Here is a 121896-nt window from a genome sequence, read left to right as displayed (position 1 = left end):
AGCCCTTCATTCAGCATTAGATAAAACAGCTCCTTTAAAACAGAAGGAAGTTTCCTTTAAACGCTCAGCTCCTTGGTATAACTCAGAATTGCGATCTATGAAAGCAGCTGGCCGACGCCTTGAGAGAATGTCACGTAAGACTGGCTTCACCGTGCACATCCAGGCTTTCTCTGACCACCAAAGAGCTTACAGAGAAGCACTAACTTCTGCCAAGAACACCCATTATGGCAGAATAATAGAAAGTGGCCATGATAACCCAAGGGTTTTGTTCTCTGTAGTTAATAAACTACTCGAACCCACATCTGGTCCAACTACCTCTTCTACTGAAGTCTGTGAGGAATTCCTCCACTTTTTCCATAACAAAATTAAAGATCTAAATAATTCAACTAACATAAATATATCATCTGTTTATATCTCTCCCTGTTTTCCCACTCCATCCAGCTCCTTCTCTAAGTTCTCACCAGTCACTTCTGCGTTTGTTAATAACCTGCTTTGTAAGATGAGGCCGACTACTTGTGTACTGGACCCCATCCCCACCACACTACTTAAATCCTGCCTTCATGCCATAATCTCGACTGTTACAACAATAATAAACTCATCCCTTGACACTGGCTCCGTGCCGCTCACTTTTAAAATTGCTTCTGTAACCCCAATGTTAAAAAAGTCTGGCCTTGATGCTGACAATCTTAACAATTTCCGGCCTATTTCCCACTTACCTTTCCTGTCAAAAGTTCTTGAGCGTGTTGTAGCTTCCCAACTCACCAATTACCTAACCTCTAATAATTTGATGGAACCCTTTCAGTCTGGTTTCAGGGCGCGGCACAGCTGTGAAACTGCTCTGCTACGGGTAACCAATGATTTGCTTATGGCAGCAGACTCTGGACAAACTAGCATATTAATTCTGTTAGACCTCAGTGCAGCATTTGACACAGTCAGACATGACATCCTACTGTCCAGAATGGAGAACATGCTGGGTATCTCTGGCACTGCCCTCCAGTGGTTCAAGTCCTATCTGACTGATAGGCAAGAGTTTGTTAGCCTTGGCAACAGCAGATCCAACTCCGTGCCAGTCACACAAGGAGTCCCTCAGGGCTCTGTCCTCGGTCCTCTGCTTTTCTGTATTTATATGCTTCCCCTTGGCCATATTATCCGTAGCTATGGACTGGGTTATCATTTTTATGCAGATGATACTCAGCTCTACTTCAATGTTAAAAGTGGAACTTCATCAGAGGTTTCTCAACTCACAGCCTGCCTTAGTGAAATTAAAACCTGGATGGAGCAGAACTCTTTAAAATTAAATTGCAATAAAACTGAACTCCTGCAAATTGGGACTAAAATGCAACTTAATAAAATGAGCTCCTTCCCAGTCCATCTTGGCGGTGATCTCATCAGACCTGCCTCTACTGTAAAAAATCTTGGTGTCATTTTTGATTCCTCCCTCACTTACTCCGCCCACATAAATCACATTAAGAAACTTTCTTACTTTCACCTCCGTAACATATCCCGTGTTCGCTCCTTCCTCTCCTTCTCTAATGCTGAGAAACTTGTCCATGCTTTTATCACATCCCGCATCGATTATTGTAATTCCCTACTGGCAGGTGCCCCTTCTAATCTTATATCACAGCTCCAGCTTATTCAAAACTCGGCTGAAAGAGTCCTTACTCGAACCAGCAGCAGCGAGCACATCACACCCATCCTGCTCCGTCTTCACTGGCTCCCTGTGTCCTACAGAATCGAATATAAAATCCTACTAATAACCTACAAAGCTTTAAATAACCTCGCACCAAACTACATCAGTGACCTTCTCCATCACTATGTGCCTGCCCGCCCACTAAGGTCCTCTGATTCTGGTAATCTTGTTGTGCCCCTCACTAATCTACACTCCATGGGTGACAGGGCCTTCAGCTGTATAGCGCCCAGACTCTGGAATGACCTACCGAAATTAATCAGGTCAGCTGACTTTTAAAAAACAACTCAAAACTCATCTGTTCAGGAAGGCTTTTAGCTCTACTTGACTTTATTACCTTTCTCTCAGTTTACTTCTCTGTCAAGATGCTCATGTAACCTGTATGTGTGTGTGCTAGACCATCAATTATGTTGTCTGTTTTTTTTCAGAATTTACTGTCTTAATCTTCTTTATTTATTTATCTGGTTTGTACAATGCTATATACTGTATATTCTGCCGTTCTTTATTATATTCTGTAAGTGCCTTGCGCATGGGAAAGGCGCTATATAAATAAAATGTATTATTATTATTATTATTATTAATATCGAGAGGGCTGGGAGCTGGTTTAAGGGTGTCAATAGTTCTTTTTAACTGTGAAAGTGAGACTAGATCAAAGGATTCTAAGACAATGCCCTGTTTAAGTTTAAGGAAGTTCATAGCCAGTTTAAACAATGCCACAGCGGATAGTATCAATTTTGCTGACAAAGAATGATAGAAACTGCTCACATGAATGAACAGTGCTATTTAATCCCATCATTGAATGAGGGTGAATGGCCACATTAATTGAATTAAATAAGACCCTAGGATTCTTAGAATGACAGGATACTAAATCAGCAAAGAAATCATGTTTAGATTTCTTAACGCCTGCCTGGAAGTTGAATAGAGAAGTCCTAAAAATCTGTTTAGAAACAATCAGTCCATCTTTTTTCCAACACTGTTCAGCAGCTCGACAGGCACGGCGCAGCGATTGCGTAGTTTCATTTAGCCAGGGAGCAGGTCTTCCCTTATTACAGTGTATCTTGGGCGAAGCAATTGAGTCTAAAACCGTAAAGTGGTGATCCTTTTGACACAGTTTATGACACTAGTGTGTACAGGTCTGCAACAGATAGAAGAGTATTGCCAATTATTTTCTCATCAAGAGTTTACGACACACTGTAATTTATTTTTGGAGTCGACAACAATGGAAAATGTGATCACACTTTCAATCATGGCTTTGTAAAATTGTACTGGGGTGGGCTGGTAAATATTTAATTTCTTTACTTAATGTAAAAGTATATCAGCTGCTGAACCATTTTAGTGTTGGAAGGAGTGTTAATGTCCCAGCTGAGAGTGTATGTGATAGCTGTGTCCCAAAATTTGGAGGACTCCATTATATTGACTGCACAATCATTCATTTCTAAAGGGAGAGGCTGTAACCACTGTTTGTGAAAGTCAATTATTATTTCCACTGTCTTGGTGGTATTGAGTACGAGGTTATTTGTAGTGCACCAAGGCAAAAGACGAGTCAACACCATTCTGTATGCTGTTTTGTTACATTAGTAATTAATACTTATGGTGTTAGTGAACATTTTTAGTATACCCAAAATCTTAAATAAATTCATTAAAGAACAACAATTCCACACAAACTACTACCTACGGCAATGAATATCAGGTACATGGTTTAGCAGTTCTATCATATGTTCTTGGAAGTGAGCAGGACCTGCGGTCATAGTTGACACTCGTAATCTCAAGTCGTTGAAGATTGCTTAATAAACAAACCCAAAGCTGGTGATCTTCTCCCTCAGTGATATTCATTACATGCCTTGCTAGAATCCAGGAGAAACTACACAGCAGTTCTAACTCTGCTGCCAAGCCATCCTCCTGGCACTCACCATTGGCACTGTTGTTCTATGCCCTTCTTTTCAGTTGCTTTTCTATGTGACCTATTTTTAATTCTACTCTCTGATCATTTTACTGACTGGCACAGCTTTAGTGTCAGCACAGCTGTCAGATAGTAAAAAGGTATCAGTGGTTGCTGGGAATATTGAGAAAATAAACCACTAAACACTTGAAATATTTACTTATTTTACATTATAACATAAATACATTGGGATCTATTATCAAAGTAAAGGAAGTTCATAAAATATATTTTTATGCATTATTCACTCAATGTTCACGAACAACAACACAATTTTCAGGCTACCTTTAAATCTTAAACTGAAAGTGTAAGCGATTTACAATACAAAACCTCTGAACTGAATATGTAAATAGGTAAAAGGTCACGACGCTACACCATGTGACCTGACGTGACGTAGCGTGCTGTAAATCTCGCTTTAGACAGCCTGCCTATTAAACGTTCAAAGGTCTTTGTGTAGGATCCGTTCAATCCAGCGGCAAGCATGTTGCGTTTCACTCAGGTGAAGTGTTTTGATTATATTTTCGTTAATTGTGCAGGAAAATATTTTTTATAAGTACCGTTTTGTTTTAAAATCGTAATACTTATGTGTTTGAAGTACTTTGCAGAAATGGGTTTCTATATCTTTGTATTGTGTCGACCATTGTTTAGGAGGTAATAGGCAGTTTTTTTGTTTAAATCACATTTCCGAAAAAAATCAGATGTTTGGAAGCGAAGAAGTGTGTCGTGGAATGCGTGTGAAGTGCGAGGTTTGTGTGAACAACCTACTCAAGAAATGCAGGAATGTACAGCATGGATGACGCTTCCGATAAGTAGATAGATATGGCTGGCTGATCGAGGTTACGATAGACAACGATCACAACTTGGTATATACATGGAACTTATGTTTTTAGCCTGAACATGAGTTTAAATTTCGGTTCATTTATTGTACCGGTGCGTGTAATTATCGATAATTGTGCTTAAACAGCAGTGGCTTCTTACTGTGTTCATTATTAACAATGCAAGAAAATTATTGACTGATATTGTTGTCTTAACGTTCCTTCAGTCTGCTTTGACTCTTCTCAGCTATAATGTTACACTTCGCGTAATCGGTCAATTCCTGCCCTTTGACTATTCATAAACTTTATCAAACAGTTACTGTATTGAATACACAATTTCCTTAATTTACCTCACGCATTGTTTATTTAAACAAGGGGGAAGATAAGCGTTTATTTGTATTGTATGTATATACTGTTGCCACGAATTTTAATAACATGGTTACGGGGAAATTTTATTTTGACCAGTTCGAATTGTGAGGGCACATTTCAGTAGTCTTACACTATGCAAACCACAACAGTAGCTGTTGTAAGTAGCCTTTTAGTTGCTTAATTTCAGGTAACTGTGGAAAGCCATGTCCCATTTCTAGTTCACTCTAAAGTCCTAACAGAGAGGAGAGGCTGCCAAAATTATCCAAGTTCAGGCAAATTGGGGTACGCTAATAGTCATAATATCATTGAGATCGTGGCAGTGATATCCAAACTTAACTAGGCATGCTATATCGTTGTTTCTGTAGGCGATGCTTCAGTGCAAAAACGTTTAAATTTGAAATAAACGTGTAAAGGGTTAAAGTTTTTTTTTTTTTTTCTTTCAGGTACGTGCATTTTATGCCTACATTTTTTACTCAAAATTCATACTGTTGAAGGAACCATACGTTAAGCGCAAAGGCATGAGTTAGATCATATATGATGTACAGTAGGTGTATTCTTTTTTTAACTGATTAATCGATCTCCGTTTTTAAGATGGTAAATGCAATACTGTACTGACAATGTAAGAGATTTACATGTTCAAGTACTGTGTATTACAGGCACAGAAAACACATTTTAAAATATGAATAAGTATTTGCCGATTTTATCAAACTTGTACTGACTGCAATAAACAGCGTATACTGTACACCCGGTTGGGTTTGATGTAAGTTACTGATAGGCAGAGGTAGGCAATTTCACGTACCAGAACATGCTTCCTTCTTCAGCTGTTTTTGGAGCACCTTGAATGTGAGTGTAATAAAGCCATGGTCAGAATTACTCTCCAGCTCATTATGACGTAGTGGTTATGTATTTATGGATATATCTACATTAAAAAAACTGTATATAGGATTGATAAACACTTATTCCCCCCTACTTGAATTTTCTAATCGTTTTCTGTGAATTGCATGTTGTAAGACATAAACATGTCCAGGAGGTGGGGGTGTTGTTCAGGTATTCCATTCCTATTTTTTTTTCTCTAATACCTGTATATAGTATATGTGTTTTTATATATATATATATATATATATATATATAAGTTTGGGCGGTATCCAAATTTTGATACCGTCAAACCTCCTCCCTATTTTACCTCAGTATACGGTATTACCGTGAATAATAAAAAAAAAAAATGTGACGTAAGGCTCAGACAGCGTCACCAAACTGTTGGCTTGTGCCTAAACCGTTCAGAAACTGAATATCAAACACTAATACTAAAACAATAACAAAATAACATGCAGAACAATATTAACAACTTTTATTAGCAACAAATAGCAGTTTATAAAACAGTGCAAATACAACAGTCAAACAGAATTAAATTAACATAAACATCCAGAACAGTTTTCGCGCGGAGACGCGCACACAAATCAATTAAATTAAATCACACCGCCTGAACAACTTTTAATAACAAAGAAGAGCAGCTTATAAAAAAGTGCAAATAGACCCACAGCAGTCAACCAGAGTTGAATTAACATAAACATCATCCATATTATAAAAAGTATTGCAAAGCAATAGTCCTAAACAAAAACTTCTTTCCAGTCTTCTTTCCAATATTGTTTTTAACGTAAACCAAATAAAAATACCTGAATCAATTAAATAAATAAAAATAAACACAGTGCGAATAGGAACGAATGGCAAGTGGCATCAATCTAGTCAAGATTTTTCGCTAGAAAAACCAGCATGTTTACTTTGTCCGGCTTTAACAGGGCACGTTGTGGACCGACAACTTTACCTGCGGTGCTGAAAACCCGCTCCGATGGTGTGCTTGTGGCACAGACGCACAGGTACTTTCGTGCCACTCGCGACATCTGGGGAAAACGCCCGGCAGCATTTTTCCACCAGAGAAGTGGGTCCTCGTCTCCTTGAGTAACTGGCTCCAAACAGTAGGCTGTTATTTCAGCTCCGACTCGGTCCTCTATGGTGCCGATGCCGACGGGACCTGCCATTGCATCAGATTTTTTTTGCAGCATACTTCCCAGAGTCATCTTTTTTCGTGAGGGTGCAGGTTGCGCCTCTCCCTCTTCCACTCTGATGGCCACTGGACCTGCTGCCTCTAAGCTCACGATCTCAGCCTGTAATTCAGCCTTGGTCTCAGCCAATGCGTTGTCATCCGTCTCATATCCTCCACGGTAACAAGGGTCGAGGAAAGTACATTTTTGCAATATTTTGCGCACTGAATTGGATTCATACTTGGCCTTCAGCTTTGTTAGAATTCCAGTTTTGATTGACTTTGTTAGCTGGAGGTCATTTTCTGACGCAGCCAACACATTGTCCCTGCAGAGCTGTAGTATGGGGAGGATACAGGAACTGGTCACATATTTTGTCAGGAGAAAATTATCAATGAAGTCACCGACTGGTTTCAGTGCTTCGTGAACAGCTTTCAAGACGTCCATGTCCTGCCAGGTGAGGGACAGGCTGCTCCTTCTGTCATCAGACAGGACGTGTCTGATCGCTTGGGTCTGCTCGAGGATGCGCTCCACCATTGCCAGTTTGGAGCCCCAGCGAGTTGCACAGTCCTGCCAACGGATGGATGGATGAATTAATTAATGAATGATGAATAAACGATTAAATGAATGAATAGGCCTAAATAAACAAATGAATGAATAAATAGGCCTAAATAAACGAATGAATGCATAAATACCGTATTTTTCGCACCATAAGATGCACTTTTTTTTCCCCAAAAGAAGGTTGGAAATGTCTGTGCGTCTTATGGAGCGAATATTGCATCACAGACCATGATGTGTAATACCTGACAAAAGTCGACATCCAGGGGTAGAGGGCGACAAAACTCACTGTTACGTTACAGGCATTCCCTCTGTGCTTGGAGGAATGTTAGACTCATTGACTCGGTGTGCGTGAGTTGCGAAATCTAAACAAATATAAACAAAGGCAAGATAGCATCTACATCTCATGAGGGAGCGAAGCGAGTGCAGAAAACAAAATACTCAGCGCATATGTTTTGCGCATTATCACTGAGTTGGACTCTGGACTCGATAGATTACCAGCCGCTGGACTACTTCAGGCTGTTCTTTCCTGAAGCTGCCTTTCAGCTACTGTCAGACGAGACAAACAGGTATGCAGAGCAATTTTTTGAATCGAGGGCTGTGCTTGCACCGCATTCTCATTTTTCAAACTGGAAACCCACAACAAAACACGAGATGAAGGGCTTTGTGGCATTACAAATATAGATGGGACTAGACTGCCGATATAACTTCAGGGAGCATTGGTCCAAACGTGCTTTGTCCCCTGGTGGCTTTGGACAGGTTATGTCGTGTGATGATAGGTACGTGATGCTGCAAAGTGATTGTGAGCAACTGAGCTTAATAAATTCTGACACTAGTGATGAGGAGTTCTTGGGGTTTCCATAAAACTAGAAGAGTGCTTGAACCTTAAAGTCTCTCCTTATTTGTTAATGACAGTGATGTTTCTTAATACCGCTGTTGAATTTACATGGTTGAAATATTATTCTGCTATATTTTATTAAACATATTAGTGCACCATTTGGTTCAGAATATTTTTTTTCTTGTTTTCCTCCTCTAAACCTAGGTGTGTCTAATGGTCAGGTGCGTCTTATGGTGCAAAAAATACGGTAAATAAGTCCATTAACGTATATTATTCCATTTGGTCAAATTTGCATGCACATTTATTTTAGGCTAAATAAGTCCCTTATGCTCATCAAGCCTGCATTTATTTGATAAAAAATACGGGAAAAAAATTACAATTTAAAAAATGGTTTTCTATTTTAATATAGCCTACTTTTCAATATAATTTATTTATGTGATGCAAAGCATATATATATGCCCCTTTTTTTATATTTGAGCCCCTGCCCCTGAGGAACTCTCTGCACGTTTTATGCATACCGTTATGAGACTATGTTTTGGGAGTCCCAAGTCCACTTGCTTCTTGTGGAGTTCATGCTTACGTTGCCAGTAGGGGTGGGCGGTATGACCAAAATTCTATATCACGGTATTTTTCTAAATTTTCCCGGTTTCACGGTATTTGACGGTATTTTTTTCCCCATGCATGAGTGGATGTTAACCACATTTTCCACTGCAATTACTGCAGTAGACTGGCTAAGAATAACCTGTTAGACTGTTATGAGAATTGTACATTGTATAAAAAAACATTTTAATGTGCACACAAGTATTAATACAGGTCTGCATGGCCCCATAAAGTGATAGTTTTCAAGGGGGTGACACTAATGAAGAGAAGGAATCACATTGCATGACAGTTGCAGTCAAAATATAGAACCTTTTTATTGAACAAATTTTGCAAACAACTTAAACTATGATTTTGACAACATATTTTCAACCATCGAAAGAGGCATTTAGACTTAGTAAAATATCCAGAGGTGCTTGTCAAAACTTGTATTGCACTGAACATGTCTTAGAAAAGTAATAAATAGTAAATATTTTTTGTGAACCAACTACACTTTGTTAATGTTAACTATCTCTGTCCACTGACACGTTAAAGTGACTTTTTCAACAACTTTACCATCAATAAACTGCATAATATTTAAACTAATAAATAATAACAATAAAATAAATAATAGTATTATTACTGATAGCTGCACTATTACTTCAAGACTTCAAGCCCAGGTGCATTACACAGTATTCACCAAATTAAAATAAAATAAAACAAGTACAACTTTGTGATGACATCCTTACCAACTGTACCATCATTTAGGCAAACTGCATTAATATGGACCTTGCTTCAAGCTAAGCTTTATACATAAATAAAATAACTGCAACTTACGTTTACTGTATAATGCTATTTGTGGTATAGCCCTACGGAAGTGCATTTGGACCACGGTGAAGAAAAAAAAATACAGTAAAGAGGGAAGAAAAAAAACAAACTACCGGTATATGTCAAGAATAAAGTCGACATGCTGACTTTATTCTCGACATTTCCACTTTAATTTTGACACTTATGTCAAGATTAAAGTCAACATTTCCACTTTATTTTCATAGTTTACTTCATAATTAAAGTAGAATGTCATAAACTAAACTTCATCCTAAAATCAATGTTTTAATTTACTTGATTTTCTCAAACCCCATCATAAGTTAATGCAGCACATTAAATGCTTTGTGTTGTGTTCCCCGACCCAGTTGTTAATCACTATGCTTCTTAAACTGACTTCCTATGCACTAAGAGGAGGCAGCAATCATCGCACAGAATCCATTCATTTCATGGTATTCCTGCTCTCTAAAAATTTAGAATGCTAAGATAAATATTTGATATCATTTTCATGATGAAATGCATTAAAGCAGGTATTAAAAAAGCACGGTAGGGAGGCGGTAGTGCTGCTCCCTGGCAGTAAGGGGTCCCCAGGTATAAGTTCAGTGTAGAGACCTTTATGGCAGGTGTGATGAGGCTCCAAAAAACTGGATGTATGAATAGCTATCGCACAGGTTTAACTTAAATATTGTGTAAATGTTGTTTTTTTTGATCTGGTGGTCGGAGACACGAACACAGAATTCAATGCATGTTCTTCTGAGCGGGCTTTCTTTATTGCACGCGTGCTGTCTCTATCTGACGTACCAAATCCCCAGTTCCTATCCGTCCTTTTTCTTTCTCCACATAACCAATCACCACACAATAAACGTCTTTGTGAAATTAAAACTAGTTATAAAATTAGCCCACGGAGTGTTCAGAACTTTAAAAAATATCTTCGTTTTACATGTTTAATTATGCCATCCATTCAGAGTTGCGCCCATCGAAGGATGAATACAAGCAAAACATACACTAGCAGGGTCAATATAGCACAACAAAACCCCACATCCTACATGACTTTGAAAGGAAACTGAAGCGCTGAGTAAACCCACCAGAAAAACATGCAAATGCAAGGCAGGCACGCCACCGTGCCCCCATATGATTAATGCATGCTTTAATGCATTTCACCATGAAAATTATATCAAGTATTTATCTTAGCATTCTAAATGTTCAGAGAGCAGGAAGATCATGAAGTGAATGTATTCTGTGCGGCGATTGCTGCCGGCGCCCCCTCCTAGTGCAAGAAGAAGTCAGTTTAAGAATCACTTAACACAAAACATTTAATGTGCTATATAACTTATGACGGGGTTTGAAAACATGTCGTCACACTATTACACAGTACCCAGGTACATTACACTGTATTGAAAACAAATAAAACAAGTACAACTTGGCTTGCAGTATTATCCAATAGTATAGAAACAGTATTTACACATCTGACCTTTTAAAACTAAAGTATCTCCAGGCTCTCTGTCCATTTTCACCACGCAGCATTCCTATGCTACCGCCCACTATTTGGTGGTGTAACAGTGAAAAAGAGCCCTAGTGCAACAAATCTGTGTTTAGTGGTGTGGCAGTGAAAAAGGTCCCCACTTGCGCCACGTTCCGAACGTCGTTTAGGCAATTTAAACCGGTGTTGCGGTATAAATCCATATCATAAAAAAAATAAAAAACGGTTTTCGGTATGAACCGGTATACCGCCCAGCACTAGTTGCCAGCTGTGTGAAAAGGCCCCGACAATATTACGGCATAGTCCGAGGGCGCGCTCGGTTTTTTGCCTCTGGTCATGCAATCCATTTGTGACAGCCAAGTTTAGATTGTGACCGAAGCAGTATAGCCACGGCCAATGCAGGGACCTGATTGCGGCATGAATGTTGGCAGCGTTGTCAGTGGTTATGGCTGAAAGTTTTTTCTCGTCAAGTTGCCATTCCTGAAGTGCAGCTCTGAGCGCAGCAGCAAGATTGTCCGCTGTATGACTCTCAGGAAAATACGTAGTTTGGAGGCATTTGGAGTCAAGTTTCCAGTCAGGTGTAATTGTATGGACAGTCAGAGACATATATGGTGTCATGTTAACTGACGACCAGATGTCAGTTGTTAAGGAATAACTGTCTGCCGCTGACAGCAGCACTTGAACATTGTCTCTAACTTTACTATATAAATGTGGGACGGCTGTTTGTGAGAAATATTTCCGTCCAGGCAGCTCGTACTGGGCATCTAGGACCTTTACCATGTCCGTAAAGGACTTTTTTTCCACTGTGTGGAAAGAGACCATTTCCTTCGCTAAGTATTTTGTCACTGCATCAGTACAGGTTTTCCAACGGACACTGTCCCTTTTGTACTTTGTTGCTTTCCCGAAGGCCCCCATTATCATCGGCTGCGTACTGGCGGTGGACCTAGATGTTGTTGGTCCTGCATCGGGAGGCATTGAAACTGTTGCACTGAGTGAACTCGGGTCCATCCTCGCAGCAGTGAGTGGATGGTGGATTCGTATATGCGACCTTAGGTTCGAGGTATTTCCATCTCTCGCGGTCACCTTTTTGTTGCACAATTTGCAAATTGCCTCGTCTGTATTTACCGCCTCTCCCTTCTCGTTCGGTCGAAACCCGAAATACTGCCAAACTGCAGAAGTTGTGTTCTTTTTCGAGACCAGGTCACTTGGTGCGCGACTCGCCATCTTTCCCCACCTCTCTCTTTCTCCTCCACACTGTCACGTGATGACAACCATGCATACGCATTTTTAGGCATTAAATAAATTATATTTAATATTTAATCCTTGTCTCCCATATAAGTGCATTGCTTTTATGACAGTATAACTGTATTGAAACTGATACCGTTGCTATTTTTAGATTCCGCGGGATACCGTATTACCGCCCAAGCCTAATATATATATATATATATATATATATATATATATATATATATATATTTTCACGGCATTCGAAGTCTGTGTCACAATCTGATTGTATGGGTGGTTACCTACCAGGTAACGCTTGTGGTTGGCCAGCAATCTGCTAACATCCACCACAGTGCCCTCAGTTTGTGAGGAGCAGATCATAGAATGGCTGAAATAGTTTACTGTCAAATAAATGCAAAGAGTACACGACACATGTTTCGCCCTCATTCTGGGCTCATCAGGCGTACAAACTCCACTGCACTCCCTCTTGGGAATCGAACCTTGGACGTCAGCGCCAGAGGCGATGCCCCTAACGTTGCGCCACGGCGTGTGGTTCGTTTATTTGACAGCATGTAGATCGGGGTAATTACATTCATATATATGGTGCAGAGTTTAAGTAAATATATTTCAATTTTCAGGAGAAAATAAGAGCTCATATTCAATAACAGCATCAAATTATAAAAGAATACTGCATAAATATAATCATAAAAAATTTAACACAATATCCTTTAATGTTTTGTGCTTAAGTAAATAGTAGGCTTCCACTAAAATTCCCTGTTGTTTCCACAACATGAACGTAAGCCATCAAATGAGGTAAAATTTACCTAGTCAAGCAAGTAATTAACAGTATTTAGTGCAGAAAATGAAGGTGTATATTTAGCAGGAATAAATGCCTTATTAATCCATGATTGTGAAAAGAGCAATTAGATAGAATGTGTCCAGCTGGTTCTTATCACAATTTTTGATTCTTGGACATGAAAATCATCTTAAACATTGACACTGGTTTCAGTGCTTTATTCAAATTTTGAATATATGTATTGGTTTGAGTACAGTTATAGAGATACATAAATCATGTAAAATACATTGTTTGGATTCATAAACAGCCACAGTGGTAGCCACCTAAGTTTAACGTCATCATTTAATGTTATTGTCAAAATTGTACATATTTTATACAACAACAACAACATTTATGTATATAGCATATTTTCATACAAATTATGTAGCTCAAAGTGCTTTACACGATGAAGAAAAGAGAAAAAAAAAGACAGAATTAAAATAAGACGACATTAATTAACACAGAATAAGAGTAAGGTCCGATGGCCAGGGAGGACAGAAAAAACAAAAAAACTCCAGACGGCTGGAGAAAAAAAAAAAAAAAAAAATCTGCAGGTGTTCTAGGCCATGAGACCGCCCAGCCCAGTGTGGGCATTCTACCTAACATAAATGAACAGTCCTCTTTGTATTTAGGGTTCCCATGGAAGGACTTGATGACGATGGTCATGTAGACTTCTGGCTTTTAATCCATCAAAGTAGGAACACCGTGGTGCTTTGATTAGGTGGTGGTGGTGCAGGTTGCCACCACAAAAAAAACGGGAAAAGATACAGAAGAGAGAGTTGGGGTTTGTACGGATTCTAGAGCCACCATGAATAGTTATGATAATTAATTGAATATACAGAGCATCAGGATTAAACTAAAATGAAGTTATGAGAAAGCCATGTTAAAGTAATGTGTTTTTAGCAGTTTTTTGAAGTGCTCCACTATATTAGCCTGGCGAATTCCTATTGGCAGGCTATTCCAGATTTTAGGTGCATAACAGCAGAAGGCCACCTGACTCGCCACTTCTTTTAAGTTTAGCTCTTGGAATTCTAAGCAGACACTCATTTGAGGATCTAAGGTTACGATTTGGAATATAAGGTGTCAGACATTCTGATATATAAGATGGAGCGAGATTATTTAAGGCTTTGTAAACAATAAGCAGTATTTTAAAGTCAATTCTAAATGACACAGATAACCAGTGTAGTGACATCAAAACTGGAGAAATGTGCTCGGATTTTCTTTTCCTAGTTAGGATTCTAGCTGCTGCATTCTGCACTAGTTGCAAACGATTATGTCTTTTTTGGGTAGTCCTGAGGGGAGTGCATTACAGTAATCTAGTCGACTGAAAACAAAAGCGTGAACTAATTTCTCAGCATCTTTCAATGATATAAGAGGTCTAAATTTTGCTATGTTTCTTAAGTGAAAAAATGCTGTCCTAGTGGTCTGATTAATATGCGATTTAAAATTCAGGTTACAGTTAACAGTTACCCCTAAATTCTTTACCTCCGTCTTGACTTTTAATCCTAATGCATCAAGTTTATTTCTAATAACCTCATTATATCCATTATTGCCAATCACTAAAATTTCTGTTTTCTTTTTATTTAGCTTGAGAAAATTACTATTCATCCATTTAGAAACACAAGTTAAACACTGTGTTAGTGAAACAACAGAGTCGGGGTCGTCAGGCGCTATTGATAAATACAGCTGCGTGTCATCAGCATAGCTGTGGTAATTCACATTATGCCTCAGAGATCATCTGACCTAACGGAAGCATGTAGATCGAAAAGAGCAGCGGACCTAGGATAGAGCCTTGTGGAACACAATATAGAATATCATGTGTCTGTTACCACAGAGTTGTAATTACCACAACTAACAAAGAATTTTCTACCTGCCAGGTAGGATTCAAACCAATTTTAAGACACTGTCAGAGAGGCCCACCCACTCACTAAGGCGATTTCTAAGAATATTGTGATCAATGGTGTCAAATGCGGCACTCGGATCTAAGAGGATGAGAACAGATAAATGGCCTCTGTCTGCACTTACCCGCAAGTCATTTACTACTTTAACAAGTGCAGTTTCTGTACTGTGATTTGTTCTAAAACCCGACTGAAACTTATCAAGAGTAGCATGTTTATTGAGGTGGTCATTTAGCTGCATAATGACTGCCTTGTCTAAAATTTTACTTAAGAAAGGCAGGTTAGAAATGGGTCTAAAATTTTCAAAAGCAGAGGGGTCAAGATTATTTTTCTTGAGTAGGAGTTTAACTACAGCAGCCTTAAGACAGTCTGGGAAGACCCCCGTATCTAATGACGAGTTTACTATGTCAAGAATGCTATCAATTAGCACACCTGATACTTCTTTCAAAAAACTTGTTGGTATTGGGTCAAGGATGCAGGTGGAGGGTCTCGGTTGAGAAATTATTTTATGTAAATCAGGTAAATTTATCCTGGTGAAAGAATTTAATTTGTTTATAACAGAGTACTGGGGCTTAAGAGGATCCGGAGTGTCGGGGAGAAATACTATATTATTTCTAATATCATTAATTTTTTGGTTGAAAAATACAGCAATAGCCTCACAAGTTTCACTGGAAGTATTTGAGGCATTCCTTTGAGTTACCTGGGCTTAGCAGACGATCAATCATAGAGAATAAGATTCTGGGAATACTAGCATTGTTGTTTATAATCTTAAAGAAATAGCAAGAATTACATACTTGATAGGCATATTTTATTTTGAAAATCGTGTTAGTTTGGAATCGTCATTGAGAAATCACTTTCATAATTTTAACAGATCACATATATCCCACCTCCTTCCCCCACTCTGTCCCATTTTAACTGCCCCTCCTGTGTATACTTTCCTATTAAATGCACTTTCTCAGACTTTTCATTTGCACACAAATTAGAACTGATATTTCAGAAGCCATTGAAGTGCTATTGCTTTGTACATCCTCTCTCAGTTCATGTATTTACTTTAAAAGTCCAGTTTGGGTTTAAAAAATAAAATCCTCATAGGCAAATTAAAGCTGGAAATTAGGGATGCTCTGATCTTTTTTTTTTTTTTTTTAGGCCGATACAGATCATTGATTTAATGTTATTTAATCCGTCGATTCAGATTTTTTTTAAGTCCCTTTAAACAAGTAAACGTTTTGCACAAATCTCCTGAACAAGAAGACAAATAGAAATTTGATGTCTTACATTTAAAGTGTATTTTTATAATTAAACTATAGACCACACGTGCAAACTGTTAATTTTATATTAACAATATTAAATTCTGTAGGCTTGTTATTCATTGACAATAAAATACTAAAATTCATAACATTTTCTTAAAATACATACTTTAATAAAATATATGTACAAATATATTTTCCCATAATACATATGGCATAAGAAAAAATAAAATACTTCTCATAATTACAACCTGTCATATTGTTTAGTTTTTCCTGTAATATACCAATCTGAAACAAGGCTTAATTTAAAAAAAGTAATTGTCACCATTTCTCTAATAACAAAAAAAAAAATTATATTCTCACCCAATTAATTAATAGATATCGGCAATTAAGTACTGCTTAATAATAATAATAATAATACATTTTATTTATATAGCGCCTTTCCCATGCTCAAGGCACTTAAATGTAAATATACATGCACTTGTATGTTTTAATCATTTTAAATCATACTTTTACTGTATTTATACAGGTGTTTTTGCTTTTCTTCAGTGTATCTACACATTCATAATTCTTCAGGTGTAATTATATTGATTATCATTTCAATTATGTAGTACTTGTTTCTTACCAAAATGCAACGCTGTTTGACACACAGCAACAAATAATAAACACAGTACAAATCTTTAAAAAAAAAAAAAAAAAAAGTCTATTGTTTACTAAGCAGCAATTTTAAATGCCTCTTCATTTTCCAATTAAAAGTGTAAGCTGCTGAATTTTAAAAAGTATGCTGTCCAAACTCGAGCCATGTCCGTTTTAATTTAGAGAACAGAATAAAAAGGACTTAATTCTGTAAAGTAGCGTTTCTTGCCATTTGTGTAGTTGTACAGGATGACTTCTCAGTTTACTTTATTTCATCCCCAACCCCCCCCCCCCCCCCCCCCCCCATTTTCTTTAACATACAAGCTAATGTACACGCTTTGTTTACACTGCAGGAAGTTTGCTGAATAAGAAAGAAAGAAAGAAAAAAAAAAAAAAAAAAAAAAAAAGATGTGCACTGGCTCAGCTATTGTAATGACTTGTATAAAGGAGCACTACAGCTAAATTACCATAAAGCTTAGAAAAGCAAGGGCTGAAAATATTTTTTGTGATTGGCCTTTTTATCAATCAGCAATAGTTTTTTTTTTTTTTTTTTTTTTTTTTTTTAAGTGAAAATCGGCCGATTTCAATTGACAGCTGATCAGTCTGAGCATCCCAACTGGAAATACATATGAAGGATCTTAAAGATGTATTGCTGTTGGTATAAAGGAGCCTTAAGTTGCATTTCTTTCCACAGTCCTCCTGAATAATGTGCTGGCTGGAAGTCTTCAGTGTTAGTGTATCAAAAGAAAGAAGAAGTGCATTCTCTCCTTCGCTACTACCTCCAGGAGTCAAGTGTGCATCCATGGTTAACACTCCATTTTAATCAGCTTGTTAATTTGATGGGCCTCTCTTGAGGGGTTGTTACCAGCCCAGCACACCACAGCATAGAAAACCCCTGGCCATCACAGAGTTGTAGAATATCTCAGTGCACTTCAATCGCGCTTTAAGACCAAAATTTCTTATACACTACCACGTCACATATACAGTATTTGAACTGGCAATTCAGACCAGAAGATCACAGAGTCTACATGCTGCCTTAAGATTGGTGTTGTGCTGAGCCTTTATAGCTAGAACAAAAGGTGTCTTACTGACTCAGAAAAATTGGATTTGAAGGGGATCTGCCTTGCACCCTGTGTTGGCTGGGATTGGCTTTAGCAGACCCCCGTGACCCTGTAGTTAGGATATAGCGGTTTGGATAATGGATGGATGGCTGGATCATTTTGGATAGTGCTGGGTGGTGTACTGGTCCATACCGAAAACCGTTTATTTTTGTTATGATATGGATTTTTCTTATACCGCAACACCAGTTTAAATTGCCTAAACGACGTTCAGAACGTGGCATAGCGGGAAACTGTTCAAGTGGGGACCTTTTTCCACTGGTACACCGCTAATCACAGAGGTGTTGCGCGGGGGCTCTTTTTCACTGCTACACCGCTAAATAAGTAGTGTAGGTATTGCGCGGTGAAAGTGGACAGAGAATATTCCGAAGCTGTAGCTGACAATAAAGTTGAACATGATGACACAAAAGAACTTTTGCCGAAAAAAAGGAGTCACGTCCATTGCCTGGAGATACTTTCGTTTTAAAAGGTCGGATGTGGACCATTATGTTCAAATGTGTAAATACTGTTTCTATACTACTAGATAATACTGCAAGCCAAGTTGTACTTGTTTTATTTGTTTTCAATACAGTGTAATGTACCTGGGTACTGTGTAATAATAGTGTGACGACATGTTGACTTTAATCTCGACGCTTATGACGAGAATAAAGTTGACATGTTGACTTTATTCTGGACATTTCTACTTTATTCTCTCCATTTATGTCAAGATTAAAGTTGACATGTTGATATTCTCGTAATTTATCATTAAAGTAGAACATCGTAAACTAAACGTCATCGTAAAATGAATTTTTAATTTACTAGATTTTCTCAAACCCCGTCTTAAGTGATATAGCACATTAAATACTTTGAGTACTGAGAAAAGCGCTATATAAATGTAATGAATTATTATTATTATTTGTGTTAAGTGTTCCCCGAGCCACGTTAAATCAGTACATGCTTCTTAAACTGACAGCCTCTTGTACTGAGGAGGCGCCGCAGCGATCGCCACACAGAATACATTCACTTCGTGATATTCCTGCTCTCTGAACATTTAGAATGCTAAGATAAGTACTTGATATTTCATGATGAAATGCATGAAAGCATGTATTAATCATGTGGGGGCACGGCGGCATGGAGGTTGCACTGCTGCCTCACAGCAAGGATGTCTCGGGTGTACCCTGCCTTGAATTTGCATGTTTTTCTGGTGGGTTTACTCGCCGTGCTTCAGTTTCCTTTCAAAGTCATATAGGATGTGTGGTTTTGTTATGCTATATTGACTCTGCTAGTGTATGTTTTGCTCGTATTCACCCTGCAATGTGCTGGCGACTTGCTCAGGATTTGCTCCTGCTTCTCACGCACAATGCTTACTGGGATGGGCACAACCCTGAATGGATGGCATAATTAAACATGTATAATGAAAATATTTTTAAAGTTCTGAACACTCTGTGGGCTAAGTTTATAACTAGTTTTAATTTCACAAAGATGTTTATTGTGTGGTGATTGGTTATGTGGAGAAAGAAAAAGGGAGGATAGGAACTGGGGTTTTGGTACGTCAGACAGACAGCATGCGTGCAATAAAGAAAGCCTGGTCAGAAGAACATCCATTGAATTCTGTGTTCGTGTCTCTGACCACCAGATAACAAACCCAGCATTTACACAATATTTAAGTTAAACCTTTGCGATACCCATTCATACATCCAGTTTTTTCGAGCCTTGTCACACGTCACACCTGCCATAAAGTTCTCTACATATAACATACACCTGGGGACCCCTTACTGCGAGGGAGCAGCACTACCGCATCACTACCATACATGTTTAACTCTTTTAGGGCTATTTTTTTTTTTTTGTTTCTTTTCTCCCATGGATGAATATTTTTCCAAAAACTAACATTTTTTTAAAAAGAACACAAAGCAATTGTTTAACACATCAAATCAACAAAAAATATTTACTTTTGACAAATGTTACAGTCTTGCATGTTGTATGAGCCTGCATACTCTATGATTTCACATACATATCACATACATTTTACACAGCAAAGTCTGATCTCGCTCAAAGCAGCCAATTTCAGTCATTGCCACATTGCACTCCTTACAGTATGTGATGCTTTGGTGCCTATTTTTCAATTGTCTGTTGCTGCATTTTCTCACATATATTGTTAGTGTGTACTGTAGAGGGACAAGTCACCCATTTGCCATCGTGCCATGCCACTGCCACCAAGTTTTCTGCCTGCATGAAAACCATATTGTCACCTCTTTTCATCTTCTGAAACTTTATCAACTTTATGTATGGCATTATAGCCTGGCTCACCCCATGGGATTTGCTTCTGTTTATTACAGAAGTGAATAAAACTTTGCAGCAGCACGTACCTAAGCCACCAGGAGACAAAACACGTTTGGACCAATGCTCCCTGAAGTTATATCACCAGTTCTGTCCCATCTCTATTTGTAATGCCACAGTGCGCTTCATCTCGTCTTTCGTTGTGGGTTCCCACTTTGAAAAACGAGAATGCGATGCAAACGCAGCCCGCGATTCAAAAAAAATCTCTGCCTATCTGTTTGTCTTGTCTGACAGTAGCTGAAAAGCAGCATCAGGAGAGAGCAGCCTGAAGTACAGCAGCTGGTGATCTGTCGTGTCCAACAGCAAGTCATGCCGTCTTGCAAACTCCGGTAGCCAGATCGACTCTCAACGGATCAATGTCTGTGTATTTATCCCATGCAAACCTTGCCGTAGATGCATCGGCTGCGCGAAGGCACTCAACTGGCAGCAGATCCGCTGGCGTGGCATCGGCTGGTGTCTGATCAGCTGATGCCTGCTTCTCACTCTCTTGCTCGATCTCCTGATCACTGCCAATAAAATCCGATTCTGAAAAATCAAGAGTCCGACTCCGCGATAATGCGCAAAACATCGTCTGCCGAGTGTTTTCTTTTCTGCACTTGCTTCGCTGCCTTTTCACATGTCGGTGCCATCTTGCCATTGTTTACATTTCGCAACTCACGCACACGCAAGGTTTAGTTGCCGAGTCAACGAGTCTAGCATTCCTCCAAGCACAGAGGGAATGCCTGTGACGTGACAGTGAGATTTGTCGCCATTAACAGCTGATTGTCGCCCCCTATCCCTGGATGTCGACTTTTGTCGACATTCGCCTTCAACCCCTCCTGTCGACAAAAGTCGACATCCGCCCTAAAAGAGTTAATACCTGCTTTAATGCATTTCATCATGAAAATATCAAGTATTTATCTTAGCATTCTAAATTTTCAGAGAGCAGGAATATCATGAATTGAATGGATTCTGTATGGTGATCGCTGTCTGCGCCTCCTTAGTGTGGAGGAAGTCAGTTTAAGAAGCGTAGTGATTAACAACTGGGTCGGGGAACACTTAATACAAAGCATTTAATGTGCTACATTAACTTATGTTTAGTTTATGACATTCTACTTATAAAATAAACTATGAGAATAAAGTGGAAATGTTGACTTTATTCTCGACATATAGTTTGTTTTTTTTCTTCAGTGTCTGTATTTTTTCTTCTTCACCCTGGCCCCAATATGATTCCATAGGGCTATACCACAAATAGCATCATAAATGCACGTTGCAGTTTTATTATTTATGTATATAGCTTAGCTTGAAGCAAGGTCCATATTAATACAGTTTGCCTAAATGATGGTTCAGTTGGAAATTATTTTAATTTGGTGAATACTGTGTAATACACCTGGGCTTGAAGTAATAGTGCAGCTATCAGTAATAATACTATTATTTATTTTATTGTTATTATTTATTAGTTTAAATATTATGCAGTTTAATGATGTTAGAGCTGTTTAAAAAGTCACTTTAACATGTCAGTGATCAGAGATTGTTAACATTAACAAAGTGTAGTTGGTTTACAAAAAAATATTTACGGTTTATTCCTTTTCTAAGGCATGTTCAGTGCAATACAACTTTTGACAAGCACCTCTGGATATTTTACTAAGTCTAAATGCCTCTTTGGATGGTTGAAAATAAGTTGTCAAAATTATAGTTTAAGTTGTTTGCAAAATTTGTTCAATAAAAAGGTTCTATATTTTGACTGCATCTATCATGCAGTGTGATTCCTTCTCTTCATTAGTGTCACCCCCTTGAAAACTATCACTTTATGGGGCCATGCAAACCTGTATTAATAAATGTTTTTTTTGTACAATGTACAATGCTCATGACAGTGGAATAGGTTATTCTTAGCCAGTCTACTGCAGTAATTGCAGTGGAAAATGTGGTTAACATCCACTCATACATGGGGGAAAAAATACCGTTGAATACCGTGAAACCGGGATAATTTCGAAAAATACCGTGATATAGAATTTTGGTCATACCGCCCACCCCTAATTTTGGAGTTAATGTGCGAAAATCTGAGGAACTGTGTGGAACATGATTAGGCGATGACACCTGTTAGTATGTACAACTTTATATAGTTGCAGAGAGATTGTATTTTTAATCAAAAAAATTACAACTACATTTAAAACCACATCTAATTAACTCTGTATGTTCACAGATTTAGTGACATGAGCTTGCATTTATATTGATAGTGTTGTAACTTGCAGTATTTAATATGATTTTATATGTCCTGACAATTATAAATTGCTATTAGAAAGTTTGCGGGGGGGGGGGGGGGGGGTAGGGAATACCTGCATACATGCTGATTACTTTAAAACATGCACCGCAACATAATATGCTGTCTTTAAAAGGATATGCAGCAGCTTTCTGTTTGAATTTTTTTTTTCTTTATATAAAGTATCTATCAATCTATCTACCTGTTGATGGTTCTGAGGAGTAAGGCATAAAGATCTCACCTGGTATTGGTTTTAAATAAGCAAGACAAAAGCCTCACATGCCATTAGTTTAAGGATAATTCTCAAAAACGCTGACTAAAAAGCAAATGTTTCTGCAGCTTAATTGGAGTCCACCTGTGGTAAATTCAGTTGATTGGACATGATTTGGAAAGGCACACACCTGTCTATATAAGGTCCCACAGTTGACAGTTTATGTCGGAGCACAAACCAAGCATGAAGTCAAAGGAATTGTCTGTAGACCTCTGAGACAGACTTGTCTTGAGGCACAAATCTGGGGATGGTTACAGAAAAAGTTCTGCTGCTTTGAAGGTCCCAATGAGCACAGTAGCCTCCATCATCCGTAAGTGGAAGAAGTTCGAAACCACCAGGATTCTTCCTATTGCTGGCCAGCCATCTAAACTGAGCGATCGGGGGAGAAGGGCCTTAGTCAGGAAGCTGGCCAAGAACCCGATGGTCACTCTGTCAGAGCTCCAGAGGTCCTCTGTGGAGAGAGGAGAACCTTCCAGAAGGACAACCATCTCTGCAGCAATCCACCAATCAGGCCTGGATGGTAGAGTAGCCAGACGGAAGCCACTTTTTAGTAAAAGGCACATAGCAGCCCGCCTGGAGTTTGCCAAAAGGCACCTGAAGGACTCTCGGACCATGAGAAAGAAAATTCTCGGGTCTGATGAGACAAGGATTGAACTCTTTGCTGTGAATGCCAGGCGTCACGTTTGGAGGAAACCAGGCACCGCTCATCACCAGGCCAATACTATCCCTACAGTGAAGCATGGTGGTGGCAGCAGCATCATGCTGTGCGGATGTTTTTCAGAGGCAGGGACTGGGAGACTAGTCAGGATAAAGGGAAATATGACTGCAGCAATGTACAGGGACATCTTGGATGAAAATCTGCTCCAGAGCGTTCTTGACCTCAGACTGGGGCAACGGTTCATCTTTCAGCAGGACAACGATCCTAAGCACACAGCCAAGATATCAAAGGAGTGGCTTCAGGACAACTCTGTGAATGTCCTTGAGTGGCCTAGCCAGAGCCCAGATTTGAATCCGATTGAACATCTTTGGAGAGATCTTAAAATGGCTGTGCACCGACGCTTCCCATCCAACCTGATGGAGCTTGAGAGGTGCTGTAAAGAGGAATGGGCAAAACTGGTTAAGGATAGGTGTGCCAAGCTTGTGGCATCATATTCAAAAAGACTTGAGGCTGTAATTGCTGCCAAAGGTGCATCGACAAAGTATTGAGCAAAGGCTGTGAATACTTATGTACATGTGATTTCTCAGTTTTTTTTATTTTTAATAAATTTGCAAAATCCTCAAGTAAATTTTTTTCACGTTGTCATTATGGGGTGTTGTGTGTAGAATTCTGAGGAAAAAAATGAATTTAATCCATTTTGGAATAAAGCTGTAACATAACAAAATGTGGAAAAAGTGATGCGCTGTGAATACTTCCCGGATGCACTGTATATGTATGTGTGTATATACTGTACTGTGTATGTGTGTATATATAATACACGTCAGTCATTGTCCAACCCGCTATATCCTAACACAGGGTCATGGGGTCTACTGGAGCCAGTCCCAGCCAGCACAGGGCACAAGGCAAGAACAAATCCTGTGCAGGGCGGCAGCCCACCGCAGGGCACACACTAGGGACAATTTTAGGATCGCCAATGCACCTAACCTGCATGTCTTTGGACTGTGAATGGAAACCCACGCAGTCATGGGGAGAACATGCAAACTCCACGCAGGGAGGACCTGGGAAGCAAATGATGACTGACTATAATATATATATTATACAAACAACACATTTTTTTAAATTTAATATAATTAAGTAATTTTCAACACAGACCATGTAAGCTATTAACTGGACATGTTAGGTTAAATACTGTACAATGTAAGCATATCATCATTGCAGTACTTTTTGTTTTTAAATGTATTCATAAATAGTTTTTATTTTTTGGTTAAAATGCAAGCCTCTGTGCAACCTTGTCTTTCTGTGTACTGTACTTTATTCAACATAGTGTTTTCAACTGAAAATGTATCTTTTAAGTAAACATAAAGCATTTTTTACTGTATACTGCCAATTTCGGTTGTTTAAAATCATTTTTATCATTCTTATTATTTTGGTACATTGCCCACTCTTGTATTAAATTAATTTATAATTTTCTTTCTTTTCCAAAAAAAACAGGCATTGAGGGCCTCTGTACAAACTGGGCTTCGATTTCAGCATACCAGTCCTCATGTAGCTCTAGGATCAACAAAATCTGCTTCTGCTGGATATAGCTTTGGTAAGTGTATTGGTTACACAATGATTTGTACAAATTGAAGAATGTACAGTATGTTGTCAATAGCAGACTTCAACTCAATATCTGAGACAGTATTTAAAAAGTCCTGTTCTTAGTGTTACCTTAATTTCAGGATACACTTTTTGAAATGAATTGGTAGTCTGAATTTATGGCTGGCTATCAGCATTGATGTCCTAATTCGATTCAATATTGATTTCATCTTCACCGAATTACTGTGCACTGATATATTTGAAGTGATGATTTTATTAGAAATTACTTAACCATGCATAGAGAACATTTAATATAATGTGACAAATTTCAGTATCACTTTATCTATAATAATAAAAGGCAAAGCCCTCACTGACTGACTCACTCACTGACTGACTGACTGACTGACTCATCACTAATTCTCCAACTTCCCGTGTAGGTGGAAGGCTGAAATTTGGCAGGCTCATTCCTTACAGCTTACTTACAAAAGTTAGGCAGGTTTCATTTCGAAATTCAAAGCGTAATGGTCATAACTGGAACATATTTTTTGTCCATACACTGTAATAGAGGAGGCGGAGTCACGTATCGCATCATCACGCCTCCTACGTAATCACGTGCACTAAAAACAAGGAAGAGATTTACAGCACGAGTCACACTTGGGAACGAAGGTAAATGACGTTAATTTTTGACTGTCTTTTAATACTGTGTCAGCATACATATTAACACATGTGCAATTAAACGTGTGCATTTACGGGGTGATTTCTCAGGCTTAAAAGCTCGCCTTTTACTAAAAAGGTAAATGCAAAACTATTTTCAATCAGTTTATTGAAACGCTCCCGTTAAGGATTGCAATAACATATTCGCGAGATAAAAGAACGAAGTAGGGGGAAATGGAGGAACAGCCGGAAACAGCGAAGAGCAAAAAATTAATTAAACAATTGAGAACGGAGCGACTGAAGCATACAAGCATGTTCATAAGGGAAACAAAGCACGGTGTAAAACGTAAGTTTAAATTAAGTTTATAGAAACGCTCCCGCTGCGGATTGCAATAACATATTCGCGAGATAAAAGTTTAATGAGAAGACACGAGGTATAAACGAACCACACGCCGTGGCGCAACGTTAAGGGCAACAGTTTCAACCATTCTATGATCTGCTTCTCGCAACTGAAAGACGGCACATGGCGGATGTTAGCCGACTTGCTGACCGCAACGTTAGGGGCTTCAACTATGGCGCTGACGCCACATCTCAGTGCCAACACTTTGCAGACTCTACTTAAAAGACACGCCCTCCTCACTGGACAGTTAAAAAGACCAATCAAACTAACGATGACATCAAGTATTACCCAATCAAAAGTAGGAAAGGAGGCATCTTCATAAAATGCGTGTGGGATGATTTGCATGACACGCTGCTTTAAAAAAAAAATGATAAAAAAAATACGGAATAAATCCCGTCCAGTATTGATTCAAAACGGGACACGCAATTTCATTCTCAAACGCGGCACGATTCCGTATTTTAAAGGACGGGTGGCAACCCTACAGTGCCAGGTAACCACCCATACAATCAGATTGTGATTCAGACTAGGAATGCAATGAATGTAATTACCCCGATCTACATACAAGGCGAAAGTCTTGCAACATTCGAAGATGATGGTTTGGGATAATTAGTAGTTATTAAGTACACCATGGCACATAAAAGAGCTTATGAAGCCTTGAACCGAAAAAAGCAAGATCTCAGAGATCGTAAAAAAAAAAAAAGGAGGTAATGTCGTTTTACTCGCTGTAGATTTTACTCAAACATTACCAGTTATTCCACGAGGGAGACCAGCAGATGAACTCAACGCGTGTTTAAAATCCATGCTTCTCCCACGCTCGGTTATATGTCGCGTGTTCTCGGGTAGGTACACCAAAAAATGTATACATTTAAGCATGTAATGGGCAAACAAAAAATGAGGTATACCCGAAGGCACTGCAGTAGTACTCAATGTAACTTTACTTCTTAAATGTTAATGTTTTACTGTTTAATAATTTATACGCTTCTTATATATTGTTCAAATTCTTTTATCAAAATACCAGTGACAGCGCAATGCACGATAACATGGAGTGAATACACCATACGCATCTGCCCACGGCCGCCCTGGTGTGCGCAGATAGGAGTTGATTCTAAAATAAAATAAACATAAAAAGAGTAATACAATCATCACCCATAAAGCGGATAGCAGACGTGACGTATTATATGTGTACCAGATTTCAAGTCAATAGGTGAAACGGTTTGCAAGCTACAGGTGATTTAAAATCCTGGACAGACCAACGAAAAGCCACGGTAGCAAATTATAGAAGAAGATTTTACTGTTTAATAATTTATATTTATATGAAATGTGCTTCTTATATATTACTTCATATTCTCATATGATAATGATGTTTATATTGATTTCTATGTTATTGTAAGTGCATCTATGTGTGTATATGTATGTATGTATGTATGTATGTATGTATATATATATATATATATATATATATATATATATATATATATATGTATATAAAAAATATATGTCTATATGTATATATAATATATCTGTATATGTGTGTGTATATGTATATATATATGACAGCAACACTCATAACAATGACAACACAATTACATTGACAATCATGTTACGTTATTTTTAAAATGTTTCCTTTACTTTTTCATAACCTCTTTAACACACTACTTCTCCGCTGCGAAGCGCGGGTATTTTGCTAGTCTATAATAATAAAAGGCAAAGCCCTCACTGACTGACTCACTCACTGACTGACTGACTCATCACTAATTCTCCAACTTCCAGTGTAGGTGGAAGGCTGAAATTTGGCAGGCTCATTCCTTACAGCTTACTTACAAAAGTTAGGCAGGTTTCATTTCGAAATTCAAAGCGTAATGGTCATAACTGGAACATATTTTTTGTCCATACACTGTAGTGGAGGAGGCGGAGTCACGTATCGCGTCATCACGCCTCCTACGTAATCACGTGAACTAAAAACAAGGAAGAGATTTACAGCACGAGTCACACGCGGGAACGAAGGTAAATGACGTTAATTTTTGACTGTCTTTTAATACTGTGTAAGCATACATATTAACACATGTGCAATTAAATGTGTGCATTTACGGGGTGATTTCTCAGGCTTAAAAGCTCACCTTTTATCAAACACGGGAACAAAGGTAACTGACGTTGTTCACTGTCTCTTAATACTGTGTAACCATACATATTAACACATGTTCAATTAAACGTGTGCATTTACGGGGTGATTTCTCAGGCTTAAAAGCTCGCCTTTTACTAAAAAGGTAAATGCAAAACTATTTTCAATCCGTTTATTGAAACGCTCCCGTTAAGGATTGCAATAACATATTCGCGAGATAAAAGAACGAAGTAGGGGGAAATGGAGGAACAGCCGGAAACAGCGAAGAGCAAAAAATTAATTAAACAATTGAGAACGGAGTGAGTGAAGCATACAAGCATGTTCATAAGGGAAACAAAGCACGGTGTAAAACGTAAGTTTAAATTAAGTTTATAGAAACGCTCCCGCTGCGGATTGCAATAACATATTCGCGAGATAAAAGTTTAATGAGAAGACACGAGGTATAAACGAACCACACGCCGTGGCGCAACGTTAAGGGCAACAGTTTCAACCATTCTATGATCTGCTTCTCGCAACTGAAAGACGGCACATGGCGGATGTTAGCCGACTTGCTGACCGCAACGTTAGGGGCTTCAACTATGGCGCTGACGCCACATCTCAGTGCCAACACTTTGCAGACTCTACTTAAAAGACACGCCCTCCTCACTGGACAGTTAAAAAGACCAATCAAACTAACGATGACATCAAGTATTACCCAATCAAAAGTAGGAAAGGAGGCATCTTCATAAAATGCGTGTGGGATGATTTGCATGACACGCTGCTTTAAAAAAAAAATTATAAAAATAATACGGGATAAATCCCGTCCAGTATTGATTCAAAACGGGACGCGCAATTTCATTCTCAAACGCAGCACGATTCCGTATTTTAAAGGACGGGTGGCAACCCTACAGTGCCAGGTAACCACCCATACAATCAGATTGTGATTCAGACTAGGAATGCAATGAATGTAATTACCCCGATCTACATACAAGGCGAAAGTCTTGCAACATTCAAAGATGATGGTTTGGGATAATTAGTACTTATTAAGTACACCATGGCACATAAAAGAGCTTATGAAGCCTTGAACCGAAAAAAGCAAGATCTCAGAGATCGTAAAAAAAAAAAAGGAGGTAATGTCGTTTTACTCGCTGTACATTTTAGTCAAACATTACCAGTTATTCCACGAGGGAGACCAGCAGATGAACTCAACGCGTGTTTAAAATCCATGCTTCTCCCACGCTCGGTTATATGTCACGTGTTCTCGGGTAGGTACACCAAAAAATTTATACATTTAAGCATGTAATGGGCAAACAAAAAATGAGGTATACCCGAAGGCACTGCAGTAGTACTCAATGTAACTTTACTTCTTAAATGTTAATGTTTTACTGTTTAATAATTTATACGCTTCTTATATATTGTTCAAATTCTTTTATCAAAATACCAGTGACAGCGCAATGCACGATAACATGGACTGAATACACCATACGCATCTGCCCATGGCCGCCCTGGTGTGCGCAGATAGGAGTTGATTCTAAAATAAAATAAACATAAAAACAGTAATACAATCATCACCCATAAAGCGGATAGCAGACGTGACGTATTATATGTGTACCAGATTTCAAGTCAATAGGTGAAACGGTTTGCAAGCTACAGGTGATTTAAAATCCTGGACAGACCAACGAAAAGCCACGGTAGAAAATTATAGAAGAAGATTTTACTGTTTAATTATTTATATTTATATGATATGTGCTTCTTATATATTACTTCATATTCTCATATGATAATGATGTTAATGTTGTTTATATTGATTTCTATGTTATTGTAAGTGCATCTATGTGTGTGTATATGTATGTATGTATGTGTATATATATATATATATATATATATATATATATATATATATATATATATATATATATATATATATATATATATATATATATATATATAATATATGTGTATATGTATATATAATATATCTGTATGTGTGTGTATATGTATGTATATATATGACAGCAACACTCATAACAATGACAACACAATTACATTGACAATCATGTTACGTTATTTTTAAAATGTTTCCTTTACTTTTTCATAACCTCTTTAACACACTACTTCTCCGCTGCGAAGCGCGGGTATTTTGCTAGTTTACTATATAGTGGCTTCACAACATATGCATAAGCATGGAATGACATCCGTATTTAGAAAATGTGGAACAAAGTACCATTGCTCTTTTTAAAGAAAAAAAAAATTGCAATGCTGTTTTCATACAAAATTCACCATATTTTAACTAACATATGTATTGCTAGATCAGAGCCCATACATGTTAAGGGTGGGCTCTTTGTTTTAATACAATGCAGTGGCATCTACTTTACAAAATATTTATGTCATTTTGTGAATAATCTTCTTCTTTCGGGCTGCTTCTGTTAGGGGTTGCCATAGCGGATCATTTTCTTCCATACCTTTCTGTCCTCTGCATCTTGTTCTGTTACACCCATCACCTGCATGTGCTCTCTCACCACATCCATAAACCTTCGCTTAGGCCTTCCTATTTTCCTCTTCCCTGGCAGCTCTATCCTTAGCATCCTTCTCCCAATATACCCAGCATCTCTCCTCTGCTTATGTCCAAACCAACACAATCTCACCTCTCTGACTGTCTCCCAACTGTCCAACTTGAGCTGACCCTCTAATGTCCTCATTTCTAATCCTGTCCATCCTCGTCACACCCAACGCAAATCTTAGCATCTTTAACTCTGCTACCTACAGCTCTGTCCCTGCTTTCTGGTCAGTGCCACCGTCTCCATGCCATATAACATAGCTGGTCTCACTACCATCCTGTAGACCTTCATCTTTCACTCTTGCTTATACCCGTCTGTGACAAATTACTTCTGACACTCTTCTCCAACCATTCCACCCTGCCTGCACTCTTTTTCACCTCTCTTCCACAATCCCCATTACTCTGTATTGTTGATCCCAAGTATTTAAACTCATCCACCTTTGCCAATTCTACTCCCTGCATCCTCACCATTCCACTGACCTCCCTCTCATTTACACACATGTATTTTGTCTTGTTCCTACTGACCTTCATTCCTGTCCTCTCTAGAGCATATCTCCACCTCTCCAGGGTCTCCTCAGCCTGCTCCCTACTATCGCTACAGATCACAATGTCATCAGCAAACATCATTAGATCCATACAGTGAAAGAAATGTTACTGGAAAAATTGTATTTGGTACATATTTGTTCAAAAAATGCAACGGCATTGTCGGTATACAAACCTGTAAAGACCTAGGGCCTCGTGTATAAACCGTGCGTACGCCCAAAAATGTTGCATATGCCCGTTTCCACGCTCAAATTGCGATGTATAAAACCTAAACTTGGCGTAAAGCTATGCACATTTTCACGGTAGCGCAAACCCTGGTGTACACAAGTTCTCCAGCAGCACCCAGCATCAGAGCAGTGCTGTTCCAGTGTGGTTTTCCTTTGTTTTTAGATCCACATCCCTGACGCGGCTTTATCAAATACACTGAAATTAACCACATATTGTTTATTAGTTTAAGGCATCTGATTGTAATTAACCTGTAATAATACAACGGTCCACGGAATGGCCAAACTATTCCAAATACCATAGCTGCTTTAGCGTTGTTACTCTCACTGCACCTTCTTCTTTTTCTTTCAGCATGCTTCCGTTAGGGATTGCCACAGCGGGTCATCTTTTTCCATATTACTCTCACTGCACCACTCGGAGCAGCTGATCAGAAGGAAAATTATCGGTATACAGTATCAAGCGCACTCTGTCTCAGCCATGCTGCCTATTTGAACTGCTCTCATCTGACAAACGCTTCAGAGCCTTTCCTGTACAGACCTCTCGGTTCAGAAACAGTTTCATCCCAAGAACTATAAACGCACTCAATTAATCCAAGTGCTCATTATAGAACTGTTTGTACTTACAAGTACAATTACCTCACTGTAAACTTGCGATAGTTATATTGCACAACCTGTGCCACTTTTTAAAGCGCGTATTTACATATGATGACAATATCATTTTTAAGATGAAATGCAGCAAAATGTTTTATTACATTTATACAGAAAATGTTAACGTCATTTAAATAATCTACAGTATATTGTTAATAATTAAACATGTGAGAACATGGTGTCACAGCGCTAGCAAGGAGCTGGTGCTCCATTCAGGGATTGTTCCTGCCTCGCGCTGTCTTCTTGCTGGTGCGACACTGCGGAAAGACAGAGGGATAGAATAATTAAACACGTACTATGAAGATATTTCAATGTTCCTTAAAAGTTTTAAAGAATCTGTGTTCTAAGCTTACAGATGGCTTAACATCTATTACGGAGCTGATTGGTGTGGCAATTGGTTACTTGGAGAAAGAAAAGGAAGGACATAAATTGGGGGTTAGTACGTTTGAAAGAGACAGCACTACTGCAATAAATTATTTCATCGAAGGTCGCGTAGGCATGAACAATCACTGCGCCACTGTGTTCCCATGTTTAATAACATGCTTTAACTCCTATCATCATGAAAGTGACATCACGTATACATCTCAGTATTTTAATTATTCAGAGAGCTGTAATATTATGAATGTAATGGATTGTGTTCTGTCGGAGGAAGAGAAAGCCCGTTTAAGAAGCAGGTAGTGCACATAGAGCACATAGAAGATCAAATACAAAACATTTAACGTGCTACTTTAGTTATGAAGGGATTTGAGAAACTAGTAAATTAAACTATTTTAAGATAGTTTATGATGTTCTACTTTAATGACAAAATAAACTACATGCTTTTTTCCCCCACTGTGTGCCTATTTTTTTTTTTTCTGTATCCTAGCTTTCATATGACACTCAGACAGTGGGCTACAACTCGCCTTTTCATGGCGACTTTGATATCTGACCGCTTCTTTATTATTTCGGGCACTGTGCAACTTTGTGAACTTGAACTTTCGAGTTTCTCCGACACTCTGTCACTCGATCAACTTCCTTTTGTTGGTTATATCACTGTTTAAACCAACAAATAGTAAGTTTTTCCTTGCCTCCACTTGGTATTCGCGGAAATTCTTCTATTTTCCCCCATGCTTTTGCCATTGTCTTTTCACAGAACCCTGAGCTTAAGGGCTATTTATATTGATTTGCATATTCAAAGAGGTGTAATTCTGGGAGGAGTTGGGGCGGGACAGCAGGCGCGTGCATGTGCGTTGCTTTTCACATAGCAGAAAAACTTGGAAGTTGGCGTTCGCACAGATTTATGCATGTGGATTTTTTTGGTGCATAAGCACATTTCCGCTTTTGTCCATACACCATGTTACAGTGTGAATTCTACGCACTGCGTTATACATGAGGCCCCGGCCACTAAGATCTTTGAATTGAACTACCAAGTTCTTTGAATACTCTTATTGTACACAGGAGCAAATGACAGTAGTATCTTTACCTTAAAGGTGTCTCCTATATTACAGGTAAAATTCTGTTACAACGAACTGCCAGGGACCTATAAAAGATTTTGTTGTAATGAAAATTTCATAGTAATGAGATTCTGGATTTGTCACTATAGTGCTTTCTTTAACTTGCGTCCAGACATTTGCAATCATTCCAATAACTTCTTTCGCGTTAATTTTAATCTCCTCCTGTCTACAAGTTATGCTGATGAGAATACACCTTCAAGGTGCGAATGATGCCCAAATCCAATGGCTGAAGCACTGCCTTGCAACTGGGTGGGAGGAATTCAACGCGAGCATTATCTAAATGTGGAAGCATGTTGTGGGCAGCACAGTTATCGATCAGAAGCTGAATCAACCTTTTCTTTTTCCTCTTCATATTGTGAGGTTTCTGAACTCTTTTGGGATCTTTTGCAATTTCCCCCCACCCCACACCTAACGGGGCGACACGGCAAAGTGCGTCACAAAGAGCAATTGCCACGTCTGTGGAAGATTGTTTGTCCGTTACCAGGGCAGGGCAACCGCAGGCTCACGGCGCTTCAGTGAAGCACCACAGAAGCAAATCCTAAAAGATCGGGGTCACGCTATAAGTCCCTGACTTGCACCCCAAAACACGAGGCTGAGTCTCAGTACTTTAGCAAAACCAGCTTTATTCAGCTTGAAACAGGAACAGCACCGTTATTTATTGTAGCGGGATCTGACACTCTCCTATACACTGACACATCAGTCAGGCAGGGTGATGGCCAAGTAGTACTGTTTCTTGCATTTACAATGTTCCTTGCATCACCTATCAAGATCTCTTCTGTTTGCTTCGGTGAAGAGCCGCAGCAGTGCTGTGAGCCTGCTGTTGCCCCGGCAATGGATAAAGAGTCTTCCACAGACGCGGTGATCGCACTTCGGGACGTTCTTCGCCATGTTGTCCAGTAGGGGGAGGTCCCAAGAGAGTTTAGAAACCTCACATTCTCTTGTATGAGTGCAGCATTAATAGGAATGTTTCTTGAACAAGCATCACTGAACTACATAAAAACTGCTTTTTTGACATCTTCAAATGCAGAAGTTTGCATACTTTTGCAACCTGAGATTTTTCTTTTTTTTTTTTTTTTATCAATCTTTCAAGAAAGTTGATAGTGTCGATGGCAAAATTCCAAATTCACTGGTAATGTCTTTTTTTTTCTTTTTGCTGCAATCAAGAGCTGCAAAAATTACATTTTTTTTTCTTTTTTCTAATATGAACTGTTATCATTTTATCGTGTCTGCTGTTTCTGTAGGAGGGTGACATTGAGTTAAATTCCAGTGGATGTTTTTCAGATGTTGACAAGCAATAAGCAAAATGGTATCCCTGAAAACCACAGAAAACAAAACAGCAAAAAAATAATTCAAGGAAAGTTCGAAGAAAGAAAAGAAATTTACAATGTTTCTGTTTGAGGATCATTGTGCACAACTGAGCTGCGACCACAGAACTAACTGCTCTGTGCATTATTCATTCGGGCATTTCAAGGTCTTTTGGGCAGTTCGTTGTAATGAAAGTATGTGCTGAATGTATTTTATAGTAACGAGATTTCTATAGACCAGTGGTGCCCACACTTTTTCGGCTTGCGAGTTACTTTTAAAATGACCAGGATGAAATGATCTACCTACATTAAAAATGCTATGTATAAAATATATGTTGTTGTACCTTGCATAACTGAATAACCCTTATGGCACAATAACAATTCAATACATTTATGGTCACTACAGTATTTGGATTTAATAATCTTCATGTGGGAAAAGGCTGACTCGCATAAATAAGTACAGCCGAATAATGCAGTCAAGGAGGTAGCACATTTCCTGATGTTTGGGTACTTTTCCTCTGCGAGTAAGTTCCAAAACTGTCCATGAGCCCCATACTTCAGCTGAATGTAATCCTGTAGTGTCAAAATCTCATCCTCCACTGTAGAGGAGTTTTAGGTGAAACAGTGTCGCAATTTTTGATGCGGGTGAATCACCCTCAAAATCTTCCCTAAATGCAGCGTTTCTGAACCTTTAAGTATTATGACCCAAGTTTTCATAAGTTTTAATTGTGCCCCTCTAACATTTTTTTGAAACCCTAATAAAATTTATTCCTATATTTTTTGCTGCCAATACACCGCTACAAGTTTAAAATATTCCTGCGAATAGCGAAATTATGCCACATATGGCAACATTTGCGCCCCCTTTTGCTTAGGTGTGTCTGCCTTTGATTTTGAATTCAGCCGAGTGAAAAATGACGGCTGTCCGATTTAACTGCGATTTTTGTTCCCTCTCTCTTTCTCAAATCGCTTTTCGGAAGGAAGTCAGTTTTGTAGTTTTTATAAACAGTTCGAAAGTGCCTTTCCACATTTTCCTTCTTTGGAATATCCGTGATAGATTGACAGATCAGACAAACACACTTCGATTGTGACATTGTGAGAAAAAAAACACATCTTCCAATTCCAGATCCAGCCCATACCCCTCCCGAACAATTTTTTTTTTTTTTTTAAATCCCTTCTTTAGTCGATATAAATTGGAAGGCTAACTAGATCACTTAGATAGCTGGAGTTTTGCAGTAGCTCGCGCATTTGATCGTGCATTCCGGATGACCAGTGTGTTAGAAGAAAAGAGATCTCAGACTGGCTGCCCTGTATGTCAATCAAGTGGCAAATGCCATAGGGAGGATATATGATAGACTAACATTTAAAAAAAAATTTTTTGAATGCAACGCAATCTACCTGCACTACCTTTCTGATCTACCGGTTGATCGCGATTGACGTATTGGGCACCCCTGCTATAGACTCTTGTCATATGGGGAAACTATCGGGACCATAAAAATACTTTGTTGTAATGAAAATTTCATTGTAAAGATATTCATTGTAATGGAATTTTACCTGTATTTTCACATTTGGAAGATTCCCTTTTCATGGCCATCCAAGCAATCTGATTGTCTAAGACTCATAGTCTTAGAGTTGCATGCATTTCATACAGAGTCATAAACTGGGATTTGGGTAGTACTATTGCCCCCTTTACTCTAGGTCTCTGCAAAATACTGTACTATTTTTAATTTTTTTTTTGCATTCCAAAAAAGTTATCACTTTAAAACAAGGCTTTATTAATAAATATATAGGAACACTTAGAGATATAGTAACTTTGTAAAGATTTTAATTTTCTTTTTGTTAATACGAGTTGAATAAATGACAATCTAATGTCTAATATGACATTTTCCATTGAGTTTTTAAAAAAATGCATTTGAATAGGTCTTTCTGAATATTTGAACTGTTGTGAGATAATTACGGCCTGTACTTGGATTTCATTATCTATGCACATACAGCTGGACCTCAGAAGCTTGAATGCTGCTGAGTTTTATACATGACATTAAAAACTGTTAAAGGCTTCATAATAAATATTAACCCTTAGCAAATACAGTTTGATCATGTTATATTATAGAAGGGAGCACTTTTTATATTTTTGTTTATAAAGCTTTTGCTTAAATTATGTCATTGTTCAGTCTGAATAAGAAGTACCCTAGGTTCTTGTCTATAAGCCGGACTCGTGTATAAGCCGGAGACCAAAAATCATACGAATTTTTAAAATAAAATCTTATCATAGATAAGCCGGACACATGGATAAGCCGAACGTACTATAACCTATAACTAATAGAAGAGAGGGAGGTCAGTGGTCTCACTCGCACCCATTTAATTTCTTTAAGGGGGGAGAGAGTGTGAGATATTGGCGTCTCTCTCACTCCCCGCATGGCGCGGCCGGAGCGCGTTCTTTCTGCTCTGGGCGTCGCCGAGTCAACACGCGCGTGTAGCGGTCATTTAAATTGTGATTTTATATGTAAGCATATTTAAATATGTATCGCGGATTTTTTGCTGGTTCGCGGATTTCTGCGGACAATGGGTCTTTTAATTTCTGGTACATGCTTCCTCAGTTGGTTTGCCCAGTTGATTTCATACAAGGGACGCTATTGGCAGATGGCTGAGAAGCTAGATTGCTTACTTTTCTCTCTCTTGCGCTGACTATCTGTGATCCTGACGTATGGGGATTGAGCAGGGGGGCTGTTTGCACACCTAGACGATAGGGACGCTCGTCTAAAAATGCTGAAAGATTATCTTCACGTTGCTATCTTTTGTAAAGCTGATTCCTGAAAGGACATGCTGCACAGTGCTTCGCATACTTAAAAGCTCGAAGGGCACGTATTGATTTTTGACTGAAAAACAAACTCAGTCTCTGTCTCTCTCTCTCTGCTCCTGACGGAGGGGGTGTGAGCTGCCGCCTTCAACAGCTTTGTTCCACGGTGCTTCGCATACCTAAAAGCCAAACAGCACCATTGATTTGTTTGCTAGAGATTGTTTTCTCTATCTATGTGACATTCTGTGCTCCTGACACACACACCTTTGAAGAGGAAGATATGTTTGCATTCTTTTAATTGTGAGACAGAACTGTCATCTCTGTCTTGTCATGGAGCACAGTTTAAACTTTTGAAAAAGAGACAAATGTTTGTTTGCAGTGTTTGAATAACGTTCCTGTCTCTCTACAACCTCCTGTGTTTCTGCGCAAATCTGTGACCCAAGCATGACAATATAAAAATAAACATATGGTTTCTACTTCGCGGATTTTCTTATTTCGCGGGTGGCTCTGGAACGCAACCCCCGCGATGGAGGAAGGATTACTGTATAAGCCGGATTTATGTATAAGCCGATATTCTATTTTTTCATTTTCACAACTTCTTTCCTTAGATAAGCCGCGGCTTATAGACAAGAACTTAGGGTACATTTTCTTCTCTAACTTCCATAACCATAGTTACCTGTTAAATTAACTCAATTATAATGTTGTTTTCACAAACTTTTGTTGAATAGGCCATGTGTACATGTTGCCTTCCCACTCTGTAAGGATTTAATAGCACTTTGGCCACAGCATTACTATGTTGTTTTAAATGTGCTATATAAATAAATTAACACTGACATTTAATAGCATCTTGAATTTCAGATAACCTCAGAGTTGTATTTAGCTCCTCTATGCACTGTGCTTCATACTATGACATTACTTTTTTTTCCCCCTCAAATGTTTAATTTTAGTTCTAACCACATTAACAATTTTGGCAGCTACATTCTGAAAGACTGTCTTTAGGATTTCATTGTTGAGCTAAAACCTTATTGGTCTTTTCTATATGTTTAAGAGAATGGTGTAACTTAACAATTTTGCCCTGCTTCCACTGTGGTCAATAAATTGTATTATGTTTGCAATTGACAGCCTTTGTCAATCTTCTGTATCCCCTCCTGATCAATTACAGCAATATCAACAATTAATGCTAGTGCTTTTTAATTTGCAGTTTATTAAAATATATATATATATATAAGTGGTTCATTGTCTCTGTAGGTAGGATTGTGGTAATCATGCCTATTACCTTAAAATTCTGCTTGATTTAAATTAATGAAGTATATAAATCTGCTGGTTTTTCAAGTTTTAAAAAAATGAAGACTTTCATTGTTGCATCTTTATCACAAAAATAATTAGCTCAGAAGTAAAAATACACTATTCATGCATGCTTGGAGAGAGTTACGATGTGCTCAATCAGCTGTGAGCTGTCATTTTAAAACTTGTAGCATCACACAATTAAATGAGGGAATTAGAAATTATTGTGAGATTTATTTATGTTTATTTTATAATTAATAATTTATGTTTAGTATGGCAACAATAATGAAACTGAGTTTTTTTTTGTTTTTTTTTTTCTTCTTAATTCTCTCTTTGAATGTAATGCTACATCTGTTTTACTAACCACCTTCTCCATGTCATAGTCATTGGGAATAGGGGTCTGTCCCATGAGGAAAATCAGAATATCCAGAGAAGACTCCACACAACAACGAACACAAGCAACTACAATTGTAGCAAGAAAAAACCAAACCACATTTAAATGATCTGCTTTGGTTTTTCATTTCAAAATAGTTTCTTATGTCAGTGTTTCAAAACTACCATGTAGGCTAGATATTCCGGTGGCTCAGCTCATAATGTTTTGAAGCACAGGGCAAAGCTCTCAGTTGATAAGCACAAAACATGTTAACAGAAGGATATAATCATAGAGATATTTAGTTTGTAGGGACTACTACAACAGCAGATGCCATTTATTGAAAAAAAAATCAATAAATCCTAAATGACTTGCTTTTTTCATAGATTTTAACAACAGAGTAATGTTCATTAGCATAGCAGTTAAAATTGGAAAAGTGTAGCGGAAGTGCATATGACATTTATTTAACTGGTATGGCAGTGAATTGTAATTATTGTAGTTAAAATTCTTCATTCAATTCTGTGGCTAATTGTGCATTAGTACACAGGTGTAAGTAGTAAATACTGTAAGTCTGAACAGCGTGTGTTGCATCTTGACAACAGTACAACAAAGGGTGTTTTTAACATTTCAGCTTACAAAATTAAATGATTGATGTTAGTTCACTTTTAATCGTTTTAAAATGTTGACATTTCAGTATAATTTCAAATTGTGTTGTTCCTCTTTTTAAAAAAAATATACATTCCTGACCTTTACAACTGTTGATGGTTTCCAAATAAGGGCATGGAGTTAGCATAAGGTAAATGAAATGTGCCCACTATGCTTCCCCATCTTGACTCCCTTCATAGTTCCTGTTCTCTGATATGAAAGAAAGCAATTCATTCCTAACACACACAGACTCCTAACAATGCTTCCTGCAATTTGTGTTTTAATAAATATTATTATTAAAGTCCTATTGAATAGAGCTATTCTAAATTCCAGTTCAGTATTTCTTGCATTTTTCCCATAGTTTTCTGTTTTATTGCTGTCTATTTTGAAACCTAAAGCTCCACTTCTATAGAAAACAAGTTCAGACTTAATGAAATGTTAATAGCTATTAATGATCTTTAAAATGCCAGATGCTAACAATTATGCTCATTTCAGGAGAGTCTTCTGGCATTTTATGCTAACTTCAGGAGAGTGTGTGTGCTGTTTTTGGTCATGGAGAAATCAAAGCAAATGTATCATTGTTTCATAATAAAGATTAATCAGTGAATAATAACTCAATTTTAAATACTAATTACTGAATTTAAAACCTTTTTTTTTTTATACATAGGCTGTTTTTGGCAAGTGTTTGAGGGCAAGCAAAACATTGGCTAATAATGTTTATTTACTTTTAATTATTAGAGTTAAGTGAGCAGCAGAAAGAATTCAGAGATACAGCCAGAAAATTTGCCAGAGAAGAGATTATTCCTGCAGCACCCCACTATGACAAAACTGGAGAGGTAAAAATTTGTTTAGTGTTCAGGTTTCATATTAAGGTTAAAATGTTTACTCATTTACTATAAACGAGAAGGTGATGATGAAAGTGATCATTTCACCAAGCAAGGTACAGAACATCAGTTCATTTTGAATTAATGATTTTAAACCAGTGCCATGCTGAGGATCTCCAAAGTGCAAACTGCATATGAACTTCAATGTATAACTCTTCATCATACATTTGCAGTATTTATGTGTAAAATGTTAGTTTCCCAAGCTTTCTTTATTTATACTTGGTTTAATGTTGCTCAATTATATCCATGTTGATTGTGTTATACAGTATATATATTTAGTTGCTTTTGAGATATCTGATGCTTTGTCTAATGTAGTGTCGTATGCAAATATAAATATCCTTTTGATTTGTTAATAACTTTTCAGTCAGTCATTTATTAAGTCGTTTTGTCTTGAACAGGGTTACAGAGTTGCTGGAGCCAATTCCAGCTAGCATAGGGTGCATGGCAGGAGCAAACCCAGGACAGGTCACCAGTCAATCACAGGACGAACACAAACACACACTCCAACCACACACTAAGGCCAACTTAGTATCTCCAATTCACCTGACTTGGACTATGGAAGGAAACCCACACAGACGACAGGAAAATGTGCAAACTCCATGCAAGGAGGACCTGGAATGTGAACCCTGGTTTCCTTACTGTGAAGTACCAGTGCTACCACTGCGCCGTCATGCCACCCAGATTAATACCTTTTAACGATTAAAAAGAGAAACCCTGCTTATTAACACAGAAAATAATGCCATGATAAAACGGCTTCTGTCTGTATAAAAGCAGTGTTGGAACAAAATGTGTTGTAGTACCCTCTGAAGCATTATATGAACATATCACAGTGTTTTGCTGCCATAATGATGAGAAACAGGCAATTAACAAAGGACAGACAGACCTTTATAACCCTTAAATTAAAGGTTTATGTCTTTCCTTTAGAGAAATTGCAAAGAAAGCCAAGGTCTTGGAGTACAGTTTCCCACACCATCAACAGGAACTAGGAAACTGGAGAAAACTCTGACAGAAACAGGTATGGCAGAACCAAAGCCACAACAAAATCCAAATGGAGGTTTTTGAGAATAAGTGGCTTGTGTAAATGGTGCCTTATAGGACAATAGATTCAAGCATGCTTAACAGCTGTGCAGCATTCACATCTCCAGTATATTTGTTATATGATTTAATTTCTAGTGTATCTGCTGTGCTTCTTACTTATTGTCATTATTCAGAATACAATTAAGGAAGAAAACTACACCATAAAAAATGGCATTTAATAGGAAAACAGCAAAAAGTGTTTTAAAGCTATAGCAAAAATACAAACATTTCAAAATGTCATAAACGTTAATAAAAGCACAGCAGTGTCATCTTTATGCTGAATAGAAGTGTGTGGGGGGGGGAGCTAATTAAATTATATCAATGAGTAGTGTTGATCAGCGAATTTCACCAAAGCACTATTTGCAGAGAATTTGCTGCATTTGTGTTCTCCCTTGTTTGTCGAATTTTTTACTGATAATTCAGCCGGTTTAGGAGAAAATTTTTTTCCAATACCAGCGCCCCAAAAAGCTTTGCGAGGCCAATGCAACATCCTCTGGAACCATAACAACCAAAATTGATGGGACCATACCCGGGTATATAATGCTGATCATTTGCAATACAGACTTTATGGGACGAGTTATCTGTGCTTGTAGCCAAATGTGTAGGTTGATCTTCGAGTTCCATATCAATACACAAGAAGGAGGTGCATGCCCAATGTATGCATAATAATTAGCCACATGGCATGGCGACAGTGGAAACGAACCTTGAAGGTGCCTGACAAACCACAAACAGAGGAGACTATGAAATAATAATAACAAAAGACTTCTTTCTATTCACAAGACATTTTTATATGTTTTTGATAGTAAAAAAGTGCAAAGTATCAGCACAGTTAGTTTGGAGTGCCTTCACCGTTACTTCAAAAAATAGAATAAGCCAGCATGGGTTCAATCATGACCCGTCACTTTGAATTTTCTGCCTTTAAAAGACCTACATATTTTTTCTGACTTTTGACTACGATTTCAGCAGTTTTGCTTTGTTTTGACGACGTATATGATTTGCATTTCTCTGACTGCGTTCTTTCTTCTTTGACCTCACAGAGGCATGGTGGTGCAGTGGTTGGCAGTGCTACCATACAGCTTAGGTCACCGTTTTGGCCATAATAATGAAACATATATATAAATAACAAGTTATCTTTTCTTGTGAAGTTGTAATGTATTATAATAAACAGTTATTATTTTAAAATGTTAATTGTGTAAATAATTGCAAGTAACCAAAGTTGATAACTGGAATGCTGTGAGTCATTAACCAGAACGTTTGTTCAATGGTTTTTGCCAATGTGCAGGTTGATCAAGTGCATCATCAGTATAAGATAAGGAGGCGTGTGTCCTATGCATGCATAATAATTAGCCAGGTGCAGATAAAAAAACAAGGAGCCTGACACACACACACACCCCCCCCCCCCCAAACACATGAGACTCTATGAAATAATAATAATGATAATGAAAGGTGTATTATTACTATTTACAAGATGTTTCTTTTTGATAAAAGAAAAAGTGCAAAGCATCAGCATAGACAGACTTCAGTGCAACTTCAAAAATAGAACAAGCCTGCTGCTTCAATTGCGACATGCCACTTTCTGCCTTTAAAAGACTTACCTATTTGTTCTATCATTGGACTACGATTTCGGCATTTCCGCTTTGTTTTGGCAAAATTTATGATTGCACGTCCCTGACTGTGTTCTTTCTTCTTTGATCTCATAGAGACACGGTGGTGCAGTGGTTGGCACTGCTACCACACAGCTTAGGTTACCTTTTTAGACACAATAATCGGTCCAGTATAGTTGGTAGACATTTCCCTAGCCCTCAAGAACACTTTAAATATGATTGCACTATTATAATCCAGTCAAATCTAGTTCATTTAGTCCCTCCCCACTGACTTAAATGAAGTTCAGCGAATATCGCAAAGATTTCAATGATTTTGGGGAACTCCTGGTGAAGCAATTACCATGGGGTTCACTCATCACTATTAATGAGAGATAAAATGACTCACAGATTATGAAACTGGTTGGAGCAAAAACCTGTAGTTGTATTACTGTGTATTAGAGCTACTGGATTAGGCAAAATCGTGAGGTATCAAAAAAAAAACAAAAAAAAAAACGAGTTTTTAGATATGTAAAACAATGCAAGGTCAAATTGACCATATACATAGTAGGATGAATAATAAGACATTAAGTGTCCAGTGGAATATCCTTTTAACTGATAATGTTTATTGGTAAAATCTTGCAGAATCAAGATGAAAGTTATATTTAACTTCATTCTTGGAGATGTTGGATCTTTTAATAATGTAAATTGCGTAACATCCTGAAATTTGCTTAATCTATTAAATTATCTTGTCACACAAGCCTTGAAGTGGGAGGTGGGATTAATTTGCCTTCCTCTTGGATTTTGTAGTAAAGGATTAATTTATATCAATAAATAAGACACAAATAGAAAACATTGATCTGTTTTGTTTCACATTTTTATGTTTGTTTTTTTTTTTTTGTGTGTTTCTATTAGTTTCCTGTGCCCCTTATCAAGAGAGCTTGGGAACTGGGTCTGATGAACTCTCACATTCCTGAACATTGTGGTAGTTAAAGTGCTTTTTAAATTTTTATTAGGTGTAAACTGTTTAGCAAAGGTTACATTAATTACCATAATTATAAAAATAAGTGGTTCGTTAATTTTTTTAAATTGTTTTTTAGGTGGTCTTGGTCTTGGGATTTTTGATGCATGCCTTATAACCGAGGAGTTGGCTTATGGTTGCACAGGTGTTCAGACTGCTATAGAAGCAAATTCTTTGGGAGTAAGTGAAGATACTTTACTTTGTTATTTAATTGAATTAGCTACATGTATGCAAATCGCATGTTTGTTTTCTCAATTCCAGCAAATGCCAGTCATCATTGCAGGGAATAATGATCAGCAGAAGAAGTACTTGGGAAGAATGTCAGAAGAACCTCTAATGTGTGTAAGTTTTTTGTAACGTAAACCAAGGAGTGTTAAAGTTTCTCAATAAGCATATTTTAGAAAGTATGTACTGTATGTATGTTTTCACTGCAATTACTTATTAATGAAAATTTTCAGCAGATTATTCATCATAATATTACTACAGTTTTGATGAAAATAAAACTATATAACCAACAAACTTGCCAGTCCTCTTTACCTACTGTAAATTCTCCAAAATGACCGTTTAGATCTTGAAGGCTCCCGAAATACTAGTCTACCAAAGGACTTGGTAATTTATACATATATATTTTTATATTTTTTTTTTTGTAAAAGAGATCCACTCTACTAATTCCTTTCATAATTTTAATCAATTACATCATGTCCCCTCTTAATCTTGGTTTTCTTCAACTATAAATGTTGTGCTCCTTCAGACTTTGCTCACAGCTCATACCTTGTAGGGCTGTCAAATTTGCCAAAAATTTAGATTTTAGTGTTCATAATAAAAGTAAATATATATTCAAATGTAGGTTGAAAACACACCTCTTAACAAAAACAATGGTTCATTGTGAGCCTAAAGTCATGTAATCAAAGAGAAAGCAGAGCAGGGAATTTTGCGTCTTGCTACCTGTATAAAGCACTTAAGAAACCATGACAAACACATTAAACTATAAAAGTTAATAAAAAGCGCTTTGCATGGCGGAAGAAGAACGCCGCATTCCAGGAAAAACACCTGCTACCTACTGTCAAATTTGGTGGAGGTTCCATCATGCCGTGGGGCTTTGTGGCTAGTTCAGGGACTGGGGCCCTTGTTAAAGTCGAGGGTCAGATGAATTCAACCCAATATCAACAAATTCTTCAGGATAATGTTCAAGTATCAGTCACAAAGTTGAAGTTACGCAAGGGTTGGATATTCCAACAAGACAATGACCCAAAACACAGTTCGAAATCTACAAAGGCATTCATGCAGAGGGAGAAGTACAATGTTCTGGAACAGCTGTCACAGTCCCTGACTTGAATATCATCGAAAATCTATGGGATGATTTGGAGCAGGCTGTCCATGCTCTGCAGCCATCAAATTTAACTGAACTGGAGAGATTTTGTATGGAAGAATGGTCAAAAATACCTCCATTCAGACACTCATCAAAGGCTATAGGAGTGCCGAAATTTATGCACCTGTCTAATTTTGTTATGATGCTTATTGCATATTTTCTGTTAACCCAATACACTTAATGTCACTGCTGAAATACTACTGTTTCCATAAGGCATCTCATATATTAAAAGGAAGTTGCTACTTTGAAAGCTCAGCCAATGATCAACAAAAATCCAAAGAATTAAGAGGGGTTCCCAAACTTTTTCATATGACTGTATATGGTTAAATATCCTAATTAATTAATTTCAATAAAATGTATCATGAAAGGTGGAAGGATTGTAATTATCATTTGATCATACATTTGTGTTTAATTACTGTATATAAATGTATTTTCTGTAAAATGTTTTCATTGTTAAACAATATTTAAATACAAATTAGACCTTTTGACCCTTTAATACTCAAAAATATAAAGTACAGAGTACTTGGGATGTTTATTGGCTCGCTTATTTTCTGTTGTAGGCTTACTGTGTCACTGAGCCGGGTGCTGGATCTGATGTTGCTGGCATTAAAACAAGGGCAGAGAAAAAAGGAAATGAGTATATTATCAATGGACAGAAGATGTGGATTACAAATGGTGGTGCGGCTAACTGGTTAGTTATCACATTGTTGTTTTTTTTTAAAAAAAAAAAAAGTACATTATCGCCAATGAAATGTGTTTTTTTTCTTATTTTTTGCCTACCTAAGAAAGTATTGTAATTCGAGAAGAGTATTAAATAGCAATGCAACAAAAACTGTGAAAATGTGCTTTAGGGGTGTGCAATATTGGCAAAAAATTGTATCTCTGTATTTTCTGAGACTTTGACGATAATAATTAGATGATATTTTGCATCCTTTAAAGAGGTATTTGTAAAAGTCTTATTGCTCTAGCTTGGTCTTGTTAATAGGATATTAATTGTAACTTACTAATGAGATTAATGGAAACAACAGTTAAGGAAAACTGGTGTTATTTATTTTAAAACTGAGGTAAAATCACAAAAAACACATTAAAGTCAGTAGTCAAAGTATTACTGAGATCAAACGGTGCAAGTACAAGTAAACCATTTAAAAGTGTCCTAAAGGATTTACACAAAGGACCACCAAAACTATTATAATGAGAGCATTTTAAACTTATACTTACCTTAATGTAAACAAGATAAGAATCCAAAGGGGGGAAAAATACTAATCATAATTGAACTGCAGGGCATGAACATTACACTGTGGGTAAACATAAACTGCTCTGCTGTAAGGTGAATTGTGAAGCATACAAGGAAGAACAAAAATGTAACATATTGTACGGTTGTGTAAAAATCCAAAGTTCTACACAAGTTCTATCATATATGCACAAAGATACCAAAAAAACCAAACCCATAAGATTTTTAAACAAATTACTAACTTCAGGTTCTGTCCAATATTGCACAAAGATAAAAAAAACCAAAACAAATGGCAGTGTGCCTAAACTTGCATTCTCTGAATTCCTGTTTTTTTTTTTTTTTTTCTTTTTTTTCTTTTTCATACAACCATGGTCAGTTCAGATCTACACATTGGTTGGGATTTAAGGGCAGGCACAGCGTATGTGTTCTGCTTCATCATTGTTTTAACATTGTTGTAATGGTTGAACATACTTTATACATGAGTTGGGGCAGGACAGAGCCAGACAAGGAGGTGGAGGTGTGCAAGTGTTTTAAATAATGGGGGTAAGTGCTTTGGAATCGAGGACGCCCAACCAAATAAAAGTGGCCCAATAGGCATATGTTTCTTCTGGAAATAAAACAAATTGTGTAATTTTTCTTCTTTTTTTTCCCTGAGACCTATGGGGCACAGTACTTCTGATGCACTGACTGTGCATGCCTATGCCCTAGCTTCATACACGCGCAGTAGTCTGTCCTGTTCAGTTACACGAGACAATGAATGTGTGGACACTCAAGGCATATTTTTCATTGATTGTTTTTTTACAAAGTGAGTGACGTACTTAATTTCAACTTGCACATGGTTAAAACAAAAATTAAGATATTAACATAGATGATGCATATAGCACACTCCTAGCTTCATCTATGAACCAATGTAAAAATGAGTCATTTTGCAATAAGCCAAAACACCTGTTTTAATGTAAAGAAATCACAGTATTCTGTGGTTGAAATGGTGTGTGTTGAATTATCAAAGCATTTTGAGAGATTACCTGTGTGTGTTTTTTTTTTTTTTTTAAACAACATTTTAACTTTAGTTAAAAATAATGTAGTTTGTCATAATACATGTGTGTAACATTATGAGAATAAATTAAATATTTAATTTGTTAAGAGAAAACTTTACCATTTTTTGCCATCTAAGCACGGGTTGTTTCAGACTCGTATTATGGAAATGCTAATATTTGTCAGAATATAGTACACTTGTAAAGATAACATGAAAGGTGGATGTAAAGGAGCATAGAGAAGGACTGTGAAGATAAATTATCTTACAGCTGGTCACTTAATGGAAGAAAAATCTTACAAGAGTAGCTAATAAGAAAAAATTTTAAAAATGGTGTCCTGGAATAGACTAGTTAAAGCATTGCAGTTGATTATACATTTCACAGCTGCAAGTCACTGTTCACCAACTCTTAAAAAGAAATTACCATACCTTTTGAATTCAAAACTAAGATTTATTTTAATTATTTTAAGAGACACATGTTAAATTAAGGTGGTGACTACGTTTGTAATCGTTTTTTGTTTTAGTATTTATAATTAATTTAAAAGGATCTGAAGATCTTCTTTCCAAAATTAAAATGTAAAGATTTTTTTTTTATTGGTCATTGAAAAAAAAAAATAGCTGACATCATATTACAAAAAAAAAAGAAAAACATGCATGTCTGAAGAAAAGGGAAATGTTTTTTATGACCCAGCTAATAAAGATCTGTAAATATTTAATTGACCTTAATTAGTGCTAGGAACATAAAACTTCTACCTATTTGCTTTTAAATGTAATATGTTGGTTCCTAGTTACATGTAGGTTTAGCAATTACATTTTTCAATTAACCCTTTAACCGCCAACTCCCTAAATATTCCCCACGCCAGGCGAAATCTGAACAATTTTCGTTTTTTTACTTTTTTACATTTTTTTTACATTTTTTACATTTATTCAAGCAGTATTGACCACTAAATGTTGTGCAAGTTCTAGAAATGGGCAAACACATAATAAAGCACAAAATGTACCTTTTCTCAGGCTTCTGGATTTATTGTCAACTACAAAAACGGAACAGTCAAAAGTAATTCAAAAGTCAAAAGTAGTTCAGTCAATCATAGTTTCATTCCCAGTATTTGAGTTTGCTGTGCCACAGGCCAAAGCAGAGAACTGCACAAAGTCCTGGATTGCTGGGACACTTTGAGCAGAAGGTCTTGACGTCTCTACCCTGACCCTTCTTTGAACAGACATGACAGCGTTTTTCTGAAAGTCCAAAGTCCTTACATTCATCTGGCAACACTGCTGAAATACTACTCATAGGATCCTCTTTGCCAGTGTATACACGAAATCTATAAATGTAACCTGAATTCTCAGCTAAGCAAAACATCTTGATACCAAACCGTGCCCTTTTCAATGGTAGATACTGTCGAAACTGTAAGCGGCCCTTCCACGACAATAAACTTTCATCAACTGCAACTGACGGTCCTGGCATGTAGGGCAACTGAAATGCTTCAAATAAATGATCAATCAAAGGACGTAGCTTGAACAAGTGGTCGCGGTTTGGATCTTTCTTATCTGGCTCATTTCTGTTGTCATTCAAATGAAAGAATTTCAGCAGCAAAGAGAATCGGTTACGTGTCATGACAGCTGCAAAAATAGGTGTTGCATACATAGGATCTGTAGACCAGTACATCTCAATATCTGGTTTTCTGATTATTCCCATCAACATCAAAATCCCAATGAATTTTTTCATTTCGTTTTCATCAGTGTCAAACCAAGCACGAACACGGGAATGTGGAGGTAAATTGGGATTTTTCTCAATAAACTGTGCTGCATACAGATTTGTCTGATGAACAAAATGTCTGATCAAATCAGGTGACACAAACAGCTCATAAAACTGCTCAGCAGTGTAATTGTTTACATCAACAATAAAGCCACACGTTCCCTCAAATGAATGCAGAAAAGGTAGTTCACCACGGGCAGCAGCCCAGCTGAGATGCTGGGGATACACCCACTCAGCGCCGTCATCCGATGCGTCTTCATTCACAGTATCATGCAGCGCACGTTGCTGCTCATCACTGTCGCTAAAATCTTCTTCAGAACTGCTACAATCATGATCAGAACTGTCCAAAATCGCCTGCAAAGCCTCACTTGAAGTCAGTTTACGTTTCGCCATATTCACAGCTGTTACATGCGAATCACGTCACATGACCGGCCAAAACAACCACAGACTTGTCGAAATACAACGTAGTAATAATACCCACGCCAAACCGTCAGTTATACTACTTGCCAGGCATTCATATAACCACAGGCAAATGTGCCGGATAATTCCGGCAGTATGGCGTTAGCAATAAAACAACGGTGCCGGATATATCTGGCAGAGGGCGGTTAAGGGGTTAACAAAACAGAAGTTAGACAACATTCATGGAGGTGTACAAGGCTCCTGAATGCTGACTGAAGTTGTAATCTATTTACTGAAGCGTCAACAATTCCTTATTCTTTTCTTACCATTCTAAATCTGTATGAAAAGAGCTCATAAGTATATTTGACTCTTTACATTGTAATTTATTTAAATTCATATGTACATTTTTTTTGTGATTTTGTTTGTAATGCAAGCACCTAATCAACATTAATTTAAATGGAAAAAATTAAGTGTTCCTAGGCTCCAAAAATGACTCGTCCTTCACCTAACACTAAAATATATGAAAATGCACATAATTCATTTGAAAACAACATTAGTCCTCAAAACAATACCTAGTAAGATATTCCCCCTTCATTAACACTGTTAAAGTGTAGGTAAACAGCCTTATTATTCATTTCAAGTTTCATATTCAATGGAAAAGACTTCTCTTTCTTGAGCTTTTCTAACTCTTTCACAATCTTATTTTGGAGCCATAATGCAAGAAGACTCTCAAGCATCACATATGTCAAGTTGACTGAACCACAGACGCAGCGTCAGCTGTAAAAATGTCCAAGAATGTGATTGCACATTGTCAATCCTCCAACCCAAGCCCATTTGCTTCACTGGTTGAAGTGAGGTGTATTTGAAATGACTGCAAAGAACTTTGGGTATTTAGTGATAGCTGTGTGTTTTTGAAAACTGTGACAGACTCATTCTTAAGCACAAAAAGGGGATAGAAATTTCTCTTTACGTGAGTTTTCATAAAGCAGTTGTTTGTAATTCAGGGGAAGTCTGTAGAAAGATCATGTCTCTACATTATAATATAGACATAACATTATTTATAATGTCAAACATGTTCCTAGAGAGACATGTCTGGCTGCAAGTTCCAACTGTGTTCATTATCTGTCATTCAGTTTTGCTTTAAATTAAAATCTTATTTTTCTTGTCATTTTCTGTAGTCTAATTCTATTTACTATTGCAAGACATTTAGAAAATTTTTTCTTCTTCAAAACATTTATTCATTTAAAGCTCAATGATTGCAGTCCTTTAGAACAGGGGTCCCCAACCCCCGGTCCGCAGCCGTCTGACAGCCGGGCCGCGAGAGAACTGGCGGCAACGGCGACTCACTCAGAGTTTTCAGAACGCTTGGCGGGCGGGGCTTTGCAGCGGTGCAGAGAGAGGAGAGAGACCGAGGGGTGAGACTATTACAACAAAGTATTTTTATGGTCCCGACAGTTTCCCCATATGACATGAGTCTATAGAAATCACGTTACTACGAAGTACATTCAACAGATGCTTTCATTACAACGAAGTGAGCTTGAAATGCTTGAACGAATCATCCACAGAGCAGTTAGATCTGTGGTCGCAGCTCAGTTGTGCATGTTTGCACAACGATCCCCAAACAGAAACATTGTAAAAAAATCTCTTTCTTTGAACTTTCCTCGTACTGTTTTTTTTTTTTTTTTTTTTGCTGTTTTTGTTGTCTGTGGTTTTCATTGATTCCTTTTGCTTATTGCTTGTCAACATTTGAAAAATATCCATTGGAATTTAACTCATTGTCACCCTCCTATAGAAACGGCAGACACAAAAAAAAGATTGCAGTGTTAATGTTTGTGATGTGCAATCTGTTGGAATGGCAAATGTAAAGCATATGTCTTTGTTATATGCAAAAAAAGAAGAAAAATCTCAGATTGCAAACGTATGCGAACTGCTTAATAACTTTAATAATAACAGAAATGTTATGTAAATTGTGTATAAAACTGCCCCCACCAACCCCCCCCGACCGGTCTGTGGAAAAATTTGCATCTAATAAAGTGGTCCTTGCTGTCAAAAAGGTTGGGGACCACTGCTTTAGAAGACAATGTATTTTTTGTCACGATGCAATAACCATAACTATTTGTGTGTGTGCATGTGTTCATTATTCCCATTCATAATTTATCGGAGTATTACTGGTACCAGGTAAGAAATCTGTAGTTTTCATTCCTTTTATTTTATCTGTTTTTGTATGAACTGATGTAAAGGTGTTAAAGGAGTTATTTATGAAAGTGTGCATTATAATTAATAATAATCAGTGATGATATTATAGTTGCATCCTGTTCCTCCCAGCAGGACTTCAGGCAGTTTTGTTTTTTACATTTTGGTTTTATCCTTGTAGATGAGACTGGCCCTTAGGATAATCAGATTTATTTATTTTTCACTCTAAAGGTATTTCCTCTTGGCTCGCACAGACCCAGATCCCAAAGCCCCAGCCAACAAAGCTTTTACTGGTTTTATAATTGACGCTGACACACCTGGAGTTCAGCCAGGTCGAAAGGTAATTGTTTTGTCTGTCTGTCTGTCTGTCTGTCTGTCTGTCTGTCTGTCTATCTAAATAAAAGATAATAGGCATTTTAATGATATTACAGTACATTCCCTTAAATTAATTATTGAGACATGTACTGTAATTAAGATCTGAATTGGCAGTGATCATTTTAGACATGGGTGTATGCTATTAGAATTGTCTGAGCTCATGTGATGAAAGGTGACAAAGAATTTTGTTTTGAGCTCATGAGAAGGATTAACTGTGTTAGAAATCCTTTCGCAACCATAATGATAATTTATCCATTTTCTGAATACTTTAAAAGAGTAATGCACTGTTGGCATACACAAATGGAGACCCTCTGCGTTCAAGGAAATGTGCCATAGTTTTTGTTTTAAATACTGGCTGTTTGAAATATTTTAGGGATTTATAAAAATGTTTAGTGCACACTTGTGCATTGGTTTAAGGAGACTGCAGTGATATATGAAGTGAGTGGGACTGAGTGAAGAGTGTTTTGACCCATTGTTGTCTAAGCAATAAAATTCTATCATTATCTTGAAGCAAATAAAAAAGGAATAATAATGCAATATGGTGCATAATTAAATCACAAAGCATCAAAAATTCCAGGTTTTTGTAACCCACGTTTAACACACATGAAAGATGATTTATGATTTTTATGTTCCTATTAGGAAATTAATATGGGTCAAAGATGTTCGGATACAAGAGGAATTACATTTGAAGATGTCAGAGTACCAAAAGAAAATGTTCTGATTGGAGAGGGAGCTGGTTTCAAAGTTGCCATGGGAGCCTTTGATAAAACTAGACCTCCTGTAAGTTTAACTTTTTAAAAAAAAAAAAAAAAAAATTAAATGCTTAATCGGAAAGAGATGGAATGGAGACCAGGTTGTGTGTGTGTGTGTGTGTGTGTGTGTATATGTGCTTGCCCTTCTCAAATGAGTATGTGTTTATTCTGTAACATTTAGTATATGTCTTGACAACCATGTCATATGAGCTAAGTGGATGAAAATAAAATGTATATTAGTGAAAAAAGATGTAGACATTTTTTGAATATATTAGTGGTTCCCATATTCGGTCCTGGGGTCCCCTGGGTCCTCTTATGGCTGCAGGTTTTTGTTCCAACCAACTTCTATTTTTCATTGGACATCTAACCTAACGGAGTCATTTATTTTCCAGTTTTTGTTTTGGGGTCAATGTAGGTGTTAATTAATTCATTATGTACTAATTAGTGGGTCTTACTCTGAAGTAGTTGCAGCTTTCATCATTCCGGGTGTCTGCTCTGCTTGTAGTTAATTATTACTATCAGGGTTAAATGAAGGAAGCAAACAATGCAGAAAAGGGAAAATAGGAAACAGCAAGAGATACTTAAGCTTTTAAAGCTTTAGAAAAACATAAATATTGCTAAATGTCTTATAAATGTAAAAACCATACTGCTGTGCTTTTCTGAATCTAGAATAAGAGAAAATAAGACCAGCTAATTAAATGAGATCAGTTGTTATCTATTGTTACCTCTGATTGTGAATGTGATTGGAACAAAAACCTGCAGCCACAGGGGACCGAGTTTGGGAACCACTGGAATACAGTAATCCCTCCTCCATCGCGGGGGTTGCGTTCCAGAGCCACCCGCGAAATAGGAAAATCCGCGAAGTAGAAACCATATGTTTATATGGTTATTTTTAGAATGTCATGCTTGGGTCACAGATTTGCGCAGAAACACAGGAGGTTGTAGAGAGACAGGAACTTTATTCAAACACTGCAAACAAACATTTGTCTCTTTTTCAAAAGTTTAAACTGTGCTCCATGACAAGACAGAGATGACAGTTCTGTCTCACAATTAAAAGAATGCAAACATATCTTCCTTTTCAAAGGAGTGCAAAGCAAGCAGTCAAAAAAAAAATCAATAGGGCTTTTTGGCTTTTAAGTATGCGAAGCACCGCCGGTCCAAAGCTGTTGAAGGCGGCAGCTCACACCCCCTCTGTCAGGAGCAGGAAGAGAGAGAGAGAGAGCCACAGAAAAACAAAGTCAAAAATCAATACGTGCCCTTTGAGCTTTTAAGTATGCGAAGCACCGTGCAGCATGTCCTTCAGGAACCAGCTGCACACAGCCCCCCTGCTCACACCCCCCTACGTCAGCGCAAGAGAGAGAGAGAGAAAGTAAGTTGGGTAGCTTCTCAGCCATCTGCCAATAGCGTCCCTTGTATGAAATCAACTGGGCAAACCAACTGAGGAAGCATGTACCAGAAATTAAAAGACCCATTGTCCGCAGAAACCCGCGAAGCAGCGAAAAATCCGCGATATATATTTAAATATGCTTACATATAAAATCCGCGATGGAGTGAAGCCGCGAAAGGCGAAGCGCGATATAGCGAGGGATCACTGTATATCAATTAAAATATTTTGGGTAATGTACTTGCTCAGTCATGAAAAAGACTCTGCACCTTTTTGTTATGACCTCTCCTTTTGATCTTCAGCCACTTGTACATAGTATTGCACGACCTTGGACCAAAGGTATCATTGAAAGACTTTTTGTAGCTGTATTGGCTCAATTGAGCTTTTGTATTCTAGACCGTCAAGAAAGTAGATGAAGGGTTGTATAAGATGTTCAAAATGCTGGCTATGGAGACCTGGGAGAGCTGAATATTAATTGAAAGTTTCCTGGGAATAGATGTATCTATTTGTGATGTTACTCTACAGTATACAGTATCTGAGTGATGTGACTAGTAAAATATTTAAACAAATTTCCTATGTGTGCTAAATTGAAAAGATTTGTTTTAATTATATTTTTGTTAAAACTAGCTAATATTACTTGTTAGCATTGTTTTTGCTCATTATTAACAATGCTTTTTCTCTCCTTATGTACAGTAAAATACCTTTGGTCATAATTTTGTAGTAAGGTACTTAAGAGAAAATCATAATGTAAAGTAAATATTTTAATATTTTATTTTAGGATTGATTTGATAATACTGTATATTTTGTTATCATAGGGATATGTTTAATCATTTAATACCCATTTTAACAATCTTGCATGTATTCTAAATTAAAAGTCTATTTAGATAAACATTCATTCCTAAAACGTCTCCTCAACCCTACTTCTGCCTTTTAATATAGTTTAGGTGTGTGGTTTGTGTTGTGTTTTTATTTTTTATTTTATTTTATTTATTTATTTAACAAGGCCACATATTTGATGGGAGGTCAGTGGTGAACAGCGGACATTAATTACTCTTCTAATATTTGCATAAAGCAAACCTGTCTATTTTAAAGAACTTTATAAATCTAATTTTATAGTAATATGTACTTTGTGTCTTTAAATAAAAAATACACTTCTACATATCTTAATATTCCTCTAATTTTATGAGATGATTACAGTATAGCTTTGTGGGTATACATTTGTCTTACTGGCATACAGTGGGTATAGAAAGGAAATATTCACATTTTGTTGCTTTACAGCCTAAAATGAAAACGCACACCAAAATATTTTTCAGCTGTATTTAATGCAACCTATAACATCAAAGTCAAAGATATAATAGCAACATTTCAGAAAAATACTAAGAAATAAAAACCAATCACTCAGGATCACCAAAACCTAAGAATACATGTAAACTCAATCAGGTGAAAGTAACCAACTTCTTCATTGCACACCACCTGTGATCAACTGAAAATATTATTAGTTTGGCATAAAAACGGCTATTCCTGGAGCATTACAGTGCTTGGTAGTACACCTGAAAGCAAACAATTGACTATGGGTGGCAAAACATTTTCAAAAGATCTCGGGGATCAATTTATGGACAAGGTACAAGTCAGAAGATAAATACACAAAGATTTCAAAAACTTTATCAATCCCTGGGAGCAGAGAAAAATCCATAATTAAGGAGTGGAAAGTGTTTGGTACTACTAGAACCTTCCCTGAATCAGGCCGTCCCTCCAAACTGGATGGAAGAGCCATAAGAAAACTGGTCAGAGAGGCTACTACGTGGCCAAAGGCAACTTTGAAGTAGTTACAGGACTTTGTGGCAAAGGGCAGTCATTGTGTGCATTTGACAACAATATCACAAGCGCTGCATAAATGTGGCTTGAACGGAAGGGTCGCAAGAAAAAAGCCACTCCTCAAATAAGGCTACATTGTCTCATTTTAGCTTTGTAAAAACGCACCTTGAACATTCTGTGACCAAGTGGGAAAAGGTGTAAAGGTCAGATGAGACCAAAATCGAACTATTTGGCCTCAGGATAAATGGAACACCTGGTGGAAACCAATACAGCTCACCATCTAAAACACATCATGCCTACAGTAAAGCATGGCGGTGGTAGTATCCTGTTGTAAGGGTCTCTGTGCAGCAGGACTAGGGCACTTGTCAGGATAGAAGTTAAAATGGGAAGAATGTTCACCTTTCAATATGACAATGACATGAAGCACAGAGCAAAATTGACCACACAATGGCTGAAGGTGAAAAAAGTGAATGTCCTTGTTTAGCCTAGTCAGAGCCCAGACTTGAACCCTATTGAAAATCTGCAGAATGATTTGAAGTTTGCAGTCCACCAATGCTCACCATCCAATTTGACTGAGCTTGAACAGTTCCATAAAGATGAGTGGGCAAATATTGCTCAGTGTAGATGTACAAAGTTGGTACAGAAGTATCCCGATAGACTCAAGGCTGTAATTAAAGCAAAAAGTGGATCCACAGAGTACTGAAACAGGGGCTGATCCTTTATCCATTTAAACTTTGTTTTTTTATTCATTACTATTTTTCCAAACTCTGAACTGTTGCTTTTATTTCTTTGACATGGATGTTTATAGGTTGCATTGAGTCAATAAACCTGAAAAAATATTTTTGTGTGTTTTGCATTTTGGGCTGTAAAGCAACAAAATGTGAATATTTTCAAAGGGGGAGATTCTTTTCTGTACCTGCTATATGTCTGAAGTATGTTTCATTTTCAAAGTAGTTTTAAAAATACTGTACCATTTGAAAACCTTGAAATTTTCATAACTTTTTTTTAACCTCTTTCTGTAGGTCGCTGCAGGAGCCACTGGATTAGCTCAAAGAGCTTTGGATGAGGCAACCAAATATGCATTGGAAAGGAAAACATTCGGGAAAGTGCTAGCACATGTAATTTTTTTTTGTCTATATATTACAAAGTGGAGTAATTCCAAGTTATACAAAATTACATTCAACACACTATATAGACTGTAATTTTGTCAGTTATGTAATCCTTCTCTTGCCTTTTGGTCTATATACCGAAACCACATGAGTCTACTTCACTCCAACACGTGACTTAACTACCAATGAAACTCTATCAGTAAGCAAAATTAATGCAGCTCTCTGAGGTCCTCCCGTGGATACCACACTCATGCTGTCATTAATCAAACTTGTTGATTGTGCAATCCAAGATGTTCACCTCACTACATTCTTCCAAACACCCTCAACACATCTTTTGCTTATGCATTATAAAATGAGGGATGCAATTGTACTCTAATGCTCAAGAAGCCTATAGTATACTGTATAACCTTTATTCCGAAATTGCACAAGAAAACACAATATAAACAAAAGAAAGACAATCTTTTAAGTACCATCTAATGTGTGTACCAGGTGGTTTGGCCAGCTCACCTGCTCCCATAAAAGTAGCACCAAAGTACTTTATAATCTTTCTCTTTTACGGACTACTCCAGTGAGTAATTTTTCCATCTCCAGACTCTGGCCACTGTTTGTGAATAGCCTTTAGACCTAACCCAAAGGGATTGCCTCCAGGGTGGGAAATGTCTTCTGTATGTCCCCCCTGGTGGCCTCATCTGTCCCTTATATCTTCACTGTTAGAACAGGTATTCATTTTTTTTTCCTGGACCCTTATTCTGTAACACTAACCTGTTCAATTTGCCAGCTCATCTCGGCATACACAAACATATAGGTTATTAGTATACGTACTACCACCAAACTTCTACTTGCCCTACCCTTCCAGATGCTATCTTCTAATTAAGTTTGTAAAGCAGTTTATTTACTTTTTGTCTGATACAATTTGATTTCATAAAATGAAAAGGAGTAAGGATTTTGGATACTTTCACCTAATGTGCATCCTTTCTCTGTTCTTTTCTCTTTTTTTCTGTGTATGTAAACTGCTTGTTTCAAGTGTGTGTGTGCTTTTTTTCTTCATGGTAAATTTAAATAAGTAATTTAGGTACAGAAGAAGCCAATTCACTACAGGTTTTCTTATGCAGTGAATTCATATTAGAGTACATGTAACCAAGAATCAAGGATATTATCTAGATTCTACAAATGGTAACAAATAGTGAAGTGTACAATTTAAACACCTTTTGTTGAGAATTTGATTGGGATTGTATGGGTCACTGCACATCTTATTTTATAGGTCCACAAACTTTGCAAATACACATGCTTGATTGACACCTCTTGGTGTGTTTGACTTTTGTTTTCTTTTTAAATATCTTTCTGTGAAACAGCATCAGGCAGTCTCATTCATCCTGGCAGAAATGGCAATGAAAGTGGAACTGGCAAGAATGGCTTACCAGAGAGCTGCTTGGGAAGTCGATGAAGGAAGAAGGAACACATATTTTGCTTCTATTGCTAAAGCATTTGCTGGAGACATTGCAAACCAAGTAGCTAGTGATGCAGTTCAGGTGTTTGGGGGAAATGGATTCAATAGCGAATACCCTGTTGAGAAGCTAATGAGAGATGCTAAAATATATCAGGTATGCTTGATTCAATTATTTTCATTTTTTTAATCTTAAACAAAATGATATTTTGGTTCTCAACTTGCATCCCAATAGTGGGCATTTAGGTTAACTGCCACCAGTTATATTTAAGTGTACAACTTAGGGTTTTGGCTTAATAAGAAATATAGTGACATTTTTAGAAAGAAATCTCAGCAGTGAGATGGCAGAAAAACATTTTTGTTGAACTTGAAATCAAGGTGCCATGCATATCATGCACTTTCATACCTTAGATGTATGTAAAATTAATTGATTTAGAAAATAAAAAAATATCAAGAGCCTTAATATGAAATTAGTTTCCAAATTTTGGATTTTTAGATTTCCTAATAAACCAAAGTGTTTTTAGTAATCAAATTGTAGTCCTTACCACAGTCACACAGTGGTTGATATTGCTGCAGTCTATAGCTCCAGAGTTCAAATGCTGGCCACTGTTACTGTGGCTGTTTGTGCATTTCGCTTTAATGACTACAAATTACCCTAGTGTGAGTGTGGATGCGAGGATGTCTGAACTGTAGTTGACTGGTTTCCAGTTGTTTCCTGCCTTGTTCCTGATGCTGTCTGACCCAGATGGATGGATCGAAAGATGAATGACAGCAATATATTTGGTGGCTCTGGATGCACCCCCAGTGTATCATCCACTACAGGAGTTAAATATTTTGACCTTCTATAAAGTTTTACCTTAAGCAAACAGTTCATGGATGAATATTAAATGAGATATAGGAAGATGCCATTTTAAATTAAATTTTCAGGAGACTGGCTGTCTACAGACACAGCCATAGATATTTCAGAATTAAAATTTGCTAAAAAGTGTCATTTGCCTTGCTAGTCACGTCATTTCCTTCCTCTCAAGACATTTAATTTCATTTATCCTTTTGAGTTATCACCTCTGCATAGATTTTTATGTTGTGTTATTGACATTCTCAATGCCACTTGTCTAAGCTGTGATTCACTTATACCTCCTGGCCAAGGAAATGCAGTTATCAAAAGACAGATCACACACAATTAAGCAGCAAGACAGAACATACTTCTAAAAAGAAACATTGCACTTATTTTTAGGCCTGCAAGTAGACTAGCCATCAATATTGTTTTCATGCAAGATAACTTCTTCTTTGAACTTACATGTAGTAATTTGTTGATTGTGCACTTGTAGTTTAAATTAGCACAGGTTGTATTTTTGGGAATGCCCAATGTAGTTTAATTTGCATAAATATTCCCCACCTCTTTCTTAAATTAAACTTTTACTAAGTCATTAATTTTTATCTATAATTTGTTTTAAAGATGCATTTGGCAAACCCAATTAACATCTATAGAGTGTGGAATAATTTGATAATTTAAATGTTAATGTTTACATTAGCATTTTTTTGCCTTATTTGCCTTATTGATCATTGATACAGTATTTGTTGGTAAAGCTCATTCTTGTTTGTCTTTCATTTAATGCTGCATTGTTAGATTGTTAAGTTAACAGAATTCTTTTCTTTCAGATCTATGAAGGAACAGCCCAGATACAGAGAATCATTATTGCACGTGAGCACTTGGCAAAGTACACTGTATGAAAAGACTTTGAGATCTGCAAGCTTTACACCAGTTCGTGATTGATTCACTGACAATGTTTTGACAATTTGGATTGTATTCATAACTAGGTTGGATTGTGATTACCATGTAGTGCCTACTTTGTATAACCTTTAGATGGTGGCATTAATGAAGCACATTTAAACACTGACTACCTTTGTTAACATTCATCAAAAGGAAACCTGTAAGAGGGGAACATTATAAACAACAGTTCGGGTCATTTGGGTTTATGGTAGAAACTCTGGATTGCACAAGATATCCAAAGATTTGTTTCAGGTCTGGTTGAAAATATAAAGTTTCTATTATACTTATGTGTGCTTATTCTTCCTTAAATGGTCTCCTTCTAAAGGTGTTGCCTTTTTGTTGTAAATCTAGAAGAGCAATTATCCTTAAGCAACCTTAAACCTTCTTATGAGTAATGTATCAAAACTTTGTTACAGTATTGTTAACTGAAAAACAAAGTTCATAATTGCCTCTTAAACAGTTTAATAAACATAATATACAGTTTAAAGTACTCTAAGTGTACGCATCTTTGTAATAGCGATACATATATTTATACCGTTTATGTGCAGGTTTCATCAAAATCTGTTTATAAAATTGTGTAGATTAGAGTATCAGTGTTCTCTCCATAAATAACCTAGTAGTGATTTATAGCTGATTGCTTTATATTAGTAACATATTGCTCTGGTATCTTGTTTGGCTTCTTCAGTTTTAATATTCATTGACTTAAAGTAGCACAGAGACCGCTTTCATTTAGGAAATTAACTGCACTTCTCTTATTTAAGATGTGTCAACTTCTGCAAGTATTCTCACTTTGAACAGTTTGATAAATAAGCTCTTGAAAGTCCAGTGCCTTTTTATTGATTTGTATAAAACATCTTTTATACCATTCATGTTTCAAACCAAATTTGATTTTATATAAAAAAAAAATAGAACACCACAAAATGAAATGGAAATAAATATCTTGCAGCAGCATTTTATTTAATGAAATAGTACTTTCAGCCTGTATCAAGCCCTCTGTTTGTATAAATAATTCCTGAAACTCTTCTTGCTGTCATTAATAAAACAACTAAACACATTGTAAACTAGGGTATGTATATATGTGCATTGTTTTATTCTGAATTAGTACAGTACTGCTAAAGATTAATCCATAAGACCTGAACTATCCTTCACAACAACTTAATACAGTAAACATACATCTAGTTCACATTGTTGATTTCATTTTTGAAGGTAAGCGTTATGTGCTCCCATCTGAAAGTGGGTGCTAAAGAAACTTGGGTGAAGTAGTGTAAGAGCTTCTAACTTTTTTGTATTGTTTTTTCCCCATTATGATCCATATTCTGTTTTTTTTTTTTTTTTTTTTTTAAAGGCTTGAATTTAATGCTTTATTTATAACATGACTGTTCAAAAATACTTCCTATCTCCATTAAGTTTCAGTAGTTATGTTTACATGCTGTAATGTTTAAATTGTTTACTGGATTTTAAACCCAATTTTTCCATCTATTGCAGTATGCAGTGTCTGAGACAGAGGTTCAAGTGGTGTGTGTGTAGTTAATAATAATTTACTGCCTGTGTCATATTATGTGATAACTTCCCAGTTTTTATTTCGGCTAGGGTCCAAATGTCCAATTTTTGTTTTTTTTATTGTTTTGTTAACATTGTTAATTATTTAGTTTCTGTATGCTTAAGCATAGTTTATTATTTGCCATGTGTTATGTGTGTGGTCCTCCAACAGGCAGGGCCACCTGCCCTTCATTGTCAAGCAGCTAACAGCAAACCTGCAATCCCGTACGGTTCATTGATAAATGCAATCATGATGGTGGTGAGTTCATTTGGTGATTATTTTTGTTGTCCTTTTTGTGATGCACTAGATTTATTTATTTATTTTTTTTAACCAGTGCTGTTTTTGATCTTGCCTCTTGGATTTCAGACTGGGACTTTTTTTCACTTTTGGGATTGCCTTTTGAAGGCTATGCATCTTTGTACTATTCACAGCTTATTTTTGGCACAGAGCAATTTTGTGAAAATCTTTTATTCATGAAGATTCTGTGTGACCTGGGGTTTGACCGCTATTTCCCCCTCTAGTGGGTATTTTGGGAATTTTGTGGGATTTGTGTGTTTTAGGTACTCTCCAATTCATAAATCTCAGCACTATAAAGATTTTGAAAATTCACTGTTATTTGTATTTCACTCAGTCATATTAAAAACAAATATAACAAACTATAATATATGCACATTCACAAATGGGGGAGGAGTTTTGCTTTTGGGTGCCAGGAAAAAAGCTAAATAAGAGTATTTGTCTATTCTTCCTGTCCCAGGCCTCTCAAGCTGTACAAGACCATTTCTGTACACCTACTGTGCCACAGTTAACTACTTCTCTCCAAGTATAATGTCACTTCACATATTTCAAGAGTGACAGGATATGTCAATGTGTGTTATGCATAGTATTTTAATGATTTTTTTTTGGTTTATTTTTTTGTTTTGCAAAAGCACAGTACAGGAATAATTGGGGGATGGTTGCCCTACAGTCTGTCACTGTGGCACTGAACACACCTCACATTACACATACTGGTTTAAGTCTTAAAATGCCCAGCCTTTAAATGCTGTCTTCCTGAACTGCAGAACATCTCGTTTTTGAAATCCAGGTTTGCAAATTTCAGACTGTCCACCTTAAGAAAATGAGAATGAGAGTTGTTTGTTTTCAGGATTTAATACCAACAATTATACCATATGCCAAACAAAGTCGTGACGATTTGATCCAACTCAGTTAGTAGGGTGAAATTTATCTGGATTGTTTTTACATTCAGAAGCATTTAAAATGTGTTTTGTAGAGTTTTTGGATATCTATTTTGCACAGTCCTTAAGTCTGTTTGTAATTTTTTGCCCAATATTTTTCAGTTTCTATAGAAGAAAATGTTATATGACTGGAAAAATATTTGGCTTATGACCTTGCATGCCATGGCATTTGGTCAAAGATGCTGCTTGAGTATGCGGTCTAGGCTGATGCTCCATTCTGTTTGATGTGTATATTTGCAGGGCAAGAGTTGTGTCTGCATACTTGGTATTAACTTCACTCTACTAGGGTGGTATTATTAAATCGGCTGTCATAAAAGCTAGAAGTCATGCTGCTGCTTATTTGTCTGCAGTGAGCTGGAGAGCTAAAGAGCATGTGATACTACACTAACAAGCTAATAAGCTGTACATGTAAGCCTCACCAGGAAAAACTGATGAGCCACCCTATGAAGAAGCCTACAAGGGCCGCCTTTGATCCTCCAGCCCTGTGAAGATCACAGCCAACATGCTTCAAGTAGTAGATAAACGCCACATTCAAAAAAAATCAAATAAGCAAAATGACCCAGGAGGAGCAAAAAAAAAAAAAAAAAAAAAAGGCAACCTACATGGGAAGTAAGCCAAAAATTGCTTCAAATAGTTTTAACAAAAGTTTTAAAAAAAAAAAAAAAAAAACCCTAATAGCTCAACTGCCATGGATGCCACCTTTTCAACTTCAAATTCTGCATTGTTGCATGCCAAGCACAACAGAGCACCTGCATCTTCTTTTTATAATCTTGATTTAGTGTTGAACCTTAAACATTGTAACCAAGCCTATGTGTGATTGGGACATTAACAGCATTCACCATGTGCCATGGTGGACTAGCAAGATTACAATACATTACTGGTGGTGTGCAAAAGAAGAGTATTCAGTCCCCTTTAAAGTCATCCTAATTTTCCGCATAAAAGATTTGTACACATATTTATCAATTCAGTATTTGGATTTCTTATGCTGTAACAATATTTTTCCAAAGTCAAAATAAACCATTTTCTGTACACATTTAACTAAAGAATAAAACCTCCAAAGTTAGTGTTTGCAAAATATTAACACATCTGTCCATTGGAAGCTCTAGGTTTACACAAATGAATCCCAAACAAAACAAAGGTGACCATAATTAAACATCATTTGGTACTACTTGTGAGTCCTTTTATATCTCTCTGGATATAAAAAGCCTCCTTTGTAAGGCCTTAGTCTTTGTTGGACAATCACTGTATAAATAAAGACAAAGGAGCATTCAGCTTCTATGAGAAACAAAAATCACTGAAATGCACAATGCAGGAAATGGCTACAAAAATGTCAGAGTCTGAATGTCCTGTTAAGCACTATTGGATCCATCATCAGAAAGTGGAAGGTTTATCACAGCACCCAGACTCCTCTACTAGCACAGACTGTCCCTCAAAACTAAACATTCTTATCACTCTTTGATTAATATTGTTTTTATCAATATGCTGCTGCTGGCGTATGTGAATTTCCCCTTGGGGTTTAATAAAGTATCTGTCTGTCTGAGCAAGACGTTGACTTATGAGAGAGGCTACTAAAAATCCAACCATCACTCTCATAAGTCTGCCTGCTCTTTGAAACTTGTGAAGGTACATATGAGTCCTCAATTTCGAGAGCTCTCCATAAAACAGGTCTCTATGGGAGGATAGCAAGAAAGAAGCCAGCTCCTTAAGAAGGTCCACATACAAGCATATACGGCATTTGCTACATAGTATGATTAGACTCGGTTAAGCTGTGGGAGAAGTTTTATGGTCTGATGAGACCAAAATAGAACTTTTTGGACAGACTTCAAAGAAGTTTGTGTGGCATAAAATGCTGCCCATGCCTCAAGTAAGACCATACCTACTGTGAAATATGCTGGTGGCAGCATCATTATCCTATGGGGATGTTTTTTCATGTGCTAGAATTGGGAATCTTGTCAGAGTTGTAGGGACACCTACTGTACAATACGGCAGGAGAATTTGTTCTGGTCTGCTATGAACCTACGGTTTGGGCAAAGATTCATCTTCCAACGTGACAATGACCCTAAACATAAGGCCAAAGTGTCACTTGAATGGCTCAGAAACAGAAAGGTGAATGCTTTGGAATGGCCAAGCCAAAGTCCTGATCTCAACCCTACTGAGAATCTGTGACACTATTTGAAAACGGTTGGCCCCGTGTGCCATCCTACCAATCCAGAGAAGCCCTGGAAATTTTGCCAAGAAAAATAAGGAAGAATCACTCCTGAACAATGTACAAAACTGGGACATACTTCCATACCCAAAAGAATTAAGGCTGTTACTTTGTCGAGAACCCTTTTGGTGCAGTATTAATGTGCAAGGCTTTGAATACTTGTGCATACACTAACTTTAGAGTTCTTCTTCAGTTAAATATCTGCATTATAAATGCTGAATGGATAAATATATGTATGAGTCTTTTGTCATGAAGAAAAGTATGATGACTTTCAAAGGGATTGGATATTTTTGCACGTCAACTAAAAGGAAAGAAGGAAATACTTTGTAAACGTGAGCTACTGGCTAACTTATCACCATATTTCATCCAGGTACTTTTTCAAAGTTAAGAATTCTCCTTCATGGAGTTGTTATATGCAATATAAAGTATATATGAGTTCATCCTTTAGTTTTTCTGTCTTAAATGCGCTTTTCTTTCATTTGCAAAAAGTGTCCTTGTTTAACTGAAGGAATCCTGCTGGTTAATGTTTATCTACGGTGTTTTAAGTCCTGACTTAGACCTTATCTTCTTTGGATTAAAAATGTTCAATTCTCCTACCTTAGCACTAAAACCAAGGATCTATTTTGTTGTTTTTTGATTACAACCTGCTTGAAGAAGGGACCTGAGCTGCCTTGAAAGGTTGCATATTGTAATCAGTTCAGTTAGCAAATAAAAGGTGTCATTTTGCTTGACTTCTCATTGTTTTTCTTAATATAGTTGCTAAGTCTCCTCTGTATTTTTTTAAATTTTGCACTAAAAAGGCACAAGATGTGGTCTTACCAACACATTATTGAGTTGGCACACTGCAAAAGAGCATTGTTCTCCATCCAGATATACAGTCATGACCAAACTGCATTTGAGACTGGATATAGTCCTGGATCTTGAAAGAAGCAAGTACTAATAATAAAACATTTGTTACCTTTCATATTTTATGACTATTATAACATTTCTAAACCTGTCTTATCCAATTTTGGGTTTGTGGAGACCAGAGCCTATCCTGATGGCATCAAAATGCAGTGGAGCAATAAAGCCCAGACATGTTGCACATACGCACACTCGTACAGGGTCAGTTAACCTGAGAAGTCTTTAGGGTATCTGAAGAAAATGCCAGCAGCCAGCGGCTGTGATTTGAAGCAGGGTCTATGGTAGGGTGACCAAACATCCTGGTGTCCAGAGCATTAATTGAAATAAAACAATATGTTCCGGTTTTCACTGGCTGCCCATCTACAAAATTTTATTGTTTTGCAAACATATGGTCAGTCAAACCACCAAACACACAAAAGGACAGGTAACACCCTGTCATACAACTGTTGGCCCAAATTAATCTGTAGTGATCTGATGTACAGGAGGAGCAGAGCTTGGAGTGTCCCATATTCAGAGGTGGAGGACCGTCAGGAAGTGGTTACACTCGGACCATCCTGTCTTCAACCCAAACCAACCCCACCACCCCAATGGCACATTCAAAACTCCAAGGGACAAACCTGCACGATTAAAAAGTTGTACTAAATTCGCAACAAATCTTGCGGAAGACAGAGAAGCCGACAGAAACAGCGCCATGCAGAAGCATGCGTGTTGGTGACCTGTTTCTGATGATAAGACAAAGCAGGCATTAAACAAATGCGGATGGGCATAAGTTAACAAGCGTACACACAGACACGTGCAGTAAGTTAACAAGTAATGCGGTAGGCACTAGGAGTTTAGAGAGCTTTAAAACACAAAGCATGACCTGATGTTATTCTGGAAGACTTAGATGGTGAGGATTGGTGAGCTTTACTGGTCTGAATGGCTTGTGCTCCGCCATTTTTTTTTTCTGATGTTCCAATGTTTTTATACAAGGTTGGGACTTTGAAAATTTTGTTGACCGTAGGCAATGGAGCTGTGAACCAAAAGTGACATTTATTAAGATTTTATTTTTTTTTTAAAAAATTGCATTTTGTCAGGAGATCCAGATCACCTAAGTTTTGAAATTTTTAACTGGGAATTATTGACTGTCAGTGTTTTGTCTGAGTTGTGAAAATCGAACACACGCATTAATTCTCAAAACTCAAGGCAACAAGTATCTCCTGTTGCTTCACAGCTGATACCGTACGTCCATCTAATTTGAAATAATACTTCACGAAGGTCCAATATATATTGGAATATTTACATAGAATTAAATATGAACAATCGTCTCTATTACTTACGTAACAAACAACTCGCCAGTAGGCAGAGAGCGCGCGCGAGAGAGAGAGAGACAGAGAGAAAGAAAGAGAGGCGTTTATGGGTGGTAAGCCGCCGCGTTGCGTCATCAATCTGCGACAGGAGGCGGAAGTAAGAAGCATCCAAGGATGGTGAGTCGAGGAGCGGTTACTGTCATTCAGTTTACTATTATCTGTGTTAACAGTGATTTTACTGATTAGTTCGGTGTATCGTACCGTCTTTTAATTCGACATCTGAAGGGACTAATAATATTTCTCACAAATTAAAAATAATTTAAAACCTATTAATCGCGTTAACGTACTGGGAAAAAGTACTTAATCTGTATTTTCAGGTCCTTGTGCATCTTTTTAAATATTCTTATATGTGGTAGAAATGAAGATCCCGATAATATGTTAAAAATGTATAAAATACTTCGTAGCTATATTGTGCAACTGTCCGACATAAACATATAAATTACCATCCGCAAGATGAGGACGTCTTTATAAAGTAAACAATTTTGTGCGTAGCTTTTGCTTTAGATAGATAGATACATAGATACTTTATTAATCCCAATGGGAAATTCACATATTTGTAAAAGTAAGTGTGTCCAGGGAACGAATCCACATAAAATAAAGTAATAGGAGTGATCAATAAATAAAAATAGAAAAATAAAAGTAGAAAAGTACACATACATATACAGTCATACACGGAGCTGCTGAAAAGGCTGCCACTCACGGCGGCGCCGGATGTTATGAGTTTGTAAAGTGTATGTAAAGTTATCTTATAAAGTTATTTTATGTAAAGTTATCTCGGTCACAAACTTTTAAAAAAACCAAAACTCTTGTTGTTGGTCGTGAGCCTCGCCCCTGCATAATAGAAGTCTGCATTCTTCGAAAAAGTTCGAAATGTCTTGCTGATTTGTGAAAAATGCTTTTGTTATAGTGGTCTGTTAGAAGAACACTTTAAATAAAAATTAAACCCATGTAGATGTGTAGTTATTATGTCCCTTATTAGCAATAGACTAGCTGGAATAGATAGATAGATAGATAGAATATAAAACATATGCCACGGTTATTAGGGATTGCAACTTTGATGATTTTCCATCAAATCATCAATGAATAAAATTGAAATGTATTAGTAAATATATTTTTAAAAATGACAAGTTGAAAGTATTTTTGAAAATTACAATTTTTTTTTTTGAGAAAACCATAGTACAGTAATAGATTTTTTTTTTTGGTTAAAATCTATCGGTAACAAAGCTTGTTTTTTGTGTGTATTTCCAGGGAACTCAAATTAAAGATGTTGTTATGAAGGCTGATGCTCCCAGTACATTACTGCTGGACAAACATGCGGATTACATTGCAGCATATGGCTCAAAGAAGGATGATTATGTATGTATTATATTTTCTAATCACTTTGCATATATTATAATCAACATTATATGTTGCCTTACGTAAAATCTATTATCAACATGTGTTTTAGCACTAGTGCTTTATTCTGCTGCTGTTTTAAATTTAAAATTATATAACTTTGTTTTCTGCGTTTCTTCGTTGAAGCTGGACATTTTTCTGATTTTGTTGCTTAAACTAAATCAATGTCAGTACTTCTTTATACAAACCTTCTTGTGTTTTAAATGACCCTGTATTTGAAACATTCATTTTTGAAGTCAGAATATGTAAGTTGACTATTAAGAAAGATTTTGCAAATTATATTTTGTGCTGGTCTACTGTGCAACCTGATTGCATAAAGGGGGGGATGTCACTATAAAAACCATATAGTTAATGATATCCAGATGATAGAATTCTTGTTTTACACTTTGTTTACTGGTGTGTTTTGTTGGTAATAAAACTGGAGTTAAAAAATGTTAACAGACAGAAAAAAATTTGATTACATCAAGAACACAAAAGATGAAGATGGGATATAATGAAAATTAGACTTTATCACCAGTTACTGTTGTAATTATAGAACATCATGTCTGCAATAATGAAAATATGTGGGTGAATAAACGTCCCATTTAACACCTTCAGGTGCAAATAGGCATGGCCTTTTATGTAATGGGCAAAAGTACACTAGGGTTAAATCACAGTATATCTGTGCTGCAGCTTGTAAATCTGTAAAACAGATTAAATGTATTATCAAAAAATGAATGATAATTACTTTGCAAGATAGTTACTTAAAGCCTATACTGTATTTTGTAAAAAAAAAAAAAAAAGCAGACTAGAAATATGCAGGTAACTTGAAACAAGAGGAGGCATCTTGTGAAAACATGGATAATTTATTAGCATTGCTCCGCTGCTCACAAGTGCAGTACAAGCAGCAGAATAAAAAAAAAACTTTTGGCAATAGATATCTCAATTTTATTCCTCATATGCCACTGCTGGGGGGCTTGTTTTGTTTTGGACGTGCTCTGTCTCTAGGTATATCAGAGGACTGGGACTTTGGGAATTGGGGTCCAGCCTCACGTGGAAAGGCAATATGGGGGGAGAAAAAGTGAGCAAGCTACCTCTAATCTGTCCTTTTAATCCTTATAATTATAAGTAACAACTTAACAGTAGGCTTCATGGCAATAACTCCATGAAGTTGGAAGTTAAGGTCAAAGCTGTCTTATTTTCAGTTAAGATTAAAAAATGACAACAAAAGTTCAGAAGCAATATCTCCAAGACTGGATAGTTAACTTTGTGAACTGGAATGTTAAAGGCCTCAATCACAAATTAAAGAGAAAGAAAGTATTCTCTCACTTAACAGGTATAAACACTAAAATAGTATTTTTACATGAGACCCACTTATTAAGCAAGGATCAGTTTCAGCTGCACAGAGACTGGACTGACCAAATGTTCCATTCCAGCTTTACAAAGAAAACTAGAGGTGTGGGAATTCTTACACATAGAACAGTCTCATTTATAGTATCAGATGTAGTATCTGATCCTGAAGGGAGATATGTGATTGTCATAGGTAATTTATTTAACTGTAAAATGATTTTGATAAATATTTATGCACCCAATTTCGATGATAGGGAATTCATGCAAAATGTATTTGCATCCATTCCCAATGTGAACACTCATTAAATTATAATGGCTGGGGACTTTAATCGTGTTTTAAATCCAGACCTACCAGGATGGTCCAGATCTAATTATGCAACTGTTCGACTGACAACCGTCTCCCCACCATTTTGGAATGCAGGGCAGGTGCTGCCATCTATCAGCAACAGAAAGAATTTTAAGGGAAATCTCTATGTGCAGGGCAGGTGCTATGAATTCTCTATGTAATAAACAAGTTGTAGCGTAATGAAAATTGCATAATTAGATCTGGACCACCCTATAGATAGGTCTCCTGCCACAGGGGTGATGACATCTAACACTGTAAAGACAATTACACAGTTTGTAACTGATTACAACTTTTCAGACCCCTGGAGATTTCTAAACCCAAACTCAAGAACATATTCCTTCTACTCACCAGTGCATCACTGCTACTCAAGAATTGATTATTTTTTTGTTGAAAACTTCTTGCCTACGATTAAATCTTGTTACTACGACGCTATTGTTATTTCTGACCATGCCCCTTGATTTTGGAGCTAAAATCACTATGTCCCACATACTCATCTTGCAGATGGTGTCTTAATCCACTTTTATTAGCAGACGAGAACTGTACAGAATTTATATTCAAGCAAATCAATTTTTTTAGAGACAAATACATCCTCAGAGGTTTCTGCAGGAACACTCTGGGAAACCCTGAAGGGCTTCTGAAGAGGACAGATTATCTCATATCTTTCCCACAGAAATAAATTGGAAACCAAGAAGATATCAGAGCTAATCAACGAAATTACTAGAATAGATCAAGAACATGTCAGCTGTCCAAGTGAGGCGCTTCATAGGAAAAGGCAGGCTCTACATTCAGAGCTCAACCTCTTAACAACTAAAGAAACTGAACAACTCATACTTAAATCAAGATATCATTATTATGAACATGGAGAGAAAGCAAATAAGATCTTAGCTCAACAAATCCACAAGCAAGAAGTTTGCAATGAAATCCCAGCAATCACAAACGGAGACAAAATCATTGACCATAAAAATATAATGCACACATTTAGAGACTACTATCCATTCATTATCCAACCTGCTATATCCTAACTACAGGGTCACGGGGGTCTGCTGGAGCAAATCCCAGCCAACACAGGGGACAAGGCAGGAAACAAACCCTAGGCAGGGCGCCAGCCCACCGCAGGGCACACACACCAAGCACACACTAGGGACAATTTAGGATCACCAATGCACCTAACCTGCATGTCTTTGGACTGTGGGAGGAAACCGAAGCACCCGGAGGAAACCCACGCAGATACGGGGAGAACATGCAAACTCCATGCAGGGAGGACCCGGGAAGCGAATCCAGGCCTCCCTAACTGCGAGGCAGCAGTGCTACCACTGCGCCACCGTGGAGACTACTATAAATCCTTATATTCTACTGAGATTAAAGAAGACAAGACACAATCTAATGTATTTATGGACGCACTACAGATACCACAAATAGATACTCTTAGTGCAGAGGAACTGGATAAACTTCTGGCACTATCAGAATTACTCAATGCTATAAACTCACTGCAGAGTGGGCAAGCAGCAGGTCCTGATGGCTACCTTGCCAAATTTTATAAGAAATTCTTCAATTCAGCTAGTTCCCCTTCTATTAGCATCATTTACAGAAGCTAGAGAAAATAAAATTCTACCTCAAACTTTTCGCGGAGCATTAATTGCCGTCTTTCCTAAACAAAATAAGAACTTTTTAAAATGTACATGGTACAGAGCAATTTCACTTCTGAATAATGATATTAAGATACTCTCCAAAGTCCTAGCTAGAAGGATGAAGAAAGTGCTGCCTTCTATAATATCACAAGATCAAACTGGATTTATTAAAGGCAGACACTTCGCTTCCAATCTTCGATGCCTGTTTAATGTAATATGATTCACCCAAAAGTCAAACACCCTGGAGATGATATTATCGTCGAATGCAGAAAAAGTATTTGACATGGTTGAATGGAACTACCTTTTCACTACATTGGAGAAATGTGGGTTTGGCCTGAACATTTGTACATGGATCAAACCACTGTATACCAATCCAGAATCTTCACTTTATATTAACAACATTCATTCAGACTACTTAAACTAGAGCGTGGTACCAGACATGGATGCCCCTTGTCACCACTGCTTTTTGCAATCACCATTGAGCCACTGTAATTCATTGTTGAAATGCTATTGAGATAAAGGGGATTATCAGAGAAGGACTGGAACAGAAAGCTTCTTTATATGCAGATGATATGGTACTGTATATATCAGATCCACAAAATACTGTGCCTGCAGTCCTAACAGCACTAACAGAATTTCAAAAGAAATTACATTCAACCATAACCTCATTTATTTGGAATTCAAAACATCCACGTATCCAAACGGCGACCCTACAAAGACCTAAGGCGGAAGGTGGTATGGCTCTACCTAACTCTCAATTTTATTACTGGGCAGCAAACATACAAACTATAAAAACATGGACATGGACACAAATAAATAGACAGAACATACACAGGCTTGGTCCGCAATAGAAATAAAATCCTGTAGTACTTTTTTATATTCCTTGATTTGCACCCCAATAAATACAAGTTATCGCCAATATACTAAAAACCCAATTGTGCTTCACTCAATGTAGGAAGTATTTTAAGATAGAGAAGGTTTTATCTATGGCACCTCTGCACGAGAACCGCCTTTTTCCACCCTCTCCAACATATGCCTGAAAAACATTCGGGATTGAATCACTTAGAGATCTGTACATAGACAATGACTTTGAATCCTATGACCAATTACACTCCAAATTTAACTTTCCAGCAACACATTTCTTTCACTAACTTCAAATTTGAAACTTTGTTAAACAGTACCTGCCCAATTTTCCTCACCTCCCACCTACCTCTATGCTGAAAAAAATATTGCTCAGTCTCGAGGACTCAGACAGCATTTCCGTAATATATAAAACTACAGTAATCCCTCGCTACTTCGCGGTTCACTTTTCGCGGATTCACGACTTTGCGGGTTTTTAAATACAAGTGATTGCCCGCCTATCGCAGAAGTTATGTTCCAGACCCATCAGCAACAGGAGAAAATCTGCGATATAGAAAGACCATATAAATAAACATTTTTATAGTTTAAGCCTTAAAATACCCATCCCACATGCTTTAAACACATGTAAACTTATAAAACACACTTTGTTAATACATATGATATGTGGATGTCAGGCTAAGGATATGAGTAACATCTCACTATTATAAAACATTTTAACTTCACGCAAGACAAGACAGTGAGACAGGAAAATAGGTGATGTACAGGCTTTTAAATTATTGACACGCAGAGCGACAAGCAGCACAAAGCCAGCACAAAGACCACTTCTCCTTAGCGTTCATTCAGCTCCCCACCCCCTTGACAATGCGAAGTGGCAGGAGCGTACTGCGCCTCCGGGGAGGGGGGTTTGAGCAAACGTGCGTTCAGCCCTCACACACCCCCACTCCTCCTCCTCCTTCCGAACGCGCAGAGCGACAAGCAGGCATTTTGGCAGAAGCAGCACAAAGTCCATTTCTGCTCAGCGTGAGTTCAGCTTCCCCCCTTCACAAAGCGAGTGCAGACACATCGACGTCTGATCGCTGTGTGCAGTGTTGGTCTGCGGTGTTTAAGAATGTAGAAAGTGTTTAAGAGCATAGGAAGTGTTTATAAGAGTGTGGGAAAGGTTAACGAGAGTGAGAAAGGTTTATAAGAGTGTGGGAAGGGTTTATAAAGCCTTAAAATATGTATAAATAATAAAATAAATATAGGTCGCTACTTCGCGGATTTTCACCTATCGCGGGGGGCTCTGGAACGTAACCCCCGCAATAGGTGAGGGATGACTGTATTTTTATGAGAGAACAATGGGAAAAGGATTTCTCACTCAACATTTCAGAAAAGGAGTGGAAAGCAGCAATGTGCAGAATTCACTTGAGCTCCATATGCGCAAAGCATAGAATTATTGAACTCAAAATTATATATCGAGTGCATCTCTCTCATTTAAAAATTGTCCAAAATGTTTCCAGGGCAAGATCCAACCTGTGAACACTACAATCAAGTTCCATCCTCACTGGGCCACATGTTTTGGGCCTCCACCAAATTAACATGATTTTGGACCAAAATCTTTAAATTCCTTTTAGACAGCCTGGGTGTCACAATCCCTCCTAATCCACTAACAGCTGTGTTTGGTGTACTTCTAGATGGGCTTAAAGTGGAGAACGACAAACAAACTGTAATTGCCTTTACTACACTACTGGCACATAGACTTATCTTGCTCGACTGGAAGAATCCTAACTCACCTATTCTAAGTCAGTTTTGTAACTGATATTGTATACTGTTTGAAACTGGTAAAAATCTAATTTGCGCTTCGAGGATCTGTACAAAACCTTTTCAAAACCTGACAGGATCTAATCAATAACATTTTAGAATAAGCATTTAATTTGAGGAAGCTGGTTCTCTCCCCTCTTTTACTCAGTTTATCTTTATTCATTTATAAATTTATCTATTTACTTATTTTTACTAGCATAAAGTTTTACACGGCTGGCCTAGCTCTCATTCTCAGGGGTAGGGGTTGTTTCAAACTTTTTTTTTTTTTTTCTAAACCTTTAAAAATAATAAAGTACTTAGTAAATAATAAAGTAAAGTAAATAATAAAAAATAAAATCAATAAATAAAAAAAAAAACTTAAAATGAGAGAGTTTACATTATTTCAAATATATTTAAAGGTCATACACTTTTTGTACCCACTTAATCTAGTTAAAAGTAATAAATAAAGATAGCCAGACCCTATCACAGTAGTATGGGACAAGGAATCATCCTTGGATTACGTGTCACTCTGCTACAGTGAGCACTTGCACTCTTTCACCCAAAGCTATCTTAAACATTACACGTAATCTCAACTTCGAGCGCTGAGAACAAATGCCAGTGCCGGTGTGGTTCCCTATTTACCTGACGAGGTAAGAAGGCGGTATCGTGGCAGCAGAGCCGGCACTAAACTAAAAATGAAGCGGCTTGCGAGAAAGTGGCGTTTCAAGCCTTCGGTGCCTTCTGTGATTATGGGGAATGTAAACTCAATCTCAAATAAGATCGACAAACTGGCTGCGCTGGTGAAAAATGTCAGGACCTACAGAGAATGCAGTTTGTTGTGTTTTTGCGAAACCTGGCTAAATAACACCATCCCAGATGCCAACGTGGAGCTACCCGGGTTTAGCACAGTTAGAGCGGACAGAGATGCAAGTACCTGTGGGAAGCACAAAGGAGGAGGACTCGCTCTCTATGTTAATACACGGTGGTGTAACTCTGGACATGTTAACATCAAAATCTCCACTTGCTGCAGGGATATCGAACTGTTGGCCGTAAGTTTACGTCCCTACTACTTGCCCAGAGAGTTTGGACATGTCATTGTTGTCATCGTGTACATACCTCCTCGGGCAGACGAGGAGTCAGCGAGTGACATCATCCATTCTGCTGTTGCTAAGTTACAAACGCAGCACCCTGAAGCGCTTGTGCTAATCGCTGGAGACTTTAACCATGTGACGCTGGACAAAACATTACCTGCATTCTCCCAGTATGTGGACTGTAACACCCGGGGAAATAAGACTATTGATTTACTGTATGCAAACGTTAAAGACGCATACAGCGCCACCCCGCTGCCTGCGCTTGGGAAAGCAGATCATAACCTGGTTCTGCTTCAGCCTCACTATAAACCAAAAGTGAGAGTCCTACCTGTAACCACACGATCATTCAGGAAGTGGACCCCGGAGGCTGAGAATACTCTGAGAGAATGTTTTGGAACTACAGACTGGGATATCCTGCAGGGATCTCATAGTGAGAACATTGAGGAAGTTGTTGACTGCACTACTGACTACATCAACTTCTGTATGGACATTGTAGTTCCAGTAAGAACAGTACGCTGCTATGCTAACAACAAGCCATGGATTACAAGTGACATCAAGGGCCTTTTGAACCAGAAGAAAAGGGCTTTTAAAGACGGTGATCAGCATGAGCTCAAGCGCGTGCAGAAGGAACTCCAAGTCCAGCTCAGGGCGGTGAAGGAGCAGTACAGGAGAAAGCTGGAGCAGAAGTTGCAGAATAACAGCATGAAGGAAGTGTGGGATGGGATGAAGATCATCACTGGCTGCAGCTCGAAGCGGGGTACCACCATCGAGAGAGACGTGAAGAGAGCAAACCAAATGAACAACTTCTTTAACAGGTTTGACCACCCTAACCCACTCTCACACTCACCTCGGAGTATTGCACCCTCCACACATCCTTCTGCTGATACCAGCATAGGAAAGACATCCCCACCCATAATTACAACAGCGCAAGTGAGCAGAGAGCTGAGGAGACTTCGTGCCAGCAAAACAGCGGGTCCAGATGGAGTATCGCCACGACTGCTGAAGGTCTGTGCATCGGAGCTGGGGGGTCCTCTACAGCGCATCTTCAACCTGAGCCTGGAACAGGGGAGAGTCCCGAGGCTTTGGAAAACATCTTGTATCACCCCAGTCCCAAAGGTATCACGTCCTAGTGAGCTGAATGACTTTCGGCCTGTTGCTCTGACATCACATGTGATGAAGACCATGGAGAGGCTACTGCTTCACCACCTTAGGCCACAGGTTCAACACGCCCTTGACCCTCTGCAGTTTGCATATCAGGAGAAGGTGGGAGCAGAGGATGCCATCATCTATATGCTACACCGATCCCTCTCTCACTTGGACAGAGGCAGTGGTGCTGTAAGAATTATGTTTCTAGACTTCTCTAGCACCTTCAACACAATCCAACCTCTGCTCCTTAGGGACAAGCTGACAGAGATGAAATTAGATTCATACCTAGTGGCATGGGTCGTGGACTATCTTAAAGACAGACCTCAGTATGTGCGTCTTGGGAACTGCACGTCTGACATTGTGGTCAGCAACACAGGAGCGCCACAGGGGACTGTACTTTCTCCGGTCCTGTTCAGCCTATATACATCGGACTTCCAATACAACTCGGAGTCCTGCCATGTGCAAAAGTTCGCTGATGACAGTGCTATCGTGGGCTGCATCAGGAATGGGCTGGAGGAGGAGTATAGGGACCTAATCAATGACTTTGTTAAATGGTGCGACTCAAACCACCTACACCTGAACACCAGCAAAACCAAAGAGCTGGTGGTGGATTTTAGGAGGCCCAGACCCCTCATAGACCCAGTAATCATCAAAGGTGACTGTGTGCAGATGGTGCAGACCTATAAATATCTGGGAGTGCAGCTGGATGATAAATTAGACTGGACTGCCAATACTGATGCGCTGTGCAAGAAAGGACAGAGCCGGTTATACTACCTTAGAAGGCTGGCGTCCTTCAACATCTGCAATAAGATGCTGCAGATGTTCTATCAGACAGTTGTGGCGAGCGCCCTCTTCTACGCAGTGGTGTGCTGGGGAGGCAGCATTAAGAGGAAAGACGCCTCACGTCTGGACAAACTGGTGAGGAAGGCAAGCTCTATTGTTGGCATGGAGCTGGACAGTTTAACATCTGTGGCAGAGCGAAGGGCGCTCAGCAGGCTCCTATCAATTATGGAGAATCCACTGCATCCACTTAATAGTATCATCTCCAGACAGAAGAGCAGCTTCAGCGACAGACTGCTGTCACTGTCCTGCTCCACTGACAGATTGAGGAGATCGTTCCTCCCCCAAACTATGCGACTCTTTAATTCCATCCGGGGGGGGGGGGGGGGGGTAAACGTTAACATTTAACATTATACATAGTTATTGTCTGTTTTTCACCTGCATTATTATCATTATTTAATTTAATATTATTTACTGTATCAGTATGCTGCTGCTGAAGAATGTGAATTTCCCATTGGGATTAATAAAGTATCTATCTATCTAATCTAATGCATTTGTCTTTGTGATGCTGGAGAAAATCAGAACACGTGGAAAATATCTGCACAGATACAGAGAAAATGCAAACCACATCCAATAAATTTCGTCTGCTATATATCTGCCCAAGTCCGTGTTCTAAAATACATTTGAGGTTTCCTGGGTATCTACAGTTCGGCTTAGTTTACTGTCATATGCAAATATAACCCAGCTTGTTATTTACTTCTTTGCTAGGTTATTTATGCTAAAGGTATGTTTTCTGAAAAAAAAAAAATTCTTCTATTATGTTACTTGTTCTGTTTTAAGACATTTTACATCTGTTTGGAAACGGTTCTTTTATCTATCGGTTTCATATAATTATTAGTTTCAGCATTAACCTCTGCTGAGTTTACTTGTCAAAAACCTTTGGAAACTCATGATGAATGTGGTATAAATGCACCTCTAATCAAATGTTTTGTTGCTTTTTACTTATTATATTAGTGAAACATAACCCCAGCCTAGTTCATGCTGATTGATTGTTGCTATGTTTTAACCTGATGTGTTTTCATAATTTTCTTTAAAGTTGGATGTATTAAAACTCTTGAATTGCATATGATGCTAACTGGCTTGTAGTTATAAGAATCAATAGTATTGTCTTTTTATATTATTGTACAATTTTTGGAAGTTTTCTTTCTTTAGTGATTTCCCTACAGTGTAATTATTTTCAGAAAATAGGCATTAAACATTTACATACACTCGCTAAGCAAGTTATTAGGAACACCTGTACACATGCTTATCCATGCAGTTATCTAATCAGTGAATCCTGTGGAATCAGCACAATGCATAAAATCATTCCGATACAGCACAGGAGTGTCAGTTAATGTCCACATCAAACACCAGAATGGGGAAAACATGTGATCTCACTGATTTTGACCTTGGCATGATTGTTGGTGTGCCAGACTGGCTGGTTTGAGTATTCTATAACTTCTAATTTCGTAGGATTTTCACACACCGCCATCTTTAGAGTTTACGCGGAATGGTAGGAAAACCAAAATAACACCCATTTAGGTTGGCAGACAGAAAACACCTTGCTGATGGGAGAGGTCAGAGGAGAATGGCCAGACTAGTTTTGAGCTGACAAAAAGGCTATGGTAACTCAGATGACCACTTCATACAACTCTTGTGAGCATTTCAGAATGCACTATATATCCACTCTTGAGGCAGATAAGCTACAATAGCAGAATGCCACATTCCATTCCTGTTCCAAGAACAGAAAGCTGAGGCTGCATTGGGCAGAGGCTCACCAAACTTGAAAAAGAGTGGAACAATGTGGCCTGATCTGATGAATCTTGATTTTTGCTGAGGCACACAAATGGACAAGTCACAATTTGGCACCAACAGCATGAATTCGTGCACCCTTGAGACAATGCTGTCTGGTTAAAAAAGTCTTCCTTAGATAGTTAGTTAGTTGTTGTTGAGTTATGTTGTAATTCATGTTAGGTAATTCATGTTAGGTAATTTATGTTAGGTCAGTCTGTCTTGTCTCTGCTAGCCAGCTAACTAGGCCTCTTAGTTAGCTAGTTTAGTTTTTCTGTTAATTTATGTTGTAAATTTATGTTGCATGTAGCACCTTGGTCCTGGAGGAACGTTGTTTCGTTTCACTGTGTACTAACTGTATATGGTTGAAGTGACAATAAAGCCTACTTGAACTTGAACTTGAACTTGATTATGAAAATTGTACATATATTATTTACAATGTGGGCCACATGGGAATATATGTCTTTGATTTTCTTTACAGCACCTACCATATGTGTGGTTGTGTTGATGCTTGTGGTAGGCAATATTTTTTACTTCCACAAGGGGGAGTGAAGATCCATAAATATAATACAGCTTTTACTTGAGGAAATTTGAGTGTTCAGAAGATGAAAAGGCAAGCATTTGCACCAATAAGTGCTTCAGAAAGCTGTACCAAATTGAATTTAGGAATCCATTAAGACTGTGATGTCTGTATAAGAAAGGTAAAAAAAAACTCTTTCATGGGATTGGATTTAAACGTAAATAATACCAAAGTTGTTTGTCACTCTTTACAAAATTGAATTGATCACAGTCTTCTACAAAATCATCATACTTATTTACAATGATAGCTCTTATATTTCTGTTATTTGTAACAGCAACAGCTAACCAGAAATCACAACATTAACAAATTGCTGTGTGTAATGGGTCAATTTAAAGTTGTCAAGTTACCTAACCTGTACATTTTGTGGATGAACAGACATAGAGACATAGGAGCATGCAAACTGCACAATTGGTGATAGGGCTAAAACCAGTTCAAAGGTTCTGAATAGTATGCAGTATATCCTTGAATATGGAAAGTAAATTGCTGAACGAGAACCCAACAGACAACACATGTAATGCTATAAAATAAGATCATGCAATGCCAGCTTTGTAGTTTTGTACTTTTACTGATCATGTTCATTTCTCCAAAATTAAACTTCCTTTTACTTTCTTTATGAAATTTCCATTTCATGTATCTCTTTGAAAAAAAATCTTTTTGTTCAATATTGTTTACATGTACTCATTTCTCATAAACGTTAATGCACAATTATCTGGACAATGTTCATACCCCGAGGATGAAACACTGCATACATAATGCTTTGCTGTTTAGCATAATGTTTAATTTTATGTAGCACAATAAAATATTTGTAAAATGAGTAATCTATAGTGTAAATTTTTATTCTTTTGTAAAACATTGTTTTAGGTGCCTTAAATGATTAAACAGAATAAAATGAAGAGATATGTAATGCTTAATTACACAATCATTTCAAATATTAAAAATATCTAAAAATTTAGTGCTTCCAGCTTTATTTCTAAATAGACAATATTTGTCAGTTATGCTTTGCAGATAAAATAGCTGTTAGGTGGTTGTAGTGTACTCTGTGCAATTACGCCATGAGTGCAGTTGGTCTATTGCAAAATTGATGAAAGTTAATATTAACTTCAGTTGAACTGGATCTGTTTAAAATGTAATTTTCATGGCTTATTGACCTATCTACTCTTAACATTTTGTCTTTAACAGGAGTATACTCTTTCAGAATATCTGCGAATGAGTGGAATCTATTGGGGTCTGACAGTAATGGATCTTATGGGACAGCTTTCACGAATGAGTAAAGATGAAATAATAGAATTTATCAAATCCTGCCAGCATGACTGTGGAGGGATTAGTGCCAGCATAGGCCATGATCCTCACTTGCTTTATACACTTAGTGCAGTGCAGGTAAATGGTTTAGTGCTTAATTTTTAAAATTGTGTTGTGGTTATTAAATTCTGTCAAAATGAAGCTATTACAAAATTGACTTTAAACAATCATATACAATTTCCTTTTCACAAATGATTATCAATTTAAGTATTATAATGCAACATTAATTATACTGTACTTTAGAGTAATATCTGATTATATGGTGGCATTTTATAAGGAGTTTTTCTGGAACATGGTTCATCGAAGGTGTTGTTTGAATGTTATTTCACTGAAGGAATAAAAAATCTATCTATCTATCTATCTATCTATCTATCTATCTATCTATCTATCTATCTGTCTATCTATCTATCTATCTATCTAAAACTAGAGGATACTGACAAATGGAGTATTGTGCATGGTGCCCTAATTCAAATGGTTTAGAGGGTGGGTTTCGCTTAAGAAAATGGTGATCCTCTGAAACCATATTCATCCAAAGATGTGCCTCAGAGTACTGCTAAATGAACAGTTTGTTCAGTTACTCAGGTTCTGCTAGTGAAGAGGAGTATCATTATTTAGGAAGTGATAAGGAAAGAAGGCAACATGTTAATTGTTGTAAGGTGAAAGACATCCCTGTTTTTAAACAAATTCTTATTCTATGAATGTATAATTTAATCCAAAATAGAATCTCAATTAATTTTTGCAAATTCACTCTTAAAACGGGACAGCGCCTGTATATACACTGCCCAAAACATTAAGGGAACACTTAATCATCACAGTCTAACACTAAGTGAATTAAGCTTCAGGGATACCATTCTATCCAGTTAGGAAGCATAAGCAATTGTAAATCAAATTCTTCTGCTTTGTTGCAAATGAAAGTGACAACTGGTGCACTGGAGCGACAATAGCAAGACAACCCCCCAAAAAGGAATTGTCTTTATCAAGAGCGTGCCCAGACGTTGCCATGAGTGCATATAGGCACGTGGGGACTGTACACAGTAACTACTAAGTCACATTATGAGTTGCCGTCATGAAATTGATGTGAGCTGGATCAGTCTGTGATAAATTTTTGATTTCCCCATTCTACCACCAGGTTTCCTTTTCCTCCTTCCTCTGTCCAGATGTCACGCCAAGCACTCTTCTTGCTGTCACCCTTACTACTTCTGCTCTAGTTGCCCAGCTGTCTGGCAGCTTTTCACTGCCACCCAGTGCCTGTCTTACCTTCTCCCTAAACTCAACCTTGCAGTCTTCCTTTTCCAACTTCCACCATTTGATCCTTGGCTCTGCCCACAATCTCCTCCTCTTCTTCTTGATCTCCAACATCATCCTAAAGACCACTATCCTATGTTACCTAACTACACTTTCCCCTGCCACCACTTTGCATTCTTCAATCTCCTTCAAATTGACTCTTCTGCATAGGATACAGTGCATCCGGAAAGTATTCACAGCGCATCACTTTTTTTCACATTTTGTTATGTTACAGCCTTATTCCAAAATGGATTAAATTCATTTTTTTCCTCAGAATTCTATGCACAACACCCCATAATGACAACATGAAAAAGTTTACTTGAGGTTTTTGCAAATTTACTAAAAATAAAAAAACTGAGAAATCCCATGTACATAAGTATTCACAGCCTTTGCACAATACTTTGTCGATGCACCTTTGGCAGCAATTACAACCTCAAGTCTTTTTGAATATGATGCCACAAGCTTGGCACACCTATCCTTGGCCAGTTTCGCCCATTCCTCTTTGCAGCATCTCTCAAGCTCCATCAGGTTGGATGGGAAGCGTTGGTGCACAGCTATTTTAAGATCTCTCCAGAGATGTTCAATCGGATTCAAGTCTGGGCTCTGGCTGGGCCACTCAAGGACATTCACAGAGTTGTCCTGAAGCCACTCCTTTGATATCTTGGCTGTTTGCTTAGGGTCGTTGTCCTGCTGAAAGATGAACCGTCGCCCCAGTCTGAGGTCAAGAGCGCTCTGGAGCAGGTTTTCATCCAGGATGCCTCTGTACATTGCTGCAGTCATCTTTCCCTTTATCCTGACTAGTCTCCCAGTCCCTGCCACTGAAAAACATCCCCACAGCATGATGCTGCCACCACCATGCTTCACTGTAGGGATGGCATTGGCCTGGTGATGAGCGGTGCCTGGTTTCCTCCAAACGTGACGCCTGGCATTCACACTATAGAGTTCAATCTTTGTCTCATCAGACCAGAGAATTTTCTTTCTCCTGGTCTGAGAGTCCTTCAGGTGCCTTTTGGCAAACTCCAGGTGGGCTGCCATGTGCCTTTTACTAAGGAGTGGCTTCCGTCTGGCCACTCTACCATACAGGCCTGATCGGTGGATTGCTGCAGAGATGGTTGTCCTTCTGGAAGGTTCTCCTCTCTCCACAGAGGACCTTTGGAGCTCTGACAGAGTGACCATCGGGTTCTTGGTCACCTCCCTGACTAAGGCCCTTCTCCCGATCCCCGATCGCTCAGTTTAGATGGCTGGCCAGCTCTAGGAAGAGTCCTGGTGGTTTCAAACTTCTTCCACGTACGGATGATGGAGGCCACTGTGCTCATTGGGACCTTCAAAGCAGCAGAAATTTTTCTGTAACATTCCCCAGATTTGTGCCTCGAGACAATCCTGTCTCGGAGGTCTACGGACAATTCCTTTGACTTCATGCTTGGTTTGTGCTCTGACATGAACTGTCAACTGTGGGACCTTATATAGACAGGTGTGTGCCTTTCCAAATCATGTCCAATCAACTGAATTTACCATAGGTGGACTCCAATTAAGCTTCAGAAACATCTCAAGGATGATCAGGGGAAACAGGATGCACCTGAGCTCAATTTGGAGCTTCATGGCAAAGGCTGTGAATACTTATGTGCATGTGCTTTCTCAATTTTTTTATTTTTAATAAATTTGCAAAAATCTCAAGTAAACTTTTTTCACGTTGTCATTATGGGGTGTTGTGTGTAGAATTCTGAGGAAAAAAATGAATTTAATCCATTTTGGAATAAGGCTGTAACATAACAAAATGTGGAAAAAGTGATGCGCTGTGAATACTTTCCAGATGCACTGATATAATCTACCTGTGTGCATCTTCCTCTAGTCTTGTATGTCACCCTATGTTCCTCCCTCTTCTTAAAATAAGTATTCACCACAGCCAAGCCCATCTTTTTCACAAAATCCACTATCATCTGACCTTCTTCATTCCTCTTTTTGACACCATGCCTACCCATCACCTCCCCATCTCCTCTGTTCCTTTCACCAACATGTCCATTGAAATCTGCTCCAATCACCACTTTTTGTCGCTTGGGTACACTGTCCATCACTTCATACATCTCACTCCAGAAATCTTCTTTCTCGGCCATCGCACACCCAACTTGCAGGTCATATGCACTAACAACATTTATCATCACACCTCCAGTTTCCAGCTTCATAATCATTACTCTGTTTGACACTGTTTTCACCTCCAAAACACTCTTGACATATTGTTCCTTCAGAATAATTCCTACCCCATTTCTCTTCCAGTCCACACAATGATAGAACAATTTGAATCCACCTCTGATCCACCTGGCGTTTGTTTTTTTTTTTTGCAGGCTCAATACAGTAACTTTCCTTCTCTCCATTATTTTGGCTAACTCTCTCCCCTTACCAGTCATACTGCCAACATTCAAAGTTCCTACCCTCAGTTCCACTCTCTTTACCTTTCACTTGCCTCCGGACACATCTCCCCCTGTCTTCTTCTGCTTCTTTGGCCAATAGTAGCCCAATTTCGGCCAGCACCCTGTTGGCAGCCATTGTTAACCCGTGCCTCAACTGATCTGGTATGGAAATTTGTATCGTTGTCCACATATTGATCTTGCAAAATTTTACATCGGATGCCCTTCCTGACGTAACCCTCCCCATTTATCTGGGCTTGGGACCAGCACAAAGAAACATCCCCTATGGCTGGGTTCAACATGCTGCTGTACTCGTACTACATAATCAAATAATCATAGAGCTGGTTGTAACCATAACATGTTGGTTCTGACTCTGTATGTCTGAGGTATAGCATTGCAGTGAGATTTAATAATGCTGCACATTCTCTGAGTATTATACCTCATACATGATTTGTTTATCTACAGTTAATCTTAATTTGCTGCATGTTGAGCCTCTTGTGGTTTTAGACAGTATTAAATTACAGTAGAGCCCAGATCATCCCTGACCCATGATTTATCGCGGTTCTGCATTATCTGAGGTGAATCTATAAGTATAATACATTATTTTTCTTATAATTCATAAAAGCTTTGCCATGATTACTGTACACAATAATGTACAGCAGATATTGTACCTTTAACCTTGATTCTACAGAGCAATGGTTCGTTTCCTTATCAGTGCATAGACAAACTCAGTTTAGCTGATTAAATCCTAAAAAATGAGGTGCAGTATATCAGTGCAGAATCAATGATGAAAAATCAACTAAATCTGAGGTAGATGGTACTTCATTTTTTAACATAAGAATATTGTGTGTTTGATGAGCTTGTTAATGACTTGGATAAGTATGAGAATTTGGTGTTCACAGTTTAAATTAAAATTGAAAATGTGTTTATTCATTAATTTTCTGAACCTTCTTTTTATACTTTCCGGTACACAGTTGTTAGAAGTCACAGTTTATCCTGTTAGCATCAGGTGCAGAGCAGGAATTAACCTTGAATAGAACAACAGTCCACACCATGGCACCCTAACGTACACATCAACCCTGTGCTAGTTTAATAAATGTCATTTTGATTTATTAGATAAATTACAGGAAACCCCTACATATGTTGAGAAAATGGACAAACTCAACAAAGTTGGTGACCAGACATAACATAACCTATATTCATGGCGCTGTAAGATACCTTTGTACCACCATGACAATGAACAAATATTTTAAAAAACTAAAAAGTCTGGAATATTATTTTATGGTGGAATTGGGTGCAATTCCTTTGTCAGGGCAATTTCCTTTACTCTATAAAAGTGTGTTACACCCTGGAGACTGGTCGCAAGGAGATGTTTTAGTCTTTAATCACGTTCAAAAAGTAGACTTTTAAGCGCAATCACGTATTTTAGATCCCCATACTTGGTTTCGGCTTCATTAGCATCGTAGTATGTGGCTAGTTTTTACATTTGTTATCCATAGTAGTTAGTTGCATCATGAATCAATTTCATAATCTTTCTATTCTAGAATTATTTGTTGTATGTTTAGATTAATATAATAATCAAATATTAGACAAAATGGTTACAGATTGTTTGATTTTCACGGAAGAACAAAGTATATTCTGTGTATGCTTCCATTCACAATTACTTCCTACCAAATTGCTTTAATGTTTTTCTTTCTGCATATTTACATAGCTCAGAGATGGAAACTGAATCACCAATCTTGTGGTTTCAACTTCAACTACAGTGTATAACTACTAAGAAAATTACCAGTGCCTGACAAAACAGTTTAAACGATGTAATCTTCAATTCTTTATTTGTATCTATCAAGCACACAGATTGCTGAAACAATTTTTTTTCTGTTTGTTGTGCCATCTGAGAGTGTGACAGTTGGGGTGTTAAAGTGCAGTTTTGTCACAGTGCTATTCACTTAAAGTATTGATCATATTTATTTGTTCTGTTTTCTTTAATAATGTTCTTTATGATTACAGATTCTTTCACTGTATGACAGCCTTAGTGTAATAGACACAGATAAAGTTGTTGAATATGTGAAATCATTGCAACAAGAGGATGGTTCGTTTGCTGGTGATAAATGGGGTGAGTTTTAGAGAATATCTGAACAAAATATTCACATACATGAGATGTACTCAAAAACTGAACATCATCTGCATTCCTGTTTGAATGCAATGCAAGTAAAATATATTTTACTCAGCATTTCTATCATGTTAGTACCACTTTCCTTTTATGTGTAAAGTCTGTTGACAGGCTGGAGTAACACATTAAGTCGCCGACAGGAATTAAACTAGTAATTTTGTGTTTTACAATTTAGCACAATTGATGTGAGAGCATCCTAACCATTACTACCAGATAAATGCTTTAAATTTAGTACAGTAATTACTGTATGTTTCCTCAAGTAACATTCTGGAGTAAACTGTATTTTTCTGTTGTACCAGTAAAATATATATTTTTTTGCTTGTTATTGTTTCTTAATTTTAATATTGAAACCTGATTGTTTTCTTTTTATTATGTAGATTTTATTTAGTAGATTCCTGAATTATCAAGAAAAAAATGTAAAAACTAGCCTTTAAATTGTATAGATGATGTAAAGTGTCCCAGTAGGTTCTGTTAGAGGTCATGTGGGTGTTGAGATTCATGCAGTGATTGGCCATTTGAGACTTACCGTGTTTCTAATGAACCTCATTAGCCACAATGCTTTCCAGTCGCACATTCTGCATATAATGTTGTCATTTTGTAGAACATATCTTTTTCTGTTTTTATTTTCATTATATTCTAAAAAAAAATCCTTGATTCATTTAACTTAAAAAAAAAAAAAAAAAAAAAAAAAAGTCTTAGCTTTTCATTTTAAGACTGAACAGTTATCCAGCATAATAAAATCTTTTTGGTTTTCTTACAGGTGAAATAGACACACGATTCTCCTTTTGTGCAGCTGCAACACTGGCATTACTGGTGAGGAAAGACTCAACAAACACTGTCTTTTTAGTACCCATATGTTAGCTGATGTATTGAATCTTATTTAAATAAAATAATTTTTTCACTCTTTTTCAGGGAAAACTAGACGCCATTAACATAGACAAAGCTGTTGAGTTTGTTCTCTCGTGTATGAACTTTGATGGAGGATTTGGATGCCGACCTGGATCTGAATCTCATGCAGGACAGGTACTGTAGGCCTGGATATAGAAAAAAGGTGTTTTTTTTTTTTTTTAAATAATAATTTTATAACTACTTTTCAATTTTTTTTTATTACTGTGTTATTATTATTATTTTGACCTATTTATTAATGTTCTGCATTCTCTCTGATAATCGGACAAATTTTCAGTTTGCAGTCCATTTTTGACTTCATAATGTTACTATTTAATAATTTATTTATTTTCAGTCTTTAGTTATTTAACAATTAAAAAAAATCTAAGTATTAGTTTATATTTCGTATATGACTAATTAAAAATGTGGAACAAGAGTATTTACTAATGTCTGTTTTAAAAAACTGTAAATATACTAGCAAAGTTGTAAAGTATTTCTCATTGGAGCTTAAAAGTAATTACCGTACTCTCATTTCTTTAAATATATATTAGCTGATTTAATTCCTGTTGTGTATTGTGCCTATTTAGACAACTGTTTAGGGATTTTATCATGGCAAGTGTTAAGTGTAATAATGTTTACCTGCAGCTGTACATTGGTTAGTTATTTATAACAGTGCTAAGGCTCAAATTAAATTGTATGCTATATTATTGTTAAGCCTTAGTTTGCATGCGTAGTTTCCATAATTAAGCCAAAAAAATTGCAGTAAATAATGCCACAACAAAATTTTTTAATTTACAGAATGACTAAAACATAATTGACAAAATAATATTTGATATTATTAAATTTAGTTTATGTAACTCTTCTAAGTATTTGCTAATGTAAAATACAGAATGTTGCAGTGGCATCTGTCAGAAAATTCACCTTCAGTGAGACCTCAGGTTTCACACATGCAGTAGTTGAAAGGATATAACACAATGAAACTGACAGAAGACACTGGCTGTGACAGCAGATAAGCACCAATGGACCCTCCTTGTCTTGCTATTTCCCAGTCTGTCAGATAAGCTGACTCTAGTATTTAACTATCAGCCTTTATTTTATTTCCCCTTGCTTCATCCATTACTAAATGTCCAAGCTATCTTATACCTCTATCAAGGTCAAGGAGTCTTTAACAAGACATGAGAAACTACATATAAAATTAGATCTAACAATTTCTTAACCCTTTTTAAAGAATAAATTGTGAATTGTAATGCTGTCCATCAGTTGATATAGATGTAAGATAGGACTGAAGAAAGAAAATTAGCTATTGTGCTTTCTCTTTCATAAAACGTACAGTATGCATGATTTTATTTATTGTTACATGTAAACATTGCCATATTTTTCTTGCTTAATAAAAATGAACTGAATCTTGTTTTGAAATCCTGTTTCAGATTTATTGCTGCACAGGATTCTTATCTATAACTAATCAGCTGCATCATGTAAATGCCGACTTGCTTGGGTGGTGGCTTTGTGAGAGACAACTACCATCAGGAGGGTTAAATGGCAGACCAGAAAAGGTATTTTAACAAAATTTTTTAGGTGGCACTTTGACAACAAATAAATTAAATAGTTCAATTAAATAAATTTTGTCAGCCTGAGAGTAAATGAGACAGGATTATATGTGTAAATATTTCTTTAAGTCTTAGCTCTGCTTAAAATGAGACATGCTCAGAAAACCCAATTTTAAAATGGTGTTTGTAAATGAGTCAGCTTTTAGAAAAGGAAGCATTACCATATTTTAATACCCTAGGCTTCATTGTTATTAAATTGCTCATTTCTATTTGGACAAAGGCAATTTGTTTCCATTCTTTTCTGTCATTGGTACCTAATTAACTAAGCTATTATAAAGTAGTTAAAAGACAAATAAATCGTGTACCTTGTTTTGGGGATTAAAAACCAACGTTTTTACATTTTTTGTTACCATTTCAGTTACCAGATGTTTGTTATTCCTGGTGGGTACTGGCATCATTGAAAATTATTAAGAGAATCCACTGGATTGACAAAAATAAACTGCGTAGTTTTATCTTGGCCTGCCAGGATGAGGAGACAGGGGGCTTTGCTGACAGGCCAGGAGATATGGCAAGTATTTATTGTTTTTTCTTAAATCCGAACACCAGGAACAAATCATTTGAGTCAACTCTTTTAAACATCAAACTAGAAAAGATTTTAAATCGATTAACTCTGAATGGACATAATTGTGTTTCTTTTTTTATTGTATGTTTCAATATGGCATACCATCCCAGGTTGACTCAGTTTCCCCCATCCTTAATTTTTTGTTATTTTAGAAGCCTCTACATCCTTGTATTTTTTTTATAATATTGAGGTAAAAAAGTAAAAGGTGTATTTTGTGGTTTTTTTTTTTTCCTGAGAGCTGAAGGAAAATGGATTTAGTTTTAATATTCAAATCATAGGTTTCTATGATAACTTGCAGGCAAAGAAGAAGTATTTTTGTTTTTTGTACAACTTTAACAGATTTAGAGGTATTTCTGGATTTTTCTTTCTTGGAAAATTACATGTGCATAATAAATTATATGCCTTTTTATTACATTTTTTCCTAGTAGAATTTTCCATTACGTTATTGCAGTATTACAATATTGCTTCTGAGTGCTGTTTCTTTAGACAATATTAATTTTTAATCACTTCTTTCTTGTTTCTTTTTCGCTAGGTGGATCCTTTTCATACACTGTTTGGAATTGCTGGTTTATCACTTCTGGGTGATGAGCATATCAAGCCTGTGAACCCAGTTTTTTGTATGCCTGAAGAAGTCCTGCAGAGAATGAACGTACATCCAGAAATTCTAAACTAAACTTAATTACATATGAACTGACACCATCATGTTTAAAGTACATATAAGAGGAAAATAATATTGGATTTCCAAACGTAAACTTGAAGACAAAAAAATACTGTCCTGTATTTTAAATAATCTTTAATATTTATATATATATATATATAATATCTGCGGTGGGTTGGCACCCTGCCCAGGATTGGTTCCTGCCTTGTGCCCTGGGATTGGCTCCAGCAGACCCCCGTGACCCTGTGTTCGGACTCCGCGGGTTGGAACATGGATGGATGGATATATATATATATATTTAAAATATGATCAACTGTTTAATGGATTGAAGGTTATTCAAATAATGAAGACATGGATTTTACTATATCTAAGTGATAAAGATATAGATAACAGAAAGAATTGTTTACAAGTATTCTATTTTCCTAGTACTCTAATCCATTATGCAGTAATAGTCATTAATGTCTGTGCTAGCAGTTTGACACACTATTGTTGTATTTATAATTAAAGTTCTATCTCATGCTGCACCATTGATGCAGTGCATACTATGCGCACATTTATTACACAGGTTTGGAATCAATAAAGGATTTAACTCTAATTTCCAAATGTAATAAAGGATTTCAGTATCTATGGTACAGCTGTAGCAACATTTTTTTCCATTATTGCATTAAGTAATTTCCACATTGGTGTTGACCAATTGAACTACAGAAGTTTCGTTATTATGATTTTTGAATATTTTGTCCACATTTTAATGTTTATAGGAAGCTGGCCTCTGTTTTGCCACCAGAAGTGGGTTACTTTTGAATTTTTATTTTTGCACCTTTTATTGCAGATTTTTTCACGTCTAGCTCCATAGGTTTCACACCTAAAAAGTAACCCCCTTGGAGGTTTTCAAATTTTATTATTTTAATTTAGCATTGAATCAGTGGATCTGCTCCAGGTAGATTTACAGCTGTGCCATACCCTTTCCATTTAATAATGACTGATTTAACTGGACTCCAGTGGATATTCAGTGACTTGGATATTTTCTTATCTCCATCCCCTAACTTGCTCTTTTCAGTCTTTCACAGAGTTGTGTGTAAGGCTGATTTTGCCTTTATTGTGTTTATTAATCCTTACAAGTCTCCAAATAAGGTGCGCTTCAGGTCAGGTGTGGCATATTAAAGGGGATAAATATTTTATACCAAAATAAATTATTTTGTGTTTTATATTTATAATAAATTTAGATCACTTTATAGAGATCTGTTTTCATTATAACGTTATTTTTGGTTTTTTTTGATGATTTGTGTCAAAAAAAATTCACTCCGATTCAATGTTTTACAATAATAAAATGTGAAAACTTCCAAAGGGGTGAATACTTTTATAGGCACTGTATACTAGATTTTCCTCCAAGCACTATCAATTAAAGGTCAGTTTCTGGATTCAACTAAGCAGATTGATTTCTGCTCTTAGTCTGTCATCAAATTTGGCCTCCTTTATTAATTGGCTAGTGTGAAAATCAGCAACACATGTATATTAAAGAGAAAACGTATCTACATTATAGTATACCTTTACTTTGTTAAAATTGCCTTCTATTATAAGCTATTTCTTATGTCTCTCCATCTGCATTTAATATACAGTATGTCATACATTATTTCTTAATGGCAAAGAAAACAAAGTTAAGTTTGCCAAAAAATGTTCAGTTCATTCATGATTTTATTTTACACCAAAGGCAAATGTATTTCTTTGCTTTACTAGCCACTCCAGCATTAGCAATTCAAACAAGTATTAGGTTATGTTGAAATATAAATATGTTGGAGGTGAACTTCAAAATTCACATTAAATATATTGATTTTTCCACATGAATCATTACAGTGACTTATTACAGAAGGATAACTAACACCAGTTACTGATTTTACTGATTTCTGTAGTTGGAAAATAAAATTTAAAAAGTGATGAATTCATAGCATGTTGAGTCGGTTGTTGCCACAAGTTGAAATAGCATAACTTTGTTATTTAATAGCTAAAGTTTACACCTTACAAATACATTATATAGGATTTTAGTGAAAGTAGGGCAAGCTGTTGTATTGAGTGTGAGGTGGAAATTTTACCACTGAGGATGAAATAAGTGCATAGCTGAACTTCTCCCAGGAGTTTGCTTAATCAGTCTGACCCACTTGTGTCCATTAATTAATGTGTTAGGCTGGTGTTCTTTAAACAGGGGACTTGGAAATCTCTAAAAAAACAGGGAAGAGCAACATTGTGAATATAAACATTGCACATTTTAATTAGTTGTCACTGCTGCTTGCACTGCTTTGTCTTTTATTCGTTTAATTTTTATTTATTGATTAAAATGTCAATTTTAAGCTTGTGCCTTTTGTGCTGTAATTTTTTTATTACTTAAAGACCCTTATTCATTTCATTTATGCTATAGTACTGTGTGCTGGAAGTCAGTGGACAATGAAGAAACTAAAATATTTATATACATGTAATAGCTTATTCTTAAAATAATCAGTTAATAGACTTTCATATTAAATAATATGGACAATGAAGAAACTAAAATAATTATATACATGTAATGGCTTACTCTTAAAATAATCAGTTAATAGACTTTCATATTAAACAGAATATTGTTGTAGTTAGTGTTGCCCAATCATATTCTTTTCTTTCTAATTATTAAGAGCTTTGTTATAAAAAAATGTCTACATTTAGAATATCTTATGTAGATCATAGGAGTTCAAAGTAAAGTAAATGCCCATTAGTCATCATATTTTCTTGCAATGGAATTTTATTCTGGCCAATGTTAGCATGTAACCTTACTCTCTAATAATGTTGTATTTTCTCTTCTTTGCATAGCATACCTCCTAGTTGTACAGTTTATTCTCACATGATGTCCTGCACTCTCAGGGCATTAACAAAGCAGGAATTTGTTCCAGGAAAACATTTTGAAATGTTACATAGTTTTGTGATGGCCTTTTAACTACAGGTAAGGAAATTTTAATTCGTTGGACTGTGGATCAAATGCTAGCTTTTGTTATTAATCTCGTCTTACAAGTTTGTGGTCTTTTTCAAACAAAGCAGCAGTATGGTGACAAGCGTATTCACTGGAATGTTTAGTTAGAAATCATAATATTAGAAATCATAATAATCGGCTAATTTAAAGTTTAAAAGTAGAGGAGAAGAATTGGGAGAATGTAGTGTGTATTTTTTTTATATTGTATTGTCACTTCTATCCAATCAGTGCTTAAAAGGTTTGTAGCCCACCAGCATCATTGGACTTGTTACTGGGTTTTTCGAGGCTTTCTTGATCCTCAACTGACGCACTTTCCACTTTTTGTTTTGTGTAGTTTTCTTCTTCAATGTGGAAACCATGCAGTAGGGCATTTCATTTTAAACATTTCACCTGTTCTTTCTGGTGCTTTCTGTCGTTAAGCATGTATTTTATTTTAGGTCTTTGACCTACAGCTTAATGCTTATGTCACCCAATTAAATTTAGAGACTGGACTGTGCCCCAGAGCCCCACCCACCAGTCACCAAGTCAACCAAGCACAATTTCAAGGGTAAAATGAAATGTTTATTTTTTGATCATACCTTAAAACAGTAAAAGGGAGTCCTACACCATATAATTGAAAGAACAAGCACCTTTTTCTCCTTAAACTACAACCTCTGTGATCCTCATCCACCTCCTCCCTGTTCTGACCCTGAGGTAATGGAGGCACCCCCCTTTTATGCCAGACCCGGTAGTATTTCTGGTGCTATGACACTGCCTAAAGGAAGTACTTCTACATCATATGGAGGTTCCCTATAATAGGGATATCCAGTCTTCACAGCAACTTCCTAGAGCACCCAGAGACTCCGAACTAGCCCTGTGCGTGTCCAAACTAGGCCCCTATCAGAAGAGCACCGCCACCTCCCGAATTGGGGGACAAACTATTCATAAAATCTCTTTGTCTTTTGTTCATCCATTATTAATTCCTAATGAGTGACATAGAAATTGGTGATCCTCCCGGGCCAGGCTGGCCTCCCTTCCTGTTATCCTTCCATTATGGCCTCTCAGTCGAGTAGAGAATTGTCCTCAGTCCCAGTTGAGATACCAGTCCATCTTTTCCCACACTTACAAGACATTTTTTGACATAGGCAGACATAATTGTATATTTCAGGATTCATTCGTCATTATAAGTTGCATTACTTTATCAAAGACCACCATGCCATTTCCAGATGCAACATACATATGTAGGCCCTGACATCATCTCTGTGAGTAGTTGTGTCTAGAATCATTAATTTTCCAGTCTCACTTTTTTCAGTCTTTCACCCTTTTTGTTAATAAAGATTTATTTTAGCTAATCTGCCCATGCAGTCTTATTCCTGATCTCTTCTGTTCATTATTCCTTTTGTGTTCATGAACGGTTTGCAATTTGTAGTTTCTGATCTTGAATTCCCAAAAAAGGTGAACATCTACTTGTGTGCATGAATGTTTTCCAGGATTGCTTTTATTATTATTATTTTAAATACATTTTAATATAATAAACCAATGTGTAGCAAATCTCTAAAAAGGGGTGCTTAGTTCATCTTTTAATCTCAGTGAATGCAGTGTGGTCCAGTAAATTACATTTGGATTCCTCATCTGAGTAGTTTACATAGTCTAATTAAAAAATGTAATGGCTGGTATGAACTTAAAGGGTACTTGAGAAATGCAGATCCTGTTCTTCCCTCTAAATCTCTCTTATCTTCAAATGTGTAGATTCCAGTGTCTTTTTTGCCATTGCAATTGTTCCTCAGGCTGTACTTTAATTTCTGCTTTTTACTCAAGGAACTATGGAGGAGCCCTAGGAAGCCAGTTAATTTATGCTCAATTCAGTACTTTGTTTTTCGTTCTAGGGAGTCCCTGTTCAGTGGCCCTCTCCTCTTTCACCCATGCCAGCTTCATTTATTCAGAAGCTGGTATCTACTTCAGAGACAACAAGTCTCCGTTACCAAGTGACAGCAAAGACAGTCTGGACCCCGACTCTAAATCCTCAACTTTCCTAGTGACCAAAACTCACTGGATGACACTGAGGCCATAGATTCTAGATTTATTTATCAGTACTTTTTGTACTTAAGCCATTCATTAATCTAATGACCCATCGAGTGTAGAAGCCAGTATTTTCCAGGGTGAACAAGAATGTGGAGAGAATGTGGATAAGTTTTCAAACATAAAAAAACTTCCAGTTTCTCAAGCATCTGTGGCATCATTGTATCACTTAAAAATGGGAAGAAAAAAGTTGTTGCATTATTAAGTGGCTAAGAAACAAAGAGGAAACTGGAAGTGTTTACACTTATTAAAAGTATGTCTGGCACTGACAGCACTCCTCTGAAGTTTATAGAGGGTGTCATGTTACATTTTCATGACATATAATACCAAATTTTGCCACCCCAAATGCCACCCTGCCCCAGAGAGACACACATACAGTAAGGAGTAAGTGATGAGATATTGAATTGCAACGTGTCCTTTGTTTGCTGGTGCTGTGTTGCTTAGGCATCATGCTGACAAGCTGGCAGAATCAAAGGAGGCAAGGGTGTCATTTCTGACTTTCAGAAGACTGTCTCTTGTCTGTTTGATGTAGATCATTTATCGTAACCTCTTGGGGCTTATGCATCATTCCATCTGAAGTATGTACCCCACTTTGCCAGTTGCAGATACTATCGCTATGGATTTTATTCCCATGTCTTCATGGATTTTTTTCAGGTACTGCAGTTTTCCACCTACATCCCAAGCTTGTGCTTTTTAGGTTAATTGGCAACTTGGAATCCCTGTGGGTATGTGAGTGAGTATGATCTTCAGTGGAATGGTGTCCCATTAATGTTTGATTCCTGCCTTGTGCCCAGTGCATTAAGTGGGCACTGATCTCGATTTTAGCATTAGAAAAAGAAAACCTCAGATATTTAGTGAAGATGCTAATTGTGTCTTCTTTGGCTTAGATGTTGACTCACAAAGTGCAGCTGAGAGTGATGTTACACTGTCTTTTTCCTATTGTTTTAGGACTGAAAGATTGGAGAAAATCGTCTAAATGAGGAAAGATGTTTAATTATAGATGTGTTACAGCTTCTCAGCAGCTGTTCAATGACAGAGAAATGGTCCTGATCGGGCAGGCCAGGGTTAGAGACTGTTTGTTTAGGCAGTGTAAGACCCAAAGAAAAACTAGCAGAACATCCCAGCCACCATACTGCTGTTCGTATTCCGCTATTCAGGCTGTCCAAGACTAATTTGTTTTACTGATGATTAGATTGAATACTGTTAACTATTTTTTTTTTTCTAAAAAACTGTCATCTGGAGGTAAATATGTTCTAAGTGTCATAGCATCACTGACTAGTTTTGGTCTACTGCATTTAACAGTTTAATCCAACAAATGCACACAGCTGGGGTGTGCTCAACTTGGCTATGTTTAAACTGGCCTGTTTCATTTAGCAATGATCAGTCCAACAGGTGGTGCTGAGCTAAAGTAGCATAATTTACTAAATGGGAATATTAGTCTGTCTCTATTTTTAAAATCCACATTTAGGGCTGTGGTGTGGGGAACAAGAAAAAGCGTGAAAATGTTACATTAATTGCTACTTTGTATTCAGGTGTTTAGGATTATTACTGCAGTGTTTGAATTTGGATATCCAGTATGTATGTAATGTTGAAGGTCAGTGCAGATGGACTCCATCTTGTTCTTGGGTCCACGATACGTCAGTGTATTGTGAGCCTGTTTTGCACTTCTGTATTTAGCTCTGACTTACAGCAGATGGTGCACGACTCTTCTTAATTTATACTTTCACACCATGTTTGCAAGTGAGCTGCAACACATCTTTGTGCATCCATCCATTCATGGTTTAAACCTAGGGGTTGGGGAGCCAGAGATGATGTAAGTAGCGTAAGGTTGGTAGACATCCTTTACAGGGCACACACATACACTTATCTATGCACCCACCAGCTGAGCTAAGCTACACATTGTTACCAAGGAACCTGAACACCGGGAGAAAGCCCCATGGATGGGTGTAGTTGTCGGCTCCACACTGACAGTGGATTTAAACTCTGTAAAGTGCTACAGGTCTTTATAATGTTCATTATTTCTCTAACTATCCTCTTTCTATGCTTATTGAGATTTTTTTCAGTATTTTAAATATATCTGCTAAAGTTTGTAACAACAATGAACTTAACATGAGCAGCATTATTCGTAATGACAGAGAGCATCCATTTACTAAAAGCTGTTCTTAACAGATCATGTTTGTTTAAGATTTGCACCTCATTTCTGATTTGTAAACCGCCATCTGTGATATCAAGGCTGTTGCTGGTTGTTGTCACCAGTATGTTTCTCACAGAGGTTATTCTGGCACCAGCATGCATAAGGCATGAATCTGGCCAGGATGTGATGCCAGCCAATAATAGGGCACTGTTACATTCCAAGGAAATTAAAAAGACCAAAACATGCTGAATAACATGCAAGCTCCATTCAGAGGTCACACTGGTTGAGAGTTACAATCCAAGCATTGTGGTGCAGTATTACCTTGCATTGTCACCCTTAGTCAGTGGCAAACAATTAACATGCAGACAGTGAATAGTTAACTGCAACAGCAATGTGTTATCCATGTTACAAAAGATAGTTCACACACTGACGCACCTGTTCATTGTAGGTACATATAGATAGATGGATGGATGGACAGATGCTTTCGTTGTCATTGCATTTAAAAGACAACAAAATTTCCGTGCATCCCCTGGAATGGTTGTCATTGCTAAAAGAAACTATGTAAGAACACTCATAAACAAAATATAAATACAAAATAGATATACTGTACATATAAAAGTATTGCACTTCTGGTAAATTGTACACCATTAACAGTATTTCACATAATAAAAAATTGCATGTAAAGCCCCTGGAAAACTGAGCAGGGGAAGGGGGGGCTATTTTTTTTTCATTAATTTGAGTTCAGTTCAATGATGGCTCTAGAATAAAGTCTATTTTTGAGTCAGGAGGTGCAGGTTTTTGTAGCCCTATGGCATCTCCCAAAAGGCAGTGGGGTAAAAACATGATGGCAGGAATGTGTTATGTTTTTCACAATGCTGCTGGCTTTGCAAAGGTATAGTGATCTAAAAATGTCTTCTAGTGATGTCAAATGGTGTCCATTTATTTTCTGTGCAGGTGAAAAGCTTTTTTGTCTGCAGCCGTACTGTCTGCATACCACCCGTTGATACAATATGTCAGAGGGTAGTGTTTATTGACCATGTAAGGTCCTTGGTAACATAGTGCGAATGTTTTAATTTCTTTTTTGTATGATGTTAGACTGTTTACTTACTAGTTGTAACTAAAATAAAAATATTCTTGCAATTCTGAATGCTTTTCAAACGTGTTGCGTTAATTAACTAACTATTAAATATCTCAGAAACTAGAGCCAATCTAGCAAAACCAAAGTCATATTGTTAATCAGCACCATAAACTTAATATAAAACCGTTCAGACATCGTTGGCACCAAAATCACTGTATACCAGTGTTATCAATGAAATATGGACAAATAAATACAGCTCAGCTAACTTTCTTTTTTCTATAATGTCAACAAATTTCAATCAAACTGGTGAAAGCGTTTTTGAGATTTTGGGGTGTTTAGTTTAGTCCTTTCTTAACAGATGCTTACTGACCTAGATTTACCATCCTGCCAAATTTTAGCTTTTTAAGTAAACAGGAGATAATGTTTTTGTTGATGAATGAATATGTGAGTGAAATTGTTAGTCAACCTTGAATTATATACAGTGTATGTATAGAGTAACACCCCTCTGCCCAGAATCCCCTGGGCCACCTGTCTGTAATTGTTCTGTGAGCACAAATAAGGCTACAACATCACTTCCCTGTTCAGTATGCTACTGAATGTTGATAGGCCAGCTTCCTTTTAGCTTAGTCTTTATTTTTCCATCCATCTGCTTTCTCGCTTGCTTATGTAGTCCAAGGTTGCAAGGGGCTGCAGTTACCCTGCTGTCAGCTCGGCCACTGCGTCTGTGCACATTTTTGCCATGCGTGTTGAGTTCCCTTCTTGGCATTCCCATTTTCCTCCTACATCCCAAAGATGTGTGTGTTATGTTAGTGAGAGCACCCTGTGATGGACTGGCATCCTATTTGGGCTCGGGTTCCTGCCTCTCGCTGCTGGGTTTTTTTTTGTTTTTTTTAATCTGTTAATTCATTTACAGCCCTTAGTGGAGCTCAGGTAAATGACGTGTTTCCTAGGCTTTAGAATGTTAAAGCCTTCGCCTCGTGTCATTATAACTCAGTGGTGACATTCTGACTGAATAACCCAAGCAGCAGTGGTGGCTCATCAACGCTCCCCCTTGGGTGCTGCTGGCACTTGCATTTCCATTGTTGTTTATCAGTTTTTAGTCTCTTGTGCAAGACTGAAATGAGCTTCAGCTCAGAGGAATACCATTTACTGACACAAGGACATCCCCAGAGGACAACCCAGTGACGAATGCATAGCTCTTTTGGTTCTCTGCCCAACTTTTGCATACAGTTCTAGTTTTCCTGTAAGTGACCGAGGACAGATCAATCAATTCCTGAATCGCTGTTAGTCTACATGTTGCTTGAACATGGAAGTACTGCTTTCAGTGAACTCTGTACACATGACAATACTGCTACTATAATTTGACTCTAAAGTGCCTTTTTAGGGAACTCTAACACTAAGACTGTAGTAAGAATTCTCTTTGTTACAGAATAGCTTAAAGGAGCTCACACAGTTTTATAATGGCATTTGAACAGTTATGACAGGCTCTTTTAACATCTTCCTTGCAGTCAGGTTCAACCAATCAGTAGAGTGCCTTTCACAGCAAACATTTTGATTGAAGACCATACACCATTCAGTATCATAAATTCTCAATAGTAAAGAAAAATTGCAAAGGGAGCAAATGTTTTCAATGCATCATACCTATTTTATTTTAAATATAATTTGCAGAGTATGTCAGTCAACAGGTACTAATAAAAGTCACTGAAGTATACTTTTCAAAAAGAAGCACTTGTGTTAATCCTGCTGACAGAGTCAGGCCCTTGCTCTTCATTCTCTGACCTGCCGTGAGTGCTAAGACTGGAGTGGCTGACGGTTCATACGTGATAAAGGAAGTTTTGACCGCAGGAGAGCCTTGGGATTCAAAAATCAGGCAACTGCAAGGCCCGATCACAGGGTTGATTTAGTGAAACCAAAAGATGAGCAGGACAAAGGTGAGCTTCTTAGGGGGAGCAGCATTGTGTTGGATTGGAAGAAGTCAGCAGGCATCCACACCCCGTAGTCAGTGAAGTACGAGGTGGGCCTTTGAAGGCAGACGTGCAGCTAGAAGTGATGTTCATATAGTTGTTTTGAAAGGTGCTATATTTGTTCATTTATTTTTGCAGCTTTTCCTTATCTTGAGATATTTAATTGATTGTAGAAGGCTAGAAAGCTTGATCTTTCAGTTATAAATAAAAACATTTAAAAGAATACTCAAAAACATTTATGTTACTTATTCTTTGTTGTTTTCAGTGATGGCCAAGAAAAATATGTAATCTCATCTTTTCATGTAGAATGGAGAGAAAAAAAGTTGATGATATAATAGAAGCCAATGGTGCCCAATAGCAAGCAATGGGAAAAACGTCCACAGGAAAAAAAATTCTCACGTTACTGTTGCATAATCCACACGTCAACTCTACAGTCATATGCTCAAAACGTGTAACTCGTGTGCTTGTTTTTAGTTAAAATATTGTTAGATTCTTCTGGAATTATTAACACACATCATAAACAAGAAACCTAAAGCCTCATGGGAATGATGTTTTGAATTGAAGACAAGACTCTTGACCAATAAATTAAGGTGAGAGGCGGGCCTTCAATTGAAAAAGTCTTTACCATGAGCCTTTGGGTTTCCTGTTTGTGATGTGCACAGATCATTCCGGAGGTGCCTACTTAATGAAATTTTGACAATAATGCATGCATTGCGCACGTTTTGAGCATTCAACTGGAGAACTGGCATGTGGATTATGGGACATGAGTAATGTGCTTGTTTCTTTTTTTTTTCTCTTCCAATGGACATTTGTCACATCACTTGCCATTGTACAGCACTGAACACTATTGGCTTCTGTTATAAATGTTTTCTCTCTTTTCTGAATGAAAAGATGAGAGTACATTTTTTTCTTGGCCATCACTACACACATGATGTAAGTAGCATATAAAGACTATGATTTTTAGTTAGAGAAATCCTTGGAAAAAAATGAACTTAAATTGCGCATGGATCAACAGAAATATGCCTTGGTCAAAGAGGACTGAATTTTTACACATCTTCATGTAGGTAAACTTACTAAGTTTGTTGTTATTACCTATGCATTACTTCATTTACAGTTCGATGACTCATTTGCGGCCGATACTGTCCGACCAAAATGGATCCGTGATGAGCAGTGTCGCGTCAGAGTGACGTCACTTCATAACACGTGACGTACGATCAATGACCGTACACATTCCTTACATCCAATCAGCAAGTACGCCTACTCTGAGTGACACGTAGGTCTTCCAAAAAGTGCACGAGCCTGGCAGGTTTGCTTTACGAAAATGAAGCATCATCGGAGGGTCATCGTGTGTGTGCAGGGTATGGAGAAGAATGTCCATGTAAATTCCAGTTTAATACTGAGAACAGAACCAAGGAGAATGTGACGTAATCGAACGCTACCAGAATGTTGTGACAAAATGAACGTCCCCGAGCTAATGTTCCTCGTAAAATAAAACGGGATGCATGCTAAGTGCGCGAAAAAATGTGAACTTTTGCATTTTTGATTTCAAACTGCACTCGTCCATTTATTGCCCTCTTATCTAGGGGAATGTGCCGATTTGTCAGCATCCCCCACATTTAGGATGCACACGTACTGATGAGCGACCAGAACTTTTCAAACTGCTCCGGGGTCTGTTAAGTGTACCTGGAAACGAAGAGTTTACAGAAAATGAAAGGGCGGCACTCACTTCAAACAAAGAAAAACTGAGAAAGCTCTAGTGGTGTGACATTTGAACCATCCCTGTGCTTATTTGGTGAAGTCGTCTTCTCGGTCGCACGGCTGCTTCAGGGAGCCACAGCCTATTGCAGAGGCTTTGGGCGAAAGGCAGGAAACGGTCCTGCACCACCTGTGGACAAGCAAAGGCCCCCACCAACAACATGCACTCACTGCTGGGACTTGTATGAGTTGTCATCCAACGCCTTTGTCAAAATCACAATATGACGCTACTCTTCACCATATATCTGCAGTTGGACCGTTGCCAATCAAAAGATCAATAAATAATATAAATATATGAATTGCTTTAGAGAGGCGCTATATTATATGAATACGACAACAACTATAATGAGGACAAAGAAAATTTTCACTTTTGCTTTAACATGTCAAAGTCTGGGTTCCATGGTGTCCTCTGAGCAGGGCCGGATTTTCCTATAGGCTAACTAGGCTTCAGCCTAGGGCCTCAAGATCAAGAGGGGCCTACATTCAAATTGTTAGCAAAATTTTATTATCTCTCATGTAACTTACAAACTTAAAAATGGAAGGTGAAAGGGCCTCATAAGTGGAATAGCCTAGGGCCTCTTTTCATATAAATCATGCCCTGCCTCTGAGGTTTCATTTATTAAATGACCTGATGCAATATTTACGTATTTAATGTAATTTATACTTTTTGAGACTCGAGTAAGACATAAAATCAGCAAATGTTCTGAAACTTAAATAACCATCAACCTTTTTTTTACGGTATTGTTAGATATTTTAAGAAATGAAATATTAAAGTGCATAGAAGTTTTACTTCAGTTTTGGGCAAGAGGGTTAAGTCTTGTCTTGCACTAGGCTGGGTGTCAGACCATTGTGGTGTAACCTCACGTGTACACCTCAGCCACGTGGCGAACATGTAGGCTTCATACAGCCAGGATGTGAACGGGGGCAACAAGCACCTTGCAGTCAAAACGATGCATGTTGCAGTGGCATCGCGTCCAGTTCATCAGCCATTGTTTTTAAATTACCCTCAAATAGTCAAAAGTTCCATTATTCTTCAGTCAGTGCCTTACTTTTAGAAACCCGGTTAGTCCAATACTGAGAGGGTGGAGTCTAACCCGGTAGCACGGGGGGAAGGCACCAACACTGGACGGATGCCAGGTTAACGTAAACCACACCTGCATTTAGATCTTATGGCCCGCGTGCCTTTGGAGGTGTGGTGTACTGGTTAGTTATGTTTAAATTGTTTTCTATGAAATAATGCCTGTGGGCACATGGAGACAACAAGCACAGGTAAATCCAAGCCTTCAGTAACTGACACAAGAAGATCCAATTACACTTCAGCAAACACACATATACGCAGCACACTTCACTGTGTAAACACACCAATACGTAACATCGACTTGTTTTTTCCCACTTAATAGGTGGAAATTCAGGCAGCATCGTGCACTGCCGTCACCGGCCATATGGAACGGGCACGCTCTCCCCTCGTCCGCGAGTTTTCCTCCGTATTCATATTACGGGATAATCGGCGATTATAAATGGGTGTTTAGAAGATTACATTTGTGTGTGAGTGGGCAGGTGAGTTCCCAGCGCCCATCCTCGGGCTGGTCCCTGCCTTGCGCCCGCACTCTTAATGGTAATTGTTCTTAAAAATGGCTTTTTACTGGGTTTTGTGGTTCTTTCCAAAGAGCCGTTTAATTCTGACAAGGCTTCCTTATGAAATTGTATTTTTGATCTCTGGAAAGGCTCTAAATTTATGAACAAAAAGAGAAATCTTTAATGTACGATAGGCAGCCTAGCAGGGTACAACCGATCAAAAAGCTAAAGTTAACCTGTGTGATTGGGAGTCTTTTTAAAACCAGGAACCCATTGACCCATTTACAAATCTGTTATCATCGCGGTTAACTACGAGCCCTGTTACGGGTCTAAGTAAATGAAAGTTCATTTTGGAACCTTTATGTGGGTTGTTCTTTAGGAGACCAAAGCGAGTCCCCGCGTGGCATCGTTCTGAAGATCCACTTCGAGTGGTAGATCTGCTAGAACAGGTTCCGAATCCGGCTGTGGCATAAGCGACTTTGAGAAGGGTTTGTCAGGTTGTGATGAATAAAATTCGTACTACTGTATAAGTGGTACACCGGGACTCACAAAATCCCAACTGCACGGAGAGGAAATCCAGGCGGGGTTAGAAGGCGCAAACGGCCAGCCTGTACGCCGGTGTGAAGCCATGCGCTCATAATAACAAAAGACAAGTTTGGGAGTACGAAAAGCCCTTCGACAAATACAAAGTAGAAACTCTGTCGTGACTGCTGCAGATTATCTGCAGGCTAAACACTTTGACAAGCTCGAGTTTCTTAGAGACAAGTACTTTCCCTTTACCTATGGCCATAAAAAAAATTATGCGTCATGCCTTCTTTCACGCTGCTCCGCCACTCTGAATTGGTCTGATCGGATCTGAGAGTGTTATGTTGGTAACAGACGGATGGTTGGTAACTCTTATTTTGGTTCGGCCCACCGAAAGGCACTGTAAGAAATTAAGCTTTTGTACCCAAAGCAAGAGCATGGCCAGTTATCGTGAGGCGCGCGGGCCTTGGGGACGAGCTAAACTCGACTGACGGTCCTTGGCAAATCAATTTGCGTAATAGATAGATAGATAGATACTTTATTAATCCCAATGGTAATGAATCCTACATTGCTAATAATACGATTTTGAGAAAGCGTTAAGTTTTCTTTTCTTGGCGAGCACCATAAAAACATTTTCATTAGTCACTTTTTGTAACCCTAGGCATTCTGGCATTTACCCAACATGAGCGTAATGCGCAAAATAGGAGAGCAGAAATGCAAGCCGTGTTGTCAACGATCATATTAAGTCATGTCACGTTAGAATGAGAATATAACACACCTTTTATTTAAACAATCGGACACTCGAACCATCGAGCACAAGTCTACCCATCAGGTAAGGATCTGTTCTGAGTTCACAAGACTGCCACAAAGGCGGCCACCTTGGCCTGGATGAGTCTCTGCTTTTCTTTTTCGGCACGGATCATGTTCGTTGGCCGATTGTACTGGGCGATCAGGAGATTCAGACTTCTTTTTACAGCCGATCTTGACATGAAAGCCCTGAGCCTCACGTTCTCTCTGCCCATGACCGGTAGTTCTGCCGCTAGGTGGCGTTGCCCCTGAGGGTGTCTTCTGGGCGCCGGGGCAGATCTGCACTGATCAGTCTGGGGTGAGATGGCCTCAGATATGCCGTTAGTGTCATTAGGGTGAGTAACGGGACTCCGTAGTTTCAGCCACTCGTCGTAAAACGCAACCTGTCCCCGGTGAGCAGGGGGCTTATCGTGGAAGGCAGCACTCACCAGTAAGCGAGAGTGGTCAGTATGACTGCTGGGGATGACGGATGCCGAAGGTCTGTTTATGACACCTGGCCCATCCACTTCATGCTGCCGGTCGGTGGCATGACCAGACCCCTTGGTTGTAAGCGGTGAATGGGGTCGATCATCTAGGGGGTCGTGCATGGCAGTGCAGCTCTCACTGCTGCCTGTCGAAGCAGGTGGACACTGGCTTGGCTTTGTAGATGCGCCGTCACAACTGTCGCCACTTTCTGGCTCTTCAACTCCGGGGGCCGCTCTTCTAAGGAGCTGTCCATCCTCTGCCTCTCGAGCTGCGGCTTCAGCGGTGCTCGCGCGCGGGATGATAAAAGCACCACGCCACGAGACAGAAGACAATTCTACACACTTTGGACTCGCCCCCCGACAGGGCTCACCTTCAGCCGAGAAGTCCTCGTAGCACTTCGGAGCCGAGCTGTCCGATTGATATTCCGCCTTCTTGTCGCTCGTGCAGAGGTGTCCTTCAGTCTTGGGCACTCGCCGCCCGCCTCTTGAGGTGTTGGCTCTCTGCTGGTCCGCTTTGCTGTTCCTTTTGTGTTCTTTGCCCACATCTCCTCGTCGATCGTCGCGTTGTGCCCAAGCGTCGCTGCAGTAGCCACTGATCGTCTTGATGTCCCTCAGACTCCTTTGGAGATCCTTGATGTTCTTGTCAATGACTGAAAGCGAGCGGCTGCGCTGCCGCTCGATGTTCTCCTTACGCGTGTCGCACTTCTTCATTTCGCACGCGTTCTTTAAACGCGCACAGAGGAGCCTCTCACCCGCAGCACCCACTTGCATGACGGCCATCTCATCAGGACGGGTGTCCGGCGCACGCCGGTAACGAGCCCGAGCTCAGCCGCCGAGAGTGAGGGCGGTACCGCTGCGCTCCGCGCTCTTAGGCAGATTAGCAAGGGAGGCAACAGGCTGACATCACCGGTCTCCAAGAAGCGCCGCTTAACTCGTTCGAGGCTGGGCAGGGGTGGACTGGTGAGCAAATGTTATTCGGTTATTACCGGGCCTTTCAGCAAGTTTGGATCAGTTGTCCATCAACGTTAACCATGGACTCCGTCGCCCCTTCACGCGAGAATATCACCAGACTCCACAAGTGTGCAATTAATTCGCGTAACTTTTCTGCAGAGATTAATGTCATATTTCAACTTGGGACTTTTCTAACCGATCACATGAAAACCCCCGCTGGAGTCCGGCGTGGCACCGACTTATAGAAGCCCCAGGTAAACGATGGTGGGGCGCCCTCTGTAACATGGTGTACTTGTTTCATTGTTCCGTCGTTGATTTTCATTTTCAGGATGCCTAATGTAAAAACGCTCCTTTTTTTCTGAAATTACTGCATTTTTGATGTGAAAAATGTGAAATATTTAACTTAAATGGTAAAATATCACTCTTCAATGCTAAATATCTAAATTAAATGTTAAAACAACCAGTGCCTTTATTAGGCTATTAAATGGTAAATATCCGTGCCAAATGATAAAATGTTCAATGTAAACGTTAAATATCCAACTTAAATGCTAAAGGTCCAGCTTAAAAGCTATACTTCACATTTCAATGCTAAATATTAGATACATTTTACTTATCGCATGGGCAAATTCACATGCATGAAAGCAACAGAAACATAAAAACAAGGATATAAACTCACAGGACAAATAATACAGCCAATCAATCAATAAATACAAACATGGATAACGTTCAGATATTTCAAAATGGTATTTCAAAATAAACTTAACGAGTGCCCGAGAGCAGTGGGCAGAAAAGACCCCCAGAGGCGATTCTTAGCACACCATGGTGGGATGAGCCTGTGCCTCCCGGAGGGGATTTTTCATGATGGTTTCCAATTTTTCCACGTCCACTTTTCTACAACAGTTTCCAGGGGTCGTCTTGTGATGGCGCAGCTTTCCCCGATAGGTTTATTCAGGCGTTGTGCTTCCTTTGAGCTTAAATTGCTTCCCCAGGAGAGCACATGTAGAATGCTGAAGGTACTCCAAAGACACTGCACTCACAAATCAAATGACAGTGAAGTAGCTGCTACCCTTCAGCATTCAGAGCCGTCCGTCTGCACCACTTGTCACTAATCGTCAGAATATGAAACAATTAAGGGAGCAGTCTTCACAGAAACAAGTGAATTAGAAAACAAATAAGGCAAAAGAAGCATAAACACTGAAAACTATGGCAAAGAGTACACCCTTCCTTTTAAATATAAGTATCATATTGGCACACGTTTCTGACAATAAATAAAAGGCCGGCTAACTAAACACCTCAACCTGTTAGAAGTAGAAATGAATAAATGCTTTGTGAGTTGGTAAGAAAATAAAACCTGTAGCCACAGGGGTGTCCCAGGAGTGAAACTTGACAGCCATTGTTTCCAATAATTAAAATGAAGTTCTGTACTTGAATACATTCTTATTTGTCATGGTGACAGACTGGATGTTGGTCAGACTGTACTCCATACTGCTACTGCAGTTTAACTTTAAGAATGATGACAGAAAGAAGGGCGTGGCCTCCCGTTTAATATACATAAATGATCTCATTTATAGACAAGAATATATTCAATAAGTTTGATGTTAGTTTATTCAGTACAAAGTGTGGAGTACATATCAATGCATGTCTGTCTATTATAATAAAAAAAATCCTGAGATGAGACATTTTGAAAGATTTTTTTCAAGTCCCGCGAGCTGAGACCTTGGCCATGAGATTTTCTCAAGTCACGCCCTCCTCTCTACCACACGGTAATCTCACAAAGCAGAGCGTCATAAAGAGGTTCAAAAATGTTGGCGCCATACACATGCAGAGCAGGTTACAGATTATGAAAGTATAAATTCGAAAGTCTCAAAAAACTGATAGGAAAGATTGCATTAGCGCTAACAAACGGAAATTATTACTTGGTGAAATAACAGAACAGCAAAAAGAGAATGAATATATGGGCATAGGTGATATGACAGAAGTATGTAGATAGTGTTCGGATTTAAACTTTAAGTCGGAGACTTGTAGATTTCATGTTGCCTTCAGGGAAAAGTAATGTTTCTTCCCAATGAAGAGGCGTAACCGCAAGAAATAAAAGATTTGTTATTTGGTGAAAGTGAAATCCACAAACACTACTGGCAAAATATCCGAATCTACAATAATCTGTTTGCTTTTGCATCATTCAATGCTCAAAACGTAGATTTACACAATTCAGGACCATACGCTATGAGAGTCTGTGGTCCTGCAACAATTAAAGTTAAAGAGTTAAACGTTCGGACGTATTTGAAATTCTACAGCCAATAATGGATATAAATCCATACCTCCAAAAATATCGCACTTTACACGAAATTTATGTGCAAAACCCTCGAGCGAGCGAAGTGAGCTTGGGCACAGCCCCCTCGTTATGCTTAAGTTAATACATTTGTGAGGCCTCACCTGAAGTACAATGTGTAGTTTTGGACTTCATATTACAAAAAGACATAGTAACACAAGAGAAAGTGCAGAGGAGAACGACTAGGCTGATTCTGGACCGAGAGGTATGAGCCATGAGGAGATATTAAAGGAATTGAACCCTTTCGGTTTAAGCAAATGAAGAGTAAGAGGAGACATGTTTGAAGTGTTACAAATTATGAAAGGGATTCGTACAGTGGATCCCAGTTGTTACTTTAAAATGAATTCTGCAACAAGAACACGGCAGATTTCATACAAAATTTAGAAAATTTTTCTTCATGCAAAGAACCATAAACACAAAGAATAAATGACCAAGTAGTGTAGTGGAGAGTAGGATGAACCCTTATGAACCCTTAAATCTTTTTTTTTTTTATATTTTTATTTTATTAATTTTCATTGTAATCATTCCATACAAACAGATCCATTTATAACCCAACAAATTTGAAAACAAATCAAACCCCATCCCTGAGAAGGAGAGCTTAGCTAAAGGAAAATTTCTTTAAGCTTTTTAATAAGGCAACATTAGGCAAAAGAAGGGGAGAAGTAAATATCTATATAAATAAGAGATGGAGAAGGGAGTTAAATACAATAATAGTTAATTCTCTTATTCTAAAATAATATTGATTAAATCCTGCCAAGTTTTGAAAAAGTTTTGTACAGATCCTCTAACTGAAAATTTGATTTTTTCCAATTTCAAATAATATAAAACATCAGTTTCCCACTGACTTATAAGAGGAGAATTAGGATTCTTCCAATTTAACAAAATAAGTCTGCATGCCAAGAGTGTAGTGAATGCAATCACCGTTTGTTTGTCCTTCTCCAATTCAAGTCCATCTGGAAGGACACCAAACACAGCTGTTAGTGGGTTAGGAGGGATTGTGATACTAAGGCTGTCTGAGAGGCACTTAAAAATCTTTGTCCAAAATGATGTTAGTTTGGTGCAGGCCCAGAACATGTGACCCAGTGAGGCAGGAGCTTGGTTGCAGCGCTCGCAGGTCGGATCCTGGCCTGGAAACATTTTGGACAGTTTTAAGCGAGACAGATGAGCTCGATATATAATTTTTAGTTGAATAATTCTATGCTTTGCGCATATAGAACTCGAGTGAATTCTCTGCTTTGCTACCTTCCACTCCTTTTCTGATATATTGATTAAGAGATCTTCTTCCCAATGTCCTCTTGGATCTTTGAAAGGTAGGGACTCTAATAAGATTTTATATATTGCGGAAATAGTGTTTGTTTCCTCGGAATTGAGCAGTATTTTTTCCAGCATTGTGGAGGGTGCAAGGTGGGGGAAATCGGGCAATTTCTGTTTAACAAAATTTCTAATTTGAAGATAGTAAAAGAAATGTGTAGCTGGGAGGTTAAATTTTGAACGTAATTGTTCAAAAGATGTAAATATGTTGTCTATATAAAGATCTCTGAGCATTTTAATCCCAAAACTTTTCCAGGTATTAAAAACTGGATATACTTGCGAAGGTTGAAAGAGGTGGTTCCCTTGCAAAGGTGCCACTGATAAAAGATTTTCCATCTTAAAATGCTTCCTAATTTGGTTCCATATTCTGAGTGAGTAAAGCACAATTGGGTTATTAGTATATTTGCGATAACTTTCATTTATTGGAGAGCAAAGCAGGGAATATAAAGAAGTACTACAGGATTTTACTTCTATTGCAGACCAAGCCTGTGTATGTGCATTTATTTGTGTCCAGGTTTTTATGGCTTGTATGTTTGCTGCCCAGTAATAAAACTGAAAATTAGGTAAAGCCATGCCACCTTCTGCCTGAGGTCTTTGTAGGGTCGCTCTTCGGATACGTGGGTGTTTTGAGTTCCAAATGAATGAGGTTATTATTGAATCTAACTGTTTAAAAAACGATTTATTGATATATATTGAAATGTTTTGAAATAAAAAGAGAAGTTTAGGAAGGATATTCATCTTAACAATGTTAATTCTTCCGGCTAGAGTGAGATGAAGGGTTGACCATCTATGCAAGTCTTGCTTAATTTTTTCCATACAGACGCCAAAATTTTGTTGATAAAGAGCTTTATGTTTACTTGTGATATTTACCCCTAGGTATTTAAACTGATCTGCTATGGTAAAAGGTAGGGTGTCTAATTTAATATTATATGCTTGTGAGTTCACTGGAAAGAGTATACTTTTATTCAGATTAATTCTAAGACCAGATATCTTTTGAAATTCTGTTAGTGCTGTTAAAACAGCAGGGACAGTGTTTTCTGGGTCCGATATATATAAGACCATATCATCTGCATATAGAGAAATTTTCTGTTCCAGTCCTTCTCTGACAATCCCCTTTATCTGATGAGAATTTCGGCAGTGAACCGCCAGTGGTTCAATAGCGATTGCAAACAACAGTGGCGACAAGGGACATCCTTGTCTGGTACCACGTTCTAGTTTAAAGTAGTCTGAGCAAATTTTATTAATACAAACTGAAGCTTCGGGACTGGTATACAGTAGTTTAATCCAAGCACAAATATTCGGGCCAAACCCAAATTTCTCCAATGCAGTGAAAAGGTAATTCCATTCGATCATGTCAAATGCCTTTTCTGCGTCTAATGATAGTAATATCTCTGGGGTGTTTGATTTTGCTGGTGAATATATAACATTAAACAAGCGTCGGAGATTTGAAGATAGATGTCGGCCTTTAATAAATCCAGTTTGATCTTGTGATATTACCGAGGGCAGCACTTTCTCCATCCTTCTAGCTAGGATTTTTGAGAGTATCTTAACATCATTATTCAGGAGTGAAATTGGTCTATATGATGCACATTGTAACAAGTCCTTATTTTGTTTAGGAAAGACGGTGATTAATGCTTGTCGAAATGTTTGAGGTAGTATTTGGTGGTCTTTAGCTTCTGTAAATGTTACCAATAAGAGTGGAGCTAGCTGAGTGGAGAATTTCTTATAAAACTCTACGGGGTAACCATCAGGGCCTGATGATTTCCCGCTTTGTAGTGACTTTATAGCGTCTAGTAATTCTGTTAGCGTTAGAGGTTTATCTAGTTCCTCAGCACTTAAAGCATCTATTTGTGGTATTTGTGAATTATCCAGAAATGCATTAGATTGCGTGTTGTCTTCTTTGGGCTCAGTGGAATATAAAGACTTATAGTAATCTCTAAATGTGTGCATTATTTTATTATGGTCGATGATTTCTTCTCCATTCTTGTTGGTGATTACTGGTATTGCATTGTGAACTTCTTGTTTATGAATTTGTTGAGCTAAAAGCTTATTAGCTTTTTCTCCGTGTTCATAGTAATGCTGTCTAGACTTATAAATAAGTTGTTCAGTTTCTTTAGTTGTTAAGATGTTAAGTTCTGTATGCAAGGCCTGCCTTTTCCTGTGAAGAGCTTCACTTGGACGCCTGGCTTGTTCTTCATCTATTCTAGTAATTTCATTTCTTAGCTCTGACACTTTCTTGGTTTCTAATTTATTTCTATGGGAAAGATATGAAATAATCTGGCCTCTTAGGAAGGCCTTTAGAGTTTCCCAGAGTGTTCCTGCAGAAACCTCTGTAGACATGTTTGTCTCTAGGAAGAAGCTGATTTGTTTGGATATAAATTCTGTGCAGTTCTCGTCTGCCAATAAAAGAGGGTTAAGACGCCATCTGCGAGGTGAGTACGAGGGGCTTATTGATTTTAGCTCCAAGACTAGAGGGGCATGGTCAGAGATAACAATTGTGTCATATTTGCATAATTTAATTGTAGGCAGGAAATTATTATCTATAAAAAAATAATCAATTCTTGAGTAGCTATAATGCACTGGTGAGTAGAACGAATATGTTCTTGAGTTTGGGTTAAGAAACCTCCAGGGGTCTGATAAGTTGTGATCCTTTAAAAACTGTGTAATTATCTTTGCAGTATTAGATGTCGTCCCCCCTGTCACAGGAGTCCTATCTAAGAGTGGATTTAAAACACAATTAAAGTCCCCAGCCATTATAATTTTATGAGTGTTCACACTGGGAATGGATGCAAATAGATTTTGCATGAATTCCTTATCATCAACATTGGGTGCATAAACATTTATCAAAATCATTTTACTGTTATATAAGTTGCCCATGACCATCACATATCTCCCTTCAGGGTCCGACACTACCTCTGATGCTACAAATGGAACTGTTCTGTGTATGAGAATTCCCACCCCTCTAGTTTTCTTTATAAAGCTAGAATGGAACATTTGGCCAGTCCAGTCTTTTTGTAATCTGAACTGATCCTTGGTTAGTAAGTGGGTCTCCTGTAAAAATACTATTTTAGCGTTTAAGCCTGTTAGGTGAGAGCATACTTTCTTTCTCTTTAATTCGTGATTCAGGCCTTTAACATTCCAGCTCACAAAGTTAACTGTCCCATCATGGAGACATTGATTCTGAGTTTTTAATGTCATTTTATAGTTTTAATTGGTAATATGGCAGTTTTAATCTTAGTTTCAAGATTCCCCAGGAGTTGTTGCATGTTAGCCTGTTGCTGCATTGATATTTATAATTATAAGGATTATAAGAATAGATTAGATATAACCTGCTCTCCTTCTCTCCCCCCTTTATCCCCCCACCCCCCCATTTTGCCTCCCCACATGAGGCTAGACCCCACTTCGCGATGTTCCAGTCCTCTGACATACGAAGAGACAGAGCACGTCCAAAACAAAACAAACCCCACCCTGCAGCGGCGTTACAGAATTAAAACAGAGATATCTTTTACAGTTAAATCCTTAATACTATCTGCCGAAAATGTTCTCATTAACAATATTTAATCTTGAAATTATCTTCAGCGCTTTTAAGTTAAGATATTAAGGTTAAAAAAAAAAAAAAAAAAAAAAAAAAAGACAACCCTGGGAGTGATTTTAAAAACTAGTCCAGGATAAACCTGGTAATTCATACTGTAATAGTATAATGGTAATTGTATAAATAGTAGAACAAGCATTAAACCAAGGGTATGAAGTTAAACAGTCTACTTTAAGGTATAGTAAAATAAAAAAAATAAATAAATAAATAAATTTAAAAAAAAATAAAATAAAATAAAATAAAAAAAAAAAAAAAAAAAAAGGAAAAGAAATAAAAAAATAAATAAATAAAACGAATCCTACTTTAATCACTTCCACATTTTCACACTCACGTCTATAGCTCTATAACTCTGATTAAAACATAAACATATAACATATATAGTCCAGATATAAAAAAAATTTTAAAAAAAGAGAATAAGAGATGTATAATTATAATACCAGTCTCTTTAAACATGGATCCAGCGATCAGATCATCGGTCTTTCCCGTGCCTTGATAGAATACGGCTCTTTAATTTTAATTAACTTTCAAAAAAAGTGTCGGAAACAGCTTCTTTAATTCTTTTTCAGCTTCTTCTTTGCTGAAGAAAATATAATGTCCGTCTTGAACTTCCACTTTCAGTTTGGCAGGATACAAGAGGCTGTATTTGATATCGGCTTCCCGTAGCATCCTTTTAATGTCGTTGTAGGATCTGCGTTTTGCAGCTGTTGATGGTGAGAAGTCGGGAAAAATACGAATAAGATTATTTTCGAATATAATCTCTTGCTTGTGTCTGAGAAGTGCCATCACATCAAGCTTACATCTTAGTCGTTCGAAGCGGACAATAAAAGACCTAGATTTAAAGGCGCTTGGTATCTTTGTGCGATAAGCCGTGGCTATCTCATTGTCGAGTTTAAAGTCATCTCCAATTATTTTAGACAGTAATTCTACTGCAAATTTCACTGGGCTTGAGCTTTCTCGTTTCTCAGGTATACCCTCAATTCTTATATTATTTCTTCTGCACCCATCCTCCAGGGCTGCAAGTCTGTCTCCAAGTTTTTTGTATTCCGAGTTCGCAGCTGTGGCTTTTTCATCGGCGTTAGATGCCATTTGTTCCGCTGTTTTCACTCGAGCCGTGAGTCCCTGCTTAACGTCTTCCAGCTGGTCTGAAACGTCATTAATATGATCATCAAGCCTTTTCAGTTTGGAGTTAGTTTCTTCAATGTGTTCCACTAATTTCTCCAACATGCCTTTAAAGTTCACGTCGAAACGTTCAAATAGACGCGTTTCCTTATCTTTGTTATCCTTCTTGAGCTCAGTGGCCACCTTCTTAAGATCATTTGTGTTATCTTTCTTAAGCTCATTCATGGCCGTAACCATGGCAGTGGCCAGTGTAGTGTTCATCTCTTTCTGTGTAGCTATCTGTGTAGCTATCTGTGTAGCGATCATCTCTTTCAGTTCGGACAGTTCGCTTCTGCTTTCGTGCTCCGCAAGTGAAAATGCAGCTCCTGTTACAGGCTCGCGATGAGTAGATGAGAGCACGTCCTGCAGAGCTCTTTCTAGTCTCGAATGATCCTCAGTAATCGGCGATCCCTCGCGACCTGTATCACTTGCGCCTTCGCTCCCATTTTCACTCTCGACTGGAGACGATACAATGGAGCGGGGCCCCAGGAATTCTGCGCACTCTTCTGCCTGTTCCAGGTCAGTCTCCGTGATGCCATACCTTACACCTGCACTCAGGCCGGAAGTCTGCATCTTCGATGCAGCTTTAAGTTTCTTTTCTGGTTCTTTCTGACTTTTCTTCTTGTTACTCATGCTTGTATATTGTAGTGGAAGTTCCTTGGTCGGGTTAAATACAGGATACCTCTAAATAATATGAAATACGTGGGAAAATAAAGCCGCTGCTAGCGGAGCTCTGCTTCAGACGTCCATCTCCTATAAACGGACCAAACCAACCCTTAAATCTTGACTGGAAGTTATATTGGACGGTCTCCGTGAATTGGGTGGATAAGCTCGTTGGGCTGTATGACTTGTTCTCGTCACAAGTTTCTATTGTTTCTTAGCTTCAACAGTCTGAAATGTATTTATTTTTGTTTTGTTTCTTGGTTCATACCTTTTTTGTTTCGTTTTCTCAGAGTTTTTCAAGTCCTTTTTGCAGCTTTTCCACTATCGGCGGGTTGGTATAATTTCCTTACTGCTTATTTATCTCCAAACCTTCACACTTCTGTGGTTTGTGCATGTGTTGGTGTCTTTAGGTTCTGGCTTAGTTTAAACTAGGGGGCTCCGCCCCCTGCTCGCTTCGCTCGCCAACCCCTGGTGTTGGGTATCCTGAAATACATTGATGTATGTATGAGATAGATCGGAGTGTAAAGGTGTAGATGACGCACATAGGAAGTAAAGAACCCATAGCATGGCACATTACAAAGATTTATTGGAATATGTCTTCATGAACAACATTTGTAGTAAAGATGGTGTGTTGTCCTTGAATGAGTTTGACTCCATTAGTTCTCCGTTGTTTACAGTTAGTAATATGAATAATTGCACTTACTGTTAATACGGAGCGTTTTCTGTGGTTGTACTGTTAATAATGCATCACTGTAATGTGATTCACTTATGCTGTATAGTTTGGACGTGTGAGGATAACGTACGTTTAAAATGGAGCGTTCGTTTATTCTTATTACACGTTGTAGGCGCCTTCGGCTTTCGTACTAACTCGCGCCTTCCGTACTATTATGCTGTGTATGGTGGACCTTTGTGGACTCCGTACTTTTTCCCGTTTCACTCTGGGGCGGGGAGCTGAATCCTCTTTTTTGTGTGGCTGTGTTGTTACCTATGGGCGCGTTGCTTCATTTCTTATTTACGTTAGTTGAGCTCCTTTGTTTTTGAGCCGTGACACGTTGTAGGCACTTATTTACGTTAGTTGAGTTAATATTATACCTCCGGTGCCGTGTGTGTGTTTCATGTGGTAGTCGTTGTAGGCGCATGCGCCCTCCGTACTATCTCGGGTTTGACTATGTTGTGTTTTGTGGATGTGTGGGGACGCTGTACTCTCTCCGGTTTGATTATGGGGTGGGACACCGAAGCCTGTTGTGTTTGTTTTGTCTGTGAGCACTCACATTATTGTATTATTGTAATGTGATTCACATATGCTGTGGAGTCTGTATCTCTGGGGCTTCTGTAACATCTCGACGGTCTGCCTGCGGTGTGTTAGACGCGCGTTGTAGGCGCACGCACCTTCCGTACTATGTCGGGTTTGACTATGCTGTGTAGTGTGGACGGTTAGGGTTCCGTATTGTCTGTGCTCAGTTGAGCTCCTTCATTATTGAGCTGTGACTCCTTCGTTCTCGGTGGATCAGACTTCGCTTGCTGTCAGCGCCTGCGCACTATGTCTCCTGCGTCCATGTGCATGCCATGTACCTGCGTCCATATCCGGTTTATCATTCTCGGTTAGTAATATGGATAAATAGGATTGTTCGTCCTAATTTAAGATGCCAAGAACTCTACAATTGTGTAATAGAAGAGTTAAAAGTTCCTCATCCCTTAATAATGTGTCACACACGTGCGCATGGGAGGCAGCTAAAGGGCTTGAGTAAGGGCAGTTCCAAGTCATACCGGGATGTGGCAGAGTGCACTAACTCTTTTTCTCCCTTTCCTGCAGACCATTCATGGGAGATTCCACCTGACCCTCTTGACGTCACTTCCGGGACCAAGCCTATGGAAGGAGACCTTACCGGCTCCGGCCCCTGTGATGTCACGTCTGGGCTCGAACCTATGGCTGAAGACCTTCATGAGCCCGATCCCTATGATCTCAAATCCTGTCTTCCCCTTTAAAATCCTTCACCTTTTCCCTATTCCCTCAGTTCTGTTTTGGACTCGGTTTTGTGCACATCAGTGTTATCATTTAAACAACGATTTGCAGCCAGGAAACCAAATATACGGGTGGCTGCCCCAAACCTTGCTATGGCTCTATGTGGCTTTTGTGACACTGAACTTTGTTTTTTTTGTGTGCTTTTGTAGGTTTGAGCTTCAGGCTCGCATCCTATTTCTAGTGTTCACTTTATTGTCTGCAGCTCATGGTGTTGTTATTTTCCTTTGTTTGCAGGAGCTAGTGATTGTAGGCAGGCACAGATTTGCAGCTGGTTAGTAGGGCTGGTTGGATGAATGACACTCTTGTGAGTTTCATCATTCATTGTGTTTACATGTGCATTAAGAACACAGTTATTCACAGAAACCTGGTTTCCAAAATGCCATACAAACCAGGGGTTGCCAACTCCGGTCCTGGAGGACCACCATGGCTGCAAGTTTTCATTCTAGCCCTTTTCTTAATGAGTGACCTGTTTTTGCTGCTAATTAACTTCTTTTGTACTAATTTTAATTGACTTGTTCTTGAAGACTCAGACCCCTTAATTGTTTCTTTTTCCTTAATTAGCAGACAAACAATAATGAGATACAAAATGAGCCAAAACAACTGGTGTCCATCATACAATATCTGAAAGTACAGAAAGATGAAGGTCTCAGGAATGTCAATCTGTTCAGGTCCCCAAAACATTTTACCAGAGCTCTTAGAAAGAGAAAATCAAAAATTTCAGAAATGTCTGCTAATGCACCACGAGAGCAGCAACAAAGCCATGAAATTAATGAACTGGTTTAATTAACGACAAGAATCGGCACTTAACTGAGCAACTGGTTGGCGTGAAATTGGTTGCAGTTTGAGGCCCTGACTTGGCTGGTCTTCTGTTGACTCCCTCACTTCACATTTCATTTCTGTTTGGGTGCCACTTAAAGAAAGAAATGAAGCAATTCATAGGAACGATTAAGAAATTCAGGCGAAGAAATCTTAAAAAAGCAATTCAAATGAATTCACAAGAAGTTAATTAGCAGCGCAAACAGGGCTCTCTTTAAAGAAATTGGTTAGAATGAAAACCTGCAGCCACGGTGGTCCTCCAGGACCGGACTTGGTGACCCCTGATATAAACCATTATGCTGGTTAGGGAAACCACGTGATTTGTCTTTAAGAAACCAGGTTAACACAAATAAACCGGTTATGTGGCCATGTAAACTCTTATCCGGGTTGCAGTTAGTGACTTTGTAGTCTGCGCTAGTCCATTACGCTCTTCAAATGTTTAGCTTTACACGCACTTTTAGCAGCCATAGGTAGAAACATCCACAAAGATAAATGTCTTGAGGCAAAGGCATGGACAATCATGTTGTTCTGTCTCAGATATTTCAGAAATCACTACATTTACAGCATGTTGATCTGCTCAACAGAGTGCTGAGCTCAGCAGCACAATCTTGGGAGCAGAAGAATAATGCGCTAAAAGTAACATGAGTTACGTAGTCAGATTACTTTCTAAAGTTACGAGTAACCTAACACAATACTTATTTTAATGAAGTAAAAACACCTGCGTTTGTATTATCGCATCAGCACTGGGTGTAAGGAAATTAGTACGCATACCAGTATGCCACTTCCTTGCAGGGTTCAACTGCACAGTCGAGCAGAAAAGAGTGTGCTGCATGCAATCCAATAATAGAAACCTTTTAACAAATTGTCATTGTAGTTTTCATTTGGCTATTTGCTATAGATAGTTGAAGCACTGTGATCTGGTTACACAGCAGCCAGGGTTCATAAAACAAATACAATACAATACAATACAATTTATTTTTGTTTAGCCCAAAATCACACAAGAAGTGCCTCAGTGGGCTTTAAAAGGCCCTGCCTCTTGATATCTCCCCAGCCTTGACTCTCTAAGAAGTCAAGGAAAAACTCCAAAAAAAAAAACCCTAGTAGGGAACAAAATGGAAGAAACCTTGGGAAAGGTGTTTCAAAGAGAGACCCCTTTCCAGGTAGGATAGGCATGCAGTGGGTGTCAAAAAAAGGGGGCAAATACAATACAATACACAGAACAGAACACAAGTAATCCTCAATACAGTACAATAGTAAAATACAAATATTACAAGTATGGAGCAAAACTTAACAGTAGATGATATCACATAATATGATTTGGATTTGTTCAGAGTCCTGGAGACCTTGGCCATCAAGCTGCCTCCCCCAATAGATAGATAGATACTTTATTAATCCCAAGGGGAAATTCACAATTGGCCATTCCACAGCTGAGACAACGCTGGGCCAGCCAATCCAATGAAAGGACCCCTCTACCCAATGATTCCTGTGATCCTCCATCAGG

The 121896-nt window shown here is 37.9% G+C and overlaps 2 protein-coding genes and 1 long non-coding RNA gene across 3 annotated transcripts; 2 read left to right on the top strand and 1 right to left on the bottom strand.

The window, feature by feature from the left end:
* The first annotated feature begins 4003 nt into the window (after nucleotides 1–4003).
* Nucleotides 4004–62231, top strand: acadm (acyl-CoA dehydrogenase medium chain). The gene is made up of 12 exons (XM_028811193.1): nucleotides 4004–4122; nucleotides 25051–25150; nucleotides 40890–40987; nucleotides 44608–44677; nucleotides 44793–44893; nucleotides 44975–45055; nucleotides 46643–46773; nucleotides 52923–53031; nucleotides 53706–53846; nucleotides 58040–58135; nucleotides 59479–59727; nucleotides 61230–62231. Exons 1-12 carry the CDS (start codon nucleotides 4105–4107, stop codon nucleotides 61299–61301), a joined length of 1266 nt encoding a protein of 421 aa, XP_028667026.1. The 5' UTR covers nucleotides 4004–4104; the 3' UTR covers nucleotides 61302–62231.
* Nucleotides 58051–58405, bottom strand: LOC127529365 (uncharacterized). The gene is made up of 2 exons (XR_007936031.1): nucleotides 58319–58405; nucleotides 58051–58279 (listed from the first exon to the last, which is right to left on the bottom strand). It is a non-coding gene; the product is annotated as an uncharacterized LOC127529365 (long non-coding RNA).
* A 6365-nt stretch (nucleotides 62232–68596) lies between the features above and the next one.
* rabggtb (Rab geranylgeranyltransferase subunit beta) lies at nucleotides 68597–92835 on the top strand. The gene is made up of 9 exons (XM_028811192.2): nucleotides 68597–68688; nucleotides 69820–69927; nucleotides 82516–82713; nucleotides 88329–88434; nucleotides 89252–89304; nucleotides 89404–89514; nucleotides 90804–90929; nucleotides 91342–91491; nucleotides 92078–92835. The coding sequence occupies exons 1-9, from the start codon at nucleotides 68686–68688 to the stop codon at nucleotides 92216–92218; spliced, it is 996 nt and encodes a 331-aa protein (XP_028667025.1). The 5' UTR covers nucleotides 68597–68685; the 3' UTR covers nucleotides 92219–92835.
* Nucleotides 92836–121896: the final 29061 nt, after the last annotated feature.

The sequence above is a fragment of the Erpetoichthys calabaricus genome, chromosome 10 (assembly GCF_900747795.2).
Source record: "Erpetoichthys calabaricus chromosome 10, fErpCal1.3, whole genome shotgun sequence".
Classification (NCBI taxonomy): Eukaryota; Metazoa; Chordata; class Cladistia; order Polypteriformes; family Polypteridae; genus Erpetoichthys; species Erpetoichthys calabaricus.
The sequence above is the reverse complement of the archived record's forward strand: the minus strand, read 5'-3'. Positions and strand labels throughout refer to the sequence as shown.

Bases quoted from the DNA above. Each gene is read 5' to 3' on its own strand.
- rabggtb (XM_028811192.2), top strand. The intron at 69,928-82,515 runs GTATGTATTATA...TGTCTTTAACAG, and splicing joins GCTCAAAGAAGGATGATTAT to GAGTATACTCTTTCAGAATA. The intron at 90,930-91,341 runs GTATTTTAACAA...TTACCATTTCAG, and splicing joins TAAATGGCAGACCAGAAAAG to TTACCAGATGTTTGTTATTC.
- acadm (XM_028811193.1), top strand. The intron at 46,774-52,922 runs GTTAGTTATCAC...TTCACTCTAAAG, and splicing joins AATGGTGGTGCGGCTAACTG to GTATTTCCTCTTGGCTCGCA. The intron at 58,136-59,478 runs GTAATTTTTTTT...TCTGTGAAACAG, and splicing joins TCGGGAAAGTGCTAGCACAT to CATCAGGCAGTCTCATTCAT.